This window comes from Rutidosis leptorrhynchoides, chromosome 7 (genome assembly GCF_046630445.1).
Source record: "Rutidosis leptorrhynchoides isolate AG116_Rl617_1_P2 chromosome 7, CSIRO_AGI_Rlap_v1, whole genome shotgun sequence".
NCBI classification, from domain to species: domain Eukaryota; kingdom Viridiplantae; phylum Streptophyta; class Magnoliopsida; order Asterales; family Asteraceae; genus Rutidosis; species Rutidosis leptorrhynchoides.
The window spans coordinates 283,296,556-283,413,924 of NC_092339.1; the positions used below are offsets into that span (position 1 = coordinate 283,296,556).

At 32.1% G+C, this 117,369-nt stretch overlaps 1 protein-coding gene and 1 long non-coding RNA gene across 11 annotated transcripts; one reads left to right on the forward strand and one right to left on the reverse strand.

Annotated features, from left to right (window-relative positions):
* Window positions 1-40,749: 40,749 nt before the first annotated feature.
* LOC139856954 (putative 12-oxophytodienoate reductase 11) lies at window positions 40,750-43,094 on the reverse strand. Its single transcript, XM_071845664.1, has 5 exons — window positions 42,860-43,094; window positions 42,589-42,729; window positions 42,297-42,427; window positions 41,580-41,753; window positions 40,750-41,493 (listed from the first exon to the last, which is right to left on the reverse strand). Exons 1-5 carry the CDS (start codon window positions 42,931-42,933, stop codon window positions 40,901-40,903), a joined length of 1,113 nt encoding a protein of 370 aa, XP_071701765.1. The 5' UTR covers window positions 42,934-43,094; the 3' UTR covers window positions 40,750-40,900.
* Window positions 43,095-46,394: 3,300 nt separating this feature from the next.
* Window positions 46,395-109,717, forward strand: LOC139857036 (uncharacterized). 10 transcript variants are annotated; one of them, XR_011762315.1, is made up of 6 exons: window positions 46,395-46,769; window positions 46,891-46,935; window positions 92,097-92,208; window positions 92,571-92,679; window positions 108,576-108,847; window positions 109,498-109,717. It is a non-coding gene; the product is annotated as an uncharacterized lncRNA (long non-coding RNA). The 10 variants fall into 10 exon arrangements; XR_011762314.1 differs by having other exon boundaries at window positions 46,891-46,930; XR_011762309.1 differs by having other exon boundaries at window positions 46,395-46,935.
* The last annotated feature ends 7,652 nt before the right edge of the window (window positions 109,718-117,369 follow it).

Consider the following 117,369-nt stretch of genomic DNA (forward strand, 5'->3'; position numbering starts at 1 on the left):
CAGATTTGGAAAGTTATTAAGAGGATGTCCGCAACATGGTTTAGATACTTGTCAAATAGTACAAATATTCTACCAAGGATGCGACATCACTACAAGAAAAGACATCGACATAGCAGCTGGTGGTTCCATTATGATGAAAACAGCAACTGACGCTTATAAAATTATTGATAACACTGCTTCCCACTCACATGAGTGGCACCAAGAAAAAGATATCGTTAGATCATCTAAAGCAGCTAGAGCCGATTCTAGCCATGACTTAGATTCCATTTCAGCAAAGATAGATGCTGTCGAGAGATGAATGGAAAAGATGACTAAAGATATTCACTCAATACGAATTAGTTGTGAACAATGTGGAGGACCACATTTGACAAAAGATTGTCTCAGTATTGAACTAACAATGAAACAAAGAGAGAATGTTTCATACATAAACCAAAGGCCTGGAAATAATTATCAGAATAATTATCAACCGCCAAGACCGATCTACAATCAAAACCAGAATTATAACCGAAATGTTCCATACAACAACCAACAAGGTCCAAGTAATCAACAAGTATCCAATAATACTTACAACCAGTAAAGACCTAATTTTCAAAACAAACCACCACAAACCGATGATAAAAAGCCAAATTTAGAAGATATGATGTCGAAGTTAGTTGAATCTAAAACACAATTTTTCACATCTCAGAAACAAACCAATGAACAAAATGCTCAAGCATTTAGAAATCAACAAGCTTCTATTCAAAATCTGGAACAAGAAGTAAGTAACCTAGCAAGGTTGATAGGTGAAAGAAAACCGGGAAGTCTACCTAGTGATACAAATGCTAACCCCCGGAATAAAACAGCTAAAGCCATTACCACGAGAAGTGGTATTACACTTAAACCACCTGAAATACCTGTAGTTTCTGATGAAGCTATTCCTACTCCACAAGAACTACAATCTGAACAAGATAAGGAAAAAGAACCGGTAGTTGAAAAGGTTAATGAAGATAACACAGTTAAGGCTAAACCTTATGTTAAACCATACCAACCACCACTTCCTTACGTAAAATGAGAAAAGAGAGACTTGAAGCCGAGCAATCCAAATTTTTGGATATGTTTAAACAAATAAATGTAAATCTTCCTTTCATTGATGTAATTTCAGGAATGCCTAGATATGCTAAATTCTTGAAAGATCTAATCACAAATAGAAAGAAAATGGAAGAACTCTCGGCTGTTACTATGAATGCTAATTGTTCTGCAGTGTTGTTGAATAAGATACCAGAAAAATTATCTGATCTAGGAAGTTTCACAATTCCATGTTTTCTGGGTAGTCCAAGTTCAATAGAAGCATTGGCAGGCTTAGGTGCTAGTATAAATTTAATGCCGTATTCATTATACGCTAAACTAGACCTTGGAGAATTGAAACCAACACGAATAAGTATACAACTAGCCAATCGATCAGTAAAATATCCTAGAGGGATAATGGAGAACATGCTAGTTAAAGTTGGTACTTTAGTATTTCCAGTAGATTTTGTTATTCTGGACATGGAAGAAGATTCTCGAGTTCCTCTCATATTAGGAAGACCATTCTTAAACACGGCCAAAGCAATAATAGACGTGTTATTATATTCAAACTATAGAATCACATGCAGAATTGTTAGAAGAATTTCCAGAATTATAAGGAACGGGAGAATGTTCTTTAGGAGAAGGAACTAAACCAATTGATGAAACTGAAATGTTAGCTACACTTATGGCTAATGGATATGAACCAACAACAGAAGAAATTCAAATGCTAAAAGAAGAAGACAGATATCGATATAAATCATCGATAGAAGAACCACCAACATTAGAGTTAAAGCCACTTTCAAACCATTTGGAATACGCTTATTTACATGGTGAATCTGAATTACCTGTAATAATATCGTCTTCTCTTACTGAAAATGAAAAATCTCAACTCATTTCTGTGCTAAAAGCTCATAAACCAGCTATTGCATGGAAGATTCATGATATTAAAGGAATAAGTCCTTCATATTGCACACATAAAATACTTATGGAAGAAGGTCATAAAACGTATGTGCAACGCCAACGAAGACTAAATCCTAATACGCAAGATGTTGCTAAGAAAGAAATTATTAAACTGCTAGATGCAGGTTTAATTTATCCAATTTCTGATAGTCCATGGGTAAGCCCAGTTCAATGCGTGCCTAAGAAGGGTGGCATTACTGTCATCACAAATGAGAAAAATGAGCTTATTCCTACTAGGACTGTAACAGGATGGCGTGTTTGTATTGATTATAGAAAATTAAATGATGCCACCAGAAAAGATCACTTTCCTTTACCTTTCATTGATCAAATGTTAGAAAGATTAGCCGAAAATAGTTACTATTGTTTTCTTGATGGTTTTTTCGGATATTTTCAAATTCCAATAGCACCCGAGGACCAAGAGAAAACCACATTCACATGCCCTTATGGTACTTTTGCTTACAAACGCATGCCATTTGGACTTTGCAACGCCCCTGCAACCTTTCAAAGGTGCATGATGGCGATTTTTCACGACATGATAGAAGAATGCATGGAAGTTTTCATGGATGACTTTTCAGTCTTCGGTGATACATTTGAATCATGTCTAGTTAATCTTGAACGAATGCTTATTAGATGCGAACAATCAAATCTAGTACTTAATTGGGAGAAATGCCATTTCATGGTTAAAGAAGGCATCGTTCTTGGACATAAAATCTCAAAGGAAGGAATTGAAGTGGATAGAGCTAAAGTAGATGTAATTGCTAAGCTTCCACATCCCACCAATGTTAGAGGAGTTAGGAGTTTTCTAGGGCATGCCGGTTTTTACCGACGTTTCATAAAATATTTTTCTAAAATTGCCACTCCTATGAATAAACTCCTAGAAAAGGATGCTCCATTCATCTTTTCAGATAAATGCATCAAATCTTTTAATATTCTTAAAGAGAAACTCACTAATGCGCCGATCATGATAACTCCAAATTGAAATCTACCGTTTGAACTAATGTGCGATGCAAGTGATTTTGCAATGGGAGCCGTTTTAGGACAAAGGATTAAAAAATTATTTCAACCTATATATTATGCTAGTAAGACGTTACAAGGAGCACAAAGAAAAAGAACTCCTTGCTATTGTCTTTACTTTTGACAAATTTCGTTCATATCTCATTCTATCTAAAACGGTGGTCTATACCGACCATTCTGCTCTTAGATACCTATTTTCGAAACAAGATGCTAAACCAAGATTAATCCGTTGGATCTTACTCTTACAAGAGTTCGATATTGAAATCCGAGATAAAAGAGGAGCAGAAAATCTTGCCGCTGATCATCTTTCTCGTCTTGAAAATCCTGAATTAGAAGTTCTAAATGAATCGACCATACAAGACAACTTTCCTGATGAATATCTATTGAAGATAGATTATAATGAAATTCCATGGTTTGCAGACTATGCAAACTAATTAGTATGTGGATTCCTTGAAAAAGGATTATCGTACTAAAAACGAAAGAAATTCTTTAGTGATATAAAACACTATTTATGGGAAGATCCACATTTGTTTAAAAGTTGTCCCGATGGAATAATACGCCGATGTGTATTCGGAGATGAAGCTAGTAAAATTTTAAACCATTGTCACACAGGACCAACAGGAGGGCATTATGGGCCTCAACTCACAGCAAGAAAAGTTTATGATGCTGGATTCTATTGGCCTACAATTTTTAAAGACGCACACCTTCTTTGCAAATCCTGTGATGCTTGTCAAAGGGCCGGAAAAATAAGTCAACGTGATGAAATGCCACAAAATGTCATTCAAGTATGAGAAGTATTTGACATTTGGGGTATTGACTTTATGGGTCCATTTCTAAAATCTCATAATAATCTCTACATTCTCGTTGCCATTGATTATGTATCTAAATGGGTGGAAGAAAAAGCTCTCCCAACTAACGATGCACGAGTTGTAGTCAACTTTTTAAAACATCTTTTTGCAAGGTTCGGAACACCGAAAGCTTTAATAAGTGATCGGGGTACTCATTTCTGTAATAATCAACTTGAGAAAGTTCTCAAAAGATATGGAGTAACTCATAAAATCTCAACCGCTTATCATCCACAAACAAGTGGACAAGTTGAAAATACCAACCGAGCATTAAAACGTATTCTAGAGAAAACCGTAGGATCAAATCCGAAGGAATGGTTCATGAAATTGGAGGATGCACTCTGGGCTTTTAGAACAGCCTACAAAACTCCAAATGGAACCACACCTTTCAGACTCGTCTACAGAAAAGCATGTCATCTTCCAGTAGAAATTGAACACAAAATATTTTGGGCTTTGAAGACATGTAATCTTGATTTACATGAAGCTGGACGTCTACGGTTAAGTCAACTAAACGAATTAGAAGAATTAAGACATGAAGCATACGAAAATTCGTTGATCTATAAGGAAAGAACGAAGAAGTGACATGATAAAAGAATCAGAAGTTCAAAAGAATTTAAAGAAGGAGACAGAGTTCTTCTTTTCAATTCACAATTCAAGCTATTTCCTGGAAAATTGAAATCAAGATGGTCTGGACCATTTATAGTCAAAAGAGTTTTCCCATACGGAACAATAGAATTAATAAATTCAAATGGGATTGAATTTAAGGTTAATGGTCACAGAGTTAAACATTACATAGATAGTCCAATGGAAGTCGACAACGAAGTTAATCACAATTTCGACACCACAGCTAACTAATGTGGGGAAAATCAAGTCTTTAAAGGATAATATGTATTTCTGTTAGAGTTAGATTTTTTGTTTTCGTGTAGTTCTCGAAAATGGAACCCGAATGGTCTTTCCCTAGCAGACCCTAAAGAACTAGTCTTCTCCCCCCATTCTGAATTTTTATTTTTTTAGGTTTTACGAGATGAAGACTTCCTGTGAATTAAACCATGGTCTAATGCTACACACTTTGATCACTAAACGTAATAATGACACCCTTCCAAGTGAAATAGTATCATTAATCAGAGGCAAATTGGACGGAGTAAGAAAAGAATCCAGAAACAAAAATAATAAGTTACAATTTGGTAAAGGAAAATCAAAATCCGCAGCAAAAAGGAGAGCACGACACCTTGAAAGATGTCACAAATGCGGAAAATGGTCAGACGAAGGTAAATGTTCAAATAATCAAACCTATTCAAATACCGAATTTGTTACTCTATGCAGAGACGGACCGTTCATATGTTTAGAAGAAAAAACGTTGAATGCTCGAGGTTACGCCTATGTAGCCATGGAAAACCAATTAGTCCGACTATCATATGAGTGGGCTAGAGCATATCACTAAGAAATCTATTTCACAGGTAAGTATGTACAGTTTTTACTTTTATTTTTATTTTTAACCTTTTGATAATAAACGCTAATTTGTTCGCTATAAAGTATTAAATTGGTATTCGATAAAATTAGGTATGCGTAACCAAAATTATTGATATCATACAAAAATTTATTACATCACTGCGAAATTTACCGTTTATTCTTAAGGTATAAATATCTTTAATCAATCAACCCAAAATATTTCAAAAATTCATCATGAGTTAAATTAGGTCGTTGAACCGAAATTACTTTACCGAAAAGAGGGGCGTATATTTTTGATAATATTTGATTGATTAAAGTGGGATAAAATACCAAAACGATTTTTAATTTTATTTTTACTTTGTTTTTAAAATTAATATATAAATATTAAATTAATATTGTAAACTTCTTTAAAATTGTAAATATTTGGAAAATTAATATTTTTAATATAAGTTTGTATGTATAAAAACAAAAATATAATATAAGTTTAGTGTGAATTTTTAAATTTTATTAATATGAATTTTTAATTTTATGCGTCTTAAATTTAAGTTTGGTGTGAATTTAAAAACCAAAATTTACTTTATTTTGCTAAGTTAAAAATATGATTTTTAAAATTCGTCGTGAGTTGAAGACTAGGTCTTTGGACCGAAATTGCTCTACCCAAGGGAGGGGCGAGAACTTTTATTATCATTATTTTTAATCTTATTGAATTAAAGTATGCCAAAAATATTAAAAAACCCAAAAATCTTTACTATTAAAACCGCGCTTTGAATTGACAAATTTTAAAATTTTGTCGTGGGACGGACTAGGACAACGATCTGAAACGCCTTCATCCTAAAAAGAAACAAATTTTTAAAATTTTATTAATTATATGTTTTATAAGTTATAAGGTTTTTATATAAAAAAACAAAAAAACGCCAATATGTTTGGAAAACTTGGTAAAATTTAATCATTTTTCTACGCTAATCACCCTCAATAATTTAAATTGTTACTGATTTCTTGCAAATGAGGGCTTTGCAAGATCTTAAGTGTGGGAAGGGTTAAATTCTTTCGGATTTTTAAAATCTTTAAACTTATACACTTGGTTACCATTAAAAATACTAGTAACGCAGTAGTTGTATTAGAATCTAGTGCTCTCTGATAATAAAGAACAGCCCTAGTCTTATATACTAACTACCCAATTCTAGTAAAATTTTCAAAATTTTCAATTAAATGAACTCAAAATTATATTTATACATATTTATGAACGATAAAACTAGGTGTTAACACCGAAATTATTGTTACCTCGGAAAGGACATAAATTGAGAAACAAACCAAAGTGTTAGAATTCATTTAAATGGAATAGAGGACAATAAAAAGGCAAATAAAAGAAAATAAAAGCCAAGTGTGGGAAAATTTACCAAGTTATTTAAAACATAAGTCACATATTTTTGTAACAAATAACTGAAGATACTTTTGTTTTGGACGATTTTAATCAGTTTTACCCGATTTACTGTAATATATTTGAAAGAAAGATGGATCTACACGATGAATCAATTCCATCATTAAAAGGAAGTAAAGTCTTCCGAAAAAGAAACGCGCTTCTTGATTTAGGTCATAAAGTTGTCGTCCAGACCAGCTGTAGGTTGACGAAAAATCTAGAAAAGTCATCTCTAAAATCAGCAGGAAATCCACGGACCTCAGCATCGAACAGGGTCGCCAAGTGGTCAGACTTATCCTAAACATGAGAGGATCTGTCTTGTAAAATAGGGAGGACGCCGTGCAAATTAGCTGGATAAGACTAATGAATCAGATCCCTAGAAAGGATAATCTCCTTAAAGATCAAAAATCAGCTTTTAAGACTGATATTACTCAATCCTAGAGATTGACCTTAAAGATTGAGAATTACAAACTCATGGAATTCGATGATATCTAAACTCGAGCTTGAACGAGAAAATATTTTGATCAAAATTGCAAACCGATTTGTTTTCTGAAAACCCATTTTCAATGCGTTCATTACCATTGAACGTAAAATCCTAGGAATTCACCTGGAATTCATTAGGTCACCTAAACCAAATCGGGTGTCAACCGTAAGAACGGTGGTTGCATAGCATGGTCAAAGACAGGACCTTGTGCCAGACCGAAGAAAAATTATAAGGGTGAGCTTTACTATTGCTCCTACCAAGGATAGTAATTGCATCCGACACGTTATAGACCAAAAACTTAACCGCATGTCAGGGGACATTGCCTTAACAGTTGCTTGTTCAACGCTTTTCTTTACAACCGGACGGTAGTTTATCGAAAGGTAATATACGGAACAAGTATACTGGACGTGTTGCTTTCCCAATACAAGGTTAGCAAGTGGGTGACACAAAACCTTAAGTTTTGAGCTAAAAATTTCAAATATGAAACCCACCAAACCCACAAAAAGAATTTGCAAACACCGGTGAAGGGTTATCCCGGAAAACTTATCTAGGGTAAAAGCTAGATTTAATTTTCAAAAGATCAAATGTTTTCATAAAGATCCAATTTCCTTAATGGATCTAAACTTTTATAGTCATGTGGGACTGTAAACCACATCGTTACTACCATTGTTTATACCGCCGTATAGAAATCACTGATGTACAAAGTGTGAAGAATAAAGAAGTGATTATAGTATATTTCAAGACTATATTGCTTGAGGACAAGCAACGCTCAAGTGTGGGAATATTTGATAATGCTAAAAACGAACATATATTTCATAGCATTATCCCTCAAGAAAGACAAGCTTTTAGTTGAAATTGTTCTATTTACAAGTGATATTCGTTTAAATAATAAAAGGTGAAGACAAAAGACAGATTCGATGAATTGAAGACGCAAAAGACCAAAAAGCTCAAAAGTACAAAATACAATCAAAGTGGTTCCAATTAGTGATAAGAAACGTCTCAAAATTACAAGAGTACAAGAAGCAAAACGCAAAGTACAAGATATTAAATTATACGCAAGGACGTTCGAAAATCCGGAAGCGGGACCAGAGTTAACTCTCAACCCTGGACGCAACGGACTAAAAATTACAAGTCAACTATGCACATGAATATAATATAATATATAATTAATTCTTAAAATTAATATATATATATATATTATATTATATTATAAAAACCGTCGGCAAACTAAAAAACAAAGACATGTGAGCCTCCCCAGCTGGCCATGCGATCGCATGGCCTAGAGGAGCAAAGCTCATGCGATCGCATGAGCCCCTATAGCAGCTGACATGCCTATAAATTTCGCGTTTTTGGTTGATCATCACACATCTTTTTCTTTCTCTCTATCATACGATATATATATATATATATATATATATATATTATAATTTTAATTTTAATTTTAATTTCTAATAATAAGGGTATGTTAGCGAATGTTGTAAGGGTGTAAGTCGAAATTCTGTCTGTTTAACGCTACGCTATTTTTAATCATTGTAAGTTATGTTCAACCTTTTTAATTTAATGTCTCGTAGCTAAGTTATTATTATGCTTATTTAATACCGAAGTAATCATGATGTTGGGCTAAAATATTTAAAATTGGGTAATTGGGCTTTGTACCATAATTGGGGTTTGAATAAAAGAACTACACTTGTGGAAATTAGACTATGGGCTATTAATGGGTTTTATATTAACTAAACGATACCTCATTAAATTAATATATAGACTTATAATTTGATGTATTTATATATAACCACATACGCTTGACTGGGTACGGTGGGCGGGATATCTATAAATACCAATAATTGTTCATTTTACCGGAAACGGAACTGGATTAATAGTTAATAGACTTGTTGAAACAGGGGTGGATTACATTCAAGGGTAATTGGTGTAATTGTTAACAAAGTAGTAAAACCTTGGTTTACACGCAGTCGATAACCTGGTGTATTCATTAAACAAAGTATTAAAACCTTGTTACAATTTGAATCCCCAATTAGTTGGAATATTTGACTTCGGGAATAAGAATAATTTGACGAAGACTTTCGCACTTTATATTTATGCCTGATGGACTATTATGGACAAATCCGTATGGACATATCGAATAATCCAGGACAAAGGACAATTAACCCATGGGAATAAACTAAAATCAACACGTTAAACATCATGATTACGGAAGTTTAAATAAGCATAATTCCTTTATTTTCATATTTAATTGCACTTCTAATTATCGCACTTTTATTTATTGTCATTGTATTTAATTGCACTTTTAATTATCGTACTTTTAATTATCGCAAGTTTATTTTATCGCACTTTTATTTATCGCAATTTCATTATCGTTATTTACTTTACGCTTTAAATTAAGTCTTTTATTTATTTAATATTTTACATTAGGTTTTAACTGCGACTAAAAGTTTTAAAAATCGACAAACCGGTCATTAAACGGTAAAAAAAACCCCCTTTTTTATAATAATAATATTACTTATATATATTTGTATTTTTATAAATGAAAACTAATATAGCATTAAGCTTTGTTTAAAAGATTTCCCTGTGGAACGAACCGGACTTACTAAAAACTACACTACTGTACGATTAGGTACACTGCCTATAAGTGTTATAGCAAGGTTTAGGTATATCCATTCTATAAATAAATAAATATCTTGTGTAAAATTGTATCGTATTTAATAGTTTTTCCTAGTAAAATATAAGCTATTTCATATACACCTCGCATAACATCAATTAATATATTCTATTTCTACTTTATTACATATCTATATCCTATATTTATATACCTATACTATATGCACTTATATGTATGTGTACTTGAGATTGATAGAACCACACCAAAACATTCACCTTACTCGATCAACTGCCATCACCGGCCGCTTACTACCTTCCCCGGCTGCCACCACCGTCCACCACTAATAACCACCATTTTTCTCTTTCTCTCTCTAGACATCTCCCTCTTTTCTCTTTATTTTCGGACGTGAGCAACCATGACTACTACTCATGTAATCTTCTATTAATCACCCTAATCACCAACACCCCGAAGACTACCATGAAGCACCACTAGATCGCCGGCAACACACCTAGCAAACTAAGAACCTCCGGCCACCACAAAACCAAACCCGAAACCCTTTTTGTTGTCGTTGCATCGGTTTACCACTAATTACTATTCGATAAACGCAATCCAATAACACCAAACTATCAACTCATCACCATCGATAACCACCTGGAACTCGTTTAGTTGCATATTCGTTTGTCCAACCAAACCCATAATCATGGCTATTGTAAATCGAACGGTTGCTGATTAGTCGAAGAACACCAACACAACAACACCCTTTTTCTTCCTCCTGCTACTCGTTGAACACCAAATGACAACCTAAACCACCATCTTTAGTTTTCTGTTTTCTATTTTCTGTTTCTAAACGAACATTACTAATCACCACCTTCACAATCGCCATGAAAACCATAACCTCCTCCTTTATCTGTATCACGTGTGCGTTTTGTTTTATATTTTTTTTTTGTTTTCTGTTACCGTTCCAACAACAGACCCACACAACACTCTTCTTTCATTTTTTTTCTTTTATTTTCAGCCAGAACAACCAACATTTGATTACCCTTTGCATCAAGACCATCGAATTCTCTTTAAACTAAATCACTTTGTACGAGTACTGTAGCACTAACGATGAAGATGATGAATAGTGGTTATGATTTTATGTGATCGTGATGATGATATCATGTACAACTTCTGCTGCTAAAATAGTGGACGAGGATACAACGAAGACGATGAAACCGTATTAAGTGATGACGATGATGAACAATCACGCTATAAAAACAAAATAAGATGATGAGTACGAAAAAGAAGGTGAAACGGGGAAGATAAAGAACACGAGATATATGATATGATGATGATATGTTAATGAATATGACGATCATGATAATGATGGACGATGATGCTGTGATGTATGGTTATGATTGAACCCAGGGAAAAGAATCCAACTTCTGCTTCGTTTTTTATTTATTTATTTAAACTGGAGAACTCAATTATCTTTTGATACTTGGGCCATAGCTAATGGTTTTGGGCCATTTAAACTTGATTCATTGGGCCAAGTTCATTGTGTTATTGGATTCAAAAATTTCCTGGATTATAGAAGGGTGATGAAATTCTCGGGTTAAATAAATATGGGATGAAGTTTTATCAGGAATGTTAAATGGAGCAATTGGTTGGGATGTTGTGTGCGTAACCGAGTGGTCACGGGTTCAAACCCTGGCAGGGTAACTATATTTCTTTTTGGGCCGATTTTTGAGGTAGTTTTTCTTGTATTATTATTATTATTATTATTATTATTATTATTATTATTATTATTATTATTATTATTATTATTATTATTATTATTATTATTATTATTATTATTATCATTACCATTATTATTATTATTATTATTATTATTATTATTATTATTATTATTATTATTATTATTATTATTATTATTATTATTATTAGTTGTTGTTATTATTATTATGATAATTGTTGTTACTCCTAAAATGTTAGAAGTATTATTATTATTAATCACATTAAGAGTTATTATTATTGTAATTATTAAATTATTAATATAAGTATTATAGTTACAATTACAATTAGGATTTTTATTATTTAATATTGTTACTACTAACATTATTATCCTTACTAGTAATATTATTATATAGTATCATTATAAATACTAACATTAACAATAAAAAGATTGTTGTTGTTATTATTATGAACATTAGGTATTATGTATTTTTTATCAAAAGTATTATGTTCGTTACTATTATTATCAAACTTTTCGTTTCATTTAAAAACTACAGTTATTATCATTATTATTAATTAAGTTATTATTATTATTAGTAAATCACTATTTTCATCAAAAACTATCTTTTAATAGATAAATATTTTATACATAAATATACTCTTTACATATACTATAACTATAATAAAACTTCATATAACTATATATATCAAATTTATTAAGATTATTTATGTAAATACTTACAAATGACAAAAGGCCAATTTTAAATGTAACACTAAATAATTACGTATATAAATATGGGCATATTAATATAACTATACAAATAATAAATTAATTTGAATATATAAACAAATCAACTATACATAATATATAAATTAAAATATAATAAAAATATTTATTCGATTACTATTATATATATTAATGAATATACAAATGATATAGGTTCGTGAATCCGAGGTCAACCCTGCATTGTTCAGTTTCGTCGTATGAATATTTTTACTACAAAATATTGTAGGGTGAGTTTCATTACTCCCTTTTTATATATATTTTTGGGACTGAGAATACATGCGCTGCTTTTATAAATGTTTTACGATATAGACACAAGTAATCGGAACTACATTCTATGGTTGAATTATCAAAGTCGAATATGCCCCTTTTTATTAAGTCTGGTAATCTAAGAATTAGGGAACAGACACCCTAATTGACGCGAACTCTAAAGATAGATCTATCGGGCCCAACAAGCCCCATCCAAAGTACCGGATGCTTTAGTACTTCGAAATTTATATCATGTCCGAAGGAGGATCCCGGAATGATGGGGATATTCTAATATGCATATTGTGAATGTCGGTTACCAGGTGTTCAATCCATATGAATGATTATTTTTGTCTCTATGCATGGGATGTATATTTATGAGAAATGAAAATCTTGTGGTTTATTAAAATGATGGAAATGTTTATTTATGTTAAACTAATGAACTCACCAACCTTTTGGTTGACACTTGAAAGCATGTTTATTCTCAGGTACGAAAGAAATCTTCCGCTGTGCATTTGCTCATTTTAGAAACATTACTTGGAGTCATTCATGGCATATTTCAAAAGACGTTGCATTCGAGTCGTCGAGTTCATCAAGATTATTATTAAGTCAATTATAGTTGGATATATTCTGAAATGGTATGCATGATGTCAATTTTTGTTGTAAAGAAAGACTGTCTTTTAAAATTGAATGCTATGTTTGTAAAATGTATCATATAGAGGTCAAATACCTCGTGATGTAATCAACTGTTGTGAATCATTTATAATCGATATGGACTTCGTCCGGATGGATTAGGACGGGTCCTTTCAGTTGGTATCAGAGCGGTGGTCTTAGCAAACCAAGTCTTATATTAGTGTGTCTAACTGATAGTCGTTAGGATGCATTAGTAAGTCTGGACTTCGACCGTGTCTGCATGTCAAAAGTTTTGCTTATCATTCATGTCGAAAATCATCTACTTATTATCCTTAGGAAATTAGCTACGTATCATTCTTAGTCTAGACACATCTTACTTCAATGATTGCATGAATAGTGTATAGACAAAATTTGTATCTTAGCGTATCTGCTAATTCATATCTTAGCATATCTGTTACTGTAGACTTTGTCTGACAGTTTCCGTAGATTCCTCCGTAACTTATGGGATTTTAGTATTATATATGCATATGTAAATTATGTATTTCAGGGTACTAATCTACATCCTATAATCTATTTCTTATTGAAAATCCTTCATTTGATCGTACGAGATGAATCCTTCAACTAGTTCGAATCCCTCGAATTCCGACAGTTATTCCGAATGGATAGTCATCTAAGCTCTGGAAGTAACGTCACCAGAATGAATCAACCAATCATCCATCCCCAATTCATCTGATGGATTCGTAGTTAACTTAATCAATGGAGACGTGCAGAAGGCAATCCCTTCCACTAAACGAATTCACCTTTTGGCGAAAGACCTGAAGCACTTACCGGCGAACCTGTTCGTAACACCATTTTCACCCTCATTTCCCGAATATCTCGCCACGACTATATCATAACTCAGATTCTAAACCTTATTCATCTGCTCGTTCCGACCAACAATCATCCCGGAGTAATCGAAGAACTCAACGAGCTTCGCGCTCGAGTAATCAATTTGGAGAACGTGGTGCAAAACTTACCAGCTTCAGCAACATCACCGACACCAACAGTACCATCAGTAACAGCACCTGTATCATCAACAATCCTTGCCTCAATATCACATTCTGTACCACGAGCATAATCATTGTTCTACGTATCGTTCTATCTATTTTATCTTCGTTCGACATGGCGATCATGTAATCTCTAATGTTTTATAGATTATGTATCTTAGTTTTAACGATAAATCAAATGAGATTAATATTATATTAACTCATTAAATCTATGATTTCATCTGAAGAAAATATATATGTAAGTATATTTTCATAAAGATTGTAATTAAAAATTCCTTCGTACAAACTATTAATGGTGAAAATATTTGAACGGGTAGGTAATACCCGAGGAATATTTAGTTTTCACATTAGTAAGTTACATTGTACATTCTTCGAATCTGATTCAACAGTCATTTACTATCCTACTTACATCCACGGATATACGTATCCGTTTACTGCAGAATAACCATTTCCATTCAATTTCATATTTGGATTTTGACCTATCAGAATCCAACAAGTGGCATAATGAAGAAAACATTTGACTAAATAAAAATTTGATAGAAAGAAACAAATTTAACTACGAAAAATTTTGTTAAGAATCCACGCTAACTATTCCAGCTAACTGTTCTTAGCTAACTGATTACATTTTATTTATCGCAGTTTGTTTATTGCAATTTAATTATCGCAATTTTATGTATCGTCATTTATTTTTTGTTATTTATTTTACGCACTTTAAATATCGTGACACGTATACAAGGTTTTGACATATCATATCGACGCATCTATATATATTATTTGGAATCACCATAGACACTCTATATGCAGTAATGATCGAGTTCTCTATACAGGGTTGAGGTTGATTCTACAATAATATATATAGTTTGAGTTGTGATCGAGTCTGAGACATGTACACGGGTCACGATACGTATTAATTAATTCGAATATTATATATCATATATTAAATTACATATGAATTATTAGACTGTTAACTGTGGATTATCGACTGTGGACTAATGACATTGGACAATTAAAATGAATTAAAATATTGATTATAATATATGAAACTAAATAATTCTTCAAGTTTTCCACTTGATTTCATTTTAAACGCCATTTGTATCTTGACAATTCTAATATGCGTTCAAATCTTCCAAGATTCTTGAAAACACCTCAATCGAGAGGATGAACCAACCGCACTTCATCTACGGAAGAAAAGATTAATGCATATAGTTATGCACTTGAAAACACTCGAAACCTGAGTAAATGTTTACCACGTATCTGTGCTAGCTCCTTTGGCGTTGTTATTACCGAAAACAACTTTATAATCCCTCTTCAAAATAGCCAATTTTGTCACAGCTCCAGCAAGTCAACTTCAACTTTTCGTTTGAAACAACCTTATAATAACTTTGATATATATGTGTGCTCTTTTATTGTTACTGAGGAATCTTTTATATTCCATTATATTACCAGCAGACGTACCAGCAACCTCGTTGCTCCTTGGCTTAAATCTCTACGAAAAATTAATATATTTATCTATTGAAGTCTTATCATGAACTCAATATATTTATCTATTGAAATCTTATCATGAACTCATAGGTATCTTGTAACGATAATTACCATACCAAGTACCGGAAGGCATCAATCGATAATCTCGAAATTCTCAACGATTCTACGACAACAATTTATATATATATATATATATGTGAATATATATATATATATATATATATATATATATATATATATATATATATATATATATATATATATATATATATATATAACTTCTATCTCCTGGATTTACGAATTTCAATTTTGAATTTTTTTGAAAAGCGCTTTAGCTTATGAATCAGTTTCCTGAGTTTTGAAAAAGCTGAATACAGCAGCAAAAACTGTACACGACCTTAACTGTCGAAAGTTTGATGATAAAGAATGGAGTATTGAAAACACTCAATAGAAAATTTAGTGTCGAAAAGCGGATTATGCGAAACCATGAAGGAAACCTTGGACAAATCACAAAGAATAAGTTTGACTTCAAAGAATCCAAATGATTCTGTTTCTGATGAAATCTTTAGCGAATATCTTGCTCCTTATTTATTTTAAATCCTTGTGAAAGGATTTTCTTCATCAACCTTCGATCTTAGAAATTCTTGAAATATCATCATAAATATCTTCGATATTTCTGAGGATATTTTCATAACTATTCTTATCTGAAATCAGTAATCTCTTCGTGCTATCAGTGTTACATCAAATAGAAACTGTTAGTTTCTATATTCTGTAAACTTTCGAGCTTAAAATATGAATGTTATTGAAGTAATGTTGGGAACTGATGCATGAGTTAGTATAATATAATGACACTTGATCAACGTGATTATATTACAGTAAGTCATGCTGAGTTTCTAAATGGGACATGATGATTCACAGATTATAACGTCATCATGTGCCATGTTACACGACTCTTACATTTTATCTGATATATAAACATATCAAGAACATATTTTCTTGATAGTTCTATCTCTCCTGAATATTCTGGTAATTTGACGAATCAAGATCATGTTATTACCATTTCTTTCTTAGAACATTAACTATGTTCATTTCGAAATTCATATCTATGAATTCTGGACCGTTGCTCGCTTTAATAGAGGTCGAGAGGATAATAAAAAGGCAAAGAGATCCAAAATATAAGAGAAAATATAAAGCCCAATGACAACACCGAAATTATAAACCGTGGATATCAGTACGTATAGCAATACAAAGACACGAGAGGATTATAAATACAAAAATCCCTAGAACATAATAGAAATAAACAGATTCTTCAGGTGGGAGTTGGAAAAGAAGAACGATCATTGCGATAGTTAGAATAAGAACAAGGATCAGAACATGGTTAAGCATTTTCATAAATCTTTTGAATTTGGGAATTGAGTATAGAAGTGGTGAAAACAAATGGAACGGAAAAGGTAAATTTATAAAGAAAATATCATACGTAGTAATCGGGGCAGATCACCGTATTTAATTAAAGAGATCTTAATTTCCATAAATCCCGAAGAATCAGATCTTATAGATTTCTAAGATTTTTTTTTAAATCTCTTGAACTCCGGAATTCAACCAAGACAACGTCAAAAGTTAAGAAGCACTTTATTTTCTAAATTCAACCCTGACTCTTTCAAAAGTTAAGACGAAACTTTATTTCTACAATTCTCTCTTTTGTGATAGCCACATTCGTACTCTTAAAATAATAGAATTGTTTTATCCATATTACTCAATAATGATAAAACTCTATTTATCAACTCATACTCGTCATGAAAACATTTTTATTGTTAGCCATGACCACCTCACTCAAATTTCGGGACGAAATTTCTTTAACGGGTAAGTAGTGTGACGACCCGGGAATTTGCGACCGAATTTAAACTTGATCTTTAATTACTTTCGACACAATAAGCAAAGTCTGTAATGTCGTGTCTTAAAATTTTGAACTATATTTATTTGACCTTCGACCATTCTCGACGATTCACGAACAACTATTTATAAAAAGTTACATATATATTTAAATATATATATAATAATATATAAAAAAATATATATATAAATATTACTTGTAAATATATAATATTATATTTAGTTGTTTAAAAGAATATAATTAATATATTTATTTACTTAAACTTGTTAATTAAGATTTGATAAATATTTATATAGAATGTGTATATTGAGAATGAATGATTTCGAGCCTAATTAGTAAACGTCAGTAACACTCGGTTGACGTTTCGTTAGTTTTAATATAGATATATTACATGTTCATGAAGGACTAAAATAAAAGTTGAACTGCAAATCGATTACGAAGATGTTAGATTTGTTAAAAATATTTTTACCTTTTTAAATTTAAATATTACTACTCCGTACATATAAATTGGAACAGAAAATAAATAATTATCGAACCTTTTTTATCAGGTTTCAAACAGTTAATGAGTGGAATAATTAAATATAATTAATCTAAAAATTTGGAAATTTTAGGAATACTTTTAGATATTAACTGTTTAGCAATGAACCATGATATAGCACTTCGGGAGAAAGGTGTCGGTAGAATCAAACAAAAAGATGGCTGCTTCACTGTTATTTTCCCTTTACACATTTAATTTAAGTAATTTATTAATATATTCTATTTCTACTTTATTACATATCTATATCCTATATTTATATACCTATACTATATGCACTTATATGTATGTGTACTTGAGATTGATAGAACCACACCAAAACATTCACCTTACTCGATCAACCGCCATCACCGGCCGCTTACTACCTTCCCCGGCTGCCACCACCGTCCACCACTAATAACCACCATTTTTCTCTTTCTCTCTCTAGACATCTCCCTCTTTTCTCTTTATTTTCGGACGTGAGCAACCATGACTACTACTCATGTAATCTTCTATTAATCACCCTAATCACCAACACCCCGAAGACTACCATGAAGCACCACTAGATCGCCGGCAACACACCTTGCAAACTAAGAACCTCCGGCCACCACAAAACCAAACCCGAAACCCTTTTTGTTGTCGTTGCATCGGTTTACCACTAATTACTATTCGATAAACGCAATCCAATAACACCAAACTATCAACTCATCACCATCGATAACCACCTGCAACTTGTTTAGTTGCATATTCATTTGTCCAACCAAACCCATAATCATGGCTATTGTAAATCGAATGGTTGCTGATTAGTCGAAGAACACCAACACAACAACACCTTTTTTCTTCCTCCTGCTACTCGTTGAACACCAAATGACAACCTAAACCACCATCTTTGGTTTTCTGTTTTCTATTTTCTGTTTCTAAATGAACATTACTAATCACCACCTTCACTATCGCCATGAAAACCATAACCTCCTCCTTTATCTGTATCACGTGTGCGTTTTGTTTTATGTATATATTTTTTTTTGTTTTCTGTTACCGTTCCAACAACAGACCCACACAACACTCTTCTTTCATTTTTTTTTCTTTTATTTTCAGCCGGAACAACCAACATTTGATTACCCTTTGCATCAAGACCATCGAATTCTCTTCAAACTAAATCACTTTGTACGAGTATTGTAGCACTACGATGAAGATGATGAATAGTGGTTATGATTTTATGTGATCGTGATGATGATGATATCATGTACAACTGCTGCTGCTAAAATAGTGGACGAGGATACAATGAATACAATGAAACCATATTAAGTGATGACGATGATGAACAGTCACGCTATAAAAACAAAATAAGATGATGAGTACGAAAAAGAAGGTGAAACGGGGAAGATAAAGAACACAAGATATATGATATGATGATGATATGTTAATGAATATGATGATCATGATAATGATGGACGATGATGCTGTGATGTATGGTTATGATTGAACCCAGGGAAAAGAATCCAACTTCTGCTTCGTTTTTTTATTTATTTAAACTGGAGAACTCAATTATCTTTTGATACTTGGGCCATAGCTAATGGTGTTGGGCCATTTAAACTTGATTCATTGGGCCAAGTTCATTGTGTTATTGGATTCAAAAATTTCCTGGATTATAGAAGGGTGATGAAATTCTCGGGTTAAATAAATATAGAATGAAGTTTTATCAGTAATGTTAAATGAAGCAATTGGTTGGGATGTTGTGTGCGTAACCGGGTGGTCACGGGTTCAAACCCTGGCAGGGTAACTATATTTCTTTTTAGGCCGATTTTTGAGGTAGTTTTTCTTGTATTATTATTATTATTATTATTATTATTATTATTATTATTATTATTATTATTATTATTATTATTATTATTATTATTATTATCATTACCATTATTATTATTATTATTATTATTATTATTATTATTATTATTATTATTAGTTGTTATTATTATTATGATAATTGTTGTTACTCCTAAAATGTTAGAAGTATTATTATTATTAATCACATTAAGAGTTATTATTATTGTAATTATTAAATTATTAATATAAGTATTATAGTTACAATTACAATTAGGATTTTTATTATTTAATATTGTTACTACTAACATTATTATCCTTACTAGTAATATTATTATATAGTATCATTATAAATACTAACATTAACAATAAAAATATTGTTGTCGTTATTATTATGAACATTAAGTATTATGTATTTTTTTTTATCAAAAGTATTATGTTCGTTACTATTATTATCAAACTTTTCGTTTCATTTAAAAACTACAGTTATTATCATTATTATTAATTAAGTTATTATTATTATTAGTAAATCACTATTTTCATCAAAAACTATCTTTCAATAGATAAATATTTTATACATAAATATACTCTTTACATATACTATAACTATAATAAAACTTCATATAACTATATATATCAAATTTATTAAGATTATTTATGTAAATACTTACAAATGACAAACTACCAATTTTAAATGTAACACAAAATAATTACGTATATAAATATGGGCATATTAATATAACTATGCAAATAATAAATTAATTTGAATATATACACAAATCAACTATACATAATATATAAATTAAAAATTAATAAAATTATTTATTCGATTACTATTATATATATTAATGAATATACAAATGATATAGGTTCGTGAATCCGAGGTCAACCCTGCATTGTTCTGTTTCGTCGTATGAATATTTTTACTACAAAATATTGTAGGGTGAGTTTCATTACTCCCTTTTTATATATATTTTTGGGACTGAGAATATATGCGCTGCTTTTATAAATGTTTTACGATATAGACACAAGTAATCGGAACTACATTCTATGGTTGAATTATCAAATTCGAATATGCCCCTTTTTATTAAGTCTGGTAATCTAAGAATTAGGGAACAGACACCCTAATTGACGTGAACTCTAAAGATAGATCTATCGGGCCTAACAAGCCCCATTCAAAGTACTGGATGCTTTAGTACTTCGAAATTTATATCATGTCCGAAGGAGGATCCCGGAATGATGGGGATATTCTAATATGCATATTGTGAATATCGGTTACCAGGTGTTCAATCCATATGAATGATTATTTTTGTCTCTATGCATGGGACGTATATTTATGAGAAATAAAAATCTTGTGGTCTATTAAAATGATGGAAATGTTTATTTATGTTAAACTAATGAACTCACCAACCTTTTGGTTGACACTTGAAAGCATGTTTATTCTCAGGTACGAAAGAAATCTTCCGCTGTGCATTTGCTCATTTTAGAAACATTACTTGGAGTCATTCATGGCATATTTCAAAAGAAGTTGCATTCGAGTCGTCGAGTTTATCAAGATTATTATTAAGTCAATTATAGTTGGATATATTCTGAATTGGTATGCATGATGTCAATTTTCATTGTAAAGAAAGACTGTCTTTTAAAATTGAATGCAATGTTTGTAAAATGTATCATATAGAGGTCAAATACCTCGCGATGTAATCAACTGTTGTGAATCGTTTATAATCGATATGGACTTCGCCCGGATGGATTAGGACGGGTCCTTTCACACTAACTCCCCCATACTGGAAAATCGTATGCTTTAGTACTTCGATGTTTTTTTATCATGCCCGATGGATGTCCCGGAATGATGGCGATATTCTTATATGCATCTTGTTAATGTCGGTTATCAGGTGTTCAATCCATATGAATGATTATTTTTGTCTCTATGTATGGGACGTATATTTATGAGAAATGGAAATGAAAATCTTGTGGTCTATTAAAATGATGAAAATGATCGATTATGATAAACTAATGAACTCACCAACCTTTTGGTTGACACTTTTAAGCATGTTTATTCTCAGGTATGAAAGAAATCTTCCACTGTGCATTTGCTCATTTTAGAGATATTACTTGGAGTCATTCATGACATATTTCAAAAGACGTTGCATTCGAGTCTTTGAGTTCATCAAGATTATTATTAAGTCAATTATAGTTAGATATATTATGAAATGGTATGCATGCCGTCAACTTTTGATGTGAAGAAAGTTTGTTTTTTAAAAACGAATGCAATTTTTGTAAAATGTATCATATAGAGGTCAAGTACCTCGCGATGTAACCAAATGTAATGTATTCGTCCAGATGGATTAGGACGGGTCTTTACACCCGAGGCCACTATATCCTAGGAACTGATAAAAGATTCCTAATTCGTCCCGTTCTACCCCAACCATGCCACGTTTCCTCCGTTCGGTACTTGTCATGTCATGCTTGGTGTCAAGATACACTTTCATAATAATGGTGATCAGTCACTATTACAATTGCGTACCTTACCATTTCCACATGGTCACGCAAAGTACTTTACCCGGACTGACGCAACATTCACACAAAATAACACGCGATAACACCTAGTACCCGAATGACCAAAGTCCTTACCGTGAACTTGATCACTCAAACCGCCAAACATGCGAATCTCTCCAATAGATTCGTCTCTAGGACACCGCACCAATAGATACTTGTATATACACATATATACAATATAATAATAGATATACACAAGTACACCGCATCTACAAGTCAACCTACAACCTAGGTGACTATCACTAAAACAACGTCCAAGTTCGCCTACTTACATTAGGCACTAGCAATCTAAGGTACTAATTTAGTCACGAAATAAGGCCCCAGATAATCCCACATTGGACAAGCACAAAGTCCTAGTTAGTCACCTTCTCTAAGGTACTAACAAATCTCAATCCGACCCGTATTCCTACAAGTCCCGCAAATAACGCACCACTGTCAATAAGTCTAAGACTAGGCACCAACTTCAAGGTCACCTAATTCCCTTAGACTATGCTCTAATACCATTTGAAACAACCCCAAATCCATTTACCAAAAATGAAGCACATTTTTTTTATAAGTTAGGTCCCATTAATACATGATATTTCCAACTCTGTTTTAAACAATACATAATACCATAACGACACGTTTAACAATTTATAACGACCCTTGGTACACAAATGACACATTACAAAATCATTTATAATAATGAACCAATCATACAAATTACAGGTTAATACTACACAAACTCAACCCGATACCAAGAGCATAATCCCGGGGACTACTAAATCCCCCAATCCGCGTCCGAATATCCAAAAGCTAATCCTCCAAGCTTAAGCAACCTCTAGCAATCCTAGTCTAGCAACTAGGTAACTCCGTATCAACAGTACCTATAAAAAGGTAAACAACGAGAGGGGTAAGCATAAAGCTTAGTGAATGCAATAATTATACATATACATATATAATCTACTTACTTGCAATCACTTACACAATTACCGCATACACGCTAGCAATTTAATTAGCATACCATCGCAAAGTGTAACGCTAAAATCTCCAATACGCAAGCTAGCACAAACAATAGCATATAATCTGAATAATATAATATGCTACACTACATCACATAACCATGGTTAACCAATCGCACAAGGGAATGGTGCTCGTGAAAGACCATCGGTGTTCGTAACAACCATTAGTGCACTTAACACGTCATACACTAACTCCACGGGTGGCATCTTAACACGTCGATACTTTACTCCGGGTGGTGTCTTAACCCTTCGACACTTCACCCGTCATACTTCCCGGAGTGGTGTCTTAACACGTCGACACTTCATCCCCGAGTGGTGTCTTAACACGTCGACACTTCACCCGTTATACTTCCTTGAGTGGTGTCTTAACACGTCGACACTTCACCTCCGAGTGGTGTCTTAACACGTCGACACTTCACTCGTCACGTGAAATGTGGTGTCTTAACACGTCAACACTTCACACCTCTCGCTACACAAATAAATACATTATATACGTACACGCATGATTATTCCACTCACCTTGGAATGCCCGCACAAGTCATGTATAACATGATCTCCGTCCTTAAATCAGAGCAAGTAACCACCTATATCACACATAGTCACAATATACACATAAATATATATTCTCTAAAATAGAACCCGACACAAAAATCCCTTAGCCGAGGGATCACACCTTGCTCGCCAAAACCCACCCATTTAACACTTAATGCACACAAATCAATTACCACTTCGGGTGGTAATTCAAACCCACTCTACAATGCACAATTTAACCCAAATTATACTTGACACCAATTAGACCAACTAGGTCTTAACACTAAATTACTACTTAGGTAGTAATAATTTAAAACGTCCTTTAAACCAAAACCCCAACACGTGCAATATTGACCCATATTGCTGTTAACCACGTTTGACTTATGTTAAAGTATCACTTTAACTTAAAATTACTTCTCGCGAGTAATTACATCCAAAAACATCATTTAACACTTAACAAAAGCGTTTAACATCCATTTAATCCAAATTAGTGTCATCATCAATTTTGACCCAATTCAAATTACCCATTTTAACCAAAGTCATAAAAACTCCTCATAATCACTAACGGCTAGTGATTATATTTCCAAAACACCAATTAACAACTAAATCAAGTATTTACATACTTGATTCACCAAAACTTGACTCAAAACTCATTTTGACACCAAACCTAAGTCAACACCCATTCTGACTAACACTTGTTCTTAAAAACATCAAAACCACCAATACACTTTTAAACTAGTGACTAACACCCAAAATCAATGACAAATACTTCCAAATTCGTCATCAAGCCCTAAACCCACAATTATCAGGTTTACTTACACTAACAATACCCAAAACCCCCAAATTTCACAAGAAGTGAGTTCTACAGCTCATCACTAACATAAACCCTAACCTAAACAAGAATCAAACAATGAAAATCGGAGTTAGAACTTATCACCACTACCAAAATGTAGCTAGGAATGAGGTAACCAACTTTAACTCTCGCGACTTGACCCGATTCACTCTTCTTCTTCCTCAAACCAAGCTCTCTCTCTCTCTCTCTAAAATGGGTTCCTCTCTCTAGAAATGGATGAAAGTGTTTGTGTGTGTGAAGAATGAGATAGAGATAAGGTTTGGATCAGTTTTGGGGCTTAAAACCTGTCCACAAGTGAAAAGACTCAAATGCCCCCAATTTAAACCCCAAAAACGAGTTCAAAATGGTCATTCTGCACATCTGTCGTGTTTCGCGACTACCTGTCGCGTTTCGCGACAACCCAAACGCGTTACACCCTACCAAAACGCGACACATTGACCAGGACCAGGCTTTTTAAGGCCGTCGCATTTTGACCATGTTTGTCGCATTCCGCGACATACCAAAACACGACAAGCGTGCTCCAAATGCGATAACTGCAGTTCTCAGCTTCCATTTAAAAGTTCAGGGACTGAGGTTGACAGATTCTAATTCTGATGTAAATTCTGAAAATGCATAAATGTTAGGTTGACTTTCAGTGACACTTTCAGATGCACACTTTTACTGACACTTTCTGATGACACTTCTGATGTATAAAACTCAGGGTATTACAACTCTCCCCCACTTATAATGGATCACTTCCCCGTGATCCTCATCGTTTACCAAGAGGTAAGTACTACGTTGCCTTAATCCTTACATACAATAGGGACCATGCCCTACGATCTTATGAAACACAACCAGGCTCGACATCCATAATATCTTCCGTTAATCCGGAGATTTCACCACACGCTAATAATCACTAGCGTGCATTACCGCAACCAGCGGTATCTCAAACACTCAATGTCCAAATGCCCACTTAGGAAAATATGGAAAACACCATTATCCCTTCAAGTTCTCTCGGCTAAAACTCGCAATAAGCTGCATCCATAACTATATCACCCAACATGATCTACTAGGTCCACTACACCGTGAACCAAGTCTTGCATTAATCCAAATCGAGAAGGATCCATACCTCATTAAACTCCGTACTTCATCGGTTCATAAACACATCACTCAACCGGTCAATCATGAATGTTCTCCGAATCAAGAACCAACTTCCTCGTCTCCACCACCGGGTCATTCCTTCAACGAAGAAATTTCGGTATTACCAAATAATAAAACTAAGGACACAAACTTTCCCATCAATCAATCCGCACACGACCATCAGTCTCTGGATTAATCCGGGACGAAAATAATACACCACGAGCTGGACAAAACATTAACACTCGACAAAAGGTTTCTCCTCCAAACCCTACAACACAACCTCACAAGACGGCCCCTAGTACTAGCATGGAATCTATTCGTGTACTAAAATCCCGTCAACACCGAATTATCATCACAACAATTTTGCAATTCGCCATACGACCCACAAATATATTCACCAACGCCGGGTGAATCCTCCTACCTAGACCGTCCGTTAAGAATGGCCTCGACATTTCAATGCAACCATCGGGTCACATCACTAGGGAAAACACCCTCACAAACAAACAATATCTGCGTGTCTCTATGTGAGACAATCAGAACCGGCGCTCCCCGCCTCACAATCATCCACAAAGTGGAATAATCCACTGAAAATCCTCATGATCACGTTTCCCGACAGGGAAAATACAGTATTCACCACCATATCAAACTCGTACCCACTCAACAGTACTATCCAAGTTTCACACCATCCCAAGTTTATATCACGAGAGCACCCGTAATGACAGTTACATTCTCTCACATCCGTGATCTCAAACTTCACACTTGGTCTCATACCGCACTTGGTATTGCGTGACCACCTTACAAGAAGACTTACGCTTCATTTGATCTAACACCATCGGAGCTTCATCAGGCGGCGGTAAAACTCCCCCACTTAGGTTTCAGCTCTACACTTCCACCACCAAGATAATAACATCCCGCGGAATTTTTATTTCAAAACACACATGACCATTCTCACCATTGGCCATATACTCCGAATCACCACGAATTCACTTCAGGCTCTCAGAGCCGACATACACATTCACTTGAAATGTCGTACACACGATGACATCACACCTTCATACCACAAATCACCATTTACAGCTCTTCATCGTTCGCAAAGCGAACTCCACCAAAGTCCCACATACGCCTCTAAAACTAGGCATATGCCACTCCGATTAATCAGTCGCGCATTTCAGTCGAGATCACCCGACCTTCCACCCAACGAAAGTTTATCAACAATTGCTCATTCTCATGGAGAAGAGTGATCAACCCGACACAATAATTGCGTCAACCGCAATATCAACACTTCATCATTACCTTCGGCCTAACCGACCATTAAGTACATCACCTGCTCACCGGTCATCCTTACACGTCTATCACCTAAGAGTAACGAGATTCGCTCATCCCTCACTTCATAAGAAGTATTTCTGCAATGCTCTTAAACTTCGAATTTCGCGACCGTCGAATTACTATCACCTGTCGATCACTATTGAAATCTCCGTTGCTTCCAAGGGTATCTAATGGTCACCCAAATCACAAAGTGATCACACCACTACGAGTTGAACATTACACTATCAGGTATAAAGGGGCACCTGACACAGTGTCATGAAGACTCCCACCACAATCTTCCGAAATTTAGAAACTCGATCCTTGGGTCTCATACACCCAATGTCACCCATCTCTCCACAATAATGACACGAAGTCATACCCACCCGACAAACCTTATGGTTGATTTTCTTATCAAAAGTTCCGAGAAATCACACCTGATGAAGAAAGCCTACCTCCCAAGAAGTACCCAATGACCTATGTTCCACCAAAAGATTGGTTGAAGGCATTTGAAGCAGAAGCCAATGATTCATCTAATGAAGATTTAACTGGTGATGTTAAGGAAGATGACACAACATGAAGTCTGCTGCTGGGAAATTGAAGTGTTGAAGACCCAAACCAGGTGGTAGAGCTGGGTACTCAAGAATCTACAGCTATTAAAGGACCAACCACTGGCCAACCAACTAGATCATCTACCTTAACACTTGAAGCAGAAGCAACACTTAATAGAATGTTGCAATAGAAAAAGGAATGGTGATAAAGCAGGTCCTACAGGGACAACAGAAGTTCCAACTAATCCTCCTCCTCATCCCCTAACATTTTCATTTGAAGGACGAGAAGCTCAACAATTGAACATCTCTGTTGAAGAATGGCTAAGAAGAGATGCACTTGTCAGATAAGATAATGTTAGAAGAATCAGACTGAGGTATCACCCTCTAGATCAAGAACATTATATTCTACTGTCAATCTCAACATGCCTATTGAGCAATATCTGAGAGTCAATGGTTTGAGGCTAAGTACTAATAAAGAAATAGAAATGTTTGAAGAAGATCTTGTGACGACCCGAAAATTTCTGACCAAATTTAAACTTAATTCTTATTTGATTTCGACACGATAAGCAAAGTCTGTAAAGTTGATTCTTAAAATTTTTGAACTGTTTCATATATTCAATTGACCTTCGACCACTCCCAACGATTCACGAACAACTATTTGTAAATAGGATATATATATATATATATATATATATATATATATATATATATATATATATATATATATATATATATATATATATATATATATATATATATATATATTTTAGTTTGAAATAATATATCATTAAATTGTTGGAAATAAATATGTAAGATAATATGCGATGTAATAAAAACTATTATTATTATTATTATTATTATTATTATTATTATTATTATTAGTATTAGTATTATTATTATATATATATATATATATATATATATATATATATGTATATAAATATGTATATAAATATTACTTGTATATATATAATTTAATTGTTTAAAAATATATAATATATTTATTTTAGTAGTTAAACTTGCTATTTAAAACTGTTAATATATAGGAAGAGAATATATTAAAAATAAATGATTCTGAGCCTAAATAGTATACAATTGTAATACTCGGTTGGCATTTCGTTAGTATTCATTTAGATCTAATACATATATATGAAGGATTAAGATAAAAGTTGGACTGTAGATTGAGTACGAAGATTTTAGATTTGATAAAAATATTTTTTACCTTTTTAGTTTAAATATTAATACTCCGTACATATTAATTGGAACAGAAAATAAATAATTAACGAACATTTTTTATCAGGTTTCAAACCGATAGGGATTGAAATAATTAAATATATTTAAACTAAAAAAATTTGGGATTTTTTTAAACACTTTTGTACGTTAACTGTTTAGCAATGGATACAATATTGCATTCCGTGAAAACTGTCGGTATAAGATTACAAGAATTAGGACTGTCAACTGTTTTGGATACTATGCTTAATTGAAATATCTTTTGCTTCATACTATTATTGTTTGATGTTCCTTTTTCAATGGTCATGTTTTGGTTATTATTAATATCATATCAAGTGGAATTATTAAAACACTGGAGTTGAATTATTAAAACACCGTGATTGTTTTAATCATTCTTTGAATGGGAATAAATACACATGCACACTAGATGTTGATATACACTTATACATCCTCTTGTTCTTCTTAAATGAACTATCATCCACTTTATCACCTTCAAACACGAATCTTCACCACCAATTCACCACCATCCAACGTCATCATCATCAACACCTAAAAACTCATAAAACCTCCTGCAACCGTCGCTGTTTCTTTCTATTTTGCAGCCCACAAACCCGTCACCCTACTGTGTTTTACAAACCCAAACCGCCATTACTACTATTCGCTGTGAACAACACCCGTTTAACCCATTGTGAACTAGAAACATAAACCATCAACTACTTCTGTTTTCTTTTATTTCCAGTTCATCCACATCACTCATGACCACCACTTATCTTCTTATATATGTAATATACATATACATATGATGAAATATATCTCATACAAACACCAACTTCCTCTTTTTCTTCTTTGTTTCAGTTGATCAAAACCACATCCGATCACCTCTCCCACCATCTGCTACTTCATGTTTTGAACCACACCACACTTGTTGTTTTTCAATTGTTATTTTATATTTGTTGCAGCTCAAATGCCACACACATATACGATGCATACAGCATAAAATTCATCCACCATCACAACCATCCGAAGTTACACCACCACCCATCAACCCATTTCTTTTTATCATTGTTGTTAATATTCAAAATCATCAAACAACCATCACTCCACCATAAATCACTAATGATCACCAACAAAATCTAAATTAAATTGTTGCTACTGTCATCGAATATCACCATTAACTGTGTTTTTGTCACTGTTTTGTCATCCTCACCATCTAAATAATACCTAACATCACCATCGAATATCACATATAAACCAGCTACTGGTTTAGCTTCGGTTTCAACCAGACCCAGATCACAACAACGATCACCATCATCATTGTTTCACTGCTACATCTGCGATTGTTGCTATTGTTATACCCTTCTGATCAGACCATACCGAATTATTGAAGTTTCTGTCTTTTCTTCTATTATTCCCTGAAAACAAATTTCAACAACCACTTGAATATGTCTGTTTTTGTTCATGTCGGATGGCCTAAAAGAAAAAGAATCTGGTCGGCCACCTAAAGGACTCTTTCTCCAAGTGTAACCATCAAACCCCACCCCCACTAAATTACTCGTTCACTTGATTTCTGTTTAAGATAATACGAAGCCAACAAATAAAGGGTGGACTGCCATTTCTTGGGCTGTTATGTTTAAAATTGTTGGGCCTAGAACGATTACATTTTTTTGCTCTATTTAAATCATGGACTAGATAGTTGGGCCAAAGTCTTTTAAATTGTTGTTGGGCCGATATACAATTCATGATTATGTGAGCTGAAAATATTATCTATATTGACATGATGATGGTGTCGGTAAGAGGAAGCATGGTGATGATGAGAGTGATGTACTAATATGATAATGATTCATGATTTATGTATAGATTACGATAATGAGGATGTTTACGAAAGGGCTAGGGGATTAAGGTGATAATTCGATGATTGTGATCTTGATAATGAAAGTGAGATTAGATGATAGTGATTATGTTATGATTTAATGATGAAGATGATTATGATACGAACGATGGTGATACAAGCATGTTGATAATACATGATGATGGGTAGGTTAGACGATGAGTATAGTGGTGATGATAATAAAATGAATTCTTTAACGGTTATGGAGAATGATTATGATTATGAAGGGGGATGGTGATACACGAATTATGATTTTATGATCATGATGAGGATCATGATTAAGATGTTACATGGTGATGACAAAATATGTTAATCAAATGACGTTGATGATTTGGATGGTATAATTTTTCATCATTCTTATTATCACATATTATTATTATTATTTTTATATAAGTATTATGGTTATTGGTATTATTATTGTTAATATTAGGATTAGTAATTTAAGTATTATTAAGTATCATTTTTATTATTATTATTATTATTATTATTATTATTATTATTATTATTATTATTATTATTATTATTATTATTATTATTATTATTATTATTAAACTAACACTAATATTAAAATTATGATTATTATTATTATTATCATTAGTATTAATAGGATTATCAATTATTATTATGATTATTATTACTATTATTATTATTATTATTATTATTATTATTATTATTATTATTATTATTATTATTATTATCATAAGCATTAGTATTATCATTAGTAGTATTTAGTTATTAATATGAATATTAGTATCATTAATATTATCAGTAAAATAATTATTTTTATAGTTATTATTATTAGTAGTCATTATTATTAAAATTGACATTTTCAGTAAAGTATCATTATTATTAATATTATTATCATTATTAAAAGTATTATTATTATTATTGTCATTTTTACTATTATTATCATTTAACATGATTTTATTATTATTATTAATATCATTATTTTTATTACTAGAATTATAATGATTATAAGTATCATCATTTTTAATATATTATTATTATCACTAATATCATTTGACAATAATATTATTATTTTTATATCATTATTATTATTATCATTAATATTAGTAACAATATTATTATCATAATAACTATTAGTTATATAAAACCATATTTACTACATATAACATAACTATATTAATACTTTTATAATAAATATTAATAAATATAATTAATTAGATTATTAATAAAACACATAATTAAAATAACAATTAAATCACTAATAATATATAGATTTGTTCTATTTCAATTATATGTGTTAATATATATATATATATATATATATATATATATATATATATATATATATATATATATATATATATATATATATATATATATATATATATATATATATAATTGATATAGGTTCGTGAATCCGAGGCCAACCCTGCATTGTTCAGTTCCGTCGTATGCATATTTTTACTACAAAATATCGCATTGTGAGTTTCATTTGCTCCCTTTTTAAATGCTTTTGCAATATATATTTTTGGGAGTGAGAATACATGCGCTGTTTTTACAACTATTTTACGAATAGACACAAGTACTTAAAACTACATTCTATGATTGAATTATCTTATTGAATATCACCCTTTTGCTTGATAACCTAAGAATTAGTGAACGCCACTAATTGACGCGAATCCTGAAGATAGATCTATGGGCCTAACGAACCATATCCAGGTTATGGATGATTTAGTACTTCAATTTTATATACAGATGAGTGTGCCTGTATATTTGGGGATATTCTATATGCATTTGTTAATGTCGGTTACCATGTGTTCACTATATGAATGAATTTTTATACAGATGAGTGTTCCTGTATTATAATTTTTGCAGATGAGTGTTCCTGCAGTTAACTATAAAAATTAAATCTTGTGGTCTATTAAAATTATGGAAACGATTATTATGATAAACTAATGAACTCATCAACCTTTTGGTTGACACTTTAAAGCATGTTTATTCTCAGGTATGAAAGAAATCTTCCGCTGTGCATTTACTCATTTTAGAGACATTACTTGGAGTCGATCATCGCAATGGGACCAAATGTTGATGACTTCGTCCAGGAGGATTAGGACGGGTCTCTACAGATCGGATTCGCAAGATGGGTTTCGATGAGTACTTAATTCTGATAAGTACGGAGGATGGCAATATTACTGCAGCTGCAGCTAAAGATTTCAATTTGTCATGCAAAGACTATATTCTATCTGTTCAAATGAACAACAGATGAAGTATGATGTTGAGCCAAGTGAACAAATAAGTCTGCAACAGCAAGAAGAAAAATTGGCTTCTCAATAAAGAAAAAGAGAAGAAGAATCTCTTAAGGCAGCCAAAATTCTTGTTGCTGCTCAAGACAAGGAGTTGGATGTAGAAGATGCAACTAAGAAAGCAGCACAAAGAACAGAACATCCTCTTACTGCTAGATCTCAAGTAACCTGGGAAAGAATGATGAGGCGAATATATTCTGATGTGATGACTCAAAGGCAAAATCAAGAAATTATCATCAAGTGTTAAAAATGCACCAAGAAAGTCTTCATCATCATCTGAGATAACAATGTATCTGAACAGGTTGAACTGGATGAACTTAGACTATATGGTCATTCTGAATGGATGGAGATACTGTAATATTTCAAAGGCAAGAAGAAGAGTAATCTTAAAGATATCTTAACTGCATAAGTAAAAGAACTCTTCTGAAAATCCACCTTGTATGCCAATGCACCAGCAGTCGATGTTGATGCTGAGCTAGAAAAGAAGAAGAAGAAGAAGACAGGTGTAGGCCCATTCAGACGTGAACCAATTATTCTTCCACCATTCATTCCTCAACTCGGAATTGAAGATCTCCTAGAGGTCTTCCCAGATGTGGATTTTGCAAATATCAAGGTAAAAGAAGAACCAGCTGATGAATAATCGATTTTGGTTGCCTTGACCATTTGTAATTTTATTTATATGATTTTTGTAATTTCCATTAATCTTATAATGTACATTGAATGAATATAATGGATATTACTATATGAGTTATCTTCAAAAGTATATCAGTTTATAAGATATATAGATAACTCATCAAAAGATCCTATCAAAAATAAACATAAGGGACATCCACTGCTTATCTTTCTTAAGTCCTTTAAAGAGGGGCCATAGTGTTTTTTTTTTCTTTTTCTTTTCATGTCACATTTTTTGTCATCATCAAATAGGGGGAGATTGTTGAGTCCCCTACAGATCAAAGGATTTAATAATGACAAAACATAAATATAAACACTAGTTGTAATGTACATGCCAGCATAAGTTTATTTATTTGTAAACAACATTGTATGTTGTGTTTAAGTGTTTAGTGTACTGCCTTCACTATCAGCACAAGATAGTTCAAGATTCAAGGTTACTTCATGACCATCATAGGATATATGCAGAACCAGCACGAGAATCAAATTAAGAACCAGTAACTGAAAAAGCAGCAGAGGCTGGAGCAGCACACAACACTTAGGCAAATCATGCTCCATTACAAGCATGATGGTTTACTATGTTATCTACATCAATTGACACTATTCAACTGACATCGAAGACAAAGTTGAACAGAGAAGGACACGAGTCGGCTCCTGACAAGTGATCTTACAAGACAACAAAGGAATGCAGAAGATTAACCCATGTGTAGTTCATGGTTAATGCATTATCAACGCCTAGGGAACCCAGTATTTATTTGTTTAATCAATTCGAATGTTCAGAGGGGTGTTCCTGTAATTAGCTACCGAAGAAGGAAAATGAAGTCACGTGCTTCCTGACACAGTTGTCTGATGAAGTACAAACATCCTTTGTACCATCCGATAATAGATCTATTACACAGTTATTGGGATCTCTATAACTGGTTGAAACCACTATTGTATTATTTGGTGGTGTGGGTATTAAATCGATAGAGTCCAAATGTGTATAAGCTTCAATCGTTTGAAAGCTACTTAGGTGTAATCTGTATGAACCGGTTGTGTATTCCACTAAAGGATAACCGTGATTCTTTGAGATTATTTCAATAAAAGAATTACGTTGAAAATAACTTATGACTCTGATTTAATTGTTTGTTAATTATATACCTAAACTGATAATTAAACTTAATTAACAAACAGAATTGTATCTCCCATCCCCCCCCCTACAAACATCCTGTTATTTTATCGGGACAAACAAAACCCGCTAGTAGAACAAACACAGGGACATTACTGATCAAGACCTTGCATGAGAACGCGATTGTACACTTAATCGTCTACCTTACCACCTTTTTTATTGTTGGAATACCGACCACATACGTGCGAACGACTTTTGACAAACCCATTTTTTTACCCCGAGCCAACTCTTACTGTACATATGTATTATTAACCGTGGCTCCTAGAAAAACCTCTCGTTCATCTTCCTCGGTCAGTCGCAACAAAGTTGCCATTGGAGATGATCCATTCAAAGTACTAGACTCTAGTGTAACCAATTCTACTAGAATCTCCACTATTTCTGATTCCTCTTGAGCTCCCAATCAAACAAGATCCCTCAACAATATTAAAAAGCTCCAGCCCGCTAGGATGTTTAGAACCTACTCTTCTATCTAGCCGTTCCTCGTAAGGAATATCAACCATATACATGGCACCCGTCTTGCACCCGAGAGCAATTACCCGACCTCCTTTAAAACATGACACGTGTCATCATCCACTGCCCAACAAAGATCAATCTACTCGTGAGCTTGGAGATGAACCTCATGTTCCTCAAGATCCAAGCGTAATCCAAGTGTTTAATGACAAGGTCACAAATACCCGCAACATCATGTGTCTTCCTGTCCGCAACTTAAACTCTACCGGAATACCACCTAAAATTCACCATCTCATTCATGTATGGAGTAACATGATATTAAGCACAAGAATCTAAAACTTAAGATCCGTCAAGAACTCCCTTTTGGCACATCAACGCATCCTCGATCACTGTAGTTATTGCGATCCCACCTGACTTAAAGTTGGGCACTTTGACTTATAGTGACCAACTTGTTGACAATTCCATACGTTCTTACCCCTTGATGGACTTTTTGATCTAGCTCTCCCCTGACTGACAGTCAAAACCGAACCAGAATTCTCACCCGAATCTTTTCTCCTAATTTCTTCACTAAGAATTACATCCCGAATTTCTTCACATGTAAGCATTGTAGTTTCCGATGAACCACTAACCGCTGTCACAATACCAAACCAACTCTCAGGTAATGAAGATAACAATAACAACGTCTCTAGCTCATATTCGAATTTAATCTCAATCGATTTTAACATGGTTAGAATCAAGTTAAACTCGTTAACATGATCCGCTGAGGAACCCGTCATCATCCTAGCATTTAACAATGGTTGTATCAGAAAAACCTTATTCAAAGTAGAAGGCTTTTCATATATGTTAGACAAAGCCACAATCAATCCCACGGTTGTGGTTTCAATGACAATGTTGTAAGCAACTTTCTTGGCCAGAGAAAGTCGAACAACCCATAGGGCTTGCCTATCTAACAAATCCCATTCTTATTGCTCCATACCTTCAGCTTTAACCCCTAATAACGGCTTATCAAGCTTCTTTTGATGGATAACATCTTCAATTTACATCTTTCAGAAACTAAAATTAGACACATCAAACCGATCAATCTTCACATCACTTTTATCTGCCTTTGTTCACGTAAACACGTAGCCTAAGCTTTGATACCACTTGTTAGGAATGATTAGTGAGCTCTAACAAGACTTGATAACCCGCTGGTTGTCAACCCATGGACAATAAATAGATGATCTTAGTTAAAAAAGAAAAGTAAATGCAAGAACGTAAATAACACGAGAATTTAACGTGGTTATATCCAATATTGCTATTGGTTTAATCAACGGCCAACCAGATAGAATTCTTATTAAAATTCCGTGTTTAATGTTACATGTTACATGTTACATGAGGGTTTTAATTATAGTGAAAACGATAACGAATTAGAAGCAAATAAGGAATCCTAAACCGAATCCAACTTCCTGCGTGAGCCCGTTTCGCGATCGCGACCTGCTTTATCGCGGTCGCGAGCCTGCCAGCTCAACATACTGTTTCACTGCCTCGCGTTTCACGGCGGCGAAATTTTGCCTGCTACGCATATTTGCTTCTTATTTAATCGACTTCGAACTCCCAACGATTCCTTCTATTCTCTTACGAATTAGTTAATCCAATTAACTTTGCTATGTACTCAATAAATTTAACCTATTTACAAACTGCCGATCAGTTAGAATAATAATAAAATAAATTGCCCAGTGCACAACCTATCTGCATATCATACAAATACTCGTACGTACAAAGAAACCATAACAGCTAATATCACAAATAAAAAAATACAACATCTTTCACCACAATTGTTTATGTTTTTGGTAGTCGATTGATTTCTCTTGCGTGGTTATCATCTAACAAGTGGCACTAAATAAGGAGTGGTGCTATAAAACTTGCAACGATTGCAAAAAAAGGTCATCTTCGAATTTAATCTCAATCGATTTTAACATGGTTAGAATCAAGTTAAACTCGTTAACATGATCCGCTGAGGAACCCTTCATCATCCTAGCATTTACCAACGGCTGTATAAGAAAAACCTTATTCAAAGTAGAAGGCTTTTCATATATGTTAGACAAAGCCACAATCAATCTCACGGTTGTGGTTTCAATGACAATGTTGTAAGCAACTTTCTTTGCCAGAGAAAGTCGAACAACCTATAGGGCTTGCCTATCTAACAAATCCCATTCTTATTGCTCCATACCTTCAGGCTTAACCCCTAATAACGGCTTATCAAGCTTCTTTTGATGGATAACATCTTCAATTTACATCTTCCAGAAACTAAAATTAGACACATCAAACCGATCAATCTTCACATCACTTTTATCTGCCTTTGTTCTCGTAAAGACGTAGCCTAAGCTTTGATACCACTTGTTAGGAATGATTAGTGAGCTCTAACAAGACTTGATAACCCGCTGGTTATCAACCCATGGACAATAAATAGATGATCTTAGTGAACAAGAAAAATAAATGCAAGAACGTAGATAACACGAGAATTTAATGTGGTTATATCCAATATTGCTATTGGTTTAATCAACGGCCAACCAGATAGAATTCTTATTAAAATTCCGTGTTTAATGTTACATGTTACATGTTACATGAGAGTTTAAATTATAGTGCAAACGATAACGAATTAGAAGCAAATAAGGAATCCTAAACCGAATCCAACTTCCTGTGTGAGCCTGTTTCGCGATCGCGACCTGCTTTCTCGCGGTCGCGAGCCTGCCAGCTCAACAAACTGTTTCACTGCCTTGCGGTTCACGGTGGCGAGATCAAACACTCCGGTGGCAAAATTTTGCCTGCTACGCACATTTGCTTCTTGTTTAATCGACTTCGAACTCCCAACAATTCCTTCTATTCTCTTACGAATTAGTTAATCCAATTAACTTTGCTATGTACTCAATAAATTTAACCTATTTACAAACTACCGATCAGTTAGAATAATAATAAAATAAATTGCCCAGTGCACAGCCTATCTGCATATCATACAGATACTCATAACGTACAAAGAAACCATAACAGCTAATCTCACAAATAAAAAAAATACAACATCTTTCACCACAATTGTTTATGTTTTTGGTAGTCGATTGATTTCTTGCGTGGTTATCATCGAACAAGTGGCGCTGAATAAGGAGTGGTGCTATAAAACTTGCAATGATTGCAAAAAAAGGTCATCATACAACCAACCCGATGAACAAGGTAATTGCTACCTATATTAGTTACGAGTTTGTTGACGCGAAAAAAAATTGACATTCATCGAATCCAAATAGAACTAGTTACGAATATTGTACCATCAGTACAACATACACTGGGTAAACTTATTATAACACACCAAAATAAATTTGAACTATGTACATCAATAAAATCAATTACACTCAGCTGCTGCTCATTTCGTTTGGATCTTATATCAAACAGCTACAAATGCTGCAAAAGAAGGCCCGTTAACAAGCAGCAGTTTATTGACAGAAAATTATATGGTTTTGATACTAAGCTACCCAATATCACAACCTTGGACAATCGAATAGTATGTAATACAACAAAACCGTGGTGTATAATTAATCTAAAGCGAGTACGCAACTCGCAGTTTTCTGCAGCATAGCACGGCTAACCCCTTACCTTGGTGTAAGTCAAAGACTAGTGACACTATTCATAATTCGTACGGTGTAATTTATATAATTTCTAAGATGATGAAACTGGGGCACTATTGAGAGCTCTACATCTGTTTTTAACAAATCCCATAAATGCAGCACAAACATAAAAGAAAAGCCATCCGGCCCAGAGCTTTTGGACTACCGCAATCCCAAACAGCTCTTTTAATTTTGTCCTCTGATACAGTACATTCATACATCATCGATATTTAAAGATCTATGTGCATGAAACTCATCCAAATTGGCACCACTATCTCTATTTTCAGTTCAAACTTCTCTTTAAAGTTCAAAGAATTTAGCAAGAACAGTATCCGTATGCCAAGTACCATCAACTTTGTTAAGTTGGTTCCACCTGCCTTTTACTATAACAAAGTTAACATGATATCATATTTCCTCTTTCACACAAAAAAAAGAGAAAAAAAAAAGAAAAGAAAACATTAGGATCCATATCGACACTGTGCCTTCATAACGGCCTTGAGCCAAAATGACTGGATTTGCCCCTATTTCTTTTCCTTTAACATTACTGGATTGAGAAAATGCTCATAATTTTTTACTACTATTTATCAATACAACTTCAAGTTTATTCATAAATAGAAATTGGAATCTAAATTGGGCTTAGAATGTACTTATAAGAATAGTAAGTACTGTTGTAATCTAAATTGTGCTTAAAATATAATTATAAGAATAGTACTGTGATAATCTAAATTGGGCTTAATAGTCCATTATTATATACTTGTTAATTACCAAATGGCTTATAACATAGGAGTATGTGAAAAGCCACTTCAACCAAGAGGAGGGATTTGAAGCCCTCAAACAGTTAAACTGACTTGAAGAGGAATTCATTCTCGGTATCTATAAGCTTAATTTAATCTAATGAACCATGCCCACTACAGAATTGGGTTGGGCTACACCTATAATCTTGTTAGGATACAAAATTCTAGTGATTCGTAGACATATGTTATGTGATTAGTTAGATGGTATGAGATATAATATCATCTCCACCCCTAGAATAAGCAAGTCTTTACCATTCCACACACACTAAAGTGTGTTTTCCCCAAACTCTCTCAAAATCATTGAGAGACTTGATGCAACTTGTGACATCAAGTTGATCATTATCGATTTGCTCGATTTGCTGAAGTCGTGGATTCAACCTTGATTGAGATTGAATTTATTGGCATTTAGATTGTCATTACAGATTCGATAAACAAGTGTTTGATTCAGATATGATCTTTTCCTGTTTTATTCATCTTCAACATCATCATAAGTGTTCATCATACATCATCATAAGTCATCATACATCATCATTCTAGCTCACTGTTACAATCGAATTTCATCACAAACACTGAATTGAAGCTATAATCTATGTTAATCAATTCTAATATACCATCTAACAAAAACCTCGTAGTAAGTATGTATATATTTGTGGATAAATTTGTATTGAATAAGTGAGTTTCTCTTAAAAAAAATATCCGTAAACGAATTAGTCTACACTTCAATTTCCATATACGTATAACAATAATCACAATATTTTGAAACAAATCATAGAAGTGAAACATAATCATAAATCATGGATCGTAAAAACGAACGTATCCATATATATGGAACAAGTAAGATCTAAAAATTAATGTAGCAAATAAACCAAATTAGGCGTTCAATTTAGAAGTAGGCTTTTACTTTTATAATACTTTAAATAACATCTTGAAACTCAAATAATGGTTTCAAGAAATGGATAATCCGTGTATCCAACAACCGGATCCGGCGAATAAAATGTGTCTCTGTTATGCTTATTTAGTTCCGCATCAAGCTCGAATCTCCTAGGCAAATCAGGATTCGCCAAGAACAAACGACCATACGCAACAAGATCTGCACGCCCTTCAGTAATCGCGTTATTACCATCCTCCCTTTCGTACCCGCCAGCTGCAATGAACGTACCATTAAAAGCTCGTCTCATGGGTCCCAAACTCACAACGCACTCGGTTCGTTCTTCCATAACTTCCATCCTTGGTTCCACCACGTGGCAATACAATATTCCGTATTTATTAAGTGATTTAGCCAAGTAAATTCCTAAAGCTTCGGGATTCGAATCCCCCGCGTCCATGTAATTCGAAAATGGTGAGAGTCTGATGCCAACTTTGTCTGGTCCGATCTCATTTGCGATGGTTTCTACTACTTCGAGTGCGAATCTGCAACGGTTTTCTAACGAACCACCGTAATCATCGGTTCGGTCGTTGACTTGATCTTTCAGAAACTGGTCAATTAGATAACCGTGGGCCCCGTGAATTTCAACTCCATCGAATCCTGTATTTTTTATTTTACAATTTAATTTCAAAATTGATTTATGGTGAAGAAGTTTTGAAAGCTCATAATCCTGTATAAGCACTTACCAGCTTCGATAGCGTTTCGAGCTGCCATTCTGTAATCATCAACGATTGGACGAATTTCGTCACTATTTAGCTTCCGAGGTGTTAGAAATTTAAACTCAACTCCACCATCGACTAGAGGACTACATTGTTTATCTGATGAAGAGACTGGTGCTTGTCCAACATTTGGTTCAAAACCTGTTTTCAGAATCATATTCAATATTTCAACTTCTATTTTTATTTTTTTTTATTTAAAATGTAAACCTACAATCTTTTTTAAAGGCAAGGTCAAAGTTGTAACCTATTTGGATTGAACTTGAGTCCTCATTAGAAATTCATAAACCTCAACTAACAAGCTAACTATTGGGGTTACTGTAAACCTACAGTCTACCTCACCTATTATGTATAGGGACGCATATATACAAATTATCGCGAATAAGACTCGAGCTAACAACTTGGTGAATCCAGTTATTTTAAAGAACAATAAAAACACCAAAAGAGTCATTAGCCTAGCAGTATCGAGGTAACTCTCCAAAGAGGTTGTGAGTTCAAGTCTATATGTGGACATTTTTATATATTTGTGGAAAAATTCTTGTTAGATATGTGAGTTTGCATTAAAGAAAAATGAAATAACGATACTGACTATTGCAATTCACTAATTAAGTATTATATCCTGATGATGTTTACATAGTTGAACCTTAGTTTTTATTTTTTAATAATATTAAGTAAAGGAAAACATACTTTGATCTGAAACCCTGCCAGGATGCCAGAGTTGACAAAAAAAGATACCGCCTTTTGCATGAACTGCATCCACAATTGGTTTCCAGGCATCTATATGTTCTTTTGACCATATTCCAGGAGTATTCTTAAAACTTAAACAAAATCAATGACTCAATTATTGTTATTTGCAAGCAATTAATATAGCTAGTTAGTAGCTTTCGTGTAACAACTAACAGTATAAGAATTTAGATGTAGTAAACTATAGTAAAGTAACTTAATAGATAAAATCAATTATAATTTTCAATATAATTACCCTTGGGCTGCACGAGATATGCAAGCGGCTTCAGCAATCAAAAAGCCCCCTTTGGTAGTTCGTTGAGAGTAATATAAGATAGCGTGTGATTGAGGAATACTATTGTAAGATCTAAATCTCGTCAATGGAGCTAACACAATCCTGTATAAATAAAACGATAGCAGAACGTCAAGATTTAGCATATAAATAAATGGAACTCAGCCTGGCGGTTAAAGGGGTTGATCCAACATAGAACCACCATGAACAAGAGAGTGAATAGGTTTAATTTTACCTGTGGGAAAGACGAATTTGACCCAGTTTGTAAGGGATTAAAAGGGGGATTTGGTCTGTATCTTTTCCTTCCATTGTAGATGATAACAAGTGTCAAGAAGAAAAAGTAACAGACTTCTTTTTGTTTTAATGTTTTTAGAATTCAATAACTGTAAACTTTAAGAAAAGTATTTGGTAGCCGGCAGGAGAGAGGTTATTGACATATTCCGTTGGTAGGGACTAGGTAGAATGTCAACATATGTCATGTCATGGAGGCGTCAGCAAATAAACCGAAATATTGAAACTAAATTGGCATCAGGACCGAAAACTGAACCGAAAGGGATTTTGTATCAGTTTCAGTTCCAGGAATCGGACGTTTTCGATTTTGGTACGGTACAGTACGGTTCCAGTATTTTTTTCGGGAAATCAATATTTGGTACCGAAATTTAAACATTCCAGATTTTATTCTTTATAATAGGCCCATATCATATAACTTATATACTCCGTAAAGATCTAGTTACCAATTAAGCTTTAACCTTTAATCCAACTAAAATTATAAATAATATAGGTATCTTTATCTCACGCAGGAAACTCCTATATATGTTTACATGAATTTTTGCCGAACTTTTTTGTTTTATAAACAAACAATGTATGCATTTATTTTTATAAGAAGTATGGTAATGTGGTTACATATAGTGATGTTTGTAAGTTTTGCCATTCTTTTCTTGTTTTTTTTATCTTGATTTGCATTTTGGTAGATACATTATGTCAGCCTTCATTTTTCAAAGCCTTTTTACAGGAACAAACCAAATATCCACTGTTTTCAAACTTTAAAACAACTAATATATATATATATATATATATATATATATATATATATATATATATATATATATATATATATATATATATATATATATATATATATATATATATATATATATATATATATATATATATATAGAGTAGAGGGATCAAATGAGAACTTTTTTGGTGTGAGAACTCTGAGAACTCAAAAATACACTGAAATTCGAGCAAAAAAGGGAAATTCGAGTAAAAATGAGACTAGGGCTAACAAAAAAAGGGGAATTCGAGCAAAAAATGGGAAGGACGAACAAAAACAAAACACGGCCGAACAAAAAAGGTGATAGTCGAACAAAAAATGTGATAGTCGAACAAAATGTGTTCTACATTTTTGATAGTCGAACAAAAAAATGTAGAAAACAGCGGTAGTCGAACAAAAATATTGATAGTCGAACAAAAATGTGTTCTACATTTTGGTAATTCGAACAAAAAAAAAGTCGTTCGTCCGTGTTTTTTTCCGACTATGGTGATTTTTGTTCGTCCGTGTGCTTTTTTTGCTCGCCTGTCTCCCTTTTTGTTCGAATTTCAGTGTATTTTTGAGTTCATAGAGTTCTCACACTAAAAGAATTCTCACTGGATCCTCTCCCTATATATATATATATATATATATATATATATATATATATATATATATATATATATATATATATATATATACTATGTAATCTAATGTGCATGAATTAATGATGCAATCCCCATCGAAAAAATCTACATTGTTTGGTACCTAATGCGTTTATACCAAACTTTCAAACTCGTGATCTTAATCAAACTTTCAAAAGAATCACATTAATGCAATTCATATAAGTACATTAAGTGTTACATTTTTATCATTTTTACCAAACAGGTAAATATCATACATGCAAATGAATCATACCACGTCACTCATATTATCTACACCATTGTCAAAAAAATGCGGTACTACGTGGGTAAAAACCCGAAAAATACCAGTCCCGTACCATTACTGAAACCGGTAACGTATTGAAATTTCGGTACGGTTTCGATTTTCCATTTTACCCAATTTCGGTACGGTACTAACCGGTTCCGGTACGGTTCGTTACGGTTCTGGAACCGATCTCATCCCTAATTCATGTGTTTTACATTTAATCATGTATCAAAATCTAATCTAATTTAGTTGAATTTATTTTATTTTTTTAACAGTCACATACAAAACACATATTAATCCACCAATTCAGTACCATTGACAACGACGACAACAATAACAATGAAAGCAACAACAACAACAACAATAAATGACAAAAACAATAATAATAACAACAACATGATAGAATCAATCATAATACAGATGGTGATTTTATTAATGCGTCGCTCGATTTGTATCCAGATGTTGGTACGTTGAAGTCAATTGGAAGGTAAATTTCAAAGACCGATAGTAAAAACCAAAAAGGGACTCAGGCGGCGGTTACAAAGGGTGACGTGTGACGGGTTCTTTGTTTAGTTCTTTTGCGGTCTCGAATGTGGTATGTTAAGTTTTAATGATTTGTTCAATTCGGATAGTTTTAGTGTTTGTTTTGTAGTTATGTCCGATGTAGTTATTGTTTGGTTTGTGGAGCCTCGGTTTTATCATTTTTAGATTTCTATTCTCGAAGCTTGTCGCATTCCTTTGTATTCTCAGTTTTTGAGGTGTTTTCATTTTTCGCGAAAGTGTCGCTGTTATAAAGTTTTCGTTTTTGCCAAATAAGTAGCAACAGCAATTTTATATATATATATATATATATATATATATATATATATATATATATATATATATATATATATATATATATATATATATATACACACACACACACACACACACACACATACAGTAAAACCTTTATAAATCAATAATGTTGGGACCGAAAATTTTTATTAATTTAGCGAGATATTATTATATCGATAAATTAATAAACTATTAATGTAAAAAATTGGGTTATATTTGTGAGCAACTTTCAAATTAATGCATTGACATTTAAAATTATCATGTCCGTTCACTTTACATATTTGAATAAAACATAAACAAGGACCTTCAAAATTCTCATTTACGTACATTCACACATTAATGAACTTGTTAAGTTTAATGTACATAGATCTAGATTGATCACTCTAAAATGTCTAATGATAAATCTTAAAATCACATCAACTATGGTTTCTAATCTAAAAATGAGGACTATAGATTCATTTTTTTACTAGAAAATCCTAGAATTTGGAAATATTTTAATAATTATTAATTTATAGTTTTGCTTAGACCAATACAATTATAATGGTATTTCAAAAACAATTATTATCTTATTATTTTATCGATTGGGTCCAATTTTGTACTGGTCCCAAGTTGGGACCGGATAAATCTTTAATTTTAGCGAAGTTATTAATTTATCGAGTATTAAATTATAGATGTTTTAATATATATATATATATATATATATATATATATATATATATATATATATATATATATATATATATATATATATATATATATATATATATATCTTATAATCTTATCTTATCTCTTCTCTACCCTTTACAAACCATGTGGCTTATTGCCACATGTCACACAACCCATCATTCTCGCTAAATAAAATCCACGTGGACACCTCCATCAATTAGAAAAAAAAAAAAAAACATCGCTACAATTAAAATCTATTTCTTAAATATATATAGGAAAAAACCAACAATTAAAAAAAAAAACTGAACTCTCTCTTCCAAATTCTAACAACCATGATATTTTCACCGGCGATTATTGCCTCTCCGGCGACCGTAATAGAGGTTGCCACTACAACAAATTTAATCACTGCAATTTTACGAACCGAACGGTACCAATCATTATGTGAAACAGATCGTAGATATCGATTAGTCTTTTGCGCATTCAAAATTAGGGTTCCACATGAACGATTAGATCCACCAAAAAATCGTGACTCATTCAATTGATAGTTTTCTGTTTGTTTATCACTATCGGTTATTGGTATACCATGGTCACACAAATCGTATTTGTTCATCGCCGCTTTAAATTTACGATTTGCCAAAATCAAGTTGGGATTTGGTGATCAGTCACACCATTTATGTAACAGGTATTTATTTTCTTGCTGATTGTGAAGAATCGACTCTAATTGTGGCAGAAATTAGGGCTTTAGGTGATATATTGCCAACTCATGCTACTGCTGTTGCAACTGTTGTCATCGGAAAATGTAGGTGTCATGTGAGTCAACGCAAATCGTCGTCATCGCTGTTGGTAAAGTAATAAATATCTTACTGTTGTTTTTAAATATTCGTTATGTATTTTTACTTACAATACACAATTTTCTTATAGCAGAGATTGTGTGTGGTTTTATAATGTGTTTGCTGGGATTCAAGTTGCTACTGTCTTATAGTGTTTGTTTATCATTATAATTGTAGTTTCTGATTTCCCTTTCATGTGTGTTTTTTTTTTTTTGGCTATGTTATTGCATATTTGTTAGTCATATATTTTTTTGATTTTGTTTAGTTTAGATTTATAGTCGTGTATGAAGCTAAATGTAACACCCCGTTTTCCCGTGCGCTTTTAAAGGTACGTACTTAATCAATAGTACGCTTATAACTTGTTCGTTATGTGATTAAATGAGCTACGGGGCTAGCTGTCGTATAAGTGTATATGTATGTATATATATATATATATATATATATATATATATATATATATATATATATATATATATATATATATATATGTTTGAATGCGTGCGTGAACGTGTTTATGAATGTGTTGCGTTGGCGTCGAGTCGTGTGAGACCTAAGGTCGAGGTTTAGACGTGCATAGGAAGGGTGAAAGATGTTGTGCTTGTTGTTTGAACCTTTGATTTATGTTAAATTGTCGAAGTGATCAGGAATAGGCCAATGCCGCGCCGCGAGGAAAGGGGCCGCGACGCGACAAGCAAAGCAAATCCAGATCAGAACATGAGTTAAGAAGGGTCGTTTTTCCTTCTTTATGTCGCGCCGCGACAAAGGAGCCGCGCCGCGGCACCTCTGCAGTTCTGACTCCTTTTTCTGCGATTTAAAAAGGGTTTTAGGGGTAGTTTGGTCTTTTTGCATGTAGATCTGATGGGAGCCTTTAATACCAACCACTTATCCTCTATTACTCATTTCTTTTCCTTTTTCTTTCACAATTTCCTCCCAAAACATAAAACCCACTTAGATTAAACTTAAGATTTGGAGGTGAAGATTTGTGAATCAATCCTAGGAGTAAGAATTAAAGTTGTTCTCCTTGTTATTAGCTACAAGTGGATAGTTTTGGTAAGTCTCAACTCTATGTTTCGAATTTTAATTGGTTTATGCTAGGGTTTGTTCATTTGGAACTTATGTGACCCATTTGGGGTTAAAATGGGTGAACTTGGGTTGTGTTGATGAAAGGAAACCCTAAGTAACTATAATCTAGGGTTTGGACTTAAGATTTGAAGTTGAAAGTGTTAAATGGGTTCTTTGTCACTAATACACTTGTTAATGATGATGAAAATAGTTAATGAACTAAGTATGTCTAGTTTGTGAGTCAAAGTGTTAAAATGAGTCAAAATGGGTAATGTTGACCTAGTTTGGGTGAAATGGGTATGAATTACCCTAGGTTATGCTAGTTAATGTTAATAGACTTTAAATCACTAGCTTTAGTGATTTAACATGAGTCTTGGCCATTTATGGGCGGTGTTGGGTGTAAGTGAGCTAATAAATGCTAATGGGTCATTAATGCTCGAGAGTAGGTAATGTGGTAAATGCCATTAGTTGTGTATTGAATGTGTACCTATTTATTAGGTACTTTGCTCGAAGTATACGGAAGCAATTAAATCATCACCGAAGTGTTAAGGTGAGTGGAGTAATTATACGTATGTGTATATAGCGTATTTATTTGTGAATGTTATGGTATGAACCACCGAGCCGGTAGTGCCATAACATGTGTGGGATAGGATGTGAACCACGAGCTGGTAGCATCGAGTGTGAACCACGAGCCGGTAGCACTATAAACTAAGATGTTAACCACGAGCCGGTAGCATCGAGTGTGACCCACGAGCCGGTAGCACTATAAACGAGTATGACTCAAAAGCGTATGGTGTGAACCACGAGCCGGTAGCACCATAGCGTTATTGGTTAACCATATTGAGATTGTTGTTTTGTTTAGCATATAATATATATTGAGTTGAGTATATGCTAATGAAGTGGTGTGATAATGTACGACTTGTTAGTGTTACGAGTATGTTGACGTGCTATTTGAGTTACAAGTTCGTATGAGGTAATTGGTATTGTGATTGCAAATGGATAGGTTATATATATGTATGTATAATTGTTGCACTCACTAAGTCTTGCTTACCCTCTCGTTGTTTACCATTTTATAGGTTCCGGCTTGGACAAGGGTAAGGGCATACGTTTGGACTAGTGGTCTCCCGCTTATGTTGTCAGGGGGTGCTTTTGGTGTTAGCTTTTTGAAGTTGGTCTAACGTTTTGGATAGTTTAGCCCCAAACCATGCTCGAGTGTCGTTTGGATTATAAACTATCATTGTAGTGGGTCAAACTTGTATTAAACTTAATTAATGGCCTTCGTGCCTTTTGTAAACATTTAAATTGATGTACGTTTAAATGGAACTTGCGGAATGGTTTACATATTTAATTGGCGCGTAAATGTGTATTATATATAAAAAAAAAAATTATCGTATGGAATACGGGTTGGGTTGTTTCAAGTGGTATCAGAGCATGGTCTAAGGGATTTAGACGACTTGAGATAGGTGCCTAGACTTGGGCTTTATTGTGTGAGCGCTTTATGCGGGACTTGTAGGACTTTGGGTCTAATTGGGAATTGTTAGTGCTTTGGTTTATGTGAACTAACCTTGTACTAATTGTTTTGTGTTGTGTTTAGCAATCATCAAGCAAGACGGACGTTGTACTAGCGAGTTAATGCGACGTGCTCGCGTAACAACGATTAGCTACCATTGTTACGGGTGCAAATCGTGTCAAACGAGTAATGTACGACGATTGTTGAGCAAGATGGGGTAATGTGGTACGCATGTATATACTTACGTGTTATGCCTTTTCGTTCATGGTTTAACCTTTTCCGTTTTATAGAATCAAGACGAGAAACGGACACAATAATGATATCGGTGGTACAAGCGAGGACCCCGATTTCACGGCCAAAGTTGAGGCCATCTTGAAGAACTACAAGGAGGATTTTCTTGTTAGCGTGAGAAAGGTTTTCAAGGAATCGGTTGACGAGAAAATAACCGATTTGATTAATGAACGAATGAAGGCCACTGTCGATGAGGCTCTTGAAGCTATAAACATTTATCCTCGCGGTGAAGGAGGTGAAGGAAGACAGGACTTCCACTACAAAAATTTCAAGGATACTCAACCTCCGATGTTTAATGGGGTGAGGGATCCATTGAAAAGCACTTGTTGGATTTCCGATATCGAGGGGGCGTTCCGTACCGCGGAGTGTCCTCCTGAGAAGAAGACGGGGTATGGGTCTAGCATGTTACGTGAAGAAGGCAAGTTGTGGTGGGACGATAAAATCAATTTATATGGTAAAGAGCAATGCATGAGCTTGACATGGGAGGAGTTTAAGAAGGAATTCTTCCAAGAATACCGAACTTCTTCTGACCTTGATAGAATTCGGGACGAGTTGCATCATTTGCAACAAGGTTCGATGGACTTGGTTACTCTCAAGTCTACCTTTTTGGCAAAGACTCGCTTTTGCCCGGAATATGTTGGTGACGATCACAAATTAATGAAAGATTTCTACCGTACTTTAAATGATGAGTTGAAGGGTAAGATTAGTCGGGGTATGGCTAAGTCTTTTGAGGAGTTGTTTGAGTTGGCTCGGGGTTTTGAGCCAGAGGTTCCAAGGAAAAGTGATTTCACTTTTTCTAAAAGAAAGTTTGAAGGTTCGAGTCATTCGAACTTTTCCAATAAAAAAAACAAGAAAGGCTCCGAAAGCATTAATAGTGTGAAGAAGGGTGCTTTTGGGGGTTTCGGGCCCACGTGTTATAATTGTAATCAAAGAGGACACATGGTCCGTGATTGCACCAAGGCGTCGACCAAAGTCACTTGCTTTAATTGTGGTAAAAAGGGGCACAAGAGGCCGGAATGCCCCGATTTGAATAATGATCATGCTAAGAAGTTAGAGAAGGCGGCGGGCACGGCTAGGGGTCGCAACTATTTGATGACCAATGACGAAGCCAAACAATCAAACGAAGTAGTCTCAGGTACTTTCATGGTTAATTCTAATCCGGCAAGGATACTTTTTGATAGTGGTGCTAACTTGTCGTTCGTGTCACCAAAATTTGTGCCTAAACTTAATAAACCATTAGCTAAGTTGAGTCGTCCGGTAGAAGTAGAAATAGCAGACGGCAAGACGGTGTTAGTGGTTGATGTGTGTAATAATTGTGATGTTGTTTTTGGTGCCGAAAACTTTAAAATTGATCTCATCCCTATGACTTTGGGCGATTTTGATATCATTGTTGGTATGGATTGGCTCGATCGTAATAGAGCCGATATCGCATGCCATGAGAAATCTATTCGTGTGAAGACCCCTAGTGGGGGAGAGATAATTATTCACGGTGATAAACGGAGGAGACTTGTGCCGATATGTTCTTTTGCACGGGCACGCCATTTTCTTGTTAGTGGTGGCATGTGTGACAACCCGAAAATTTCCAATCAAATTTAAACTTTATCTTTATATTATTCCGACACGATAAGCAAAGTTTGTTAAGTTAAATCTCAAGAATTTTAAACTGTGTTCATACATTCATTATAACCTCGACCAAATTCCGACGATTCATGAACCGTTATATATAAATAGATATGTATATATATGTATATATATATATTATAACTTGAGAATATTAATAAAGTATTAAACGTATATTACTTTACACGAACGTATTTGTTTCAATATGTTTATCGATGGAATTAGAAGATAATATCAAATGATTGATTTATCAGATACATTGTGATATGATTATGGGTCTATGTTATGAGGTCCACTGTGATTTAAGAAATCTATTCTTTTTGACAACATTCGGAAAATGGTACAGTGATTTATAAGTAAGAACGTGGAGTGTAAATAACTTAGATGTTGGATATCGACAAGTTAAGTAACTCGACATTTTTCATACGTTTATTTAACCTTTGGACTTTATCCCATGCTTCACCAACAGACCGTAATTTAAAAACTTGAAACCTATTATGAATATATATGATTCTACTTTTCTAAAACGTTTTATGATATAACGATATCCATTATTTTAACCTTTTAACAAAATGATTCTTAAATATATTTAGTTTTGGAAAACAAAATTATCATATTTATTTGATTTATTTTCAAACGTACAAAAACGTTTTTAGTTTAAAAAGAACTTTATTATTAAAACGTATATAACTTTTATAAATATCTAGAACCACTTTTGACAACTCATTACTTAACCAGTATGATAAAGATAACGATATTTATATTTTATTTTTTTAAATATAAATAATGATTTAAATTAATTTTATATATATTTATACGCGTATTATACGTACATAGTTTTATACTTTTACTATACTTTAACTTTACCTTTACTTTACTTTTACTTTACTTTAACTTTAATAATTTACTTTAATAATTCATACTTTAATAATTCACTTTAATAATTCATACTTTAATAATTCACTTTAATAATTTATACTTTAATAATTCACTTTAATAATTCATACTTTAATAATTCATTTTAATAATTCATACTTTAATAATTCACTTTAATAATTCAAAAATCTATTATAAATAGAATTCAATAGGTTTCATTATTTCATAGAAACTTGAAATATATTTCTCTAAACTCTCTCAATCGACTTACATATATATATATATTTACTCAGTATTATTTCAAGATATTATTAGTATACATAAAATACTACGACGAGGTCATGAGCGTATTATTTCAAAATGGATTTTTCGAGCTGGATAGAGCTAAGGAAAACATGGGTTATAGCTATGGAGGTGATGGGTATGGTTCATGGGTATGGTTCATGGGTATGGTTCATGGGTATGCTCGTGAGGTCAATATAGTGTTTATCATTTCCGTTGCGTCTACGTACCTTTCCTGCAATATTGAATCTCAATATTGATACGTGAGTACTCATAATTTAACTTTTACATACTAATAGTGTATCCCTGACTAGTGCTCAAGTATTTAGGATTATGCATGCTTGTACTTTTGATATTGCCCTTAGACAGGTTAGGTTGAATATTGAATTAGTTACACTTGCGGTTGAGATAAGGTATAAGATATGCGTGTCCTTGGAAAGCTAGCGAAAAATTAAGAACTTTTCCTTTAGATATCGAATGGTTTCGATGAACGGATTAGAAGTTATAATCAATTGAATTTTCGATATTTTTATTAAAAATGATTATTATTATCGTCGTTTTTATCGTCGTTCTAGTTTTATCTTATTATTATCATTATTATTATCTTTATCAATAAAAGGGATTTATCATTAAATTGTTATTTTTTTTATTTATTACTATCGTTATTATCGTTAAAGTTATAATTAGTATTATTATTATTATCCAATTATTATTATTATTATTATTATTATTATTATTATTAGTATTATTATTATTATTACTATTATTATTATTATTATTATTATTATTATTATTATTATTATTATCATTATTAATATATATATCATTATTTAAAAATGGTTATTGTTATTGTTATTATTATTATTACTATATTATCATTAGGATAATTATTAGTATTATCGTTAGTAATTTTATAGTAACTATCATTATTAATATTAGTGTAATTAAAACAAATATTTGTAACACCTAATTATTTTGATTACTATTATTATCATTATTATGAACACGATATAAAAGACGATTAAAAGCTATTAAACGAAACGATTAGGAATAAATGAGTAAGAGTATCATGATGAAATTAAAATATTATAAGATATTGATTTAGATAAAATTATCGTTCTTATTATTTTTTATCATTACTATTATTATTAAAAGTATCGTTAGTATTAAAACTATCATTTTAACAAAAATTATCATTTTAATAGAAATATCATTGTTACTATAAAATATCATTATTGTTATTATTTTAAATAGAATTATTATTTTTAAAGATAATATTAAAAATTATCGTAAATATTAAAGTTATCATAATTAGAATTATCATTTTATCATAATGTCATCTTAGTAATTATAAATATTGATATTTTTATAATAAGAATTATTATTACAAAATAATACAACTTTTACTTACTATCATTATAGATATTATTTTATCAAATAAATATGTGATACAAACATATTTTACTACGTGTAATAACTTACTTTAATAATATCTATCATATTATCTTTATGATATTAAATGAACCCTATAAATTTTATTACTTAATATATATAAAAGTATATTTTATTATATAAATTTAATATAAAATTTTATTTATTAATAAATAAATTATATTATTTACTCTAATAAAATTTTTAAAAATATTTAAAAATATAAAACGACGATATTTAAACTATATATTAATCATGTATAGATTTTTGGAAATTATTTTGAGACAAATTTACTTTTGTTGACTTTTGCATATTAGTCTCGAGCATTAGGATTGTGGTACACTATGACTTGACCTAATTTGTTAGACAAATATTGACCAACACATAAATATATATAATTAATTTAGGTTCGTGAATCCGAGGCCAACCTTGCACTTGTTCAATGACGTTATATGTATTTTTACTACGAAATACAGTATGGTGAGTTTCATTTGCCTTTTTACCCTTTATATTTTTGGGCTGAGAATACATGCGCAATTTTTATAAATGATTTACAAAATAGACACAAGTACGTGAAACTACATTCTATGGTTGAATTATCGAAATCGAATATGCCCCTTTTTATTAAGTCTGGTAATCTAAGAATTAGGGAACAGACACCCTAATTGACGCGAATCCTAAAGATAGATCTATTGGGCCTAACAAACCCCATCCAAAGTACCGGATGCTTTAGTACTTCGAAATTTATATCATGTCCGAAGGAGGATCCCGGAATGATGGGGATATTCTTATATGTATCTAGTTAATGTCGGTTACCAGGTGTTCACCATATGAATGATTATTTTTGTCTCTATGCATGAGACGTATATTTATAAGAACTGGAAATGAAATTCTTGTGGTCTATTAAAATGATGGAAATAAATGATTATGATAAACTAATGAACTCACCAACCTTTTGGTTGACACTTTAAAGCATGTTTATTCTCAGGTGTTAAAGAAATCTTCCGCTGTGCATTTGCTCATTTTAAAGATATTACTTGGAGTCTTTCATAGCATATTTCGAAGAACGTTGCATTCGAGTCATTGAGTTCATCAAAGATTATTATTAAATCAATTTATAGTTGGATAGTGGATATTATGAAATGGTATGCATGCCTGTCAATTTTCGATGTAAAGAAAGTTTGTCTTTTAAAAACGAATGCAATGTTTGTAAAATGTATCATATAGAGGTCAAATACCTCGTAATGTAATCAACTATTGTGAATCGTTTATAATGTATATGAACGGGTCCTTTCAGTTGGTATCAGAGCGGTGGTCTTAGCGAACCAGGTCTGCATTAGTGTGTCTAACTGATAAGTTGTTAGGATGCATTAGTGAGTCTGGACTTCGACCGTGTCTACATGTCAAAAGTTTTGTTTATCATTTCTAGTCAGAAATCATCTGCTTATCATCCTTAGGAAATTACTTGCTTATCATTATTAGTCTAAACACGTCTTGCTACATTAATTGCATGAGTAGTGTATAGACAAAATTCATATCTTAGCGTATCTGCTAAATCATATCTTATCGTATCTGTTACTTTAAACTTTGTCTGACATATTCCGTAATTCCTCCGTAATCTATGAAATCTTTTGCTCTATATATATAGATATTCTATGTAATTAGAATACCATTCGATAGCCGGAAAATCATTTCATATCGAAAAATCCTTTATTCAATCGTACTAAATGGAATTCGTCATTAGTTCAAGTTCCTCAGATTATGAAATGGAATCCCACTCAAGCTCCGAAAGCAGTGTGACCGGAATGGATCAACCAATCAGTCAACACCTATTCTGGATGAATTGGGGATGGGTTCGTAGTCTCCTCAATCATTGGAGACAAGAAGAAGGCGATCCTTTCCATCCACCACATTGCCCTCTTGACGAAGAACCTGAAGCACTTACCGGTGAACCTGTCCGAAACACCATTTTCTCTCTCATTTCCAGAGTATCTCGTCACGATTATATACTCCATCAAATTCTAGATTTTATTTATCCGCTCGTCCAAACTGACAATCACCCCAGTGTATTAGAAGAAGTCAATGAGCTTCACGCTCGGGTAGTGGCTTTGGAGAATATGGTGCAGAAATTACAAACACCAGTAGCAGCACCAGCAGCAGCACCAGCAGCATAACCAGTACCACCATCATCAACGCCAACAGTACCATTACCACCTCCAACCACAACCGAATCGTAAACCTCAACTTCACAATCTGTCCCACGAGCATCAACGTCATACGCACCATAGATATCAAGGAATACCAGCAACAATAACTGACGATGTATTAATTTATAACTTCATTGGAGAAACATTCCACGGAGATTATGTAATCTCTAAAGTCTTAGAGATTATCTAATCTAGCCCTAACCATAAATCAGTTAAGCGAACCAAAATGATAGAAGGAAGAGTAGAAACCCTGATAAAAATGGTGTGTGATTAACAAGCTAAACTTGTTTTACCAACAGCATCAACAGTACCGTCAGCGTCACCAACATCGTCAGTACAGTCAACATCAGAATCAACAACACCTATAACATCACAAACTCCGTCAGTTCAAGAATCACTGTGGACATCATTATGAATCAATAACGCGTATATTGTATCAAGGAGTTATGAAGAGTTAACTCATTCCCTCTGAAGAAATTATATGTATATTTTATATATACATATTTTGAAATAAAAATAAATCTTTCCGTGCTAAGCTATTGTGTGTGAATCTTAACTACTCGGTTAATTCATCTTACAAATATGCAATAATGTACGTCCTTCACCCGCAACTTAACCATCGTTAACTACAATCTCTGTCTCAATTCAACAAATTCCAATTCATAATAAATCAAGTATATATTTGATTTTACACTTTCATCATCGATGTAACCGAAACTTCTCAGATACCATCACTCGTACTTTGCGAAGTTCACAAGAATTTAACAAAAATCAACATCACGCCTCAACAAATAACGAAGTATTGATTCGTAATTTCAATATTATTGAAGAAATACTTATGTAATCTCTAAAGCCTTCAAGGGATTATTCAATTCTAGTTTCAACCGTAAATCGAATGAGTTTAATTTAGTATTAACTCATTAAAATTTATGTTATATCTGAGGAGAATATATACATATATATTTTCACAAAGACTGTAATAAAATTCTTATGTACAAAATATTAATTGTGAAATTTTTTAACGGGTAGGTAATACCCGAGAGATATATATATTCACAATTAATATGTTACATTCTTCGAATCTGATCAAGCAAATTATCAACTATACTTCCTACTTTCACAATAATATACATTCTTTCATAGAGATCAAAACAACCATACTCATTCAAACCCAATTACAAATTTTGATTTTGAAACCTCAGAATTCAATTCGAGATATAACTGGTATCATCACTTTTAGATTCCTACATCTTTCAAAGCTATCCTTTGACTTCAAAACTGTGTTAGAACATCAAATGTATATTAACGATTACAATCTGTGTTCAAACCCTTCGAAAATATCTGAAGACACTTCAAATAATGAGCAATCGAGATGATGATCCAACCACATACTACCCACAGTTAGGTACTTAAAAAGCACTCGAAACCAAAGTCATAATTCCACACATATCTGTGTCAGATTCTTTGGCATTTATTAGCAAAAATAACTTTGCAATTCCTTTTCAAAGTAGCTAGTTTTGTCACAGCTCCAGCAAGTCAACTTCGACTTTTCAGTCAGACTAACCTTATTATAACCTTGAGATATACACCATCGTTACCAGGGAACCTTTTACATCCCACCACATTATTAGCAGATGTACCAACAACTTCATTACCCTTTGACTTTAACCTCTTCAAAAAGTCATTATAGTTATTCATTGAAACCCTACCATTTACTCATTCGCATCTTGTAACAAGAATTGCCATACGAATCATCGGGAATTAGCAATCATTAATTTGAAATCTCGCAGCATGTCTACGCCAACAGTTATATGTGTACGTACAACGTCTATCTCCTGGACTTACATACTTTGAATGTGAAGTTTCTGAAAAACACCTTGAACTGCGAACTAGTTCTTGAAATGCTGACGAAGCAGCAACAACTGTAAACGATCTTAACAGTAAAAAGTTTGATGATAAAGAATAGTGTATTGGCAAAGCTCGGAAAAAGAGAAGTTTTGGAACTGGAAAACGGATTGAGCAAAGTATGAAAGAGGCTGTGGACAAATCACAAGGGCGAAACATGCCTTCAAAGAATCTAAATGATTCAGTACCTGCTGAAGTCATTAAAGGAATACCTTGCTCTTGACTCTAAACCCCTACGGACAATATTCTTCATCATCCTCTGATATTAGAAATTCTAAGATATCATCAAATCTTTCATTATAAATATCCTCCATATTTCTGAAGATATTTTGTTAATTATTCTTATCCGAAATCATTTACCTCTTCGCGCTATCTGTATTACATCATAAAAGAAACTATTTTAGTTTCTAAATTCTGAAACACTCGAGTTTAAAATAGGAATATATTTTTTTTGAAGTAGTGTTGGGAGCTGAAGCATGAGTTAGTATAATATAATGACACTTGATCAACGTGATTATATTACAGTAATTCATGCTGAGTTTCTAAATGGAACGTGATGATTCACAGATCATAACGTCATCATGTGCCATGTTACACGACTCCTATATTCTATTTAATCTCTAAAATATCAAGAAAATATTTCTTGATGATTCGGTCTTTTCTAGGGTATTCTGGTAATTTAACAAATCAAGAACGTGCCATTACAATTTCCTTCTTAGAACATTAACTATGTTCATTCAGAAATTCATATCTACAAATTCTGGACCATTACTTACGGTGCTTAATCTCAAGAAGAGGAAACGAAAGAATGAAGCTCCGAAATAGAAATAGGAGTATAAATCGCAGAAAATAGAAGGGAGCATTAACTGTGGATGACAATAATTATAGAAGACAGAAGCAGGGACTTCGAAATATAAAGGAGGCTATAAAGCCCAACGACGACCCAGAAATTATAAACCATAAATATCGATGCATATAGTAATATAAAGACACGGGAGAACTAAAAACACTATAAAACTAAGAGTATAGTAAAAGTAAATAGATTCTTCCGGTGGCAGATGAAAGAAAAGAATGACAGATATGAAAGTTAGGAGTATATCAAGAATCAGAACTGGATGGAGCATATTAGTGAATAAAAGGTGTGAGTTGTGAAAATAAGGAAACGAAGGGGGTGGATATATAGTAAAATATCCGACAGAGCAATCAAAACATATTATCGCATTTAATCAAAGCTGATCTTAACTTCCTTAATTTCCGAAGAACCAAATCTTATTACGGAGATTTTCTCTAGATTCCTTGAATTTCGGAAATCAACCGTGACTATGTCATTGGTCAAAAAGAACGTGCATTTACTCATTTCATTCTTTTGTGATAACTTCACTCGTACCCTTCACAAAAATCAAATTGCTTTATCTATATTACTTGATGATAATAAAACTCTAATTTTCAACTCGTATACGTCATGAAAACATACTTATTGTCAGCCATGACCATTCCATTCAAATTTCGGGACGAAATTTCTTTAACGGGTAGGTACTGTGACAAACCGGAAAATTCCAATCAAATTTAAACTTTATCTTTATATTATTCCGACACGATAAGCAAAGTTTGTTAAGTTAAATCTCAAGAATTTTAAACTGTGTTCATACATTCATTATAACCTCGACCAAATTCCGACGATTCATGAACCGTTATATATAAATAGATATGTATATATATGTATATATATATATTATAACTTGAGAATATTAATAAAGTATTAAACGTATATTACTTTACACGAACGTATTTGTTTCAATATGTTTATCGATGGAATTAGAAGATAATATCAAATGATTGATTTATCAGATACATTGTGATATGATTATGGGTCTATGTTATGAGGTCCACTGTGATTTAAGAAATCTATTCTTTTTGACAACATTCGGAAAATGGTACAGCGATTTATAAGTAAGAACGTGGAGTGTAAATAACTTAGCTGTTGGATATCGACAAGTTAAGTAACTCAACATTTTTCATACGTTTATTTAACCTTTGGACTTTATCCCATGCTTCACCAACAGACCGTAATTTAAAAACTTGAAACCTATTATGAATATATATGATTCTACTTTTCTAAAACGTTTTATGATATAACGATTTCCATTATTTTAACCTTTTAACAAAATGATTCTTAAATATATTTAGTTTTGGAAAACAAAATTATCATATTTATTTGATTTATTTTCAAACGTACAAAAACGTTTTTAGTTTAAAAAGAACTTTATTATTAAAACGTATATAACTTTTATAAATATCTAGAACCACTTTTGACAACTCATTACTTAACCAGTATGATAAAGATAACGATATTTATATTTTATTTTATTAAATATAAATAATGATTTAAATTAATTTTATATATATTTATACGTACATAGTTTTATACTTTTACTATACTTTAACTTTACCTTTACTTTACTTTTACTTTACTTTAACTTTAATAATTTACTTTAATAATTCATACTTTAATAATTCACTTTAATAATTCATACTTTAATAATTCACTTTAATAATTCATACTTTAATAATTCACTTTAATAATTCATACTTTAATAATTCATTTTAATAATTCATACTTTAATAATTCACTTTAATAATTCAAAAATCTATTATAAATAGAATTCAATAGGTTTCATTATTTCATAGAAACTTGAAATATATTTCTCTAAACTCTCTCAATCGACTTACATATATATATATTTACTCAGTATTATTTCAAGATATTATTAGTATACATAAAATACTACGACGAGGTCATGAGCGTATTATTTCAAAATGGATTTTTCGAGCTGGATAGAGCTAAGGAAAACATGGGTTATAGCTATGGAGGTGATGGGTATGGTTCATGGGTATGCTCGTGAGGTCAATATAGTGTTTATCATTTCCGTTGCGTCTACGTACCTTTCCTGCAATAATGAATCTCAATATTGATACGTGAGTACTCATAATTTAACTTTTACATACTAATAGTGTATCCCTGACTAGTGCTCAAGTATTTAGGATTATGCATGCTTGTACTTTTGATATTGCCCTTAGACAGGTTAGGTTGAATCTTGAATTAGTTACACTTGCGGTTGAGATAAGGTATAAGATATGCGTGTCCTTGGAAAGCTAGCGAAAAATTAAGAACTTTTCCTTTAGATATCGAATGGTTTCGATGAACGGATTAGAAGTTATAATCAATTGAATTTTCGATATTTTTATTAAAAATGATTATTATTATTATCATCGTTTTTATCGTCGTTCTAGTTTTATCTTATTATTATCATTATTATTATCTTTATCAATAAAAGGGATTTATCATTAAATTGTTATTTTTTTTATTTATTACTATCGTTATTATCGTTAAAGTTATAATTAGTATTATTATTATTATCCAATTATTATTATTATTATTATTATTATTAGTATTATTATTATTATTATTATTATTATTATTATCATTATCATTATTAATATATATATCATTATTTAAAAATGGTTATTGTTATTGTTATTATTATTATTACTATATTATCATTAGGATAATTATTAGTATTATCGTTAGTAATGTTATAGTAACTATCATTATTAATATTAGTGTAATTAAAACAAATATTTGTAACACCTAATTATTTTGATTACTATTATTATCATTATTATGAACACGATATAAAAGACGATTAAAAGCTATTAAACGAAACGATTAGGAATAAATGAGTAAGAGTATCATGATGAAATTAAAATATTATAAGATATTGATTTAGATAAAATTATCGTTCTTATTATTTTTTATCATTACTATTATTATTAAAAGTATCGTTAGTATTAAAACTATCATTTTAACAAAAATTATCATTTTAATAGAAATATCATTGTTACTATAAAATATCATTATTGTTATTATTTTAAATAGAATTATTATTTTTAAAGATAATATTAAAAATTATCGTAAATATTAAAGTTATCATAATTAGAATTATCGTTTTATCATAATGTCATCTTAGTAATTATAAATATTGATATTTTTATAATAAGAATTATTATTACAAAATAATACAACTTTTACTTACTATCATTATAGATATTATTTTATCAAATAAATATGTGATACAAACATATTTTACTACGTGTAATAACTTACTTTAATAATATCTATCATATTATCTTTATGATATTAAATGAACCCTATAAATTTTATTACTTAATATATATAAAAGTATATTTTATTATATAAATTTAATATAAAATTTTATTTATTAATAAATAAATTATATTATTTACTCTAATAAAATTTTTAAAAATATTTAAAAATATAAAACGACGATATTTAAACTATATATTAATCATGTATAGATTTTTGGAAATTATTTTGAGACAAATTTACTTTTGTTGACTTTTGCATATTAGTCTCGAGCATTAGGATTGTGGTACACTATGACTTGACCTAATTTGTTAGACAAATATTGACCAACACATAAATATATATAATTAATGTAGGTTCGTGAATTCGAGGCCAACCTTGCACTTGTTCAATGACGTTATATGTATTTTTACTACGAAATACAGTATGGTGAGTTTCATTTGCCTTTTTACCCTTTATATTTTTGGGCTGAGAATACATGCGCAATTTTTATAAATGATTTACAAAATAGACACAAGTACGTGAAACTACATTCTATGGTTGAATTATCGAAATCGAATATGCCCCTTTTTATTAAGTCTGGTAATCTAAGAATTAGGGAACAGACACCCTAATTGACGCGAATCCTAAAGATAGATCTATTGGGCCTAACAAACCCCATCCAAAGTACCGGATGCTTTAGTACTTCGAAATTTATATCATGTCCGAAGGAGGATCCCGGAATGATGGGGATATTCTTATATGTATCTAGTTAATGTCGGTTACCAGGTGTTCACCATATGAATGATTATTTTTGTCTCTATGCATGGGACGTATATTTATGAGAACTGGAAATGAAATTCTTGTGGTCTATTAAAATGATGGAAATAAATGATTATGATAAACTAATGAACTCACCAACCTTTTGGTTGACACTTTAAAGCATGTTTATTCTCAGGTGTTAAAGAAATCTTCCGCTGTGCATTTGCTCATTTTAAAGATATTACTTGGAGTCTTTCATAGCATATTTCGAAGAACGTTGCATTCGAGTCATTGAGTTCATCAAAGATTATTATTAAATCAATTTATAGTTGGATAGTGGATATTATGAAATGGTATGCATGCCTGTCAATTTTCGATGTAAAGAAAGTTTGTCTTTTAAAAACGAATGCAATGTTTTTAAAATGTATCATATAGAGGTCAAATACCTCGCAATGTAATCAACTATTGTGAATCGTTTATAATGTATATGAACGGGTCCTTTCAGCATGGCTTTTCTTGCCCATGTTGTTGATACTCGTGATGAGTCACCACCCATCCGTGAAATTCCGGTGGTTAGTGAATTCGAAGACGTTTTTCCGGACGAGTTACCGGGTGTTCCGGCGGAAAGACAAGTGGAATTTCGTATTGAGTTGGTTCCGGGAGCTACTCCCATTGCTAAAACACCTTATCATTTAGCACCAATGGAAATGCAAGAGTTGTTAAATCAAACCCAAGAGTTGCTTGAGAAGGGTTTTATTCAGCCGAGTGCTTCGCCATGGGGCGCTCCGGTTTTATTCATGAAAAAGAAGGATGGTAGTATGCGGATGTGCATCGATTACCGGGAGTTGAATAAAGTGACGATCAAGAATCGTTATTCATTGCCTCGGATTGACGACTTGTTTGACCAACTTCAAGGTGCAACGTATTTCTCTAAGATCGACCTACGGTCCGGCTATCACCAAATGCGGGTCCGTGAGGAAGATATCGAGAAAACGGCTTTTCGGACGCGTTATGGGCATTTTGAGTTCGTGGTAATGCCTTTTGGTCTTACGAATGCACCGGCGGCATTCATGGATCTTATGAACCGGGTGTGCCAACCCATGTTGGACAAGTCAGTGATTGTGTTCATTGACGACATACTAGTCTACTCGAAAAGTATGAACGAGCATGAACGTCATTTGCGTGAAGTATTGAAGACGTTACGAAAGGAGAAGTTGTATGCTAAGTTCTCCAAATGTGAATTTTGGCTAAGGGAGGTTCAATTCCTTGGTCACATTGTGAACAAAGACGGCATTCAAGTAGATCCGAGGAAGATAGAGACGGTGAAGAGTTGGAGACAACCGACTACGCCTACGGAAATCTGGAGTTTTCTCTGATTGGCCAGTTATTATCGTCGGTTTATCCAAGACTTTTCTAAAATCGCTTCTTCATTGACGAAGTTGACAAGGAAGAACGCGAGATTTAATTGGGAGCACGAGCAAGAAATTGCTTTTCAATTGCTAAAAGAGAAGTTGTGTCAAGCTCCGGTGTTAGTGTTGGCGGAAGGAGTGGAAGACATGACGGTTTATTGTGATGCTTCGTTAAATGGACTCGGGTGTGTTCTAATGCAAAGAGGTTGTAGTGACCCGGAGATTTCCGACCAAATTTAAACTTAATCTTTGTATGATCTCGACACGATAAGCAAAGTCTGTTAAACCGAGTCTTAAAAGTTTAAACTGTTTCATATATTCAGTTGACCTTTGAATGCTCTCGACGATTCACGAACAATTGTTTGTAAATAAATATGTATATATATGTAAATATAAAAATGTATAATAATTAGGAGTAATGAAATATGACTTAAATTAAATATGTAATTATTAAATACTACATCATTAATAATATATGATATAAATATATTAAAGATAGATACAAGTTAAATTAATTGTTATAATAATATTATTATCATTTTCAATATTAATATCAAAAGTAGTATTATTACTATAACATATAAATATGAAATTTGTAATATGTAGACTGTTATATTATTATTACTAATAATATTATTATTAAAAATATAAACATTATTATAATCAGTATTATTATTATATCAGTTTTATTATTAAGATTGTTAATTGTATTTTTTTTATAATCTATTATATTTAGTAATGATATTATTATTATTATTTTAGTATTATCATTTATTATTATTAATATTAGTATTCCTATTAATATAAATGTTAATAATATTATTATCATTAAATACATTGATAATTATTAGATTTAAACTATTTAAATACAGATAAATATATAAATACATATATACATATATATAAATACAGGTTTATAAATAAAAATATAGATAGGTATATAAATAAGCAGATATACGAATATAGATTTTAAATCAGATTCACCATCCTTTTGTAATTAGTTCCTTTCACCATCCTTTTGTAATTAAATGGTCCTACTACAGCTAATCTTGTACGATTTAGAATCAAACAATAGAAACAATCCAAATTCTGTTTAGGGTCGACATCCAATTTTTTATTTTTTATTTATTTATGCTGTACGATAACCAAAAATACTGGTCGACTTTCTTATAGCTATAATTCAAACGAATTTCACACTAAAATTGATTTAGTCATTCAGTTATACATTTTCCTTATCAATTAAAAATCATTACAGTCTTTTATCCCATCCAATTAAATCAAAAATCAACGAAGAACAAATGAATCTGCCATGTTCGCGTCAAAAATTCCAAAAGGGTTGATTTCGAAATAAAGTTCAAAATGTGTAAATGTAGTTTTGTTAAGAATCTATTACTCGATCCTTCTGCAAAATTTGAAGTTCCAACTCTTATTATCGAATCCTAATTTTGAGGTCAAACTTTTTTTTCAAAAAGTCAAACTTTTTGTTCTAAGTGAAATTCGTAATTGGTTCGATGTTTTAGTTTCAATTGATGACTCAGAAAGATTCTATGAAGGTTTTAAAACTTATTTCATTCAGGAATCTGGGTCCAAAACGTTCTTAAAATCAAAGTTGATGTTTGAGTTATCAAAGTATTCGCGAATCTGTTTTCTCAGCTGTTTATATAATTTTTTTTTAATTTCTGTTAATTTAAAATTACCATTTCATATTATCATTATTAATTAATTTGTAAAGTTAAATCAAACAAATAAATTGAAGTTGTATTGGATACTGGTCGATCGAGGTTTTTGAAGAAGGAGATAGATCAGAAAAAAAAAATAAAACGGGTTTAATAAGAGTGGTATTTGATAATAATCAGAAAAATAGATCCGGACGATTGGTTAAGGGTGTAGGGTGTGAACGGGAGGTCTCGGGTTCGAGTCCCGGCACGGGCGATTTACTATTTTTTTTGAGCATTTTAAAGGTAGTTCATTTATTAACTTCTTTTTATTATCATTATTATTATTTTCATTGCTATTAATAATTATGTTTATTATGTTTATTATTATGAATTATTATCATTATTAATACCATAAATATTATTATAAGTATCAAAATGGTTATCATTATTATTATTATCATTATTATCATTAAATTGTGTTATTATTAAGTATAAATATTATATTATTATTATTAATCTAATTAGTATTACTCTAAAACTATTATAATGATCATTATGTATTTTTTTATTATTATTATCATCGTTATTAATACTACCAAATTATTATAAGTATTTTATCTATTCTTATTATTATTATAAGAATTTATTTTGATATTATTATTAAATTCAAAACTATAATATTACTATCATGGGTAGGTTTATAATACAAATTATTATCATTTTCGTAAATATTATTATTATCATCTTTTTGTAAATAATAGAACTGTTAATATTAACATAAGTATATTATTAACGTTAACATCATTATTTTTATCTTTACTAGTATAAACTTAGTATAAATATAATTACGGTTTTGTTAAACAAATATATATAAATAACAAAGTGTTTAATTTATATAACATCACAAAATTTATATTTTTGTATGCAAAATGAATATATGAAACCTATATATATGTTATTAGTATAAAAATGATATGACTAATAAAGTTATATATATATATTTGTTCGATTACAACTATGTATATTAATAAATACACAAATGATATAGGTGTGACGACCCAGGAATTTCCGACCAAATTTAAACTTAATCTTTAAATGATTTCGACATGATAAGCAAAGTCTGTAATGTTGAGTCTCAAAATTTTGAACTGTTTATATATTCAATTGATCATCGACTATTTGTAAATAAATGCATAAATATTTAATTATTTATTTATATATATAATAATTTGAAACATTTAAATTATTATATTATTATTAATAATACTAATATTATGACTGAGATTATTAAAATTATTATAAGTATTGTTATTTTATTAAGATACAATTTATTATTATTATCTTTAATGTTATTATTATTATAAATATTAGTATTTACATTATTATTAATAAATATCATTATTAATATTAAAATATAATATATATATATATATATATATATATATATATTCATATATATATATATATATATATATATATATATATATATATATATATATATATATATATATATATATATATATATATATATATATATATATATATATATATAAATAGATAAAGGTGAAAATCGGTTATCCATCTATATCCATTTGATTTTCTTTTGATCTGCTCGTGATTACTTGTCTCCTATAATTCCACTACAAAACACACAAAAATGATTTTTCTATTTACTACAATCAATTATTGATTACTATCTTTTACTTTACAAATATATACATATACTTAATGCAGTGAAGAAATTATAACACCACCATTGTTTCTATTATCACCATCTCTCATCATCTTTATTCACCAACGAACAAGAGCATCAAGTTGTTGCTATGCCGCTGTACCTGCAATTACAACCCGTCTGTTTAATGTTACAATATATGTTTTCTATAATCAAACCAACCATCGAAAAACCCATTAAACGTCTATTGCTGCTCGATTACATGTTTCTGTGTTGATCAGCAGGAAAATAATCACCTTCATTGATGATCATCTCACTGCGTATAAACAGTTCAAAAACTCATACTCGTTGCTAATTACCTTTCCTTTCACCATCAAACCCTCACCACTCTATCTTCAACAACGGCCATCGAAACCCATCGCTACACATAGCCCCTACTGTTTTGCTGTCATAAGACACCATCACGACACCACACTCGTTATCACCACATCGAACCCATAATCAAGACTCACCACCTTTGTGCAACCGTAACCATGAACACCCGTCATCACTCCTATCATAACTGGCAACCATCTACACTCACACAACCACCACTTGTCCCTTTTCTTCTCTTGATTCATTCGAACCCCTTATGATCACCAAGATGCCACCAATACGTCACTTACCTTTCTGTTTTAAACCATAACAACACCACCACAACTACAACTATAGAACAACCACCATGAAACCCTCACCCTAGTTGTCGTTATTATTGTTATTTCTTTCGTTCCTGTTTCGTGAACTTCACCAACCGAAAGCCATGGGGAGATTGCAATTTCCATTGTTGTTGTTGTTACTTTGAACCGTATTACTATTGCTGAACCTAAACTACAAAACCAACATACTCGACCATAAAAACGCATCTGATGTCGTCGTGATTTAATTGCTACAACTGGGTATTATTGTTCTTGATTCAGTCCGCAACAAAAACCCACTTATATTATTCGATTGTTGCTGCTATATTTTTCCGTTTTGAATCGAAAAACCCTCACCATCTTCAATCTTCGAAACAAATCACCTGTAACAAAACCATACCCACGTTTATTTTTTTTATTGTTGTTCCCATTTCTGCATTTTTTTTAATCGATATATAAACGGTTATTTTCTTTTTCATCTAATTGGCCGACAAATACAAAAAAAAAGGGTTAACCACTTGTGCAAGTTGGTGACTCAATGTTCTTATCAAATATTCGATGGGGCCAGGCAGGATACACACACGCATATACATTTTTTTTAGACTCAATGGATATTGTTTTTGTAAGATGGGCTGATAGCAAATAGAAATCAAACTGGACTGAGTTGTTATTTATTTTATTAGTGGGCCGTAAAAATCGTTTTAGCTGTTGGGCTGGCTAATGGAGTTGGGCCAGAAGGAAGTTGGGTCAGGTTGTAGATGATGATGAAGGGTTAAGTAATTAAAAGTATCAAATATTTACAAGGAAGTAACAAGTGGAGGAGTGGTTTAGGGAGGAAATGGGTAGCCGAGGGATCTCGGGTTCAAGCCCGGGCAACGCCATTTTTGTTTTGGAGATTATCAATTTAAAGGTAGTATTATTTATATTACTATAATTATTATTATTATTCTTATTATTAAATTATTATTATTAAGATTAAATATTATTAAAGTATAAAAATTATGGTTAAGATGATAACATAATACAATAACATGGTAAGTATAATACAAATGGATTAAGGACATAAACTTAGAACGATATAATATGACTATAACTATCATAATAAACATGACGATATATTAATATTGTTAAGATACTAGAATAATTATGATTATAGTCATGATCATTAAAAACATTAAATATAAATAAATGAAACTCTTTATTATGATTACTACAAATAAAAAGACTAATGTTATTATCAAAATTACTAATATCAATATCATTATTAAGTATCATTAATTTAGTATTGTCATAATTATTTTGTTAACAAATAAAAGATATGTATATAAAAATATAATTAGTACATATAACATAAGTATATCTAATTTACTATTGTAATATAAAAGTAATGTATATAGATAGATAGATAGATAGATATATATATATATATATATATATATATATATATATATATATATATATATATATATATATATATATATATATATATATATATATAATATATATATATATATATATATATTTATATATATATATATATATATATATATATATATATATATATATAACATTTAAAATACCAAATACATTATAATAAGTAATAAATTATATGATTAATATAAACTGGTTTGATTATTATTATCTGTTAATTAAATGTTTTAATATATATAACTGATATAGGTTCGTGAATCCGAGGCCAACCCTGCATTGTTTAGTATCGTCGTATGCATATTTTTACTACAAAATATCGTATCGTGAGTTTCATTTGATTCCCTTTTACTCTTTACATTTTTGGGCTGAGAATACATGCGCAACTTTTATAACTATTTTACTAAATAGACACAAGTACCTTAACTGCATTCTATGATAGAATTATCTGGGATTGGGGATGATTATTATGACGCGCATTAGCCCCCGGTTTCCGTTAGAGCGTATGAGCTCCCGAGCCGGGTGGATGGTTTATTATTTATGACATTTTGGCACCGGTTGTCCTATATTTTATAAACATGTGTTCAGCCATGAGGTGTAAAGACCGGCACAGAGGTTCTATATTTTGAAGGCACATGTATTCAGCCGTGGGGTGGAAGACCGGCACAGATGGTTACTATTATATTTTGAATCCTCACCAGGTGTTCTTCATATGAAAGATATTTTTCGTGCAGTTGGAATGGGACTTCTGCACGTTTTATAATAAATGAAATCTTGTGGTCTATTAAATTGAAGAAATGAAATGTTTACTATAAACTAATGAACTCACCAACCTTTGGTTGACACTTGAAAGCATGTTTATTCTCAGGTATGAAAGAAATCTTCCGCTGTGCATTAGCTCATATTAGAGACATTACTTGGAGTCATTCATGGCATATTTCAAAAGACGTTGCATTCGATTCGTTGAGTTCATCAAGATTATTATTAAGTCAATTATAGTTAGATGTATTATGAAATGGAATGCATGCCGTTAACTTTCGATGTAATGAAAGATTGTCTTTTCAAAAACGAATGCAATGTTTGTAAAATGTATCATATAGAGGTCAAGTACCTCGCGATGTAATCAACTGTTGTGAATCGTTTATAATCGATATGGACTACGTCCGGATGGATTAGGACGGGTCACTACAGTTGGTATTAGAGCGGTGGTCTTAGCGAACTAGATCTTTCATTAGTATGTCTAACTGATAGTCGTTAGGATGCATTAGTGAGTCTGGACTTCGACCGTGTCTGCATGTCAAAAGTTTTGCTTATCATTTTGTGTCAAAAATTACCTGCTTATCATTCTTAGAGAATCACATGCTTATCATTCTTAGTCTAGACACGTTTTACTGCATTGACTGCATGAATAGTGTATAGACAAAATTCATATCTTAGCGTATCTGTTACTTCATATCTTAGCGTATCTGTTACTGTAACTTTGCCTGACAACTTCCGTAGATTCCTCAGTAATTTATGGGATTTTAGTATTATATATGCATATGTAAATTATGTATTGTAGGGTACTAATCTACAACTTATAATCTATTTCTTATCGAAAAATCCTTCATCTGATCGTACGAGATGAATCCTGCAACCAGTTCGAGTCCCTCAGATTCCGATAGCTATTCCGATAGTTATTCTGACAGCTATTCCGACATAGATGTTCACATAAGCTCTGAAAATAGCGTCATCCGCATGAATCAACCAATCAACCATTATCAATTCATCTGATTAGTTTGTAGTTGACTTAATCAATGAAGACACGAAGAAGGCGATCCCTTCCACCAACCGAATTTACCTCTTGACGATGAACCGAAAACACTTACCAGCGAACCTGTTTGTAATACTATTTTCTCTCTCATTTCCCTAATATATCGCCAAGATTATATTCTATCAAAAATTCTAAACCTTATTCATTCGCTCGTTCCAACCGACAATCACCCCGAAATAATAGAAGAAGTCAACAAAGTTCGCGCACGAAAAATAAATTTGGAAAATATGGTGCAAAATGTACCAGCTTCAGCAACATCACCGGCATCAACAGTACCACCAACAACAACATCCGCATCCAAAGCCTCAATTTCACAATCTGTCCCACGAACACCAACATCAGGCACCAACAAAATAATGAAGTATTGATCCATAACTTCATTAATATTCTGCGAAGAATATATGGTTCCTAATAGTTTTAGAGATTACTTATTCTAGCTCAAACTGAAAAGCAAATGAGATTAATATCATATTAACTCATTAAATCCATGATTACATCCGAAGAAAATATATATGTATATATGTTTTCATAAAAATTGTAATTAAAAATTCTTTTGTACAAACTGTTAATGGTGAAAATATTTTAACGGGTAGGTAATACCCGAGGAATATTTATATTTCACATTAATAAGTTACACTGTACATTCTTCAATTCAGATTCAGCAGTCATTAACAACACTGCTGATATTCACACATATACGTATCTGATCACCAAAGAACAACTATTTTCATCCAAGTTCAATTTCATATTCGGATTTCGACCGATCAGAATCCAAGTCAAGATTTGACAAGTGGCATAATGAAGAAAATAATGAAGAAAAATGAACAAAATAAAATTTATTAGTAACCAATTAATTAACTACGTAAAAACTTTAAAACTATATTAACCAAATCCTAGCTAATCCTAGCTAATCCTAGTCAACTGTTCCTATATGCCTATTTCCTTAAAAATATACTAGTTTTGGTGGAACTATTGAACTATTGGACTATTGGACTACTATCATGGATAATTAAAAAGTATTAAAAGAGTAGGAAATATTAAATACAACACATTTCAACTTAAAAGATTGTAAATAAATTACATCTACTACAGTTAAATATTTCCTCAAGTTGCCACTTGATTTCATCTTAAATCTCATCTGTATCTCGACAATTACAATCTGCATTCAAACCTTTCATGATTCTTGAAAACACCTCAATCTAGAGGATGAATTAATCGCACTTCATCTACGGAAGAAAAGATTGATACATATAGTGATACACCTGAAAACACTTAAATCTGAGTAAACGTTTAACACGTATCTGTGCTAGCTCCTTTGGCATTGTTATTACCGAAAATAATTTTGAAATCCTTTTCCAAAGTAGCCAATTTTGTCACAGCTTCAGCAAATCAACTTCGATTTTCACTCAGATTAACCTTATTATAACCTTGGTATATAAGTTTATCTTTCGTCATCGTTACCGAGGAATCGGTTATATCTCACCACATTAGCAGTAACTTTACCAGCAACTTCATTACTCATTAACTTAAGTCTCTTCGAAGAACCATTATGGTTGTTCATTAAAACCTTACCATATACTCATCCATATTTTATAACGAGAATTACCATACTAATTACCGGGAATTAGCAATCAGTATTTTGAAATCTCGCAGCATATCTACATCAACAGTTATAAGTATCCATATAACCCATATCTCTTAGAATTATGATCTTCCACTCTGAAATTTTGAAAAGCACCCAGTCTACAAATCAATACTCCAAATTCTGGAAAAAAAACTGAATACAGCAGCAAAAACTGTACACAACCTTAACCGTCGAAGGTATAAAGATAAAGAATAGTATGTTGGCAAAGCTTAGAAAAGTTAGAACTGAAAACCGGATTGAGCAAACCATGAAGGAGACTCTGAACAAATTACAAGGACTAAACTTGTACATAAAGAATCCAGATGATTCTGTTTCTGATGAAATCTTTAGCGAATACCTTACTCCTTAACCACTCTAAATCATCGTGAATGAATTTCTTCATCACAATTTGATTCTGAAATCCTAAGATATCATTGTACCTTTCTTTATTAATATCCTCAATATTTCTGAAGATATCTTCATAAATGTTCTTGTTCGATATTAATTATCTCTCTGCGCTATCTGTGTTATATCATAAAAGAAACTGTTTTAGTTTCTAAAATTCTGAAAAATTGAATTTAAAATATGAATGTTTTTGAAGTAGTGTTGGGAACTGATGCATGAGTTAGTATAATATAATGACACTTGATCAACGTGATTATATTACAGTAAGTCATGATGAGTTTCTAATGGGACATGATGATTCACAGATCATAACGTCATCATGTGCCATGTTACATAACTCTTTCATTCTGCTTAACTTCTGAACATATCAAGAAAGTATATTCTTGATAGTTCTATCCTCAGAAATTCTGGTAATTTGACAAGTCAAATCGTGAGAATACGTTCCTTCGTGCTTCGAACGTTATAATCATTCGGAACTTCATACCTATGAATTCTGGACCATTACTTGCAAAAAGAAAACAAAAGCATGAATCGCAGCAAATAGGAGAAAGCATTAACTGTGAATGACGATGATTATAGAAGATGGGAGCAGGGACTCCGAAATGTAAGGGAGAATATAAATCCCGATAACAACACATAAATTACAAACCGTGGATATTAATACGAATAGCAATATAAAGACACGGTAGAATTAAGAATAGTATCACCCTAAGGCAATAGTAAAACTAAATAGATTTTTCTATTGGAAGATTGAAAAGGAGGATGACAGAAATGATAATTAGGAAAATATCAAGGATTAGAACTGGATTAAGCATTTTCACAACCTTTTAGATGTGTGAACTAAGAAAGAAAGTATATGAATGGTGAGAATAATGGAACGAAAGAGTTTAATTTATAATGGAAATATCAGACAGAGTAATCGAGGTAGATCACTGTATTTAATTATAGAGATCTTAATTTCCTTATTCGCCGAAGAATCAAATCTTTTAGATTTCGAAGATTTTCTTTAAATCCCTTGAATTCCGGAATTCAACAAGACAATGTCAAAAGTTAAGACGCACCTTATTTCCACCGTGACTACGTCAAAAGTTAAAATATCTATCTCAATCTGTTGTGACAGTTTCACTCGTACTCTTCGAATAATCGAATCATTTTATCTATATTAATCAATAATGATAAAACTATCAACTCATATTCGTCATGAAAACATCTTTATTGTTAACCATGACGACCACACTCAAATTTCGAGACGAAATTTCTTTAACGGGTAGGTACTGTGACGACCCAGGAATTTCCGACCAAATTTAAACTTAATCTTTAAATGATTTCGACACGATAAGCAAAGTCTGTAATGTTGAGTCTCAAAATTTTGAACTGTTTATATATTCAATTGATCATCGACTATTTGTAAATAAATGCATAAATATTTAATTATTTATTTATATATATAATAATTTGAAACATTATAATTGTTATATTATTATTAATAATACTAATATTATGACTGAGATTATTAAAATTATTATAAGTATTGTTATTTTATTTATTAAGATACAATTTATTATTATTATCTTTAATGTTATTATTATTATAAATATTAGTATTTACATTATTATTAATAAATATCATTATTAATATTAAAATAATATATATATATATATATATATATATATATATATATATATATATATATATATATATATATATATATATATATATATATATATAGATAAAGGTGAAAATCGGTTATCCATCTATATCCATTTGATTTTCTTTTGATCTGCTCGTGATTACTTGTCTCCTATAATTCCACTACAAAACACAAGAAAATGATTTTTCTATTTACTACAATCAATTATTGATTACTATCTTTTACTTTACAAATATATACATATACTTAATGCAGTGAAGAAATTATAACACCACCATTGTTTCTATTATCACCATCTCTCATCATCTTTATTCACCAACGAACAAGAGCATCAAGTTGTTGCTATGCCGCTGTACCTGCAATTACAACCTGTCTGTTTAATGTTACAATATCTGTTTTCTATTATCAAACCAACCATCGAAAAACCCATTAAACGTCTACTGCTGCTCGATTACATGTTTCTGTGTTGATCAGCGGGAAAATAATCACCTTCATTGATGATCATCTCACTGCGTATAAACAGTTCGAAAACTCATACTCGTTGCTAATTACCTTTCCTTTTACCATCAAACCCTCACCACTCTATCTTCAACAACGGCCATCGAAACCCATCGCTACACATAGCCCCTACTGTTTTGCTGTCATAAGACACCATCACTACACCACACTCGTTACCACCACATTGAACCCATAATCAAGACTCACCACCTTTGTGCAACCGTAACCATGAACACCCGTCATCACTCCTATCATAACTGGCAACCATCTACACTCACACAACCACCACTTGTCCCTTCTCTTCTCTTGATTCATTCGAACCCCTTATGATCACCAAGACGCCACCAATACGTCACTTACCTTTCTGTTTTAAACCATAACAACACCACCACAACTACAACTATAGAACAACCACCATGAAACCCTCACCCTAGTTATCGTTATTATTGTTATTTCTTTCGTTCCTGTTTTGTGAACTTCACCAACCGAAAGCCATGGGGAGATTGCAATTTCCATTGTTGTTGTTGTTGTTACTTTGAACCGTATTACTATTGCTGAACCTAAACTACAAAACCAACATACTCGACCATAAAAACCCATCTGATGTCATCGTGATTTAATTGCTACAACTGGGTATTATTGTTCTTGATTCAGTCCGCAACAAAAACCCACTTATATTATTCGATTGTTGCTGCTATATTTTTCCGTTTTGAATCGAAAAACCCTCACCATCTTCAATCTTCGAAACAAATCACCTGCAACAAAACCATACCCACGTTTATTTTTTTATTGTTGTTCCCATTTCTGCATTTTTTTTAATCGATATATAAAGGGTTATTTTCTTTTTCATCTAATTGGCCGACAAATACAAAAAAAAAGGGTTAACCACTTGTGCAAGTTGGTGACTCAATGTTCTTATCAAATATTCGATGGGGCCAGGCAGGATACACACACGCATATACATTTTTTTTAGACTCAATGGATATTGTTTTTGTAAGATGGGCTGATAGCAAATAGAAATCAAATTGGGCTGAGTTGTTATTTGTTTTATTATTGGGCCGTAAAAATCGTTTTAGCTGTTGGGCTGGCTAATGGAGTTGGGCCAGAAGGAAGTTGGGTCAGGTTGTAGATGATGATGACGGGTTAAGTAATTAAAAGTATCAAATATTTACAAGGAAGTAACAAGTGGAGGAGTGGTTTAGAGAGGAAATGGGTAGCCGAGGGATCTCGGGTTCAAGCCCGGGCAACGCCATTTTTGTTTTGGAGATTATCACTTTAAAGGTAGTATTATTTATATTACTATAATTATTATTATTATTAAATTATTATTATTAAGATTAAACATTATTAAAGTATAAAAATTATGGTTAAGATGATAACATAATACAATAACATGGTAAGTATAATACAAATGGATTAAGGACATAAACTTAGAACGATATAATATGACTATAACTATCATAATAACCATGACGATATATTAATATTGTTAAGATACTAGGATAATTATGATTATAGTCATGATCATTAAAAACATTAAATATAAATATATGAAACTCTTTATTATGATTACTACAAATAAAAAGACTAATGTTATTATCAAAATTACTAATATCAATATCATTATTAAGTATCATTAATTTAGTATTGTCATAATTATTTTGTTAACAAATAAAAGATATGTATATAAAAATATAATTAGTACATATAACATAAGTATATCTAATTTACTATTGTAATATAAAAGTAATGTATATAGATATATATATATATATATATATATATATATATATATATATATATATAACATTTAAAATACCAAATACATTATAATAAGTAATAAATTATATGATTAATATAAACTGGTTTGATTATTATTATCTGTTAATTAAACGTTTTAATATATATAACTGATATAGGTTCGTGAATCCGAGGCCAACCCTGCATTGTTCAGTATCGTCGTATACATATTTTTACTACAAAATATCGTATCGTGAGTTTCATTTGATTCCCTTTTACTCTTTACATTTTTGGGCTGAGAATACATGCGTAACTTTTATAACTGTTTTACGAAATAGACACAAGTACCTTAACTGCATTCTATGATAGACTTATCTGGGATTGGGGATGATTGTTATGACACGCATTAGCCCCCGGTTTCCGTTAGAGCGTATGAGCTCCCGAGCCGGGTGGATGGTTTATTATTTATGACATTTTGGCACCGGTTGTCCTATATTTTATAAACATGTGTTCAGCCGTGGGGTGTAAAGACCGGCACATAGGTTCTATATTTTGAAGGCACATGTATTCAGCCGTGGGGTGAAAGACCGGCACAGATGGTTACTATTATATTTTGAATCCTCACCAGGTGTTCTTCATATGAAAGATATTTTTCGTGCAGTTGGAATGGGACTTCTGCACGTTTTATAATAAATGAAATCTTGTGGTCTATTAAATTGATGAAAATGAAATGTTTACTATAAACTAATGAACTCACCAACCTTTGGTTGACACTTGAAAGCATGTTTATTCTCAGGTATGAAAGAAATCTACCGCTGTGCATTAGCTCATATTAGAGACATTACTTGGAGTCATTCATGGCATATTTCAAAGACGTTGCATTCGATTCGTTGAGTTCATCAAGATTATTATTAAGTCAATTATAGTTAGATGTATTATGAAATGGAATGCATGCCGTTAACTTTCGATGTAATGAAAGATTGTCTTTTCAAAAACGAATGCAATGTTTGTAAAATGTATCATATTGAGGTCAAGTACCTCGCGATGTAATCAACTTTTATGAATCATTTATAATCGATATGGACTACGTCCGGATAGATTAGGACGGGTCACTACAGTAGGTTCGTGAATCCGAGGTCAACCCTATACTTGTTCAATGTAATTCTATGTATTTTTACTACAAAATACAGTATGGTGAGTTCATTTGCTCCCTTTTTACTCATTACATTTTTGGACTGAGAATACATGCAAATGCTTTATTAACTGTTTTACAATATTTATATGTGTGAGTTTCATTTGCCTTTTTACCCTTTATATTTTTGGGCTGAGAATACATGCGCAATTTTTTATAAATGTTTTACGAAATAGACACAAGTATGTGAAACTACATTCTATGGTTGAATTATCGAAATCGAATATGCCCTTTTTATTAAGTCTGGTAATCTAAGAATTAGGGAACAGACACCCTAATTGACGCGAACTCTAAAGATAGATCTATCGGGCCCAACAAGCCCCATCCAAAGTACCGGATGCTTTAGTACTTTGAAATTTATATCATGTCCGATGGAGGATCCCAGAATGATGGGGATATTCTTATATACATATTGTGAATGTTGGTTACCAGGTGTTCAATCCATATGAATGATATTTTTGTCTCTATGCATGTGACGTATGTTTATGAGAAATGGAAATATGAAATCTTGTGGTCTATTAAAATGATGGAAATGTTTATTTATGTTAAACTAATGAACTCACCAACCTTTTGGTTGACACTTGAAAGCATGTTTATTCTCAGGTACGAAAGAAATCTTCCGTTGTGCATTTGCTCATCTTAGAGATATTACTTGGAGTCATTCATGACATATTTCAAAAGACGTTGCATTCGAGTCGTTGAGTTCATCAAGTTTATTATTAAGTTAATTATAGTAAGATATATTATGAAATGGTATGCATATTGTCAACTTTTGATGTAATGAAAGATTGTCTTTTCAAAAAAATGAATGCAATGTTTGTAAAATGTATCATATAGAGGTCAAGTACCTCGCGATGTAATCAACTGTTGTGAATGGTTTATAATCGATATGGACTTCGTCCGGATGGATTTGCACGGGTCTTCACAGTTGGTATCAGAGCGGTGGTCTTAGAGAACCATGTCTTGCATTAGTGTGTCTAACTGATAGTTGTTAGGATGTATTAGTGAGTCTGGACTTTGACCGTGTCTGCATGTCAAAAGTTTGCTTATCATTTCGTGTCGGAAATAATCTGCTTATCATCCTTAGGAAATTACCTGCTTATCATTCTTAGTCTAGACACATCTTACTGCATTGATTGCATTAATAGTGTATAGACAAATTCATATCTTAGCGTATCTGTTACCATTACCTTTGCCTGACAGCTTCCGTAGATTCCTCCGTAATTTATGAGATTTTAGTATTATATATGCATATGTAAATTATGTATTGCAGGGTACTAATCTACATCCTATAATCTATTTCTTATCGAAAATTCTTCGTCTGATCGTACGAGATGAATCCTGCAACCAGTTCGAGTTCCTCAAATTCCGATAGCTATTCCGATAATTATTCCGACAGCTATTCCGACATAGATGTTCACCTAAGCTCCGAAAACAGCGTCATCGGCATGAATCAACCAATCAGCCATTATCAATCCATTTTATGGGTTGGTAGCTGATTTAATTAATGGAAACGCGCAGAAGGCAATCCCTTCCACCAACCGAATTCACCTCTTGACAATGAACCTGAAGCGTTTACCGATGAACCTGTTCGAGACACCATTTTCAGTCTCATTTCCAGGGTAACTCGACAAGATTATATTCTATCCACAATTTTGAACCTTATTCATCCGCTCGTTCCGACCGACAATCATCCTGGAGTAATAAGTCAACGAACTTCGCGCTCGAATAATCAATTCGGAGAATATGGTGCAAAATGTACCAGCTTCAGCAACATCACCGGCACCAACAGTACAATCAATAACAGCACCAGTACCATCAACAATCCATACTTCAATATCATCATCTGTACTTTGAGTATGATCTTCATTCTACGTATCGTTCTACCTCATTTATCTTCGTTCGACATGGCGAATATGTAATCTCTAAAGTTTTAGAGATTATTTATTCTAGTTCCAACCGAAAATCAAATGAGTTTAATATCATATTAACTCATTAAATCCATGAATACATCTGAAGAAAATATATATGTAAATATGTTTTCATAAAGATTGTAATTAAAAATCCTCTTGTACAAACTGTTAATGATGAAAATATTTTAACGGGTAGGTAATACCCGAGGGATATTTAAATTTCACATTAATAAGTTACATTGTACGTTCTTCGAATCTGTTTCAACAGTCATATACTATCCTACTTACATCCACCGATATACAAATCCGTTCACCACAGAATAACCATATTCATCCAATTATATATTTGGATTTTGACCTATCAGAATCCAACAAGTGGCATAATGAAGAAATAATGGACACAATAAAAATTGATTAGAAGCAGATTAATTAACAATATGAAATTCTATTAAGAATCCACGCTAACAAAATCATAGCTAACTGTTCCTAGCTAACTGTTAATTCCGTATTACCATTTAATTATCGCAATTTACTTATCGCAGTTTATTTATCGCAATTTATATTCTCTCAATTTTATTTATCGTCATTTAATTTCTGTTATTTACTTTACGCACTTTATTATTCGTTATTTAAATTTCTGTTATTTATTTTTACGCACTTTAAATATCGGGACACGTATACAAAGTTTTGACATATCATATCGACGCATCTATATATATTATTTGGAATCACCATAGATACTCTATATGCAGTAATGATCGAGTTCTCTATACAGGGTTGAGGTTGATTCTATAATAATATATATACCTTGAGTTGTGATCGAGTCTGAGACATGTACACGGGTCACGATACGTATTAATTAATTCGAATATTATATATTAAATTATATATGGATATGAATTATTGGACTGTCAACTGTGGACTATTGACTGTGAACTAATAACATTGGACAATTAAAATGAATTAAAATATTGACTATAACATATGAAACTAAACAATTCTTCAAGTTTGCCACTTGAATTCATCTCAAACCTCATTTGTATCTTGACGATTACAACCTACGTTCAAACCTTTCATGATTCTTGAAAACATCTCAAACGAGAGGATAAACCAACCGCACTTCATCTACGGGAGAAAAGATTGATGCATCTAGTTATGCATCTGAAAAACTCTCGGAAACTGAGTAAACGTTCAACACATAACTGTGCTAATTTCTTTAGTGTTATTATTACCCAAAATAACTTTGCAGTTCTTCTTCAAAATAGCCAATTTTGTCACAGCTCCAGCAAGACAATTTCGACTTTTCATACGAAACAACCTTATTATAACATTGATATAGACGCGTGCTCTTTTATTGTTACCAGGGAACCTTTCATATTTCACCATATTACCATCAGCGTTTAATCATCTAAAAACACAATTCTCCTGAAACCACCTCGGATTAATAACCGATGATTCAGATATCATAGCATTAAATGCAGAGGAAACAGAAAAATGGTAGATGGTCTAAACGGCCAAAAGTTTGATGATAAAGAAAGGAGTGTTAGGAACGCTCGATAGAAAATTGGGTATTGAAAAATAGATTGAGCTACCCATGAAGGAGACCAAGGACAAATACAAGGACCAAACCCTATATTCAAAGGATTCAGGTAATTATGGATCCGTTGAAATCTTTAGAGAATAACTGCTCCGAAGTCATGTTAAAATCTTGCGGGAAATCTTTCTCCATCAACCATCGAACTTAGAAATTTTAAAATATCATCATCAATATCTTCGATATTTCTGAGGATATTTTCATAAATATTCTCGTCCGAAATTATATACCTCTTCGTGCTTCCTGTGTAACATTATATTGGAAACATTCAATAGAAAATTTAGTACCAAAAAGCAGATTATACGAAACTATGAAGAAAGCCGTGGACAAATCACAAAGAATAAGTTTGACTTCAAAGAATCCAAATGATTCAATGTCTGCTAAAATCTTTAGTGAATATCTTGCTCCTTACTCTAAACCCCTGCAAACAATAGTTTCTATCATCCTCTGATCTTAGATATTCCGAGATATTATCATATCTTTCATTATAAATATCCTCCATATTTCTGGAGATATTTTTATAACTATTCTTATCTGAAATCATTAATCTCTTCGTGTTATCAGTATTACATCATATAGAAACTGTTAGTTTCTATATTCTGTAAACTTTCGAGCTTAAAATATGAATGTTATTGAAGTAATGTTGGGAAATGATGCATGAGTTAGTATAATATAATGACACTTGATCAACCTGATTATATTACAGTAAGTCATGCTGAGTTTCTAATGGGACGTGATGATTCACAGATCCTAATGTCATCACGTGCCATGTTACATAACTCTTTCATTATGCTTAACTTCTGAACATATCAAGAAAGTATTTTCTTGATAGTTCTATTCTCAGTGATTCTGGTAATTTGATAAATCAAATCGTGCTAATACATTAGTTCTTATTTAGAACACGATGTTTATTCAAAACTCCATACCTATGAATTCTGGACCATTACTTGCGAAAAGTAAACAAAAGCATGAAGCTCCGAAATAGAAAAGGGATATAAATCGCAGCAAATAAGAGAGCGCATTAACTGTGGATGACAATGATTATAGAAAGCAGAAGCAAGGATTTCGAAGTATAAGGGAAGATATAAAGCCCGATAACAACACATAAACTACAAACCGTGTATATCAATGTTTATCGCAACATAAAGACACGGGAGAATTAAAAACACTGTAACCCCAAGGGCGAGGTAGAAGAAAATAGATTCCTCTGGTGGGAGTTGGAAAAGGAGGATGATTGTTGTGATAGTAAGGATAAGGACAAGGATCAGAACTGGGTTAAGCATTCTTTACGATCTTTTGAATTTGGGAATTGAGTATAGGAATGGTAAAAGTAACGGAACGGAAGAAGTTATTTTATAATGAAATATCTGGTAGAGAAATCAAGGCAAATCTCCGCATTTAATTAGAGAGATCCTAAATTCCTGATTTGTCGAAGAATCAAATCTTTTAGATTTCGAAGATTTTCTTTTAATCCCTTGAATTGCGAAATTCAACTCTCCACGTCAAAAGCTAGGGCGCACCTTATTTTCTAAATTCAGCCATGACTACGTCAAAAGTTAGGACGAAACTTACTTTCCTCATTCTGCCATTTTGTGATAGCTTCATTCGTACGCTTCGAGTAATCAAATTGTTTTATCTATATTATTCAATAAGTGATAAAACTCTATTTATCAACTCATATTCGTTATGGAAACATTTTTATTGTTAACTACGACCACCTCACTCAAATTTCGGGACGAAATTTCTTTAACGGGTAGGTACTGTAGTGACCCGGAGATTTCTGACCAAATTTAAACTTAATCTTTGTATGATCTCGACACGATAAGCAAATTCTGTTAAATCGAGTCTTAAAAGTTTAAACTATTTCATATATTCAGTTGACCTTTGAATGCTCTCGACGATTCACGAACAATTGTTTGTAAATAAATATGTATATATATGTAAATATAAAAATGTATAATAATTAGGAGTAATGAAATATGACTTAAATTAAATATGTAATTATTAAATACTACATCATTAATAATATATGATATAAATATATTAAAGATAGATACAAGTTAAATTAATTGTTATAATAATATTATTATCATTTTCAATATTAATATCAAAAGTAGTATTATTACTATAACATATAAATATGAAATTTGTAATATGTAGACTGTTATATTATTATTACTAATAATATTATTATTAAAAATATAAACATTATTATAATCAGTATTATTATTATATCAGTTTTATTATTAAGATTGTTAATTGTATTTTCTTTATAATCTATTATATTTAGTAATGATATTATTATTATTATTTTAGTATTATCATTTATTATTATTAATATTAGTATTCCTATTAATATAAATGTTAATAATATTATTATCATTAAATACATTGATAATTATTAGATTTAAACTATTTAAATACAGATAAATATATAAATACATATATACATATATATAAATACAGGTTTATAAATAAAAATATAAATAGGTATATAAATAAGTAGATATACGAATATAGATTTTAAATCAGATTCATAAATAAATAAATTTAGATTTATATAAAAATATATATACTAATAATTACATTCAGGAGATTTATTGGATAAGTAATTAGTTCCTTTCACCATCCTTTTGTAATCAAATGGTCCTACTACAGCTAATCTTGTACGATTTAGAATCAAACAATAGAAACAATCCAAATTCTGTTTAGGGTCGACATCCAATTTTTTTATTTATTTATTTATGCTGTACGATAACCAAAAATCCTGGTCGACTTTCTTATAGCTATAATTCAAACGAATTTCACACTAAAATTGATTTAGTCATTCAGTTATACATTTTCCTTATCAATTAAAAATCATTACAGTCTTTATCCCATCCAATTAAATCAAAAATCAACGAAGAACAAATGAATCTGCCATGTTCGCGTCAAAAATTCCAAAAGGGTCGATTTCGAAATAAAGTTCAAAATGTGTAAATGTAGTTTTGTTAAGAATCTATTACTCGATCCTTCTGCAAAATTTGAAGTTCCAACTCTTATTATCGAATCCTAATTTTGAGGTCAAACTTTTTTTCAAAAAGTCAAACTTTTTGTTCTAAGTGAAATTCGTAATTGGTTCGATGTTTTAGTTTCAATTGATGACTCAGAAAGATTCTATGAAGGTTTTAAAACTTATTTCATTCAGGAATCTGGGTCCAAAACGTTCTTAAAATCAAAGTTGATGTTTGAGTTATCAAAGTATTCGCGAATCTGTTTTCTCAGCTGTTTATATAATTTTTTTTTAATTTCTGTTAATTTAAAATTACCATTTCATATTATCATTATTAATTAAGTTGTAAAGTTAAATCAAACAAATAAATTGAAGTCGTATTGGATACTGGTCGATCGAGGTTTTTGAAGAATGAGATAGATTAGAAAAATAAAAATAAAACGGGTTTAATAAGAGTGGTATTTGATAATAATCAGAAAAACAGGTATGGACGATTGGTTAAGGGTGTTAGGGTGTGAACGGGAGGTCTCGGGTTCGAGTCTCGGCACGGGCGATTTACTATTTTTTTTGAGCATTTTAAAGGTAGTTCATTTATTAACTTCTTTTTATTATCATTATTATATTATTATTTTCATTGTTATTAATTATTATGTTTATTATGTTTATTATTATGAATTATTATCATTATTAATACCATAAATATTATTATAAGTATCAAAATGGTTATCATTATTATTATTATCATTATTATCATTAAATTGTGTTATTATTAAGTATAAATATTATTATTATTATTATTATTAATCTAATTAGTATTACTCTAAAACTATTATAATGATCATTATGTATTTTTTTTATTATTATTATTATCATCGTTATTAATACTACCAAATTATTATAAGTATTTTATCTATTCTTATTATTATTATAAGAATTTATTTTGATATTATTATTAAATTCAAAACTATAATATTACTATCATGGGTAGGTTTATAATACAAATTATTATCATTTTCGTAAATATTATTATTATCATCTTTTTGTAAATAATAGAACTGTTAATATTAACATAAGTATATTATTAACGTTAACATCATTATTTTTATCTTTACTAGTATAAACTTAGTATAAATATAATTACGGTTTTGATAAACAAATATATATAAATAACAAAGTGTTTAATTTATATAACATCACAAAATTTATATTTTTGTATGCAAAATGAATATATGAAACCTATATATATGTTATTAGTATAAAAATGATATGACTAATAAAGTTATATATATATATATATATATTTGTTCGATTACAACTATGTATATTAATAAATACACAAATGATATAGGTTCGTGAATTCGAGGTCAACCCTATACTTGTTCAATGTCGTTCTATGTATTTTTACTACAAAATACAGTATGGTGAGTTCATTTGCTCCCTTTTTACTCATTACATTTTTGGACTGAGAATACATGCAAATGCATTATTAACTGTTTTACAATATTTATATGCGTGAGTTTCATTTGCCTTTTTACCCTTTATATTTTTGGGCTGAGAATACATGCACAATTTTTTATAAATGTTTTACGAAATAGACACAAGTACGTGAAACTACATTCTATGGTTGAATTATCGAAATCGAATATGCCCTTTTTATTAAGTCTGGTAATCTAAGAATTAGGGAACAGACACCCTAATTGACGCGAACTCTAAAGATATATCTATCGGGCCCAATAAGCCCCATCCAAAGTACTGGATGCTTTAGTACTTCGAAATTTATATCATGTCCGATGGAGGATCCCGGAATGATGGGGATATTCTTATATACATATTGTGAATGTCGGTTACCAGGTGTTCAATTCATATGAATGATATTTTTGTCTCTATGCATGGGACGTATGTTTATGAGAAATGGAAATATGAAATCTTGTGGTCTATTAAAATTTATGAAATGATTATTTATGTTAAACTAATGAACTCATCAACCTTTTGGTTGACACTTGAAAGCGTGTTTATTCTCAGGTACGAAAGAAATCTTCCGCTGTGCATTTGCTCATCTTAGAGATATTACTTGGAGTCATTCATGACATATTTCAAAAGACGTTGCATTCGAGTCGTTAAGTTCATCAAGTTTATTATTAAGTCAATTATAGTAAGATATATTATGAAATGGTATGCATGTTGTCAACTTTCGATGTAATGAAAGATTGTCTTTTCAAAAAAACGAATGCAATGTTTGTAAAATGTATCATATAGAGGTCAAGTACCTCGCGATGTAATCAACTATTGTGAATCATTTATAATCGATATGGACTTCGTCCGGATGGATTAGGATGGGTCTTCACAGAGGTAAAGTTATCGCTTATGCTTCTCGACAATTAAAGGAACACGAGACGAGATATCCGACTCATGATCTTAAGTTGGCGGCGGTTGTGCATGCGTTGAAAATTTGGCGCCATTACTTGTATGGTGTCAAGTGTACGATTTATTCGGATCATAAGAGTTTGAAACATCTCTTTAATCAACTAGATTTGAATTATCGTCAACGTAGGTGGATGGATGTGGTAAAAGACTATGATTGTGAGATACTTTATCATCCGGGCAAGGCGAATGTGGTCGCGGATGCGTTAAGTCGAAAGAGTCATCACCCGGCATTACGAATGGGATTGTTACGTATGATTATTACTAACGATTTTCTTGAAAAACTCGGCATGATTCAAATAGAGGCTTACGTTCACAACAAGCATACGGAGCGAATTGTGGGACAATCGGAGTTTATTACTATGAGCGTGCGGGGTTTGTTGTCTTTTCAAGGAAGAGTGTGGGTGCCTAAGATGGGAGATTTTCGACAAGTGCTACTTGATGAAGCACATAAGTCAAAGTATTCCATTCATCCGGGCGCAACGAAAATGTATCTTGATTTAAGGAAAGATTATTGGTGGCCGGGCATGAAACGTGATGTTGTGAAGTATGTTGAGCAATGCGTCACGTGTTTGCAAGTTAAAGCCGAGCACCAAAAGCTGTATGGTAAGTTACAACCGTTAGAAATCCCGAAATGGAAATGGGAGCACATTACCATGGATTTCATCACAAAGTTACCTAAAACGGCGAGAACCCAGTTTGATTCGATTTGGGTTATAGTTGATCGACTGACGAAGAGTGCTTTGTTTCTTCCCATTAAGGAAGCGATATCGTCGGAGACCTTGGCTAAGTTTTTTATCAAGGAAGTCATCTCTTGACACGGTGTTCCTATATCGATTATTTTGGATCGAGATACTCGTTTTACATCTCGTTTTTGGGAAAAGTTTCATGAGGATATGGGTACACAATTGAAATTGAGCACGGCGTATCATCCTCAAACGGACGGTCAAACTGAACGTACGAATCAAACATTGGAGGATATGTTACGGGCATGTATTATCGATTTTGGTGGTAGTTGGGACAAGCACTTACCTTTGGTGGAATTCTCGTGCAATAATAGTTATCATACCAGTATTAGGATGCCACCTTATGAGATGCTTTATGGGCGTAGGTGTCGAACCCCGATTTGTTGGGGTGAAGTGGGACAAAAGGAAATCGGGAGTACCGATTTAGTTTTAGAGACGAATAGTAAGATTGATATGATTCGAGAGCATTTGAAGAAGGCTCAAGATAGGCAAAAGTCGTATGCCGATAAACGTAGACGAACGATTGAATTTCAAGAAGGTGACATGGTGATGCTTAAGGTTTCGCCATGGAAAGGTATTATTCGATTCTGAAAACGAGGAAAGTTAGCTCCTCGGTTTATTGGACCATTTAAGGTTTTAGCTCGTGTTGGTGAAGTCGCGTATCATTTGGAATTACCCGAAGAGCTTGCGGGGATCCATAATACATTTCATGTTTCCCATCTCCGTAAGTGTCTTACGGATGATTTATCTTGGGTGCCATTAGACGAGATTGAGCTAAATAATAAGCTAGAGTATATCGAGGAACCGATTTCCATACTTGATGAGAAGGTCAAAAGGTTGAGACATAAAGAGGTTAGGATTTTTAAAGTTCAATGGCGTCGTAGTAAGGGTTCCGAGTTTACTTGGGAGCCCGAAGATTTTGTGTTGGTTTATCTTCCCTCTTGTCATGCGGCTTGGATCGCGAGGACGCGCTCCGATTTAAGTGGGGGGGAGTTGTAACACCTCGTTTTCCCGTGCGCGTTTAAAGGTACGTACTTAATCAATAGTACGCTTATAACTTGTTCGTTATGTGATTAAATGAGCTATGGGGCTAGCTGTCGTATAAGTGTATATGTATATATATATATGTTTGAATGCGTGCGTGAACGTGTTTATGAATGTGTTGCGTTGGCGTCGAGTCGTGTGAGACCTAAGGTCGAGGTTTAGACGTGCATAGGAAGGGTGAAAGATGTTGTGCTTGTTGTTTGAACCTTTGATTTATGTTAAATTGTCGAAGTGATCAGGAATAGGCCAATGCCGCGCTGCGAGGAAAGGGGCCGCGACGCGACAAGCAAAGCGAATCCAGATTAGAACATGAGTTAAGAAGGGTCGTTTTTCCTTCTTTATGTCGCGCCGTGACAAAGGAGCCGCGCCGCGGCACCTCTGCAGTTCTGACTCCTTTTTCTGTGATTTAAAAAGGGTTTTAGGGGTAGTTTGGTCTTTTTACGTGTAGATATGATGGGAGCCTTTAATACCAACCACTTATCCTCTATTACTCATTTCTTTTCCTTTTTCTTTCACAATTTCCTCCCAAAACATAAAACCCACTTAGATTAAACTTAAGATTTGGAAATGAAGATTTGTGAATCAATCCTAGGAGCAAGAATTAAAGTTGTTCTCCTTGTTATTAGCTACAAGTGGATAGTTTTGGTAAGTCTCAACTCTATGTTTCGAATTTTAATTGGTTTATGCTAGGGTTTGTTCATTTGGAACTTATGTGACCCATTTGGGGTTAAAATGGGTGAACTTGGGTTGTGTTGATGAAAGGAAACCCTAAGTAACTATAATCTAAGGTTTGGACTTAAGATTTGAAGTTGAAAGTGTTAAATGGGTTCTTTGTCACTAATACACTTGTTAATGATGATGAAAATAGTTAATGAACTAAGTATGTCTAGTTTGTGAGTCAAAGTGTTAAAATGAGTCAAAATGGGTAATGTTGACCTAGTTTGGGTGAAATGGGTATGAATTACCCTAGGTTGTGCTAGTTAATGTTAATAGACTTTAAATCACTAGCTTTAGTGATTTAACATGAGTCTTGGCCATTTATGGGCGGTGTTGGGTGTAAGTGAGCTAATAAATGCTAATGGGTCATTAATGCTCGAGAGTAGGTAATGTGGTAAATGCCATTAGTTGTGTATTGAATGTATACCTATGTATTAGGTACTTTGCTCGAAGTATACGGAAGCAATTAAATCATCACCGAAGTATTAAGGTGAGTGGATTAATTATACGTATGTGTATATAGCGTATTTATTTGTGAATGTTATGGTATGAACCACCGAGCCGGTAGTGCCATAACATGTGTGGGATAGGATGTGAACCACGAGCCGGTAGCATCGAGTGTGAACCACGAGCCGGTAGCACTATAAACTAAGATGTGAACCACGAGCCGGTAGCATCGAGTGTGAACCACGAGCCGGTAGCACTATAAACGAGTATGACTCAAAAGCGTATGGTGTGAACCACGAGCCGGTAGCACCATAGCGTTATTGGTTAACCATATTGAGATTGTTGTTTAGTTTAGCATATAATATATATTGAGTTGAGTATATGCTAATGAAGTGGTGTGATAATGTACGACTTATTAGTGTTACGAGTATGTTGACGTGCTATTTGAGTTACAAGTTCGTATGAGGTAATTGGTATTGTGATTGCAAATGGATAGGTTATATATATGTATGTATAATTGTTGCACTCACTAAGCCTTGCTTACCCTCTTGTTGTTTACCATTTTATAGTTTCTGGCTTGGACAAGGGTAAGGGCATACGTTTGGACTAGTGGTCTCCCGCTTATGTTGTCAAGGGGTGCTTTTGGTGTTAGCTTTTTTAAGTTGGCCTAACGTTTTGGGTAGTTTAGCCCCAAACCATGCTCGAGTGTCGTTTGGATTATAAACTATCATTGTAGTGGGTCAAACTTGTATTAAACTTAATTAATGGCCTTCGTGCCTTTTGTAAACATTTAAATTGATGTACGTTTAAATGGAACTTGCGGAATGGTTTACATATTTAATTAGCGCGTAAATGTGTATTATATATATAAAAAAAAATTATCGTATGGAATACGGGTTGGATTGTTTCACTAAAAATCCAAGGAAACTCACATTTTCAGGGATCTGTAATTGCATTTACAACACAAATATGAGAGATGAAATAGCAATGATAGCTGAGGAAATAAGTCAATACTCAATAGTTTATAGTGAGTGATAAAACCACATATGAGTGAGATTTGCAACAAGGTTCATCAATGTTATTAGAAAGCTTAAATATGCAATCAAGGTGACTTAACAAAACTGACAGCTATATTATATGATATATAAAACAGAAAATGCATAATGTAGGTTCAATATTCATATTGATTGTAAACTGAACATTTTAGATTGTGTCTGCCACGTGTTTGATGAAATGACTTTGTGTCAAATTTTTTATTTTTGTGAAAAGGATCATATAATAATGCGCCGTTGATCTCAGAGTTGGCATGGACATGTGTTGTTACTTTCTATGTATGTATTCTCTACCGGATCATGTATTTTTAATCTCATTAAATCTTAGGTATTTTGTGTATAGATGTATTAACTATGATATTGGATATTAATCATGTTAGTTGTATGTGAATGTTGTAGAGAAGAAGCAATGGCGTCCCGCTTATAACTTTCGGCAGATGATTTTGTTTTAGTTGATGTTATTCATACTAATCTTAAGTCCTTTTCTTGTGAAGTTAGGTACTTACTTGAGGTATTCTACTTGCTTCTTAGTGTTAATGCTTTTGATTTTGTATATTACCTGAAGTTTTGTGAACTAATATTTTTAAGAAAATTGTATATGGAAAATATGTGATACTTCTCTTGCATCAATTTTCCCTGAACTATATGATGATACTAAGACCATTTGGTTTCTATTTTCCAAATGGTACCTTGACTATATGATGCATCAATTTTCCTTGACCATTTAGTGTCAATTTGCCTTACATCAATTTTCGCGAAATTATATGATGATACTTCTCTTGCATAAATTCTCTTGCATCAAATGGTTGTGTACTTCAGCAGTTCAGCTTATATTAGTTACAAAGCATGGTTCATTTACTTTATTTTATGTAGGTTAATCAAGTTTATTCTATATTTTGATTCTTACAAAGTTGCAACTTTTATAAGAAATTGCTTCTTGAGACAAGATGGAACCTTGCCTTCTTTGGTTAGAGCTGTAAAGGTTAGTAGTTTAGTTTTAATTCGTTAGAGGTGGTAATATCGACCCATTTACTTGTACATGGGTTCATATGGTTTCTTTATTATTATTATTTCTATCGAAACAAATGAGTAAATTCAAATTTAGCTTAAAATTTACAAATACAAATTCTTATAAAAATATTGCGATTTTATTATATTTGGTACACCAATTTTTGAATTAAAAAAATACTGCAGTGCAAGTACTTTGAGTCAGTCTTACCCTGTTATCATCTTCAGAAAACTTGAGTCATAGTATCATCATATTGTACATGACTGATGTCGTAGGGGGTGTATACAAAATAGTATTATTTTTAGTGCGAAATACTATTAAATATGCTACAATTTTACACAAGTTATTTATTTATTTATCGAGTGGATATACTTAAACCTTGCTACAACACTTATAGGCAGTGTACCTAATCGTATTATAGTATAGTTTTTAGTAAGTCCGGTTCGTTCCACAGGGAGCTCGTGAAGTATAACACTATATTTTTTTTACACACAATAATTGTAAAAATACAAATATATATATATATATATATATATATATATATATATATATATATATATATATATATATATATATATATATATATATATATATATATATATATATATATATATATATATATATATATAAGTAATATTATTATTATAAAGGGGGGTTTTTACCGTTTAATGACCGGTTTGTCGATTTTAAAACTTTAGTCGCAGTTAAAACCAAATGTAAAATAGTAAAAATAAATACAAGACTTAAATTAAAGCATAAAGTAAATAACGATAATGAAATTGCGAATAATAAAAGTGCGATAAAATAAACTTGCGATAATTAAAAAGTACGATAATTAAAAGTGCAATTAAATACAATAACAATAAAAATGATAATTAGAAGTGCAATTAAATATAAAATAAAGGAAATTAAATATGAAATAAAAGAATTATGCTTATTTAAACTTCCGTAATCATGATGTTTGACGTGTTGATTTTAATTTTATGCCCATGGGTTAATTGTCCTTTGTCCTGAATTATTTAATATGTCCGTTTGGTTTTTGTCCATAACAGTCCATCAGTCATAAATATAAAGTGCGAGTGTCCTCATCAAATTATTCTTATACCCGAAGTTAAATATTCCAACTAATTGGGGACTTAAACTGTAACAAGATTTTAATACTTTGTTTAATAATTACACCAGGATGTCGACTGAGTGTAACCCAAGGTTTTAATATTTTGTTATCAATTATACCAAGTGTCCTTGTACATAATTTCACCCCTGTTTTAATTATTCTAGTGGCTATTAATCCATTCCCGTGTCCGGTTAAATGAACGATTATTCGTACATATAAATACCCCGCCCATCGTGTCCGATTGAGTGTATATGGTAATTTATAGGGACGCCCAATTGTAAATCTTTATATTAACATTAACAAACTATCATTTAGTTAAACAAATATAAAGCCCATTAATAGCCCATAGTCTAATTTCCACAAGTGTCGTTCTTTTGTCCAAACCCCAATTATGGTACAAAGCCCAATTACTCAATTTTAGTAATTAGTCCAACATCATGATTACTTCGTTTTAAATAAGCATAATAATAACTTAGCTACGAGACATTAATGTAAAAAGGTTGAACATAACTTACAATGATTAAAAATAGCGTAGCGTTACACGGACAGAATTTCGACTTACACACTCAAACGATCTCTATCATAAATCTTATTATTATCATAATTTAAAATTAAAATTAAGATTATTGTTATATCTTATTAAGTTAACATTATGATAGAGATATAGAATATAGATATTGGATATTAGATATAGATATTTGATCGATATATAGATAAAAAGAGGATAGAAAAAGGTCTCCGTAAAATACATCGACAATCATCGCCTTTTATAGGCAAAATATGAAATTGAATTTTCATTTATGACCCCTGAACTATGCTCAATTAACAACTTTTTATTATTTAATATTATTCTTATTATGAATTATTTAAATATTATATTTTATTCTTGTGCATAGTTGACTCGTAATTTTTACACCGTTGCGTCGAGCGCTGAAAGTTGGTTCATGCCCCGGTTCCGGATTTTCGAACGTCCTTTCGTACAATTTTATATTGTGTACTTTGCGTTTTGTAACTTGTACTCTTGTCATTTTTAGACGTTCTTTATCAATAATTTGAACCTTTTTAATTGAATCTTGTACTTTTTAGCTTTTTGGACCTTTCTGTCTTCAATTCGTCGTTTTCGCCTTTTGTCTTCGCACTTATTTAATATAAACGAATATTACTTGAAAATGGAACAATTGCAACTAAAATCTTGTCTTTCTTGGGGGATAATGCAATGAAATATGTGTTCATTTTTAGCCATATCAATATTCCCACACTTAAGCGTTGCTTGTCCTCAAGCAATATAGTCTTGAAAAACACTTGAATCACTTCTTTATTCTTCACACTTTGTACATCAGTGATTTCAATATGGCGGTATGAACAATGGTAGTAACAATGTAACCATGGTTAAAGGTGGGTGTGTCATCCACAGTTGCCTCGGGTTTAGGTCAACGACACTTGCAATCAAATAGCCGATTTACTTTCGGTTTCTAAAGCAAAGTGCACATTTGAAAGGCGGTTTACAGTCCCACATGACTATAAAAATTTAGATCCTTAAGGAAATTGGATCTTTATGAAAACATTTGATCTTTTGAAAATTCAAGCTAGATTTTACCCTAGACAAGTTTTCTGATTTGATCCATCATTGGTGTTGCAAAATATATTTGTGGATCAATATTTTGGCTAAAACTTTTAGGTTCGTGTAATCCACTGCTATCCCGGTATCGAAAAGCACACATCCAGTTTACTTGTTCCGTATATTACCTTTCGGTAAACTACCGTCCGGTTGTAAAGGAAAGCGATGAACAAGAAACTGTTAAGGCAATGTCCCGTGACATGCACATGATTATGGTCTTTTAACGTGTCGGATGCTAGAACTATCCTTGGTAGGAGCAATAGTAAAGATCATCCTATGATTTTTCGGTCTGGCACAAGGTCCTGTCTCCGACCATGCTATGCAACCACCGTTCTTACGGTTGACACCCGATTTTGTTCAGGTGACCTAATGAATTCCAGGTGAATTCCTAGGATTTTACGTTCAATGGTAATGAACGCATTGAAAATGGATTTTCAGAAAACAAATCGGTTTGTATTTTTGATCAAAATATTTTCTCGTTCAAGCTCGAGTTTAGATATCATTGAATTCCATGAGTTTGAATTCTCAATCTTTAAGGTCAATCTCAAGGATTGAGTAATATCAGTCTTAAAAGCTGATTTTTAATCTTTAAGGAGATTATCCTTTCTGGGGATCTGATTCATTAGTCTTATCAAGCTAATTTGCACGGTGCCCCCCATTGTACGAGATAAATCCTTCTCATGGTTAGGATAAATCTGACCACCTGGCGACCCTGTTTGATGCTGAGGTCCGTGGATTTCCTGCTGATTTTAGTGATGACTTTTCTAGATTTTTCGTCAACCTACAGCTGGTCTGGACGACAACTTCATGACCTAAATCAAGAAGCGCATTTCTTTTTCGGAAGACTTTACTTCCTTTTAATGATGGAATTGATTCATCGTGTAGATCCATCTCTTCTTTTCTTTCATCGGGTAAAACAGTTTAGTTTAGTCCAAAGCAAAAGTATTTTCAGTTATTTGTTACAAAAATATGTGACATATGTTTAAGATAACTTGGTAAATTTTTCCACACTTGGCTTTTATTTTCCTTTTTATCGTCCTCTATTCCATTTTAAATGAATTTCAACATTTTGGTTGTTTCTCAATTTATGTCCTTTCCGAGGTAACAATAATTTCGGTGTTAAAACCTAGTTTTATCGTTCATAAATATGTATAAACATGATTTTGAGTTCATTTAATTGAAAATTTTGAAAAATTTTACTAGAATTGGGTAGTCAGTATATAAGACTAGGGCTGTTCTTTATTATCAGAGAGCACTAGATTCTAATACAACTACTGCTTTACTAGTATTTTTAATGGTAACCAAGTGTATAAAGTAAAAAAAATTTTAAAATCCGAAAGAATTTAACCCCTTCCCACACTTAAGATCTTGCAATGCCCTCACTTGCAAGAAATCAGTAACAATTTAAATTATTGAGGGTGATAAGCGTAGAAAAGTGATTAAATTTTACCAAAGTTTCAAACATATTGTTGTTTGTTTGTTGAATGATAAATGGTGCACGTCATTTGTTTATTCCGTCTTGTTTGTTATTTCACACATATTTTGCATCTTGTCGTCAAAATTACTTGCTTTTGCTGAACTTAATGCCAGTCTTTGAAAACGCGTTGTTTTACCCTGTCTTGTAAGATAAACTACAAACAAATATATACATACTATTTTTTTTTTTTTTATAAAACCTTTAACTTATAAAACAAATATTAATTAATTTTAAAAATTTGTTTCTTTTAAGAATGAGGGCGTTTCGAAACGATGCCCTAGTCCGTCCCTCGACAAAATTTTAAAATTTGTCTTTTTGTAGCGATTGTTTTAAAAGCTAAGATTTTAGGGTTTTTTTTTTTTTTTTTTAATGTTTTTGGCATACTTTAATTCAATAAGATTAAAAATAATGATAATAATAACTCTCGTCCCTCCCTCGGGTAAAGCAATTTCGGTTCAATGACCTAGTCTTCAACTTACGACGAATTTTAAAAATCATATTTTTAACTTAATGAGATAAAGTAAATTTTTGTTTTTAAATTCACACAATTTAAATATAAAATTCAAAATTAATATTAAAAATTCACACCAAACTTAAAATTTGAAATGCATAAAATTAAAAAATTCATATTAAAAATTCACACCAAACTTAATTTAAAAATTCATATTATAAATTCACACCAAACTTATATTAATTTTTCAAATATTTACAATTTTAAAAATATTGTTTTTACAAAGTTTACAATATTAATTTAAGATTTAAATATTAATTTTAAAAACATGGTAAAAATAAAATTAAAAATCTTTTTGGCTTTTTATCCCACTTTAATCAATCAAATATTATCAAAAATATGCGCCCCTCTTTTCGTTAAAGTAATTTCGGTTCCAAGACCTAATTTAACTCATGACGAATTTTTGAAATATTTTGGGTTGATTGATTAAAGATATTTATACCTTAAGAATAAACGTTAAATTTCGCAGTGATGTAATAAATTTTTGAATGATATCAATAATTTCGGTCGCCAAACCTAATTTTATTCAATACCAATTTAATACTTTTTAGCGAACAAATTAGCGTTTATTATCAAAAGGTTAAAAATAAAAATAAAATTAAAAACTGTACAGACATACCTGTGAAATAGATTTCTTAGTTATATGATCTATCCCATTCATAAGATAGTCGGTTTAATTGGTTTTCCATAGCTACATAGGCGTAACCTCGAGCATTCAGTGTCTTTTCTTCTAAACATATAAACGGTCTGTCTCTGCATAAAGTAACAAATTCGGTATTTGAATAGGTTTGATTATTTGAACATTTACCTCCATGTGACCATTTTCCGCATTTGTGACATCTTTCTAGGTGTCGTGCTCTTCTTTTCGCTGCGGATTTTGATTTTCCTTTACCAAATTGTAACTTATTATCTTCGCATCTGGATTCTTTTCTAACTCCGTCCATTCTTTCTCTGATTACTGATACTATTTCACTCGGTAGTATGTCATTATTACGTTTAGTGATCAAAGCGTGTAGCATTAGACCATGGTTTAGTTCACAGGCAGTCTTCATTTTGTAAAAACCTAAAAAAAATAAAAATTCAGAATGGGGGGAGAAGACTAGTTCTTTAGGGTCTGCTAGGGAAAGACCATTCGGGTTCCATTTTCGAGAACTACACGAAAACAGAAAATCTAACTCTAACAGAAATACATATTATCCTTTAAAGACTTGATTCTCCCCACACTTAGTTAGCTGTGGTGTCAAAATTGTGATTAACTTCGTTGTCGACTTCCATCGGACCATGTATGTAATGTTTAACTCTGTGACCATTAACTTTAAATTCAATCCCATTTGAATTTATTAATTCTATCGTTCCGTATGGGAAAACTCTTTTGACTATGAATGGTCCAGACCATCTTGATTTCAATTTTCCAGGAAATAGCTTGAATCGTGAATTGAAAAGAAGAACTCTGTCTCCTTCTTTAAATTCTTTTGAACTTCTGATTCTTTTATCATGCCATTTCTTCGTTCTTTCTTTATAGATTAACGAATTTTCGTATGCTTCATGTCTTAATTCTTCTAATTCGTTTAGTTGACTTAATCGTAGACGTCCAGCTTCATGTAAATCAAGATTACATGTTTTCAAAGCCCAAAATGCTTTGTGTTCAATTTCTACTGGAAGATGACATGCTTTTCCATAAACAAGTCTAAAAGGTGTGGTTCCAATTGGAGTTTTGTAGGCTGTTCTAAAAGCCCAGAGTGCATCCTCCAATTTAATGGACCATTCCTTCGGATTTGATCCTACGGTTTTCTCTAGAATACGTTTTAAAGCTCGGTTGGTATTTTCAACTTGTCCACTTGTTTGTGGATGATATGCGGTTGAGATTTTATGAGTTACTCCATAACGTTTGAGAACTTTCTCAAGTTGATTATTACAAAAATGAGTTCCCCGATCACTTATTAAAGCTTTCGGTGTTCCAAACCTTGCAAAAAGACGTTTTAAAAAGTTGACTACAACTCGTGCATCGTTAGTTGGGAGAGCTTGTGCTTTCGCCCATTTAGATACATAATCAATGGCTACGAGTATATATAGATTATTATGAGATTTTGGAAATGGACCCATAAAGTCAATACCCCAAATGTCAAATACTTCACATACTTGGATGACATTTTGTGGCATTTCATCACGTTGACTTATTTTTCCGGTCCTTTGACAAGCATCACAGGATTTGCAAAGAAAGTGTGCGTCTTTGTAAATTGTAGGCCAATAGAATCCAGCATCATAAACTTTTCTTGCTGTTAGTTGAGGCCCATAATGCCCTCCTGTTGGTCCTGTGTGACAATGGTTTAATATTTTACTAGCTTCATCTCCAAATACACATCGGCGTATTATTCCATCGGGACAACTTTTAAACAGATGTGGATCTTCCCAAAAATAGTGTTTTATATCACTGAAGAATTTCTTTCGTCTTTGGTACGATAATCCTTTTTCAAGGAATCCACAAACTAAGTAGTTTGCATAGTCTGCAAACCATGGGATTTCTTTATAATCTATCTTCAATAGATATTCATCAGGAAAGTTGTCTTGTATGGCCGATTCATTTAGAACTTCTAACTCAGGATTTTCAAGACGAGAAAGATGATCAGCGGCGAGATTTTCTGCTCCTTTTTTATCTCGAATTTCAATATCAAACTCTTGTAAGAGTAAGATCCAACGGATTAATCTTGGTTTAGCATCTTGTTTTGAAAATAAGTATCTAAGAGCAGAATGGTCGGTATAGACCACCGTTTTTGCTAGAACGAGATATGATCGAAATTTGTCAAAAGCAAAGACAATAGCAAGGAGTTCTTTTTCAGTAGTTGTATAGTTCGTTTGTGCTCCTTGTAACGTCTTACTAGCATAATATATAGGTTGAAATCGTTTTTCAATCCTTTGTCCTAAAACGGCTCCCATTGCAAAATCACTTGCATCGCACATTAGTTCAAATGGTAGATTCCAATTTGGTGTTATCATGATCGGCGTATTAGTGAGTTTTTCTTTAAGAATATTAAAAGATTTGATACACTCATCTGAAAAGATGAATGGCGCATCCTTTTCTAGGAGTTTATTCATAGGAGTGGCAATTTTAGAAAAATCTTTTATGAAACGTCGGTAAAAACCGGCATGCCCTAGAAAACTCCTAACTCCTCTAACATTTGTGGGATGTGGAAGTTTAGCAATTACATCTACTTTAGCTCTATCCACTTCAATTCCTTCTTTTGAAATTTTATGTCCAAGAACGATGCCTTCTTTAACCATGAAATGGCATTTCTCCCAATTAAGTACTAGATTTGATTGTTCGCATCTAAGAAGCATTCGTTCCAGATTAACTAGACATGATTCAAATGTATCACCGAAGACTGAAAAGTCATCCATGAAAACTTCCATGCATTCTTCTATCATGTCGTGAAAAATCGCCATCATACACCTTTGAAAGGTTGCAGGGGCGTTGCAAAGTCCAAATGGCATGCGTTTGTAAGCAAAAGTACCATAAGGGCACGTAAATGTGGTTTTCTCTTGATCTTCGGGTGCTATTGGAATTTGAAAATATCCGGAAAATCCATCTAGAAAACAATAGTAACTATTTCCGGCTAATCTTTCCAACATTTGATCTATGAAAGGTAAGGGAAAGTGATCTTTTCTGGTGGCGTCATTTAATTTTCTATAATCAATACATACACGCCATCCTGTTACAGTCCTAGTAGGAATAAGCTCATTTTTCTCATTTGTAATGACAGTCATGCCACCCTTCTTAGGCACGCATTGAACTGGGCTTACCCATGGACTATCAGAGATTGGATAAATTAGACCTGCGTCTAGCAGTTTAATAATCTCTTTCTTAACTACATCTTGCATATTAGGATTTAGTCTTCGTTGGCGTTGCACATACGTTTTATGACCTTCTTCCATAAGGATTTTATGTGTGCAATATGAAGGACTTATTCCTTTAATATCATGAATCTTCCATGCAATGGCTGGTTTATGGGCTTTCAACACAGAAATGAGTTGTGATTTCTCATTTTCAGTAAGAGAAGACGATATTATTACAGGTAATTCAGATTCACCATGTAAATAAGCGTATTCCAAATGGTTTGGAAGTGGCTTTAACTCTAATTTCGGAGGTTCTTCTATCGATGATTTGTATCGATATCTGTCTTCTTCTTTTAGCATTTGAATTTCTTCTGTTGTTGGTTCATATCCATTAGCTATAAGTGTAGCTAACATTTCAGCTTCATCAATTGGTTCATTACCTTCTCCTAAAGAACATTCTCCTGTTCCTTGTAATTCTGGAAATTCTTCTAATAATTCTGCATGTGCATCTATAGTTTGAATATAATAACATGTATCATCTGCAGATTGTGGTTGTTGCATTGCTTTATCAACTGAAAAGGTAACACTCTCGTCCTCTATACTTAGGGTCAGTTTCTTATCGAACACGTCTATCATTGCTTTAGCCGTGTTTAAGAATGGTCTTCCTAATATGAGAGGAACTTGAGAATCTTCTTCCATGTCCAAAACAACAAAATCTACTGGAAATACTAAATTACCAACTTTAACTAGCATGTTCTCCATTATCCCTCTAGGATATTTTATTGATCTATCGGCTAGTTGTATGCTTATTCTGGTTGGTTTCAATTCTCCAAGGTCTAGTTTAGCGTATAGTGAATACGGCATTAGATTTATACTAGCACCTAAGTCTGCCAATGCTTCTATTGAACTAAGACTACCCAGAAAACATGGAATTGTGAAACTTCCTGGATCAGATAGTTTTTTTGGTATCTTATTCAACAGTACTGCTGAACAATTAGCATTCATAGTAACAGTCGAGAGTTCTTCCATTTTCTTTCTATTTGAGATTAGATCTTTCAAGAATTTAGCATATCTAGGCATTCCTGAAATCACATCAATGAAAGGAAGATTTACATTTATCTGTTTAAACATATCCAAGAATTTGGATTGCTCGGCTTCAAGCTTCTCTTTCTTCATTTTACTCGGATAAGGAAGTGGTGGTTGATATGGTTTAACATAAGGTTTATCCTTAACTATGTTATCTTCATTAACCTTTTCAACTACCGGTTCTTTTTCCTTATCTTGATCAGGTTGTGGTTCTTGTGGAGTAGGAATAGTTTCATCAGAAGTTACAGGTATTTCCGGTGGTTTAAGTGTTGTACCACTTCTTGTGGTAATGGCTTTAGCTGTTTCATTCAACGGTTAGCATTTGTATCACTAGGTAGACTTCCCGGTTTTCTTTCACCTATTAACCTTGCTAGGTTACTTACTTCTTGTTCCAGATTTTGAATAGAAGCTTGTTGATTTCTAAATGCTTGAGCATTTTGTTCATTGGTTTGTTTTTGAGATGTGAAAAACTGCGTTTGAGTTTCAACTAGCTTCGTCATCATATCTTCTAAATTCGGCTTTTTATCATCGGTTTGTTGTGGTGGTTTGTTTTGAAAATTTGGTCTTTGCTGATTGTAAGTATTATTGGATACTTGTTGATTACTAGGACCTTGTTGGTTGTTGTATGGAATATTTCGGTTATAATTCTGGTTTTGATTGTAAATCGGTCTTGGCGGTTGATAATTATTCTGATAATTATTTCCAGGCCTTTGGTTTATGTATGAAATATTCTCTCTTTGTTCCATTGTTAATTCAATACTGAGACAATCTTTTGTCAAATGTGGTCCTCCACACTGCTCACAACTAATTCGTATTGAGTGAATATCTTTAGTCATCTTTTCCATTCGTCTCTCCACAGCATCTATCTTTGCGGAAATGGAATCTAAGTCATGGCTAGAATCGGCTCTAGCTGCTTTAGATGATCTAACGATATCTTTTTCTTGGTGCCACTCATGTGAGTGGGAAGCAGTATTATCAATAATTTTGTAAGCATCAGTTTCGGTTTTCTTCATAATAGAACCACCAGCTGCTATATCTATGTCTTTCCTTGTAGTGATGTCGCATCCTTGGTAGAATATTTGTACTATTTGACAGGTGTCTAAACCATGTTGCGGACATCCTCTTAACAACTTTCCATATCTTGTCCATGCCTCATATAGAGTTTCATTTGGCTTCTGTGTGAACGTAACAATTTCTGCTTGAAGTCTTACGGCTTTAGATGCAGGAAAGAATTGTTTAAGAAATTTGTCAACTAAAACATCCCATGTATCAATCGCCCCTTCAGGTAACGATTCCAACCAATCTTTGGCTTCTCCCTTTAAAGTCCAAGGAAATAACATGAGATATATCTGTTCATCCTCAACTTCTCGGATTTTAAATAGTGTGCAGATCCTATTAAAGGTACGTAGATGTTCATTTGGATCTTCCTTCGGCGCACCACTAAATTGGCATTGATTAGTCACCATGTGTAGAATTTGTCCTTTGATTTCATAATCTGGCGCATTAATGTCTGGATGAGTAATTGCGTGACCTTGGCCAGTGCGTTTAGCTCTCATTCGGTCTTCCATACTTAGAGGTTCTAGATTTTCCATAATTGAATTTGTTGAATCGGTATCACTAGATGATTCTGATTTAATGGTTCGTTCCTCAACAATCTCTGTTTGAATGATTGGTGGCTCCGGAGGAAAGTTTAATGGTTCAGGATCTACGAACCGTTCCTGAATATTCTCCGGATTCTCAATTGTGAGGTCGGTTTCAAAAAATGGATTATCGGAAATTTGAACTGAAGTACTTGGTTGACTGGATGACGATTCTAAAGAGAAATCAACGGCGGTTATATTTGCTAAATGTCTTGATCTAGTTACAGGTGGTGAACGTACAAAAGGTGGTGAACGTCTTGCTCGGTGCATTAACAGAATATCCTATTAGTTATAAAAATAATAAGAAAAACTTATATAAGCTATCCAATTAATAGACTTTTCTGATTTTGCCCACGTTTCGAATAGCCAAAAGATGCAGCAGAGGGGCGGGATTCGTTTGGTCTCAATATAATTGAGGACTGTTTGGCTCCAATAACCCGGTCCACGTACAAATCCAACTATTACTACGAACCAGAAAAATGTCAACGTCTATTAACTTAACCACTTAGATAATTTTCCTTTTCGTTTAAGAAATATTAGATAAGAAGTAGATAAAATTCTATGTCCTATAACTAGAATGACGAGAAATAAGGAAGAAATAGATTGCGCGTCGAAAAGTGTCGAAAAATGAAAAAGGCGAAGAGTGGCTTGTAAGACTTAAAAACACGCGATTAATCCAACCTTATAACTATCACTATCTTAAAATTAAAACTACAAATAGAGATCACTAATTGGAATTGTAATTGATACATAGGTAAACGGCGTCGAAAGATAAATAAAAATAAGAAAGTAGCACGAAAAATAGCGTCGCAAAATTTTAAGGCACCTAAATCTTAGTCTAAAGAAAAAGCACTTAAGGGATTTTACGGCAAAGCCTAAAAATTCTAGAAGTAAAAATAAATACTAAGGCAAAAACTATACTTAATACTAAAAGTTGTAACTAGATTCTAAAAATCTAAAGGTAATAAAACTTAAATTTTTTTTTTTTTTTTTAAATTTTTTTTTTTTTTTTTTAAATTTTTTTTTTAGTACAATACTTACAACTAATAAAAAGAAAATATTACGGAGTAGGCAAAAATGGGTTGGCAGAATCTTTATTTGAATGCTTTGAACTTGTAAATCACATGGGGTTGAATATTGGTTTTTGTGTGTGATTCATTGAATTTTGTGTAGGTAGTCACAAGTCCCAGTGAACTAGCTAGCCTACTGATCCTATCACTCTTTTATTTTTATTTTTATTTTAATTTTTTTTTACGGTAGATTTTTGGGAGTAGTTGGCCATAGGGTGTCACCAAATTGTACGAATTTAAATGTAGACAATTTAAAGAATTAGAAATCAAAAATTGTCACCAAATTGCTTCTTACTTGCTTTCTACTTTATGTTGGCCGAGATAACCCACAATTGGAACAAGCCAATTGAAATCCCTTTTTGTGATTTTTTTTTTTAGAAACAACCAATTATTGGTTTAAAATATTGTTTGATTGAATAACTACAAACAGTGGCGGAACTTGACTCCGACTCGAGATGGGGCGAAACTAATTGAATGGGGTAAAAAAAACTAATCGAAGGGGGGGCAAACACAAAAAAAAACCTTATTTTTTCGTAAAATTTTTTTTTTTTTTTAGTGTAATTTTTTTTTTTTTTTTTTTTTAAAAAACGAGATTTTTTTTTTCTTTTTTAAATTTTTTTTTTTTTTTTTTTTTTAGATATATCTTAAAATAAGGTAACTAGTTGTCTAGATTCCATTTTTTTATATAGCGTTTCGCTTCGGCGCTCCCCGGCAGCGGCGCCAAAAATACTTGATGTCGTAGGGGGTGTATACAAAATAGTATTATTTTTAGTGCGAAATACTATTAAATATGCTACAATTTTACACAAGTTATTTATTTATTTATCGAGTGGATATACTTAAACCTTGCTACAACACTTATAGGCAGTGTACCTAATCGTATTATAGTATAGTTTTTAGTAAGTCCGGTTCGTTCCACAGGGAGCTCGTGAAGTATAACACTATATTTTTTTTTACACACAATAATTGTAAAAATACAAATATATATATATATATATATATATATATATATATATATATATATATATATATATATATATATATATATATATATATATATATATATATAAGTAATATTATTATTATTATAAAGGGGGGTTTTTACCGTTTAATGACCGGTTTGTCGATTTTAAAACTTTAGTCGCAGTTAAAACCAAATGTAAAATATTAAAAATAAATACAAGACTTAAATTAAAGCATAAAGTAAATAACGATAATGAAATTGCGAATAATAAAAGTGCGATAAAATAAACTTGCGATAATTAAAAAGTACGATAATTAAAAGTGCAATTAAATACAATAACAATAAAAATGATAATTAGAAGTGCAATTAAATATAAAATAAAGGAAATTAAATATGAAATAAAAGAATTATGCTTATTTAAACTTCCGTAATCATGATGTTTGACGTGTTGATTTTAATTTTATGCCCATGGGTTAATTGTCCTTTGTCCTGAATTATTTAATATGTCCGTTTGGTTTTTGTCCATAACAGTCCATCAGTCATAAATATAAAGTGCGAGTGTCCTCATCAAATTATTCTTATACCCGAAGTTAAATATTCCAACTAATTGGGGACTTAAACTGTAACAAGATTTTAATACTTCGTTTAATAATTACACCAGGATGTCGACTGAGTGTAACCCAAGGTTTTAATATTTTGTTATCAATTATACCAAGTGTCCTTGTACATAATTTCACCCCTGTTTTAATTATTCTAGTGGCTATTAATCCATTACCGTGTCCGGTTAAATGAACGATTATTCGTACATATAAATACCCCGCCCATCGTGTCCGATTGAGTGTATATGGTAATTTATAGGGACGCCCAATTGTAAATCTTTATATTAACATTAACAAACTATCATTTAGTTAAACAAATATAAAGCCCATTAATAGCCCATAGTCTAATTTCCACAAGTGTCGTTCTTTTGTCCAAACCCCAATTATGGTACAAAGCCCAATTACCCAATTTTAGTAATTAGTCCAACATCATGATTACTTCGTTTTAAATAAGCATAATAATAACTTAGCTACGAGACATTAATGTAAAAAGGTTGAACATAACTTACAATGATTAAAAATAGCGTAGCGTTACACGGACAGAATTTCGACTTACACACTCAAACGATCTCTATCATAAATCTTATTATTATCATAATTTAAAATTAAAATTAAGATTATTGTTATATCTTATTAAGTTAACATTATGATAGAGATATAGAATATAGATATTGGATATTAGATATAGATATTTGATCGATATATAGATAAAAAGAGGATAGAAAAAGGTCTCCGTAAAATACATCGACAATCATCGCCGGCAAAATATGAAATTGAATTTTCATTTACGACCCCTGAACTATGCTCAATTAACAACTTTTTATTATTTAATATTATTCTTATTATGAATTATTTAAATATTATATTTTATTCTTGTGCATAGTTGACTCGTAATTTTTACACCGTTGCGTCGAGCGCTGAAAGTTGGTTCATGCCCCGGTTCCGGATTTTCGAACGTCCTTTCGTACAATTTTATATTGTGTACTTTGCGTTTTGTAACTTGTACTCTTGTCATTTTTAGACGTTCTTTATCAATAATTTGAACCTTTTTAATTGAATCTTGTACTTTTTAGCTTTTTGGACCTTTCTGTCTTCAATTCGTCGTTTTCGCCTTTTTTCTTCGCACTTATTTAATATAAACGAATATTACTTGAAAATGGAACAATTGCAACTAAAATCTTGTCTTTCTTGGGGGATAATGCAATGAAATATGTGTTCATTTTTAGCCTTATCAATGACTGAGTGTTTGCTTTGTTCACTTTTTTATTTTAAGTTTGTTTAGACTTTTATAGTTTGTTTAGTTATGGACTAAAGAAACATTTTATTATCTAATAGGTGTTTTGAATAGGATGTTTGTGAATTGGTTCGTTGTGTCCTTAAGTTATTTATTTGTAATATGTGTTGTGAATTGTGAAAAGGATGGTTGTGAATTGTGAATAGAATGGTTCTCTTATTTTTATTTGTAATATGTGTTGTGAATTTGGTGTCAAAATGTTATAGTAGCAGTGAGTCAGGTAGTTGTCATGGACTATTTTTACAGGTGTCAAAATGGGTTATAAGAAACGGGACATATTTTTTTAAACCCACTTTGTCAAAATGGGTTCCAGATGCAAAGTTTAATGTTTATAGGTTTTGGTATAACTTATTTGGCATTTGTATTATTTTGGAAAAGTGAATCTGGGATGTACATTAATAATCCCTCCTAGGTTGTTTTTGGTCATTTTGTAGTTGTCATGTAAGTTTGAACAATCCTTATGCAAGTTTTGAACCAATATTACACCAATAGTCTCACAATGCTGATATCTCAAAATTTCATTATTTACTTCTATGCAAGTTTGAACATTTGCTGTTAAACAAAGGCAAAATAAAGAATCTCGTGGACCAGTGGAGCCGCAAATACTCAATCCATTGACTTTGTAATTTACACGTCTCTAACTTCCTGTTATATTATGTCTTCAGGTTGGACATGACTTTTTTGTCCATGTATTTTGTTTGGGCGCAATTATGAAAACTTGAGAGATGATTATGGCTCTTCAACCACTCCATGTGTTCTTCATGCAATTTTCATTGAGGGTGGTTTGGCAGTTGCTGCAACAACAGCAGCATTGCATGGGTTTATTGACCCGAGAACATCGTTTCTCATTTGTGAAGGAGTTTTGTTTGGTTGGTGGACGTGTGGAATATACACTGGCATTGTTCGACAAATGTTACAGAAGAAATATCATCTTAAGGTATTTTTTTGTGCTTTTCTGCGGCTGTTACATTTTTTCATTTTAATTATTGAAGAACGATCTTTAAGGACACCCTCTATAATTGCATGGGTCCTAGATGGTTGGATGACATGAGTGAAAAAGGGTTTTGTTTTGTTTTGTTTTTATCATTATTTTGTATTATATTATTAAGGCTTTTAAACAGGCCAAATCGGTCCGGGCTAATAACGATTGCAAATAATTAAATACTCCAAGAGATTGTTTGCATTAAAAATAGACTATGAGTGGTTTTTAAGTTTTAACCCTTACTACCCGTTCTCATTTACATAAATAAAATTCATAAGTATGTGACTTAAAGGTGATAAAATCAAACCTTTTCATAAATAATGTCAGTTTTGATTTAGTTATCGAAAAATGGGTAGGTTTAATACTTTAATATATATGATAAAATTTTTGTTACCATCTCCAACGCATCAAGTTTTTTACGAAGTTCAAGAGAAAAGGAACCAATATGCTGGCAGGTTAATCCAACCTAAGTCGACCCATACTATCATTAAGAAAGCCCGTTTGTTCTGAGCCAAACCCGTTACCTTGGGCCAATAACGATGTATAATTGGCTAATTGTAGTCTTTCAAGTTACGATATGTCCGTTTGATTGTTTGTACATTCAGAACTCACCATGTGATCCGTGCTTGGTGCACTGCTACATGCATTGGTGTGCATTATGTCAAGAACACAGGAAAATGAAAGGACGTTTATCTGATAACTTTGTGATGCCAATGACCCTGGTTGCCACTTCAGTCTTTGTGTTTTTGGTGAAATTTTGAACAATCCTTATACAACAATCCTTAGAACAACTTGAATGCATTGGTTCAATGAAAACATTGTTTGTTTTAATATCAAGTATGATATGATGTTTTATATCGATGTTGTTTCGTTATTTTTGATAAGTTCGTTAACATTTTATATTTAGTCTTATTAGGACCCGCCGTGCAACGCACGGGCTCTTAAAGGCTAGTAACTACATATAAATCTATTTTCATTTGTCTACATGTCATTCAACCGATGAATTAAGGGCCACTTAGGAGAGAATGCATACTCACATAAAATCTATACATACACCAAATTTGTTGCTATTCCATTTTATCTCACAAAAAACCTATACATATATATACATACACCACCTCATCATCCGGCCCAACATGTTTAAATCAGTTTCAAATTTCAATTTTTAGTGGCTTTTTATGACACACCATCTGATAAGTACACACATCTACCAATAAATTTCAATTTTTGTTTGTAGGTTTTAAAAATTTGAAATTTGAAATAAAAGATTTCAAATTGTAGATCTCTAAACTCAACTCAGTTTTGTATTTTCCAATCTCTCTCTTCCTCATATTCTGTCTGTCAACTATATTTTGCCGCATTTTCAGGTAATCACAGGTTTTAATTTTCTCTCTTCTCTGTTTATTATCTGCGATGTTGCTGCTTTACAAATTGTTTCTCTTTTAAGTTAGCTCCGAAACGACGATTTCTCCGATCAATTCACAGGTTAGCTCATTATTTCTTCCATCAGTTATTATATTTATTATTAAATTATGAGTATGATATTAGCTAATTATCTTTATTCACTCTTATATTCTGCTAATATTATGGAATCACGACTTCTAATCATTAACCACGTCTCCTTTTCGTTTGTTTATTAATTTTTCTGCCGTTACGCCAAATTAGGGTTTTTGTTTTTTCGTTTGGCTAGATGGTAAATTAGGGTTTTTATGTTTCAAATCAAGGTTTTATTTTGTAATTGCTGCTTAGAGGAAAAGGATATGCTTCTATATGTTTCTCTATTTTTGATTTGATATTTATGCATGTTTGTAGTGGTTAGTGCTCTGGATTCCAAATTTAGTGTTGTCAGCTGTTGCTGAATTATGTTACTTAAATTGTCCGTGAAGTTGCTGATATTAGGAATTGCATTCAATTTTATTGATTGTTGATATTATAACTGAATGCAGCAGCAACGCTGGATAACTATCCTGGTCAAAACTTGCTCGTGGCCCCATCACAAATGGGGTCATCAAGGTTAAATGTAAGGATGCCTCAATCACCATCTAGCTCTGGCATTTTCTTTGAAGGAGATGAACAGTCTCATGCTTTAAGAAGTCCTTATTTGAGTTCTTATGGAAATATGTATTCTAATATGGTTCCCTGTTTCTGGGGGCACAGTCAATGGTAATTCAGGGCCGGGCTCATTAATCACAGATGCTAACTCAGGACTTTACTCCTACTAATAATGAAGGTATTTTTACTCCTACTTATAATAAACCAATCGTTCAATTTTTGTATTTAATCAATATGGTTTTTTGCTTGATGCCAATTTGATTACTATATTTCAAGTTTTTATAAAATCTATTATGGAAAAGCTCGGTGAGTGTTTTATGCTATAAAGTGTTCACTGTATCAAGGTGACTATTATCATTATATCAATCTGTTCGAATCTTTTCGTTATTGTAGATTATGCCATCTCACCGGATACTGTCATTGTTGGTGATAGTGGCTGCCCGATTTTACATAGCAATGATAAGTCTTGGTGCACAACATTTTCGGAAGAATACACTTCTTCGGCTTTTGCGTTGGTATTTGTAGTGGACAGAAATAAACCTGCTCCTAAGTCCAAAATTCTACTTCTATCAAATTTACTTTTCATATCATTACAGTGTGAAACTACATTTTTTCACTCCAATGTTTGCAGAAAACACTACATTATTGTGGTTTGATGATTAGTCATACCATAATTTCAAAGTGTTTTTTTTTTTTTTTTTTTGCCGTATATATGATGAGTATATGTTTTAATTAAAGTTTTTTTTATGTATATGTTTAAATTAAAGTTCTTTTGGTGTATATACGAGTGAAATGTATTACGAGTATCTTATTTGCTATTTTCAATTATCTATAATACTTTTAGTGTACACATTGCCACATTGTTGGAACTGAAAAAATATAATGTAGGTGTATCCAAAAGGATTCATCTTTTACACTAAAACAGTGTGTTAACCTATTGTTTGAACTGTGAACATTGGTGATGCTGTGTTCTACCTTTGTGTAAATAATTACAGTGTATCTTTATTTGTTTTTTTAGAAGTTGAATCCTCAAAAAATCTGCAATAATTTTTTGAGCAGGTGTGGGTGAAACTCATTTTCATGCTGTATTATCAAATGGGTTCTCACCCATTGGCCCAAAATACAAGGCGGCATCTGTCAGAGAGATTTAATGACTTGGCTCACTGCAATAAGAGAAGGGTCACATGAGAATATTGATGGTGAAACTATAATGAATCAAGTTTAGACGAGGTATGCTACTCTTCATTCTAAGATTTTAATTAATGTGTATAAACAATGGCATTCTACAACTGTTTTTTTTTTTTTTTTTTTAATTTCTTTTTTTCATTTGACCAATATTATGACAGTAAAATTAATATAATGATCGTTATTTAAACAACTTTCATACCAAAGTACTTAATACATTCATGTGATTTTCATGTTATATATTCACAGATATAGCAATACGCAACCATGAGCTCTGAGTAAGTGTTGTTTTGATTGTTCGATGTCTAGACTTTTTATAAATAGTTAAATTTTGATATCTATTCAGAGTGTACAACTGGATGGGTCATGTAAGGTTCGTAACAGGTTGAAATGGTTTTTGTTTTTGTAGGATTGACTGGGTTTGGTTGACCTACCCATTTAGATGTGGTCGTTTATTGAGGTACTTTTTTCAGCAGTTTTCGAATACATATGCTCGATGTAACAACATTATACAGCTTACTTTCAGGTTACTTATGTTTTGGAATGAGCGGGTTTGGTGGGTTGTGTAACATGTTTTAACGGTCAATCTTATGCTACAAAATATTTGCATATGATAGTAATATAATTTGTGGACAGAAGGTGTTTCGTGCCAGCATAGCGAAACAAAGATCTATTTATCTGATCTGTTACTACATGAGCTGTTTGTTGTACGCTGCCATTGAAAAACTAACAATGCATGTATCGAGCTATACATGAAGTTTGAAGGATTTAGTTGACCACCAATGTTCCAATCATTCCCAGGTACTAAACTTTTAACTTCTGTATTAGTCTTTTTGCATGAAAAATTACCTGGTGGTTCTGAAGGATGTCGTTATTGTAATAAAAGTGTAGGTGGAGTTTGACTTCTACGAAATTGTGTGAGGATTTGGGAGTGGGAGTTTGGAAGCAGTACACCGAGGACTACAAATGTGAATGCCTCCCGATGTTGCCAAGCCATTGTGGAGTTTTCATAAAGTTTCTCAAAAGGTATGACTAATTCAGATTTCATGTGTTGGGTTTGTTACTATGATTAAGAATCCATTCATCTACGATGAATTTTTTAATTTGATTAACAAGGGATGATTTTCATTCATCTACCATGAGTTTGTCATTTTTTTTTTAATTCAGTTACGAAATTCACAAATAATTATGAACATGTATTTTTAACAACCATAAGAATGCCTTTTAGAATTTGAAGATTGCTTAATATCTCAATCTCAAGAGAACAATAGATGTAGTTTATAAGTCAGTGAAAATATGGGAAAAGAGGATTGTTTTATTACTCCGTGACTAAACAAAGCAGCCATTGAAAAGAATACAAATCTGTTTTTGTATTTTCAATTTTAATTTTCTTTGCAGATTACAGCCTCAACGGTTAGATCTCTCAAATCTTTTGTGGTGTTACCTGAATGATATCATAGAGTTTTTAGTTTATGTTGGTTCATTCAATAAGTAATCACAATCCATAGATGCTTATGCTATAAACACGTTACTATTTTGTTGAACGAATGTACTCTTTTACTACTTTTTTGATAGTAAAAAATTTCAATATATGCCATATAGAAGAGTACTTTGTATAATAGTTAAATTATACAGCATAGGGTTGGTGATACTAGGGTGAGAACAAATGTTTGTACGCTTTCATTTAAGAAATATCTTGCTAACATTTTTATAATTGATTTGTTAAGTGTTCACTTTTGTTGTTATTTTCAAGTGATTTAATGTTGTTATTTTCAAGTAATTTAATGTTTTTTAGTTGGATTGTTTTAAAGTAATTTATGTTTTGTGAAATATGGTTCTTCAACTAATGTATTTGATGATGCATTTTACTTACATATTAATCGTTGTTTTTATCTTTGTGTTTCTGACATTTTATTGTTTGAAAATTAGGAATTTTGATTTGAAGATTGTGGACGAAAATTTGTTTCAATTCACATATACCACTCAAAGCAATTTCATCCAGAAGATATGACAAGGTGAATAGATCAAAAGAATTGCATAATAACTGGAGCTAATTCTGGGATCGGTTATGCTACATTAAAACTGCACATGGCCTTGCATCGAGGTGCTTTCACTTTTCAACGATTCATGATTTTGTGTGGTTTGTAGTCAAGTTTAACTTTTAAGAGTACAATCTACGTAAATGAGATTATAACCTTTAAGGTTTGGTTAATCATATTGTGTTCTATGTTCTGAACAATCCTATGCTAATGACATGTTAGTTTTTTCACAGGCTCTTTTAAAAATAGTCGCTCAATAATATCAATTCCTAAAACTAATATTAGAGTCTAACCTCCACATCATCTACTACATATTGGTTTTATGATGCATTCATTTTTCCTTGTGGATGCTTTCAGAATGTTACTCTTAGACTTCCACCGGAACAACTACATCTATTGATAATCATTGGATAATTACCATTCTGTAACATGATATAACCTTTGAGATTATTAGGCGCATTTCTTGAGTTTTCAACAATTCATAAGTTTGAGTTGTGTATTGGATGAATGTATTAAAACTACAACATATGTTTCAAATTGCATAATAGTACGGTTTTAGAAATTTAGACACATTTCTTGATTGGCACATAGATGTTCTTTGATGACAACTATAACATTTTCAATTCTTATGATTTATATACTTTTGATACTGCCATTATCATTCGGCAAGGAATCAAGACAAAAAATTGTTTATAAAGCTGTTGTAGTAATTTACATTTTTCCTCCTATTAGTAATTAGATTCTGAATGAGTAATTTGTGCATTTATAAGTTAAATTTGTCTAATATTTTTTTTCAGTTCTTCTTGCGAACGATTGTTGTTGCAGGTGTAATCTTTGCCTACTTTTTTCCTTTTTGGACGAGTTTTCATGGGGTATGCTACACCCTCTTTATTCCACGAAGGTATGATTCATTGTTTAGTTCGTCTTTTGTTTTTCTTTTTCCTGTTCATAGTTGGTTTGCTTTTGCATTTTTTGAATATGAGGTTAACAATAGGTTTTTGTTTTACACCTTATGGGGAAAATTCGCAATAAGCTTTGTTGCACGGGTTCCATCATGCAGCTCATTTATAATTTAAGCTTTCAAGACTACCCAATAGAACATATAAAGTTTAGATGTCTTTTTTTAAACTTTATGTAACATATTAGTGTTTGGGATTGAAATTTATGAATGATTGAAAATTCTTATTCTTCTCATTTTTATGAAATCTATCAACTATAATCTCTTTTTTAAATATGCTTCATTCTTATGAGATATATGAACTATAATCTATGCTTTAATGTCATGTTAATATTTATACATTCTTAATCTTTGCAATCACAATATTATCAAGAATGGGCAATTCTTCTCTAACTAATTAAGTAGTTAACATCATTAATGATAGAATGATGGAGTTTTTGCAAAACTTAATCGTTCCACAACATTTAAAAATTAGTTATTTTTTAGTTACAAACAAATCAAACCTTATATCAATTTATTTTTACTCTCTAATGTTTACATCATTTATACACAATAATATTAAAACCACCGTGCAACGCACGGGCTCTAAAAATGTTGTGATCAAAGAAGTCTTGCAACACTTATAGACTTAAGTTTAGAAAATGTTTTTAATATATTTGGTTTTTATGACATCTATTAACTATAATGTATGTTTAATGTTACACGAATTAATGAGTTATCTACAATCATTAATCATATAATAATCGAACAATGTAAAAAAAATATTGGTTCGACAAATTAAAATAAAATTATTTGGTGATTAAAAAAATATATTTGTATTTGTATCTGTATCTGTATTTGAGATTTGAACATCATTGAAATATAATGTATGTTTAATGTTTCTTTTGTTAAAAATTAGTACTATGTTTCATTTTTATGAGATCATTTAACTCTTAATTACATATCATTACTTCTAAATGTTTGTATTCACATTTTTAGAAACAACTAACAATTGTGACTCGAATAAATGAACTATATAAAATCATGTATCATATAATAATCGAACAACGTACAAATAAGAATTGTTCGACAAATTAAAATTATATTATTTTTGATTCAAAAAAAATATATTTTTATTTGTTGTAAGTTGATACTAATTTAATAAAAAATCATTTATAGTAAAGTATATTATATTCCCCGTGCATCGCACGGGCTCAAAAATCCAGTATATATATATATATATATATATATATATATATATATATATATATATATATATATATATATATATATATATATATATATATATATATATATATATATATATATATATTACAAAAAAAAAAAAACTTCATTTCACGTAGATAATTTATTTTAAAGTATGATATCTATATCTATTATTTTTTTAAAACAAAAACTCACACACCCTACACCTATTAAATTAATTCACTAGTGTGTCCACAACGAGGATGAACCCTCGACATTTTTTTTATTGAAAGGCTCATCGAATACCGTTAGATTCTAAGCCCTTTGATAATATATGTGATGTCCCCTTCGTGGCCAAGAAAGATCAAGATTAAATAACACGAATCAGATAAACAAAAGCTCACAGCTTTTTTTTATTTCAACGAAATTAAATATCAAAAACTAAGTTTGAAACGTGCTGGTAACAGAACATAAATAGGAAACTAATCCCTTATTCAACGGGAATTCAAAACTAGATAAACATGAAAAGAAAAGTTGTTGTAGAACAAGTCCAACTCTGTGCACTCTTATCCAAAGTCTGCCTTGAGCCCAAAATTACAATTAACCAAAAAGTCTCCAAATGTTATCGGGCCTGTTGGGTCAGCGCCACTTCTGTTGTCATCCTTGAATCTGCCATTATCCACAAGCCCATTAGCCTTCCTTCCCGAGTCTACATCATCCTCCCCCCTTCGGAAAGACTCGTCCTCGAGGCTACATCGTTGTCACCAACATAAGGAGATAAGTCAGCAACATTAAAGGTGGCCGATACGTTATAATGACCCGGGTGATCGATCTTATAGGCGTTGTCATTTATACGCTCCACAACACGAAAAGGACCATCTGCTCGAGGCTTCAACTTACCAAACCGACCCGCGGGGAACCGTTCTTTACGTAAATGAATCCATACTAAATCCCCCACCTTGTAAACAACCCGCTTGCGATGCTGATTTGCACGCCTCTGATAGACTTGAGTTTGTTGCGTAAGACGATCACGAACACGCCTATGCAATGCTTTAAAT

Coding starts and splice junctions, on each gene's coding strand:
- LOC139856954 (XM_071845664.1), bottom strand. CDS start 42,933: ATGGAAGGAAAAGATACAGACCAAATCCCCCTTTTAATCCCTTACAAA. Junction 42,730..42,859: donor CAAATTCGTCTTTCCCACAG/GTAAAATTAAAC, acceptor TTATTTATACAG/GATTGTGTTAGCTCCATTGA. Junction 41,494..41,579: donor TCGAAACGCTATCGAAGCTG/GTAAGTGCTTAT, acceptor TAAAAAATACAG/GATTCGATGGAGTTGAAATT.